The 136698-nt window shown below is 46.4% G+C and overlaps 2 protein-coding genes across 4 annotated transcripts; both read left to right on the plus strand.

Moving 5' to 3' along the window:
- Positions 1 to 3756: 3756 nt before the first annotated feature.
- On the plus strand, positions 3757 to 39601 carry AMACR (alpha-methylacyl-CoA racemase). Of its 2 annotated transcripts, none has more exons than XM_083154998.1 (6): positions 3757 to 3912; positions 14501 to 14749; positions 21085 to 21228; positions 21470 to 21630; positions 33354 to 33540; positions 39023 to 39601. In XM_083154998.1, exons 2-6 carry the CDS (start codon positions 14503 to 14505, stop codon positions 39430 to 39432), a joined length of 1149 nt encoding a protein of 382 aa, XP_083011124.1. In that variant the 5' UTR covers positions 3757 to 3912; positions 14501 to 14502; the 3' UTR covers positions 39433 to 39601. The 2 variants fall into 2 exon arrangements, with proteins under 2 accessions (XP_083011124.1, XP_083011128.1); XM_083155002.1 differs by lacking the exon at positions 3757 to 3912 and adding an exon at positions 3973 to 3995.
- Positions 39602 to 48587: 8986 nt separating this feature from the next.
- On the plus strand, positions 48588 to 119944 carry SLC45A2 (solute carrier family 45 member 2). 2 transcript variants are annotated; one of them, XM_083155008.1, is made up of 8 exons: positions 48588 to 48936; positions 50556 to 51131; positions 55282 to 55464; positions 68855 to 69171; positions 94890 to 95033; positions 96875 to 96998; positions 109400 to 109605; positions 119720 to 119944. In XM_083155008.1, the coding sequence occupies exons 2-8, from the start codon at positions 50684 to 50686 to the stop codon at positions 119942 to 119944; spliced, it is 1647 nt and encodes a 548-aa protein (XP_083011134.1). In that variant the 5' UTR covers positions 48588 to 48936; positions 50556 to 50683. The 2 variants fall into 2 exon arrangements, with proteins under 2 accessions (XP_083011134.1, XP_083011131.1); XM_083155005.1 differs by lacking the exon at positions 48588 to 48936 and having other exon boundaries at positions 50164 to 51131.
- The last annotated feature ends 16754 nt before the right edge of the window (positions 119945 to 136698 follow it).

A 136698-nucleotide genomic window follows, 5' to 3' on the forward strand; every position in this document is an offset into this window, starting at 1 on the left:
TACTGTATATCTGTTTAGTGTTTTAACTCTTCGTGTTACTTTGACCATTTTTGAACGAGTTCATTCTACAGGAAGCAATGGATAGCTTCCTATGGGGATATTGTTATCACTAGAGACAGGATTATATGCATTTGCATATTTTGCCCATTCTCACTGGTTATTGCATATTTTACCTAAAACCTAGTGATGGTGCATATTTTAGGCCCTGCCCTCTTCCCACCCGCGAGTCACAGCACTGCTTTGCCCTGCTGCTGCTGGCCAGGTAGTGGTAGAGTGTGCAGGCTGGGGCAATATGTGTGCAGTGTGGGGAACCTTGGATGTACGCTATGTCTGACACTGCTCTAGGCTGCCAATCCATGTTGATAAAAGTCAGTCGGGCGGATGCCATTACGAAGCTCCTGAACATTTGACTGCCCCTGGCCTGGGACTTTACACCAAGAGACAGACTTCTGCAGCAGATGAGGCGGGCAGAAAAGTTGTAACATCACGCGGCAGGGAGGAAATGCCGTGTCACAGTGAGTATGCGGCGCAGGGAGGAAGCCTTCCACAGCGCCGCCCTCACACGCTATGCTGACATTTGATCCATCGGCGCTGGAGATGAGGGTCCGTGTAGTTGATGCAAGTAGAGCTTTGGAGGCTGCAGTCTGCTGTAGCGGCCAGGAAGAAAAAAAATCCTGTGTACAGCGCTAGACATCTGCAGATGCTGTGGGCCTATTTTTTAAGGTGTATTTGCAACTAATTTTATGCTGATTTTTAAATAAATAAGTTAAAAATTACTATTTTTATTATTTAATTTAGCATATTTTAACACTTTTCATGCATATTTTAAGTCTTTTTCATGCATATTTGCATAATCCTGTCTCTAGTTATCACCGACTAATTGAGGGAAAAAAGAGGGGTAATGCTAAGTACACACTGGGCAATATTTCATTAACGATACGGAAGATTTTGATAACAATATCGCGCGGATATCACCCAGTGTGTACAGACAATATTTTGAATGATGCGCATTGCCGTGGGTTAATAACAACCTCTCCTGTCGTCTGTACATGCAGCTCAATTTGAAAATATCGTCAGTGACTGCATGTACAGAGTGGGGGGCGGGTGATTTCGCTGACCGATATTGTGAACGATATCGGTCAGTGTGTATGTGCAATATCATTCTCCCACAGCTCTGCTGCCTGCGGGAATTGCTGGGTATACGATTTTCACGAACATCCTGTTCTGACGCAGAGTTGTGGAAGGGTCACAGTTATGCACACTTGCATCGGACTGGAAAAAAATCATTTGATGGTAAGCATGTTTTGTATGGATTTGCAGCTGGCCATCGATCGGCGATATTCTTTCGCAAGCCATTCTCAGACTCGCACAGCGCGGCCACTTCTATTATCACCCGTCCCTGAACCAGTCACCGCCAGTCCTATTTTTACTTTGCCATTGTGGAACTATTCTGGGAAAACCATTCTCCAGGAGCTACTTCTATGGAAAATTGGCATCACGGGAGACAGGTTTATTCAGCCTGCTGACATCATACAGCCTACTGCCGTCTCACCAAAGGAAAGCCACCTTACTAACAGCTCACATACAGGATACCTGGAGGCTCCCAACCACAGAGACAGCCCACTATTCCCTAAATACCATCTTGGACAGACTGGTTTTATAAAAACAGGACTTTACCCAAACACTAGCGGCGGGTGACTATACCGCACATCTCAATGTACCTTTTTATTATGTTATTGTTTGTGAAATGCATTCTTTGTAACTCATGTAATTTATGTTATTATTCTTTTTTGCAAATTAAATTATTTATATTTACAAAAAAAAAAAAAAAGCTGAATATCCCCTTATTTTCTTTCTGTGCACAGACAGACAGACAGACAGACAGACAGAAACCCTGTTCCCCTCCAAAAATGGCCACTGCAGTAGAGGAGAAAGATGCTGTCAGGGTGCCCATGGCTCCCAAAAAGTGCAAAATAGCATGTAACTCCCCCTGGGCAACGAGCATATAATACCCCCTGGGCAACGAGCATGTACCCCCCCGGACAACAAGCATATAATCCCCCTGGGCAAAGAGCATGTAACTCCCTTTGGGCAAAGAGCATGCAACTCCTCCTGAGCAAAGAGCATGTAACTCCCCCTGGGCAATGAGCATGTAACTCCCCCTGGGCAATGAGCATGTAACTCACCTTGGGCAATGAGCATGTAACTCCCATGTCAATGAACATGTAATCCTTTATGGCAAGGAGCATGTAACTCCCCCTGAGCATGTAACTCCCCCCTGGGCAATGAGCATGTAACTTCCCTTGGGCAATGAGCATGTAACTCACCCCCCGGGCAATAAGCATGTAACTCACCCCCTGGGCAATAAGCATGTAACTCCCCCTGAGCAACAAGCATGTAACTCCCATGGCAACAAACATGTAATCCCTTATTACAAGGAGCATGTAAACCCCTGGTGCAGTGTGTCTAAGGGGCTCTACCTGGACACAGGATACAGGACAGTGACATACAGCAGGGAGGGGTGAGGAGGGCAGCGGGTACAGGGCAGGGACATACAGTGGGGTGAGGAGAGGATGGTAGTGGGTACAGGACAGTGACATACAGCGGGGAGGGGTGAGGGGGCAGTGGGTACAGGACAGTGACATACAGCGGGGAGGGGTGAGGAGGGCAGCGGGTGAAGTGCGGTGACATACAGCGGGGAGGGGTGAGGAGGGCAGTGGGTACAGGGGGGTGACATACAGAGGTGAAGGGGTGAGGAGGGCAGCGGGTACAGGGCGGTGACATACAACGGGGAGGGGTGAGGAGGCCAGCGGGTATAGGGCGGTGACATACAGCGATGTGGGGGTGAGGAGGGCAGCGGGTACAGGGCAGTGACATACAGCGGGGTGGGGTGAGGACGGCAGCGGGTAGAGGGAGGTGACATACCGCGGGGAGGGGTGAGGAGGGCAGCGGTTACAGGACAGTGACAAACAGCGGGGAGGGGTGAGGGGGCAGCGGGTACAGGGGGGTGACATACAGCGGGGAGGGGTGAGGGGGCAGCGGGTATAGGGCAGTGACATACAGAGGGGGAGGGGTGAGGAGGGCAGCGGGTACAGGGCGGTTACATACAGCGGGGTGGGGTGAGGAGGGCAGCGGGTACAGGGCGGTGACATACAGCGGGGTGGGGTGAGGACGGCAGCGGGTAGAGGGCGGTGACATACCGCGGGGAGGGGTGAGGAGGGCATCGGTTACAGGACGGTGACATACAGCGGGGAGGGGGCAGTGGGTACAGGTTGGTGACATACAGCAGGGAGGGGTGAGGGGGCAGCGGGTACAGGACGGTGACATACAGCGGGGAGGGGTGAGGAGGGCAGCGGGTACAGGGCGGTGACATACAGCAGGGTGGGGTGAGGACGGCAGCGGGAACAGGGCGGTGACATACAGCGGGGAGGGGTGAGGAGGGCAGCGGGTACAGGGCGGGGACATGATTAAGCGGGGAGGCGTGAGGAGGGCAGCGGGTACAGAGCAGTCACGGGGAGGGCAGCGGGTACAGAGCAGTTACGGGGAGGGGTGAGGAGGGCAACGGGTACAGGGCAGTCACGGGGAGGGCAGCGGGTACAGAGCAGTCACGGGGAGGGGTGAGGAGGGCAACGGGTACAGGGCAGTGACACAGCGGGGCGGGGTGAGGAGGGCAACGGGTACAGGGCAGTGACACAGCGGGGAGGGGTGAGGAGGACAGCGGGTACAGAGCAGTCACACAGCGGGGAGGGGTGAGGAGGACAGCGAGAGCTCCGGTGCAAGGTCCGGGCTGTGTGTGCGGGAAGCTGCGCCGGGTGCTGGGCGGGGAGGGGCGGCGGCAGCAGCAGCAGCAGCAGGACGTGTTTCCGGCACGGAGAGGAGGTGACATCCCCGGGCCCGGACTGATCAGAGCAGGTACCTGATTCTGTGCTGCCGGCTGTTCTGCTCCTGGTGGGGAGTGCATACATATAGCAGTGGTCTGTAAAAGGGGGATAGCTGTGAGTAAGCACATGTATATAGGGATCAGAGTCCTATAGAGGGGGATAGCTGTCAGAAAGCACATTTATATAGGGGCCAGTATCCTATAGAGGGGGATAGCTGTCAGAAAGCACATGTATATAGGGGGCAGTGTTCTATAGAGGGGGATAGCTGTCAGTAAGCACATGTATATAGGGATCAGAGTCCTATAGAGGGGGATAGCTGTCAGAAAGCACATGTATATAGGGATCAGAGTCCTATAGAGGGGGATAGCTGTCAGAAAGCACATTTATATAGGGGCCAGTATCCTATAGAGGGGGATAGCTGTCAGAAAGCACATGTATATAGGGGTCAGTGTCCTATAGAGGGAGATAGCTGTCAGTAAGAACATGTATATAGGGGCCAGTATCCTATAGAGGGGGATAGCTGTCAGTAAGAACATGTGTATAGGGGCCAGTATCCTATAGAGGGGGATAGCTGTCAGTAAGCACATGTATATAGGGGCCAGTGTCCTATAGAGGGGGATAGCTGTCAGTAAGCACATGTATATAGAGGCCAGTGTCCTATAGAGGGGGATAGCTGTCAGTAAGAACATGTATATAGGGGTCAGTGTCCTATAGAGGGGGATAGCTGTCAGTAAGAACATGTATATAGGGGTCAGTGTCCTATAGAGGGGGATAGCTGTCAGTAAGCACATGTATATAGGGGTCAGAGTCCTATAGAGGGGGATAGCTGTCAGTAAGCACATGTATATAGGGGTCAGAGTCCTATAGAGGGGGATAGCTGTCAGTAAGCACATGTATATAGGGGTCAGTGTCCTATAGAGGGGGATAGCTGTCAGTAAGAACATGTATATAGGGGTCAGTGTCCTATAGAGGGGGATAGCTGTCAGTAAGAACATGTATATAGGGGGCAGTGTCCTATAGAGGGGGATAGCTGTCAGTAAGAACATGTATATAGGGGGCAGTGTCCTATACAGGAGGATAGCTGTCAGTAAGCACATGTATATAGGGGGCAGTTTTCTATAGAGGGGGATAGCTGTCAGTAAGCACATGTATATAGGGGTCAGTGTCCTATAGAGGGAGATAGCTGTCAGTAAGAACATGTATATAGGGGTCAGTGTCCTATAGAGGGGGATAGCTGTGAGTAAGCACATGTATATAGGGGGCAGTGTTCTATAGAGGGGGATAGCTGTCAGTAAGCACATGTATATAGGGATCAGAGTCCTATAGAGGGGGATAGCTGTCAGAAAGCACATTTATATAGGGGCCAGTATCCTATAGAGGGGGATAGCTGTCAGAAAGCACATGTATATAGGGGTCAGTGTCCTATAGAGGGAGATAGCTGTCAGTAAGCACATGTATATAGGGGCCAGTATCCTATAGAGGGGGATAGCTGTCAGTAAGAACATGTGTATAGGGGCCAGTGTCCTATAGAGGGGGATAGCTGTCAGTAAGCACATGTATATAGGGGCCAGTGTCCTATAGAGGGGGATAGCTGTCAGTAAGAACATGTATATATGGGCCAGTGTCCTATAGAGGGGGATAGCTGTCAGTAAGCACATGTATATAGGGATCAGAGTCCTATAGAGGGGGATAGCTGCCAGAAAGCACATGTGTATAGGGGCCAGTATCCTATAGAGGGGGATAGCTGTCAGAAAGCACATGTATATAGGGGTCAGTGTCCTATAGAGGGAGATAGCTGTCAGTAAGAACATGTATATAGGGGCCAGTATCCTATAGAGGGGGATAGCTGTCAGTAAGAACATGTGTATAGGGGCCAGTATCCTATAGAGGGGGATAGCTGTCAGTAAGCACATGTATATAGGGGCCAGTGTCCTATAGAGGGGGATAGCTGTCAGTAAGAACATGTATATAGGGGCCAGTGTCCTATAGAGGGGGATAGCTGTCAGTAAGCACATGTATATAGGGGTCAGTGTCCTATAGAGGGGGATAGCTGTCAGTAAGCACATGTATATAGGGGTCAGTGTCCTATAGAGGGGGATAGCTGTCAGTAAGCACATGTATATAGGGGTCAGTGTCCTATAGATGGGGATAGCTGTCAGTAAGCACATGTATATAGGGGTCAGAGTCCTATAGAGGGGGATAGCTGTCAGAAAGCACATGTATATAGGGGTCAGTGTCCTATAGAGGGGGATAGCTGTCAGTAAGAACATGTATATATGGGCCAGTATCCTATAGAGGGGGATAGCTGTCAGTAAGAACATGTATATATGGGCCAGTATCCTATAGAGGGGGGGTAGCTATCAGTAAGCACATGTATATAGGGGCCAGTATCCTATAGAGGGGGATAGCTGTCAGTAAGCACATGTATATAGAGGCCAGTGTCCTATAGAGGGGGATAGCTGTCAGTAAGAACATGTATATAGGGGTCAGTGTCCTATAGAGGGGGATAGCTGTCAGTAAGAACATGTATATAGGGGTCAGTGTCCTATAGAGGGGGATAGCTGTCAGTAAGCACATGTATATAGGGGTCAGAGTCCTATAGAGGGGGATAGCTGTCAGTAAGCACATGTATATAGGGGTCAGAGTCCTATAGAGGGGGATAGCTGTCAGTAAGCACATGTATATAGGGGTCAGTGTCCTATAGAGGGGGATAGCTGTCAGTAAGAACATGTATATAGGGGTCAGTGTCCTATAGAGGGGGGTAGCTGTCAGTAAGCACATGTATATAGGGGTCAGTGTCCTATAGAGGGAGATAGCTGTCAGTAAGAACATGTATATAGGGGTCAGTGTCCTATAGAGGGGGATAGCTGTCAGTAAGCACATGTATATAGGGGTCAGTGTCCTATAGAGGGGGATAGCTGTCAGTAAGCACATGTATATAGGGGTCAATGTCCTATAGAGGGGGATAGCTGTCAGTAAGCACATGTATATAGGGGCAGTGTCCTATAGAGGGGGATAGCTGTCAGTAAGCACATGTATATAGGGGTCAGTGTCCTATAGAGGGGGATAGCTGTCAGTAAGCACATGTATATAGCGGTCAGTGTCCTATAGAGGGGGATAGCTGTCAGTAAGCACATGTATATAGCGGTCAGTGTCCTATAGATTGGGATAGCTGTCAGTAAGCACATGTATATAGGGGTCAGTGTCCTATAGAGGGGGATAGCTGTCAGTAAGCACATGTATATAGGGGTCAGTGTCCTATAGAGGGGGATAGCTGTCAGTAAGCACATGTATATAGGGGTCAGAGTCCTATAGAGGGGGATAGCTGTCAGTAAGCACATGTATATAGGGGTCAGTGTCCTAAAGAGGGGGATAGCTGTCAGTAAGCACATGTATATAGGGGTCAGTGTCCTATAGAGGGGGATAGCTGTCAGTAAGCACATGTATATAGCGGTCAGTGTCCTATAGAGGGGGATAGCTGTCAGTAAGAACATGTATATAGGGGTCAGTGTCCTATACAGGGGCATAGCTGTCAGTAAGCACATGTTTATAGGGGGCAGTTTTCTATAGAGGGGGATAGCTGTTAGTAAGCACATGTATATAGGGGGCAGTGTCCTATAGAGGGGGATAGCTGTCAGTAAGCACATGTATATAGGGGTCAATGTCCTATAGAGAGGGATAGCTGTCAGTAAGCACATGCATATAGGGGCAGTGTCCTATAGAGGGGGATAGCTTTCAGTAAGCACATGTATATAGGGGTCAGTGTCCTATAGAGGGGGATAGCTGTCAGTAAGCACATGTATATAGGGGGCAGTGTCCTATAGAGGGGGATAGCTGTCAGTAAGCACATGTATATAGGGGTCAATGTCCTATAGAGAGGGATAGCTGTCAGTAAGCACATGCATATAGGGGCAGTGTCCTATAGAGGGGGATAGCTTTCAGTAAGCACATGTATATAGGGGTCAGTGTCCTATAGAGGGGGATAGCTGTCAGTAAGCACATGTATATAGGGGGCAGTGTCCTATAGAGGGGGATAGCTGTCAGTAAGCACATGTATATAGCGGTCAGTGTCCTATAGATTGGGATAGCTGTCAGTAAGCACATGTATATAGGGGTCAGTGTCCTATAGAGGGGGATAGCTGTCAGTAAACACATGTATATAGGGGTCAGTGTCCTATAGAGGGGGATAGCTGTCCGTAAGCACATGTATATAGGGGTCAGTGTCCTATAGAGGGGGATAGCTGTCAGTAAGTACATGTATATAGGGGTCAGTTTCCTATAGAGGGGGATAGCTGTTGGTAAGCACATGTATATAGGGGTCAGTGCCCTATAGAGGGGGATAGCTGTCAGTAAGCACATGTATATAGCGGTCAGTGTCCTATAGAGGGGGATAGCTGTCAGTAAGCACATGTATATAGGGGTCAGTGTCCTATAGAGGGGGATAGCTGTTGGTAAGCACATGTATATAGGGGTCAGTGCCCTATAGAGGGGGATAGCTGTCAGTAAGCAGTGCATGTATATATGGGTTAGTGTCCTATAGAGGGGGATAGCTGTCAGTAAACACATGTTTATAGGGGCCAGTATCCTATAGAGGGGGCTGCTGTCATTAAACACTTGTATATATGTGTTAGTGTCCCACAGAGTTGCCATTGTGCACGTGTATGTATAGGTCAGTGTCCTATACAGTGGCTCTGCTGTCAGTAAGCTCATGTCCTATAGGGGGGGTGGGCTCCTGTCCGTAAACTCAGGTGTATGGGGCGGAGAGTATTGCTGTATACTGTTGAATTAATTGGCATATATCAACCTCATTTTTTTTTTAAATAATAAAGTTAATAATAAAATAAGAATCATTAAAACTCTGTTAAGTACAAGGCCACAATGAGGAATGGTGAGTTATTAATACTGTCCTGCTTGCTCCTATGATGCTCAGTCCTTTCTTAAAGAAGTAAGTATCAGGGGACCCTCACAAATGATCTACTTTAAATTAGGGGTGGGCACCCGTCACTTTTGTGTTTCATGTTTTGGATTTGGATCTGTTTAAAAACACAACTCTTCCATGTTTTGTGTTTTGGTTCTGGATTTTTCTTGAAAAAAACCCACATAAAACATCTAAAATCAAAGAATTAGTATTTTTATTTTATTTTATTATTTTTGCTCCTACGTTATTATTACCTCAATAACATTAATTTCCACTCTTTTCCAGTCTATCCTGAACATCTCACGATGTTCTTTTTAGGCCATAAGGTTGCACTGAGGTTGCTAGTGACTATGCACAGTGACACAAATGGGCGGCAAAACACTTGACTGATACACTTAGCATCACCCCTGGACTGATATGGCCCAGTTAGCAGCACCCCTGGACTGATATGGCCCACTTAGCAGCACCCCTGGACTGATATGGCCCACTTAGCAGCACCCCTGGACTGATATGGCCCACTTAGCAGCACCCCTGGACTGATATGGCCCACTTAGCAGCACCCCTGGACTGATATGGCCCACTTATCAGCATCCCTGGACTGATATGGCCCACTTAGCAGCACCCCTGGACTGATATGGCCCACTTATCAGCATCCCTGGACTGATATGGCCCACTTAGCAGCACCCCTGGACTGATATGGCCCAGTTAGCAGCACCCCTGGACTGATATGGCCCACTTAGCAGCACCCCTGGACTGATATGGCCCACTTAGCATCACCCCTGCACTGATCCAACACACTTAGCATCACCCCTGGACTGATATGGCCCACTTAGCATCACCCCTGCACTGATCCAACACACTTAGCAGCACCCCTGGACTGATATGGCACACTTAGCAGCACCCCTGGACTGATCAGCTCCCTTGGCAGCACCCCATTAATTATACGGCAGACTTCGCTCACCCCAGAAATTATACAGCAGAATTGGTTCACCCCAGGAATTATTCGGCACAGATGGTGGCACCCCTGACCTGATGCAGAACGAAGCACACATGGCGGCACACATGGAATTATATGGCACAGATGGCGGCACCCCTGGACTGATACGACACACATGGAATTTTACAGCACACATGGCGACACTCCTGCAGTAAAAATAAAAATAACCCTTTTTATTTTTTTCCCCCTCCCTGCTGTTCTGTATGTCACTGTCCTGTACCTGTACCCGCTGTACTGTATGTCACTGTCCTGTACCTGTACCCGCTGTATGTCACTGTCCTGTACCTGTACCCGCTGTACTGTATGTCACTGTCCTGTACCTGTACCCGCTGTATGTCATGTTATGGGGAATATTTAATAGTAAATGGATTCAGACTTGATCGCTGCTATGAATTTTATATTTATTAATGGTAGTCGGAGAATAATAAAACATTTTTGGGGTAAAGATGGGAGTTCTTATTTATTTAGCACCTCCTAGAACAGTGTTTTTCACCCATTGTACCGTGGCACACTAGTGTGCCTTCAGCTGTTCTCAAGTGTGCCACCAGATCTAGAGATGGCAAAAAAACAGTTTACAGCCACCACCAGTTCAACTGTTATTTACTGGTCTCTTCTTTCCATGTAAAGGGCCAATGTACTTTCTTTTTGTTACCTGTAGGGACCAGTGTGATTGTTTTTTATATGGGGGCCAATAGGTTTGTTTTTTTTTCCTGTGGGGTGCAAAGTGTTTTGTCCTGTGGGGATCTCATGGTGTGCCTTGGCAATTTAAAAATCCTATTTAGTGTGCCGCAAGGTAAAAAGGTTGAAAATCACTGTACTGTACTAGAATAGAATAGAAGTAGAATCTTATTGGTTGCTATGGGAAACATCTTCAATAGATCACTGATTTTAGTAAATTTACACCTTTGATTATGAATTTGCACAATTTGAATACATCTGTACTTCTAATCTAGATTATATATTGCTAGGCCTACAGAATGCCAGAGATCTGCAACATAATAATTAATCATTGATAGAACCCCTTAGAAAATCTTATGTTCAAAGTCCTATATTTACTGCTGTAGAATTATGCCCGGTACACACCAGGACGATGGTGCTCGTGACAGGAACGTACAACCCGCTCACGAGCTGACGGCGCTGCCGACCCGCCATGAAAATGCCTCTAATGTGAAAGCGATCCGATCGGGACCCCCACCCACTGCAATGGTTGTTTCTGAGATCCTACCTGCAGCAGGTAGGATCTCAGAAAAGACCGACCGCGGGGCATCGGATCGGGATCACATCAAAAGGGCAGCGAATTGGCCCAAAACACAGCCGATTTACATACAATCGGTTAAGATTGTATCTAAATTGGCTCATTTTGGGCCATATTGTCCTGGTGTTTACTCCACATTAGATCCATCTGGCAACAAGGCTGACCAGGAGGACCTTGTAGGGCAAATCAACTCTGTCATATAAGGACAGGAGGTCCCTTATATAAGGACAGAACAGGAGAACTCTCACGTACCGACAGAAAAACTCTATAATTTAATGACAGGGGGACTCTGGAGCATCAGATTGTTTTTACCAGTTTATTAACATCCTTGGAATAGAATGAAAAGTCTTAACCCTCTGAGGCACTTATGTATTATATAGCTTCCCTTCTGGACTTGTAACTTGGTGGGACTGCTATGCTATTACTGGTGCCTGTCCTTGTGTTTCCCTCCTATGTCCCTATAGATTGTAAGCTTGCAGCAGGGCTCTCCTACCTCCAAGTCTGTCTTTTGTTACCCAGTTTGTTTTATCACTGTCTACTATTGTAAAGCACAACGGAATCTGCTGCGCTATATAAGACGCTGTAACGGAATCTGCTGCGCTATATAAGAAACTGTAACGGAATCTGCTGCGCTATATAAGACACTGTAACGGAATCTGCTGCGCTATATAAGACACTGTAACGGAATCTGCTGCGCTATATAAGACGCTGTAATGGAATCTGCTGCGCTATATAAGACACTGTAACGGAATCTGCTGCGCTATATAAGACACTGTAATGGAATCTGCTGCGCTATATAAGACGCTGTAACGGAATCTGCTGCGCTATGTAAGTAACTGTAACGGAATCTGCTGCGCTATATAAGAAACTGTAACGGAATCTGCTGCGCTATATAAGAAACTGTAACGGAATCTGCTGCCCTATATAAGAAACTGTAACGGAATCTGCTGCGCTATATAAGACACTGTAACGGAATCTGCTGCGCTATATAAGACACTGTAACAGAATCTGCTGCGCTATTAAAGACGCTGTAACGGAATCTGCTGCGCTATATAAGACACTGTAACGGAATCTGCTGCGCTATATAAGACACTGTAACGGAATCTGCTGCGCTATATAAGACACTGTAACGGAATCTGCTGCGCTATATAAGACACTGTAACGGAATCTGCTGCGCTATATAAGACGCTGTAATGGAATCTGCTGCGCTATATAAGACACTGTAACGGAATCTGCTGCGCTATATAAGACGCTGTAATGGAATCTGCTGCGCTGTATAAGACACTGTAACGGAATCTGCTGCGCTATATAAGACACTGTAATGGAATCTGCTGCGCTATATAAGACGCTGTAACGGAATCTGCTGCGCTATGTAAGTAACTAACGGAATCTGCTGCGCTATATAAGACACTGTAACGGAATCTGCTGCGCTATATAAGACACTGTAACGGATTCTGCTGCGCTATATAAGAAACTGTAACGGAATCTGCTGCGCTATATAAGACACTGTAACGGAATCTGCTGCGCTATATAAGAAACTGTAACGGAATCTGCTGCGCTATATAAGAAACTGTAAATAAATAGATAAATAAATAAAACACATCCAGTTCGAAAAGGCGATAAATTATAATACACATCTCTGGTGACTCAGAAACCACTTAAATTGGGTCCCAATTCCTTGAGATACTTTTCTAGAGAATTAAGTGCAACAGTATGGACAACGCTGGGTGCGAGCGGGCACGGTAAACTGTTAAGTTTCCTGTCCTGGTCAGGAAAAATGAATGATTTGGCCCCTGCACCCAAGGCTGCGAATTGATGTTAATGCAGAACATCCGTTCACATTCATGATGGGGGGGGGGGGGGATGTGCAAGCTGCGGGCGACATTTAATCCACACACAACACTGCGAAATTTGCAACGTTGCCTGTGCACCTGAATAATATCCTAGAACCTTATATGGAGCAATCATCATCTATGCGGCCAGTCTAGTCACAGCTGCAGTCTATTGATGATCAGGCTGGAACACTGTCACTGGTGGCCTGTCTTCTGCAGTGACCTAAAGTGTTCTGCACTGATCTCCGTTCTGGTTCCGAACTTGGCCTTCTCTCTTTTCCTCACCATTTGTCCCGTTTCTCGAATGACCTGATTGATACTTCTGCTGCGGTAATCATTTCAGGGTTTGTCTGCGGTTTTATGGCTGACTTGATAAATCTGGGGGTTCTGTTATTTTTATTGTCTATAACATTGAGGCTGCTTTATTATCGTGTTCTATTGTACAATCTGGTTTAATGGCGTAAGTTAATTGATGAATAGCAAAAACTACCACCAAACCCCCGGGGTTTAGAACCCACAACCACCGCTTAGAATATTTAACCCTAGGTTTCATTGTGCCACCAGTGACTTTGGCCCTTATTCAGATCCGATCGCAGTACAAATTTGTTCTCAAAATGGGCAAAGCCATGTGCACTGCAGGTGGGGCAGATGTAACATGTGCAGAGAGAGTTAGATTTGGGTGATTTATTTTGTTTCTGTGCAGGGTAAATACTGGCTGCATTATTTTTACACTGCAATTTAGATTTCAGTTTCAACACACCCCACCCAAATTTAACTCTCTCTGCACATGTTACATCTGCCCCACCTGCAGTGCACATGGTTTTGCCCATTTTGAGAACAAATTTGTACTGCGATCAGATCTGAATAAGGGCCTTAATCCTGGTTGTGTCCAAAGCAAAGGTGACCAGTACAGATGTCGGCTATATTCTCAATAAGAAAGGGCCCAAAGGGAGACATCTACTGTCATGAAAGGGGAAAAAAGAAAAAAGTTAATACAGGTTGAACACCGATTATCTGGCACCTCCTTTAACGGACGCATCAGGTCCTGGGGGAAATTATGATTGATAGGGTGTTCGATTGTAGAAGGGGCTGTGGGAGGGCTTAGAAGTATTTAGGAGGGCAGCGGGAGTGTGTCGGGATGCAGGGGGTCGTGCTGTGGGGACTGAGGCGAATGCCCTCTGAGCTGGAAACAAACTGGGTGGGGGGTTGTGGTGGTGGTGGTATGGGGTCTGGATGAGTGAATCGTGTTGTGGGGGTAACTCTGCTGTAACTGATAATCCGGCAAAATCGGTAATCCGGCTCAGTGCTGGAACCAGCGATGATGGAAAACCAACCAGTGTTCAACCGGCATTAAATTTACTTTTTTAGTCGCCTTAGCATATGATGATTCACCTTGTTATGTAGAACTTTATGAATTCACTAATCTAGAAGATGAGTTTATTTCCTGTCCTGTAATGAAATTGCTGCAACTTTAATTAACACGAAACAGACGTTGTGCATGGTAATCAACCAGTTTTAATTATAACTCACTTCTTGCTGTTCTCTGATTTTGTTTTATATCAGTCTCATAAAAATTTTTTATGTTTGCTAACTGTTTTCGTTCTGTTGATTCTCAAGGGATGGCTCTGGCTGGCGTCCGAGTACTGGAACTGGCGGGGTTGGCCCCCGCTCCCTTCTGCGGTATGCTGCTGGCAGACTTTGGGGCCAAAGTCATCCGCGTGGACAAGGCCAGCAGTTCTCACACAACGGACACCATGGCCCGGGGGAAAAGATCTATAGCGCTAAATCTGAAAAGCCCTGCGGGGGTTGGCGTGCTGAAGAAGTTATGCCAACAGTCGGATGTCCTCATTGAGCCATTTCGTCATGGTAAGTGTCCGGATATGTGTGGCGCATTTTGGGCCAGATGCACTAAGCTTCGAAAGTGATATAAGGGAGAATCATAAACGACCAACCAATCAGCTCTTGTCTGACATGTTTCAAACACAGTCTGTGACATGGCAGGCAGGAGCTGATTGGCTGGCTGTTTATCACTCTCCATTTCTCTGGCCCTATATTTTTTAATTTACATAGGAAGTTAGTATTAGAGACCCGAAAGGTACCCTGATTACAGCATCGGCGTATTTTTGCATCGGTGCTGGGTCCATCTGTGAAGCTCCCCAAAGTGAGCATTGCCGTGACAAAATGGCAAAAATAAGATATATCAACATTAGCTAAACTTTTTATTATTTGTTTTGCCCAATTTTCCATGTTTTGCAGATATTTGTATGTTTTGTAATGCAGTGATGGGGGCCATGTTTGTTTTTAGGATCCTTGTGTGGACTTGGTCCATGCATGGTGGCCACATATTATATGTATCCATAAGCATTAGGGTGTTTAGTTCAGCTTCTGCAGTCTCCTCCCACAGCACCCGCAGGATGATGAATTGGACACATGATGGGAGGAATTTACACTTCTAAAGGCTGCCTGTTGAAATAGCATATTTATGCCCCCCCTCCTCCAGCTCTTCCGTCCTCCATCGTAGCCGCTGATTTTGCTACCTACTTTTCAACCAAAATCTCCTCTCTCAGGACTGCCATCACTGCTGCCATGACCTCACCCTCTCCCTCCTCCCTTCCTACATCTCCACTCCCCTCCTTCCCACCCCTGTCCTCATTTTACCCCACCACTACCGCTGAAGTCCCCTCTATCCTTCAATCCGCTTCTCCCTCCACCTGCCCGCTTGATCCTATCCCCTCCAATATTATCCGTCGTCTCAGTCCGTCAGTCTGCTCTCACCTGGCTCACCTCTTTAATCTTTCCCTATCCTCTGGGATCTTCCCTTCCACGTTCAAACACGTTCTTGTCTCCCCAATCCTCAAAAAACTAATCTGGACCCCAACTCTCCGTCCATCTACAGGCCCATTTCCCTCCTCCCTTTTGCCTCCAAACTCCTAGAACGTCTGACCCATAATCGTCTCCTAAGCCACCTTACTGCTAACTCCATTCTAGACCCCCTCCAATCCGGGTTCCGCCCTTTACATTCCACTGAAACTGCCCTGACCAAAGTCACTAATGATCTACTATCGGCTAAATCCAAAGGCCTCTTCTCTATCCTCATCCAGCTTGATCTGTCAGCTGCCTTTGACACTGTTGACCACCCTTTCCTGCTCAACACCCTCCGCTCCTTTGGCATCACTGGCTCGGTCTTCTCCTGGTTCACCTCATACCTCTCCGATCGCTCCTTCTCCGTCTCCACTCCGAGCTCCTCCTCTCCTACCCCGCAGCCAGTCGGTGTTCCCCAAGGGTCAGTCCTTGGCCCTCTCCTCTTCTCCCTCTACACCACCTCTCTGGGCACCCTCATCAGCTCCTATGGTTTCCATTACCACCTTTATGCTGATGATACCCTAATCTATCTCTCCTCCCCCGACCTATCCCCATCACTCCTGTCCAAGGTCTCCGAATGCCTCACGGCCATCTCAGCCTGGATGACCCAACGCTTCCTGAAACTAAACATCCCCTCTTCTCCCACTATCTCCATCAGCATTGGTGAAACCGAGATCACCTCCACCGACCAAACGCGCTGCCTCGGTGTCATCATTGACTCCTCCCTCTCTTTCACTCCCCACATTCGTGCTCTCTCACAGTCTTGCCGCTTTCACCTACGTAACATCTCACGCATCAGACCATTCCTCTCCACTGACGCGACCAAAATTTTCATTCAATCTCTTGTCATCTACCGCCTTGACTACTGCAACATCCTTCTCTCTGGGCTACCTCTCACCCGCCTCGCACCTCTCCAATCCATTCTTAACGCTGCTGCTAGGCTCATCTTCCTCTCCCGCCGCTCTCCCTTCGCCTCCCCCCTCTGTCTATCTCTTCACTGGCTCCCCATTCCTTTCAGAGTTCTCTTTAAACTCCTCACCACCACCTACAAGTCTCTCCTCTTCCACCGCTCCTTACCTCTCTTCACTGATCTCTATCCACGCTCCCTCCCGTCCTCTTCGCTCCATCGCTGACCGCCGACTGACCTCTCACCTAATCACCTCCTCCCACTCCCGTGTCCAAGACTTCTCTCGCGCTGCCCCCTGCACTAGAACAACCTCCCGCCACCCATCAGGCTTTCTGATTCCCTTACCTCCTTCAAGCGCTCCCTCAAAACCCACTTTTTTCGACTAGCCTATCCCTCCTCCACCTAACCTCTTTTGATCCTCCTATCCTGCCTCCATTCCCATCCGTTCTTACTTATCCTATTGTTTTTCGTTCGTCCACCCACCTATTTTTAGTATGTTAACTCTTATGAGTAGGGTCCTCCTGCCTCACGTACTCACCCTACCTCTTTACCTCACCTGTGCTCCTGTCCTGTTCTTCCCTTCCTCTACTTCATCTTCAGTCTCCTCGACAATTTTGACACCTATTTCTGAACTGATGCTGATTTTAGTTCTACCAGCTATATCCCTATTTATGCTGTATTTTATCAACACACCCTGTACGTTACCTTGTCATTTGTTTTTTTGTTTGCTATGTACGGCGCTGCAGACACTTTGTGGCGCCTTATAAATAAACGTACTACTACACAGCATAGGGAAGAATACATTCATGCCCCTTTTAGACCGCACTAAAAAAAATGGTATTTTGCTAATTTTTAACCATTTTAAAACAGTAATATGTGCGGTCTGAATGGCGCAGAGTGATTTTACCGTTTCCAAAAAAAATGTTTTTTGAAAACGGTAAAAAAGCAGGGTTCTACCCATTTCAGACCCATTTTTTTGGCTGTCTGAAACGGTACCCAGGCAGCAGTGAAGACTACTGGTCCCCAGCGCAGTGCATATTTAATGAGCCGGCCGCTCATTACATATGCACATAAGAAATCAGCCATTCATTACATATGCGCATATGTAATGAGCGTCCGGATCATTAAATATGCACTGCGCTGGCTCATTCAGAGCAGATCAGCTACTGCTCACTGTCAGACCCCCTACCCTTAACCTTCCAGCGTCCTGCAGCTCTCCTCCCTGCCTGCAGTGCGGGAGCTCCTGCTGGCAGTCTAGGTGAGGGCTCTGGTGCCTGATCCCCTCTCTCCCCATCGCTGCTTTCACACCGCAAACCTGCTTTAGACCAGGTATTTACATGCAATGTGAAAGGGGTTAAACTTGCTCGGAGCCGTTTAAAAAAAAAAACAATTTAAATACCTGGTCTAAGCAGTTTTGCGGTTTGAAAGCAGCATCACTAGTCAGTTTGCTTCTATTACATAATCTTCCATAATGCAGCAGATGTCATCTTCTCATTTATGAATGAATGTAGCAGCAAAAATCAGACGATTTTAAAAATAGATCCAAAATCATATAATATACAGATGTGACTATAGATCATCACTGCAGTTGTGTCACACAGCCTCTCTCGGTGCCCGGTGCAGTGAGATTCTGCTAGCGTGTCTTGTTTTAGGACCTTATCCAGGTCCGTTTTCACACGTGGCCGATGTTTGCGCTGTGTATGACTGAGGGCCTGATTGACACCCAATCACTGGGCTGACAGATTTTGAGGTTAAGTGGTTTTTGTTAGTTTATATATATTTTATAATTTTTTAAGTATATTTATATTGCGCCTTGTTTTTCTGTATTTTTATAATGTTAAGTTACGAAAAAATGATGTTATGAATTCTTTGAAATATGTAACTCCCAAATTCTATTTTTATATATCTGTTTATATAATTGTTATTATATTGATTTTTGATGCCAAATGAAACCTGGGATTTCTTTTGCTTTTATGCTTTCCTTTAGTATTACGTTGTGTTTACATCACGCGATTATGACAGCGCTAACGTGACCAGGTCATGTGACCTACATCTCCCTGGTGCACATCCTGTTAGGTCATTTGACCTCTGTTCTTTTTTTATACACACGTCTTTGTTTACATCCGGCCAGAGAAGAAGTTGATCACATGGTCTCCTATGATCACATGGTCTCACGTGACCTCAAAATCCAGTAATTTTAAAATATATCGGTTTCTTGTTGCCATATATTATGAATTTTGTAGGATATATATTAGGGCACATAAGAGTTGTATGCCTTTCCCCATTTGTAACGTATAAAAACGTTTATAAAATAGTTATAAATATTGGCACTTTTGTATTTCCAGTGGATGAGTATTTTTTCCTGCCCGTTTTCACTCTCACCTTGAAAAAGATGCACAGGTAGCGTCAAAACATGTTTGTACGGCATTTGCTTATATAATGCCATGCTGGGACCCTAAAGAAACCTTAATATGATTGAAATCACATTTTACAAGTAAGAAGCCGTGTGAGCATCCATACAATTAAAGATACCTTTATGGGCTTCACGACCATATTGCTTACATAAGCATCCATGTTGTTTATACATTGGTGAATCACGTGTGTGTATTTATTTGGGATATCTTCCGGTGAACGTCATCTCACTTACCACCGCATGTATTTTCGGACTGTTTCTTCAGGCAATCTTTGCTATCCATTTAGATATCCTATTGCAAATTGGCTTATCCAATTCTATGTTATGTTTTCCCCCATGCACCATTTGGTTTTTCCCACATGCACCATATGAACACATCTGAGTACTTCAATACATGGAGATCTGATTAGGCCACACCCCTTGAAAAAGTACCTCGGCCCGGCCAAGCTCTCTACTGCCCTGACTGCTTGACCGACTCAGTTTTCTCTGCATCTTATAGGGTGAGATTTAGCAACCCTTCTAAATAGGACAAGTCTATTCTAAATTGCCCCCAGTATGTAATCTGTCATTTTATGGAATGTACTAGATACCGTAAATTCTCCCTCCCAACTGCCGGGCAACGTCTGCCTTTTCTGGGGCACGCCCTGAAAACGCTGGTGTGCTGCACCCCAAATGCCCGGCGCTTGTCACTCAACATGGGAATGCTGGCCATTGCTGGCTTCGTTCTCACGGATGGCTCGCGCATGTGCACTGCAGACCCTTGCGCCCAGGGGCGTAACTAACTATTTAGCGCCCCCCCGCCGCACGTTTATTCGGCGCCCCCCCCACACACACACACACCTAACCTGCCCCCCCTTCTTACCCGCGGTCTGCGTCTCGCCCGGCTCTCTGTCGGGACCTTACTGACGTCACGGTCCCGGCCGGCTCCTGCTGCTACAATGAAAACGGACTCTTAGAAAATGGCTGCCCCCATACTGCAGACAGAAAACTGTCTGCAGTATGGGGGCAGCCATTTTCTAATTGTCAGTTTTCATTGCAGCAGGAGCCGGCCGGGGCCGTGACGTCAGGAAGGTCCCGACAGAGAGCCGGGGCGAGACACGCAGACCGCGGGTAACTATAGCCCCCCGGCGGCGCCCCCAATTTCTCTGCGCCCCCCCCCCGCCACCGCGGGGGCTGCGGAGCTATAGTTACGCCACTGCTTGCGCCCTGCGATCAGGGCTGAATCCGTCCCATAGTCTCCGAATCTGTACAGGAAGTGATATTAGCAGAGCCCTTCGGGACCCAGTAGCTCACTCACGCCAGGCATCTTGCGCTGCATGGCGTATTGAGGTTAGATGTACAAGGTTGCAACTGTATGCATGATCAAACCAACTACCCACTTCTGCAGTCAGCCAATAGGAAGCAGCCGGCTAGTGCTGGTGACCGGCATCCTCATTATCACACGCATATTTACTTGCACCAGGAAGTCACATGGCTACTGGCAGGCATGTGTTTGTCTAGTGTTATTCCGCCACCTTGCATCTTCCAAAACCCGTGCAGTTCCTATTCATTGCCTGGGGTGTCGCTCCCAGCTGTAGTGCTCCTAGCACCGTGTGGTCTGTATTTTAGCACTCACATTCAGACCAGACTTCTGCACGGGTTTTAAAAGATGCAGTGTGCTAGAATGATCACTATGGTGTAAATTTACTAAAGTGCACGTCCGTGCGGAAGCATCTATGACTGATTTACATTCTTCAGGGCACCACACTCTTATCGTGTAACACAACTATGCACAGTCATTTCTGTTCAGAGTCCTAGTGTGGCATTATTTAAGCATTGTTTTTGCACCATATGAACCGCCTCTGGGAACCTGCGCCATTACTGTGGCCACCTCTGAGCCCACAGCAGAACTGTGCGGCTGCAATTGTCTACTTTGAAAGAGACGTCTATCAATTTTTTGTTGTTTGTATTAAATGAAACGTACAAAAACAGACATCGGATTTACAAACAGACTGAATAGGTGTGTGCTGCGATTCACAGGTGTAATGGAGAATCTGGGGCTCGGTCCTGAGGTCATTCTCAAAGAAAATCCGCAGCTCATTTACGCTCGGCTGACTGGGTTCGGCCAATCGGGAAAATATGCCAAGGCGGCAGGTCACGACCTTAATTATCTCTCTCTCACAGGTACGTGCTAAATCAGCTTACAATTAACCAAGTAACGATGATTTATTAAAATACCTCTTACCGTAATAATATATGCTAAATACCTTTGTGCCTGTGATGATGATGGCCTTTTATTTTATGTATCGTAGGGTTACCATCCAGTCCTTGTGACGTTTCTCTGGTCTAGGATGTAGCTACGTTCCGATACACCTATTTGCCCCAGAAATACCTTATATGAAATGTCCTTTCTTTGTGTTTTCAGGCCTGCTGTCAAAACTTGGAAAGAAACAAGAGAACCCAACGTTCCCCCTGAACCTCCTGGCAGACTTTGCCGGTGGCAGCTACGTGTGTGCTTTGGGCATTGTCATGTCTCTGTTTGAACGCACACGATCAGGCCAAGGACAAGTCATTGACTCAAGCATGGTAAGTGATCCTTCCTTTGGCTCGTCTTGTAATGGGGAAGAGTCCCCCGTCCTGAAGAAGGAGGCTGCAGCCTTATACGTATGGATTCCCTCGCTAGTATGGTACCAGCGGGTCAGGAGTTCTGAGGAGCTCTAAAGTGACCATCTTCTGCTTCTCATGAGTGCAGTAGTCTACTGTCTAATTCTGGTTGACCCGTTCGCAAGTTATGGAATTGTGACCGTAGGGAGAGAACGGGAAGGAACTCTTTCCTCCAATACTCATTCATTGTATGCATATTGTGCCAGGAGACAGCTCACACGTAGCCGCCGCATGGCCAGTGCCTAGCGGTTTGGTGCAAGACACTAGGAATTTTTGCCCAGTGTCACAGCTGATAAGTGTTCTGAAAAACGAAAAAAGATTTTAAAAAATCACCTGCTGACGGTCCGATTTATCCTATATGCTGCAGAGGGGATCTCAGGATCCGAGCCGATGCACGTGGGAACACGCATTGGATCCGATCACGTCATACACCTCCGATTTGGACAGTTTTTATCCTATATATAGGGACGATCCGTCAGAATCGGATGAAAACAGGCCAAATCGGACCGGAGACTATTACCATACTGGTATGCGTTTTAAAGTAAACACATACCAAGCTATGAAGTTTTATGCCAATTGTTTTATTTATGCGAATAAGGGGCAGATGCACAGTATTAAGCCTGGAAGTGATGAAGTGGGAGGTGATAAAGCAGCATCCAATCAGCTACTAACTGCTGTGTTACAGGCTGGGTTTGAAAAAAAACAGGAGCTGGTTGGCTGCTGCGTTATTACTTTCCACTTTATCACTTCTCAAGGCTCAATACATCTGACACTTGGCGCTTCCGGTTTGCTCAGGACCTGGCGTGCCAATGCAGGGGTTATTCACTAGGAGCAACAGTGTATGAGTACACATCTCTATATCCCAATACTTACTTCCTATGATCAGTGATCTTTTCTCTGTCCTTCGGTAAGGAGCTGCCCAGCTCTCGGTTCCCTTTGACCCCGCTATACGACTGCACTGTGCAGCGCTACACTTTATGTCTCATCTGTCTCAGTATTGTTTTTTTTTTAAATTAGTATAGTTTTAAAACAATGTAAAAAAAATATCTTCTAGGTCACATGACATTTTTCAAAAACGTAAAAAAAAAATATTGGTACCTTTAAAAAAAAAAAAAAAAAAGTACTACTTGTTTAATAACGTAGACTACAGTTTGCTCTCTACAATAGCATTTGACTAAGCCACATTCATTTAGGATTTAATTAAATTGCTTTATCTCAAACTGACAGGGTCTGCTTAATGTTCCTATAATTATTAAGGACTGACACATATTCCAATTGCACTTGTGGTGAGGTATCACAGCTGTTTGTAGGTGAGGCGCCCAAGGCCACATTACCTACAGTAACGTGATCCTCTATTCCCCTTGTGTCTGTGACATCAGGTACAACTCTCTGAAGTTGGAATAGGCTCTTTTTTCATATATCAACGCAATAAAAAAAATATCTTTTAGTGTATTGGATCCATCAGTTGCTGATCCTCTGACCTCCTTGAATGCGATACAAAATGTTGACATTGTGTCAACATTAGCTTTTATTTTACTGCTATAGCCGTAACCCAAAATCTATATTGTGGACATTGCGACAGCTGACATGTTCACTGTCAACTGAGTGTCCATGTTGACGTTCTGTGTGTCAACATTAACATCGTGTCAGCACTCGGATGTCGGCATTCTCAATATCGGCATGCCCTCCTTCTCTGTGCGGCACTTAAGGTACAGCGCCATGCCGCAGCATCTCATCCCAGTCTGGAAGCGGACGGGATCTTTTGCCTGTGAGTTTCCATTAGTACCTCGCTGGCACCTACAGGTGCAGACATCAGTGTTTCCTTGTTTGATGTTGTCCATATTCATTCATCTTTTTTTTTTTTTGTAGTGCCATCTGTCCGTCATGCGAGAAAATAAATATCAGAGTCTATCTGATGCAAAATGCCCATCTGGTGGCTGCAATAAACACTGTGATCTCAGACGTACTACGTCATCCAGCTGTATAAGTGCCACTGGTTAATTATACACTTCTCCCCGGCATTGGCAGAGCATAAAGAGCTCTCTGCTTAATGATCCAAATCCACATAGTACATTTCCATAGGCAAATATCCAGAATTAGATGTGTCTGTAATCTGTGTCTTTTAGATCAGTGACTATTTCTTGTTTTTGTTCATCCACATTAGGTCAGTAATTGAAAGCCCCTCCGCTTCGGGAAACCAGAAGGAGTATATTTAGTGTCTAGTACAGTCCTTAAAATGACAGCTTACTGGGGTCAAACCTCCGGTTTTCCTATTTAGAAGGGTTGCTAAATCTTACCCTATAAGATGCAGAGGAAACTGAATCGGTCGGCAGTCAGGGCAGTAGAGAGTTTGGCCAGGCCCAGGTACTTTTCAGGGGGTGTGGCCTAATCACGGGAGGCGTGGTCATACACCCTTATAGGGCCTACACACATGCCGATATTAAGACATTTTCTAAGTGATTTTGCTTAGTTTGGCAAAGCTGCTTCGAAAATGCCCCTACATCGGTGTATGTGTAGAGGCTATAGCGACCGCAATGAACGTCCCTGCACGCCGCTGTCTGAAATTGATGGGCAGTATCCATCAATCTGGCGCTGTCGGCTCACTCAGCACACAGATCTGACAGCTCGCTCTGTGTGTGTGTGTGTTTGGCCCGATTTCACCTGATTCCAACAGATTGAGTAAAATCGTCCCAAATCGCATGTGTATGACATTCGATCAGATGTACGGTCCCCTGCGCATTGGATCGGAGTTCAAACGGGCAGTACATAAGATGAGCTGGAATCGGACTCATCAGCAGTATGTCGCAGGTGCTTTTTAGCACTTGCTTTGTATCACATACAGTACGATTCACCTGACTTCCCCCCGCTAGCTCCCAGGGAGTTATTTTACATATATGATAAATCGTATGGGATTTATCGTATGTAAAAAATGGCACATCAAGTGCCAAATCATACAGTAAGTGAGCCCTCCCAGGGAGCTACCGGGAAGGGAAATCCTGTCTGACTTGTACTTAGGACAAGTGGGACTAGTGTCTCTGGCCACACTGCAGCATGGGTTGAGAAGAGCGGCTGCAGCCAAAGTAACAGGGCCTCCCAGGACCCTTGGATTTAGTACCCCCTCTCTTGGCGGCACTATCAGCAGTGCTGTAGTAACAGCCTTGATAGGTTGACGCTGATTAAATTCTGGGGCTGTCACTCATCCAGCTTATGGGTCTGTATATTTAGGGGCCCATTTATCAAGTAACATTTGCGGCTAAATCCCCGAAAACACCCGTTTTCGGGGGTTAACCGCAAATATTATCTATCCCTGCTGCGATCCCCCCCTGCAGCGCCGCCGGCCGCATCCCCCATAGGTTTCTATGGGGGATGTGAAGCTGCCCGATGTATCAACATCGGGCAGCCCGGCATCGCACCCCTGGGCTATCGCCATTCTGTTATGGCGATAGCCCATTGTAGCCTATGGCTACACATCGCACTGCCGAGCAGGGCAGTGCGGTCAGAGAGGTCGGCGGGGGTCAGCGCAAAACCGCGCATGCGCAGGCCCCCCGGCTTCCGGGTCAGGGCTTCGCAGGGACGGGCTCCTTTCAGGGCCCTGTCCCTGCGTCCCCATAATGATACATCTCGGCGGTATCAGATGATACCGCAATGCGATGCCCGGCGATGTCATCACTCCGGCATCGCAATATAATGATAAATGCGCCCCTAAGTCTTGGAGGAGATAATGTGCCAACCAATCAGCTCCTAACTCATATTACAAGCTATGATCAATGATCTGCCGGATCAGGCGACATATCGTTTAGTGTGTACCCAGCTTTAGTACATAGGTGAATTAGTATAAACTTTAACAACATTCCCCATGTAACTGAGAAGTAAATTGATCACGCGCATGTGTTCACATGAGCCAGTAATACCGCTTTTTACACCAAAATCCCTGATCCGACCCAGAATTTGCAACACCGTTCCAATCCGGGTCATACGCACAAATGTGCGCAGCGTCCCTTCGCCTGGCACCGCTGCTGTCTATGCCCTGTTCCGCAAAACATTCGGGCTGACAGCAGGACACTGCGTTTCGGAGGTATGGGCTCTCCCATTGCTGTAGATGGGTCCCTGAAAATTTCCCTTGCTGTTTCCCAGTCTTTGGACCCAGGGTTTTTTTTTGAGGGGCTTTTTATACTGAAGCCTGACCCAGGTCAACCCAGGAAATGTCTTTGATGTAAAAGGGATATAACGGTCATCCATTACTTCTCCTGAAGACAGGCAATATTGTGTGACACGCTACAGTAAATTTACGAAGATGGGGTTCTATTGAAGATGGAATGCTGCCCGTAGCAACCAATAGGATTCTGTCTATTATCTTCTAGAAGGTGCTAAATAAATGAGACGTAGAATTTGATTGGTTGCTAAGGGCAACATCTCCTCTTCAACAGAACGTTCATCTTCTGTGCGCACACGCCACCAGCTCCCAGAGAGCGTGATGTGGAAATAAAGTCTTCCTGCCTAGACCACAATTGCATTTCACAGAAGACTCTCCCATCCTTAGATTTATATGTCTGACGTTATATACGCCGGCGTGCACCTTTGCCTCAAAGCGCACTATAATTGCAGAATAAGTCTACTCTGCTTCCTGGCTTTCTTGTCCGCTGACTCCTGTCAGCTGGATGAAGGCCACTCTGCAAAGGAGAGTCTGACAGGAAATGGCAGCTTGACACATGCTAGAGACACATCTGAAGGGATATTTTAATGAAGCGTCTGCTGTACGTCTGATAATTCCACAGGGGTGTCTCTGGAGAGATTGTCCATTAGCTATGCAGCTAGGGAGAGAGCACTTTACCTGCCTCACTCTGAACATTGACGGTCTCTTTGAAGTGTGATAGATAAAGTGCTTCTGGGAATAAAGCCGCAACAGAGACTGATCCATAAGCTTGGTTACATGTGACTGTGGTGTGGCAGCCAAAGGGGGTCTGCTAGTGACAGGACAAGGGCGTCAGTCTTAATGATGTAACGTGATCAGATGACCTTATGCTAAGTCAGAGAAGATTCTAGTATGAGGTTGGTATGTGTTTGTGCCGTGCATCCAACTTGGAGGCCATATAGTTTAGTTACTCTGTTCTTACCCACCATTTTTGTTGATTAAAAAGTTTGGAGTGACACACCAGGATGTAGGCCTGACACTGCAGGCAGCAGGTCTCACACTGCACAAGGCATACTGACACTGCAGGCAGCAGGTCTCACACTGCACAAGGCATACTGACACTGCAGGCAGCAGGTCTGACACTGTACGAGGCATACTGACACTGCAGGCAGCAGGTCTCACACTGCACGAGGCATACTGACACTGCAGGCAGCAGGTCTTACACTGCACGAGGCATACTGACACTGCAGGCAGCAGGTCTCACACTGCACAAGGCATACTGACACTGCAGGCAGCAGGTCTCACACTGCACAAGGCATACTGACACTGCAGGCAGCAGGTCTCACACTGCACAAGGCATACTGACACTGCAGGCAGCAGGTCTCACACTGCACAAGGCATACTGACACTGCAGGCAGCAGGTCTGACACTGCACAAGGCATACTGACACTGCAGGCAGCAGGTCTCACTATGCACGAGGCATACTGACACTGCAGGCAGCAGGTCTGACACTGCACAAGGCATACTGACACTGCAGGCAGCAGGTCTGACACTGCACAAGGCATACTGAAACTGCAGGCAGCAGGTCTCACTATGCACGAGGCATACTGACACTGCAGGCAGCCGGTCTGACACTGCACAAGGCATACTGACACTGCAGGCAGCAGGTCTCACAATGCAGGAGGCATACTGACACTGCAGGCAGCAGGTCTCACACTGCACAAGGCATACTGACACTGCAGGCAGAAGGTCTCACACTGCACAAGGCATACTGACACTGCAGGCAGCAGGTCTCACACTGCACAAGGCATACTGACACTGCAGGCAGCAGGTCTCACACTGCACAAGGCATACTGACACTGCAGGCAGCAGGTCTCACACTGCACAAGGCATACTGACACTGCAGGCAGCAGGTCTCACTATGCACGAGGCATACTGACACTGCAGGCAGCAGGTCTGACACTGCACAAGGCATACTGACACTGCAGGCAGCAGGTCTGACACTGCACAAGGCATACTGACACTGCAGGCAGCAGGTCTCACTATGCACAAGGCATACTGACACTGCAGGCAGCAGGTCTGACACTGCACAAGGCATACTGACACTGCAGGCAGCAGGTCTCACAAAACAGAAGGCATACTGACACTGCAGGCAGCAGGTCTCACACTGCACAAGGCATACTGACACTGCAGGCAGCAGGTCTGACACTGCACAAGGCATACTGACACTGCAGGCAGCAGGTCTCACTATGCACGAGGCATACTGACACTGCAGGCAGCAGGTCTCACACTGCACAAGGCATACTGACACTGCAGGCAGCAGGTCTGACACTGCACAAGGCATACTGACACTGCAGGCAGCAGGTCTCACAAAACAGAAGGCATACTGACACTGCAGGCAGCAGGTCTCACACTGCACAAGGCATACTGACACTGCAGGCAGCAGGTCTGACACTGCACAAGGCATACTGACACTGCAGGCAGCAGGTCTCACTATGCACGAGGCATACTGACACTGCAGGCAGCAGGTCTCACACTGCACGAGGCATACTGACACTGCAGGCAGCAGGTCTTACACTGCACGAGGCATACTGACACTGCAGGCAGCAGGTCTCACACTGCACAAGGCATACTGACACTGCAGGCAGCAGGTCTCACACTGCACAAGGCATACTGACACTGCAGGCAGCAGGTCTGACACTGTACGAGGCATACTGACACTGCAGGCAGCAGGTCTCACACTGCACGAGGCATACTGACACTGCAGGCAGCAGGTCTTACACTGCACGAGGCATACTGACACTGCAGGCAGCAGGTCTCACACTGCACAAGGCATACTGACACTGCAGGCAGCAGGTCTCACACTGCACAAGGCATACTGACACTGCAGGCAGCAGGTCTTACACTGCACAAGGCATACTGACACTGCAGGCAGCAGGTCTCACACTGCACAAGGCATACTGACACTGCAGGCAGCAGGTCTGACACTGCACAAGGCATACTGACACTGCAGGCAGCAGGTCTCACTATGCACGAGGCATACTGACACTGCAGGCAGCAGGTCTGACACTGCACAAGGCATACTGACACTGCAGGCAGCAGGTCTGACACTGCACAAGGCATACTGAAACTGCAGGCAGCAGGTCTCACTATGCACGAGGCATACTGACACTGCAGGCAGCCGGTCTGACACTGCACAAGGCATACTGACACTGCAGGCAGCAGGTCTCACAATGCAGGAGGCATACTGACACTGCAGGCAGCAGGTCTCACACTGCACAAGGCATACTGACACTGCAGGCAGAAGGTCTCACACTGCACAAGGCATACTGACACTGCAGGCAGCAGGTCTCACACTGCACAAGGCATACTGACACTGCAGGCAGCAGGTCTCACACTGCACAAGGCATACTGACACTGCAGGCAGCAGGTCTCACACTGCACAAGGCATACTGACACTGCAGGCAGCAGGTCTCACTATGCACGAGGCATACTGACACTGCAGGCAGCAGGTCTGACACTGCACAAGGCATACTGACACTGCAGGCAGCAGGTCTGACACTGCACAAGGCATACTGACACTGCAGGCAGCAGGTCTCACTATGCACAAGGCATACTGACACTGCAGGCAGCAGGTCTGACACTGCACAAGGCATACTGACACTGCAGGCAGCAGGTCTCACAAAACAGAAGGCATACTGACACTGCAGGCAGCAGGTCTCACACTGCACAAGGCATACTGACACTGCAGGCAGCAGGTCTGACACTGCACAAGGCATACTGACACTGCAGGCAGCAGGTCTCACTATGCACGAGGCATACTGACACTGCAGGCAGCAGGTCTGACACTGCACAAGGCATACTGACACTGCAGGCAGCAGGTCTGACACTGCACAAGGCATACTGACACTGCAGGCAGCAGGTCTGACACTGCACAAGGCATACTGACACTGCAGGCAGCAGGTCTCACACTGCACGAGGCATACTGACACTGCAGGCAGCAGGTCTGACACTGCACAAGGCATACTGACACTGCAGGCAGCAGGTCTCACAATGCAGGAGGCATACTGACACTGCAGGCAGCAGGTCTGACACTGTACAAGGCATACTGACACTGCAGGCAGCAGGTCTCACACTGCACGAGGCGTACTGACACTGCAGGCAGCAGGTCTCACACTGCACGAGGCATACTGACACTGCAGGCAGCAGGTCTCACACTGCACAAGGCATGCTGACACTGCACAAGGCATACTGACACTGCAGGTAGCAGGTCTGACACTGCTGGAGGTGGTCTGACGCTGCAAAAGGCATACTGACACTGCAGGCAGCAGGTCTCACACTACACGAGGCATACTGACAATGCAGGCAGCAGGTCTAAAACGGCTAGAGGCTGTCTAACACTGCCAAAGGCATACTGACACTGCTGGAGGTAGTCTGACACTGCACAGGGCATACTGACACTGCAGCAGCAGGTCTCTCACTGCTGGAGGCTGTCTGACACTGCCAAAGGCATACTGACACTTCTGGAGGTGGTCTGACGTTGCACAAGGCGTACTGACACTGCAGGCAGCCGGTCTGACACTGCTGGAGGTTGTCTGACGCTGCACAAGGCATACTGACACTGTAGGCAGCAGGTCTGACACTGCACAAGGCATACTGACACTGCAGGCAGCAGGTCTCACACTGCTGGAGGCTGTCTGACGCTGCACAAGGCATACTGACGCTGCACAAGGCATACTGACACTGCTGGTGGTGGTCTGACACTGCACAAGGCATACTGACACTGCAGCAGCAGGTCTCACACTGCTGGAGGCTGTCTAACACTGCCAAAGGCATACTGACACTGCTGTAGGTTGTCTGACGCTGCACAAGGCATACTGACACTGTAGGCAGCAGGTCTGACACTGCACAAGGCATACTGACACTGCAGGCAGCAGGTCTCACACTGCTGGAGGCTGTCTGACGCTGCACAAGGCATACTGACACTGCTGGTGGTGGTCTGACACTGCACAAGGCATACTGACACTGCAGGCAGCAGGTCTCACACTGCTGGAGGCTGTCTGACGCTGCACAAGGCATACTGACACTGCAGGTGGTGGTCTGACACTGCACAAGGCATACTGACACTGCAGCAGCAGGTCTCACACTGCTGGAGGCTGTCTAACACTGCCAAAGGCATACTGACACTGCTGGAGGTTGTCTGACGCTGCACAAGGCATACTGACACTGTAGGTAGCAGGTCTGACACTGCACAAGGCATACTGACACTGCAGGCAGCAGGTCTCACACTGCTGGAGGCTGTCTGACGCTGCACAAGGCATACTGACGCTGCACAAGGCATACTGACACTGCTGGAGGTGGTCTGACACTGCACAAGGCATACTGACACTGCAGCAGCAGGTCTCACACTGAACAAGGCATACTGACACTGCTGGAGGTGGTCTGAAACTGCAGCAGCTAGTCTGACACTGCACAAGGCATACTTAGAAACATAGAAACTTAAGGTGCATACACACTGTACAATTATTTTGACCAATTTGTTTGAAAGACATTTCCATTGAACCCAGTGTCCTGGACGGAAGATGTTGACAAAAGATATTGTCAACAAACAAACGATGAATGATGATGCGCATACCCGCCAGTTGTTTGTTCCTCAACTGTGCATGCAGCTCAATTTGAATATCTTTCAAAAAGAGCCTATAAACTGTAGCTAGATCTTTCTTCTTTCGTCTGTCATCAATATCTTTCGTCAACATCTTTAGTCCAGGACACTGGGTTCAATGGAAATGTCTTTCAACCAAATTGGTCAAAAAATTTGTACAGTGTGTATGCACCCATAGAATTTGACGGCAGATAAGAACCACTTGGCCCATCTAGTCTGCCCCTTTTTTTAAACATGTTACCTCAAACCATATTTGATCCTTATTTTTTTGTAAGGATATCAATATGCTTATCCCAAGCATGTTTAAATTGTACTACTGTATTTGCGTCTACCACCTCTGTTGGGAGGCTATTCCACTTATCTACTACTCTTTCTGTGAAAAAATTCTTCCTCACATTTCCCCTGAATCTTCCTCCCTCTAGTTTCAGTGCAAAAAAGCAGTTCTCTTTAAACTCCTCACCACCACCTACAAGGCTCTCTCCTCCTCCACCGCTCCTTACCTCTCTTCACTGATCTCTATCCACACTCCCTCCCGTCCTCTTCGCTCCATCGCTGACCGCCGACTGACCTCTCACCTAATCACCTCCTCCCACTCCCGTGTCCAAGACTTCTCTCGCGCTGCCCCACTGCACTGGAACAACCTCCCGCCACCCATCAGGCTTTCTGATTCCCTTACCTCCTTCAAGCGCTCCCTCAAAACCCACTTTTTTCGACTAGCCTATCCCTCCTCCTAACCTCTTTTGATCCTCCTATCCTGCCTCCGTTCCCCTCCGTTCCTACTTATCCTGTTGTTTTTCGTTCGTCCACCCACCTATTTTTAGTATGTTAACTCTTATGAGTAGGGCCCTCCTTCCTCACGTACTCACCCTACCTCTTTACCTCACCTGTCCTCCTTTCCTGTTCTTCTCTTCCTCTGCTTCATCTTCAGTCTCCTCGACAATTTTGACACCTACTTCTGAACTGATGCTGATTTTATTTCTACCAGCTATACCCCTATTTATACTGTATTTTTCAACACACCCTGTACGTTACCTTGTCATTTGTTTTTTATTTGCTATGTACGGCGCTGCAGACACTTTGCGGCGCCTTATAAATAAACGTACTACTACTACATGTCCTCGTGTTCTGTTGCTCCTCTTCCTGTGAAGAATGTCTCCCACCTGTACCTTGTTATAACCCTTGATATATATGAAAGTTTCTATCATGTCCCCCCTTTCCCTTCTCTGCTCTAAAGTATACATATTAAGATCTTTTAGTCCTTCCTGGTACGTTTTGTGATGTAGGCCATGCACCATTTTAGTTGCTCTTCTAAAATACTGACACTGCAGCAGCAGGTCTCACACTGCTGGAGGCTGTCTAACATTGCCAAAGGCATACTGACACTGCTGGAGGCTGTCTAACACTGCACAAGGCATACTGACACTGCTGGAGGTGGTCTGACACTGCACAAGTCAAACTGACACTGCTGGAGGCAACTTGGTAAAGCAGATGGTACTGTATTTATTTACAACAGCGTTTAGGGACATAAGTCCTGTCACGTCGTAGAAAATAAACACCGCCTGTTTTACCAAGTTGGGAGTCCCGGAGTGCTGCCTACTGTCTAGTATCTGCATTTGAGGGGGTACGCTTCATAAGAAGGGCACCCGGGCAACAAGTACCAGATTATTTACATACTACCTATATACTTCTTATATTTCTTGGGAATGTTATTAAGAGCTCTTTCATGTCACACATATTGTTTTCCTGGTCCTTTAACAACACAACCCCTAATTAATAATGAAACGAGGCCACAGCAGATTGAATGGACACCTTTCTTACATCATGTTTACTGCAGTCTCACTTATTCTGAAGGTGGAAGGTGCTTCGTACCTGGGCTCCTTTGTCTGGAAGAGTCAGAATATGGGTCTATGGAGCCAACCCCGAGGCGAGAACCTGCTGGACGGCGGCGCCCCGTTCTACGGCACATACAAGACCGCCGATGGCAAATTCATGGCCGTGGGTGCACTTGAACCCCAGTTCTTTATGGAGCTCTTGCGGGGTAAGTTTACGGCAACGTGTACAAGTGACGTCGACCAGCGACCCCTCGATATTTGTATCGAAGAGATTGCAAAAACCCAGGTCAGACTGCAGAGGCTGCTAGAATGTAAATGATACAAAAGGATTCTCGGCCAAGCGCAGAAGATATAGAATTATCTAGGTTACAGATATTGACATTAGCCGACTCTTCCTGATAATGCTCTGGTTCAATAAGAAGTTCAATCTCTCAGGTTTTCACCCGTTGTGTATTGACTGTTTGAGAGATAAGTCAGTAGCACATTCCAGGTATGTACACTTATATTGCTCACCAAATATTTATATATCCTGATTTAATGTTCAGTAGACCTGTCAGTATTTCCAGTTATCATGCACCGGGCTGACAAGTACAACAGATGCACGTGCACCTCTTCCCTTCTCCTTAATTATTAGCTCCACCGGCTGCACAGGAATCTGGGTGCTGTTCTTTTCCCTCGGTTCCTTGTCATACGGTCTGACAGCTGCGACGATAGAGACCTCTGATCTTGTCTGCATGTGACATGTTCCACCTACCTTCCTGATAACTGCACAGTGCTGGAAATATACATTGCAGGTTGTAGGAGATACATTTGGGGTGGGACATGAGTCGAGATCTGGAATGCATTTGTGCATCACATACAGCTTATACACACAGGGCCATATTCAGTAACGCAAAAAAGCAAGTACAGATGGAGCAGCTCTCAATTGAGCTGCTCCTGGGGTTAGAATCGCCGTTTGCCGACAGAAGGAGGCACGCACGCAGGAGACACGTGCGCACCCGTTCTGTCTGAGCCCTCCGTCTGCTCCCCCATTGCCCACCGCAGCCCCCACTAACCTGCCTGTCTCCCTGAAGCAGAGACGTGCAGGGAATCCGCTCCCCGCCGCATCGCTGATGGGGACGTGCGAGCGTGTGAGACGCTGGCACGCGTCCTCATCAAATGGATTGCCTGACCGCCACCCTGCGCCAGCTCGGGGGATCTGTGGATTCCTCAGGCTGGCTGGGAGGCGCTCCATCTGCAGTGTTGTGTCTGGAACAAACCGTGATATTGCTATGCGAGGGGAACATAAACATTTATATTGTTTCTCTGCAGGGTAAATACTGACTGCTTTTGCATGCAGTCCACAGATGTGAGACAGCTTTATTTTTACACTGCCATTTGGGTTGTAGACACGCCCCACCCAAATCTAACTCTCTCTGCACCTGTTACATCTGCCCCACCTGCAGCGCAGCAGGTTTTTGCCCATTTGTGTGCTTTTTTTTTTTTTTTGGGTTTGCTTACAATGCGGAATCTGGACAATAAGATGAAGATGATTCTATACAATAATTGTAATAGTTTTGTACGTGAAACAAAAGGGGCCGATTCAGACGCGTTCCTTATGGAAAATGGGAGTGTCACACTTGCCGAGCCATTTGCTCCACAATGACAGGGAAGGGGCCGGAGCAGGGGGAACGCCAATGAAACGGCTCCATCCACTGTGTGTGTGTGTGGGCGACAGGTACTTTCTGACAGATATTTCACTTAGGAAGAACAAAGTGCTCCATGTCTCTCGGAATAGCAGCAGTGACACCATATAGCTGTCAGGTAACAGCGATTAGAACATGTGAATGGGTTCAGGTTGCTGGATATGGTCATTTATATGTAATTACTGTGCAATTTACATATAAAGTGTGATAGACAGACGTGCATCTCCAGCAGTAATTAGCTATCCAATGGCTTATTGGGCTGTGCTAAATTCTGCTGTTTAATACAGTAAATGTTTAGTGTAGGAGTGAGCCTGGTAACATATGACCATGCTGAGACTTGTAGCTACCATGCTGAAACTTGTAGTGCCACACAGAAAAAAAAGAGAATGCAGATGCACTCTCTAGTACTAAGCTAAGAACACTGTTAATCAGAACAATTACTACTGCAATCATGTGACCTCAGCAGTCCGGGCCCTTACATTCCTAAGGTTAAATTCCATCCCCCGACAAGCAAAACCCAACCGACCCAAGGAATCATATGTGTGTCAGGGGACCAGATGTATCAAGCTTCAAAAAGTGATAAAGTGGAGAGTGATAAACAAGCAGCCAATCAGCTCCTGCCGGTCATTTTTCAAACCCATTGTGTCACATGGAAGTTAGAAGCTGGTTGGCTGGCTGTTTATCACTCTCCACTTTATCACTTTTCGAAGCTTGATACATCTGGCCCAAGGAGAGAGAGTATTGGATGGGGATGGGCACTTTGCGGCACCCATGCATCACGTCAATATGTCCACAATGGAGTGTGGTTACGAATGTCACGCCCAACCATTTTAAAGAATCAGCTAAAGCTGTGTCTATTGCAGAAAAACAAAACTGTGTTGCGTTTGTCCGGGGAGCCGGAAGTCGGGGTAATGTTAGCCGAATGTCAGGACCCCAGGGTGCTGCCCTGCCCAGCCCACAGAATATGCTGCTGCTGTGAGCCAAGTGCTCTGCCCTTTGTTTGGTCTAGGCCCGGGACTCCAGTCCCTAAATCGTGTCCCTTGATGGCAGCCTTGGTGTTACATAGGTGAGTAGTAGTAAGCAGTAGTTTAAGTGTTCTTAATACAGTACTTAGTTTAGGCATTTTCTCTTTTCCTGTGTGAAATTTTTGAACCAAGCAAAGTAGGACCCATACTGACCATCGGTATTTTGCACTGTGTGACTCAGATCCTTTGGGATTTGGATTAGGCCTAATGTCCAATACACCTTCATAATGACCTTGAGGCTCAACAGGAGAAGAAAAATAAAAACTTTGACCATGCTGTATATGTAGAGCGAGATGCACCAAACCTGGGAGAGTAATGAAGTACAAGCCATCCAGTTCCTATCCGTCATGTTACAGGCGGCGTTTGAAAAATGACAGAAGCTGATTGGTCGGTACTGGATGTCTCTCCAGGTCAATCATCCCCATAGGTCTCCTGCCAGTAAATAAATTCAGGATGCAGAACATGACGTATCCTTGGGGATTACTGACACGACTCGTCTGGTCCAGAATGTCTCAAGGAGTAAGAGTCAATTACACTTCTTGTCCTATTTTTTGGGCTCCTACAGAGCCTTAAATTGGAGAGCCAGTTGCCCCATAAGTCTGATTAGAACGGCCATCCCTGTCTGCAGATTTATACTCGCTTACTAGGAATTTGGATGATTTCTTACCATCTTATTTTAGGATTATACCTCCCTGTCGGCAGTGCCTAGTGTGACTGCTCGCGCTCCTGTGCTCAATAACATAGAGATAATTATATTTATTTCTTAGCAGAAATAAATCCACTTTATGTATCAATAAAATTACTCAGAAGCTTGTAGTTAATTCCGATGAATCATCTTTATCGCTTTGCAACACTTCACATCTTACTCTACTTTTGTAATTGCTTACCCACTGAGAGGGAAAGGCTTACCATCTAGTACTTGTTGTTGTCCTTAATTGGTGCATTAAGCGTGCTTTAAAGTTTTTCCTTGATGGTTCTGAAAGCGGCTTTTTCTCTGAACTCTTAAACTTCTATTTATAATGTTGAGGCCCTAGGAACTGATCCTGTGGAAAAGTTTTATTGTCTCCAAGCAGCCACAAGTATTGCGGTACTTATTACTACTTATCTGTATATGGTGCTTACAGTCTGTTCCATACCCCATGCCAGAAACCAGTTCATCTATTAGTACTGTCCAGTATGTCTCTGGGCTGTGGGAGAGGACCAGAGCACCTAGAGAAACATACACAAATAAGAAGAGAACATACAAACTCTGCACAAATGACAAGTCGGTTGGAATCCTTGACCTCAATGATTTCAGGCAACATTGCTAGCCACTGCGCTAAGCTCATTTGCAACCCGCTCTGCCCCCAACCCCATGCTGTACAGTGGGCCCACCCATAGATCAGTTGCCATTTTCCAATGATGTCTCCGGAAAGATGGTGCATGTGCAGAGGACAGTAAAGTGGGTCATAGCTATTTCCAGTGCCAGCTGCATCTTTCTGAAGACATCACTGGAAAGAGGGTGCTGTTGGCAACAGATGTGGGGGGAGTTCCTGCTCCGCACATTGATGGGTGCATGGTGTGCGGCACAGTGCCCTCCGTGACCAATGGGCTTGTGTGCATGGCATAGTATGCACCAACCTGGCCAACCAACACACATAGCTTTAGATCAAGCCCTTTGCTGTGCAATGCCAGTGTTATAACAGCAGAGTGTTGTACTGAATTTCTGCACAAGAGAGACAGACGGGGCAGAAGGATGTTTAGGATGATGATGGAAGATCACAGTTTACTGGCTCTTTAACCCTTTGCTGTGAGAGGTCATCAAAATATTCACTGAAAATGCCAGCGCCGCTCACAGCGTTTGTTTGGGTGCAATATTAAACTAAACTTCAATGAATTGACTTGGCGGTGTTTGTATTTTTTTATACTAAAAGAACAGTCGCTGTGAGTGATGCTGGCATTTTTAACATATTGAGTATCTCACAGCAACGTTGCCACTCAAAGGGTAAAGACAGTCGGACTGATTTTTGGTTGGGATCAAAGCATTTTGAGTTGAGTAAATCTTTGATAAATGCAGCTGTGTTAACATACAGATGGAACCGCTCTCTGTGCTCGCCCCATAGCTATAGTTGGCGGACAGCGGGACTGGGAAGCCCAAGCCCCATTCTGGCGGACGGCGTAGGACGGCGCAATGGGAGGAGCTCCATCTGTATATAGTACTGTGCAACAGGTTTAAGGGGGTATTCACTCCCAGGTGAATTTCCTGGCCAGGCGAAAAATCATAAATAATCAGTATTCAATCATGGGAGTTTTCACACTTTTAGTCCATTTTCTCATATTCCATTTTTTGTTGGGGGGGGGGTCTGAAAACGGCCGCAAATTCACTAAAACCATGTGGATCTACGCGGTTTTCACCAATGAAAATCGGCATAGGGATTGAATAGAAGTATCCAAATTCGGCCAAATAAACCGGCGGAAATATTGCCTAGGATTGCATACCCCCCCTTAAGCAGGTGTGGAAAAAATGCTGCAAAGTACGAATGCTTTCAAAAATGTTCCTTTCCCCATACTGTGCTTCCGGGAGCATGCACCCCAGAATGCCAGCCGCACAGCATTCTGGGGTGCAATTGCAGAAGTGATGCTGGCGGTCAGAGACTGGCACCTCCCTCTAGGCTAATCTGGGGAGCCAGAGGAGATTTGTGCAGAACGGATCTCCTCTTGCACGTTATGGAAGACACGGCTAGCTCCGCAGTGCCACGCAAGGGATTGTACAGGTGAAAAAGAATAGGAAAGTGAGCACCTTATTTCTATACATTTTATGGTCTTTTACCATCATTTAGTTGACATGTACTAATTATCCATTTTGCTCTTTTGCAACACTTCCCCACCGTACGTTCTGCGCTGCTTAGAATTGTTGGCTGTATTTATTAACACCAGATTTTGTATGCTGCATGTATATGTTTTAATAAGATGGATTTAATGATTTTTGTGATCTACAGGCCTCCAGCTTGATCCCGCCGACCTCCCCAATCAGATGAGTTTTTCCGATTGGCCCGAATTAAAGAGAATATTTACGGAGAAATTCCTGGAGAAAACGCAGGAAGAATGGTGTCAGATCTTTGACGGCAAGGACGCGTGCGTGACTCCCGTCTTATCCTTTGACAGCGCCCCAGCCCATCAGCACAATAAGGAACGAGGATCTTTTATTTCAAACGATGAAGGGGAAGTGAGCCCAAGGCCAGCTCCCCTCCTGTCCAGGACCCCCGCCGCTCCCTCATCCAGCAGGGATCCTTTTATCGGGGAACACACACATGAAGTGCTGTCAGAATACGGCTTCAATGCTGACGAAATTTCTGTCCTTCAATCTTCCGGAGTAATTGCCTGTAATAAGCCGAGAGCACAGTTATAATTCTATGCGGGAAACAGAAAGAGTCCTCCTTTAATTTATATGTAATATAGACTTAAAAATGATAATTATTATTTTTTACAATTATGTACAAATGCATCTAGAAAATATATTTTTGAAAAATGTTTGAGATGAAATAAAAAAAAAAAATTGGATTTTCTTTGATGCTGAATTGTGTATCAATCATAGCACATAGGCCCTTATTTCAGGCCCGTTCACTCCTCCGTGCATTCGCAGACAATGTTTTGTGCATGTAGGGTGCGTGCGGCCACATTGAACAGGGTGTTAGCTGGGCGCACGCACCCAGGTTTGCTGGCACGTGGCGGGGTCCCGTCGGCAGGCCGCTGGATTTCTTCATGGGCAGCACCGGATGTCAGTTGCCCGCCCACTTCCTCCCAAGGGTGTACGCATATCTAAGTGACCTGATAGTCACTTTAGATATGCGTGTTCGCCATCATTCGATGGTTGGTGACCATTGAATGATGTGGGTGTTCCCCTGCAGCCTGCAAATGGATGATTATGTTAAACATCCATCCGCAGCCAGTGCGGGTGAACCCACTCTGCGCGGGGGGATTTGGGTGGGCGGCCTGGCATTAGCTGGGCGGGGTTTAGTGGGACTTGCATGGCTGCGAATTCGCAGCCTTGCGAATTAACCAGAATAACCCCCATAATATTATAGAAAAAATTGGGAGTGTCCCGCATTCAGATTCAGTTTGTATGCAGAAATGTGATCTTACAGTGTTTAATAGGAAAGGGCCTGATTCTGACCCCTTGCATGCGGCTGCACAGGGGAAAAAAATCGCATTCGCAGAGATAAAAGTTAGTCTAGACTGACTTTCCTCTTGGCCGGAGATGGCCGAAATCGGGCTGCGGCAAATCTTTTTGGCAGCCAGAGAGATCTGCGATTGAGATGTGAGGCACACGGGAAAGCGCCTCACATCGCAATCAGACCAAAACCACCTGCAATGTGCCAGTTTTCATGAGATCCTTCGCAGAAATGCGTCGCAATCTCATGCAAAAAGGCCATATGGCACCGGTGTATGGGCACCTAAAGACTAGATGTGTCCACATACATCTAGTCTCCTGACATGTTAAACAGCCCTTCTGATGATGATATATGCCATAAATCGGTAGCTTTTACTGTGATGATTTCCATTAAAATGCACCTTATTCACAAAAAAGGATGCACAAGCAGCTTTTGTTGATTTAAAATAATATGCAGCATGCCTATATTCTATGCGACTGCTTCTGTAGCAGCATACCACAGAGTTTACTGGAAAACCGTGTAGCACAGCATTTGGTATGCAGATACAGCCGCCTGTCACACATAGAACATAGGCATGCTGTATATCACTTTACTCAGCAGAGTCTGCTTGTGTGTATCATCTGCATAGCAATACAAAAGGGGACAGGAGCTAACAGAGTTGCATAGGACCTGTTAGCTCACTCACACCAGGCATCTCACACTGGCGTATTAAGGCAAAGACTCATCTGTACAAGTGAAAAAGATGCCTTAGTGCAATACGAGTCACAAAGGAAATCATGTGCTGAGAACGGACGTTTTGCAAGACTTCTCCCGGAGAGGAGACCATAGAATTAGCCAAGGAAGCATTGAGATCTTACTTACCCATAGCAATTATATTAAATCCCAGAAAATGATAGGGTTGGATTGGTTGCTATGGGCAACATTGCCATGTTTTTAGAAGCTTTAGTAAAACTATTTAAACTCTTGTGTAGGGCATAATGTAGACATATTTTTCCGTGATCTTTGTGGCATGAAAACATCTGGTTCTCTTATTCACCTTAGAGGAGATGTACTAAGCCAGGGGTGGCCAAACCGGTCTTTGAGATCTATAAACAGTCCATGTTTTTCCAGACCACCTGTTATTCTGTAGAATGTGTAGGTTACGAATGAATGCAGCATGTTTGAAAATGTGACAGTTAGTAATGACTACACCTGTGCACCAGCTAGGTGACCTAGGAGATGTGACAGTTAGTAATGACTACACCTGTGCACCAGCTAGGTGACCTGGGAGATGTGACAGTTAGTAATGACTACAGCTGTGTACGAGCTAGGTGACCTGGGAGATGTGACAGTTAGTAATGACTACACCTGTGCACCAGCTAGGTGACCTGGGAAATGTGACAGTTATGGGCCCCATACATCAGCAATCACAATTTATGGATTTCCAGATACAGGGATTTTTTGGCCAGATAAATGGATTTTACAATCTATCTGACTTTGCCCACACATTACAGATTTATTTCAGTGATCGGCAGATTTTTCCATCTAAAGATTGCATCTTCATATCTGGAAATTGCCCAATCGATTGCTGTTCATAATGTAAATAGATGAAGAAGACGAATTGGGAATGCCCACACATATAAAAAAGATCTGCAGATAATACCAGATTATTAAACATGTTTAAAAACCTGATTAAGCAATCGATTGGCGATTTTGATTGGGATTGCCAAAAGGGGGAGCCCACACATCTAAAATTAATTGTGGCAATCATCTCCATATCTGAAAATTGTCACAATTAATTGCTGATGTATGGGGCCCTTAAGTAATGACTACACCTGTGCACCAGCTAGGGGACCTGGGAAATGTGACAGTTAGTAATGACTACACCTGTGCACCAGCTAGGTGGTCTGGGAAATGTGACAGTTAATAATGACTACACCTGTGTACCAGCTAGGTGGTCTGGGAAATGTGACCGTTAGTAATGACTACACCTGTGCACCAGCCAGGTGACATGGGAAATGTGACCGTTAATAATGACTACACCTGTGCACCAGCTAGGTGACCTGGGAAATGTGACAGTTAGTAATGACTACACCTGTGCACCAGCTAGGTGGTCTGGGAAATGTGACAGTTAGTAATGACTACAACTGTGCACCAGCTAGGTGGTCTGGGAAATGTGACAGTTAATAATGACTACACCTGTGTACCAGCTAGGTGGTCTGGGAAATGTGACAGTTAATAATGACTACACCTGTGTACCAGCTAGGTGGTCTGGGAAATGTGACCGTTAGTAATGACTACACCTGTGCACCAGCCAGGTGACATGGGAAATGTGACCGTTAATAATGACTACACCTGTGCACCAGCTAGGTGACCTGGGAAATGTGACCGTTAGTAATGACTACACCTGTGCACCAGCTAGGTGACCTGGGAAATGTGACAGTAATGACTACACCTGTGCACCAGCTAGGTGATTTGGGAAACGTGGAGAGAAAGATAATCTACTAACCAATCAGCTTTTAACTGCCATGTTACAGGCTGTGTTTGAAAAATTTACAGTATCCGATTGGTAGGTAGTTTTTCAGCACGTCACTCTTCAAGGCTCGGCACATCTGTACTTTATTACTCTCCAATACATATTCTATCCTTTGCTCCCATTGTGGCGGTATCATTAACCATTGTGTTGCATAAAAACCTTTCAAGATATATTTTTTTATTATGTAGTCAAAAGCTCCCTCTGCTAAAAATGATCTTATCACCCAGTAATCTCCGCTACCTAGCCGAGCTCAGCTGGGTACTTTCCACCCACACAAACTGTCATACTTTTTTCTTTGTTACAGAATTGTATTAAGGCAAACTCTGTCCTCTCCATTCTGTATCCACCTGTATTGGAAAACTGCGCTCCAATCAGACCCTTTTGATAATAAATTGCTAAGTAAATTACAGCTGAGCATATAAAACACTAATACATGCACTACAGGAGAACTCAGGAACTCTGGATACCTCTGGCTGGAGGATGAAACCAGTAATAAAGGACAGCAAGCAGTGCAAGCACACAGGATACAATGCAGTGCATGTTTTCCAGATACAAGGCAAGGCAGATATTCAGTATACAATGCAGGGCAGATTTTCAGGAAGTTGGGACACCTTCTGATCTTTACCGCTGTCTGCCAGACCGACAGAGAGGTGAGTAGAATGAAGTGGGTGAAGGATGTGCAGTGTGGGCCCCCAGGGGCCCGTGTGCAACGCACACCTTGCACCTATTATAGACACACCAGGGGATAGTGAGGGTTGCTGGCTGCTGCTGGGATATGGGTGCTGTGCTGGGAGATGGGGTACTAGATCAGAGGTGGAACTAGCGGCACTGCTAGGGGGCAATAGCCAAAATTTTGCCCAGGGCATCAAATTGGCTCTGTCCGCTCAAACCCTCCCTCCCCTCTTACCTGTCAGTGCCTTCTACATTGTACTGTACTTGGCCCTGCTGCAGGCTTTTTGAAGCCATAAAAATTGTATTTAATTGGAGTATTTATTAGTAAGGAGTTGTGGTCATGTCCCCTTGCATTAGGTCACGCCCCCTATTACCTGGGCCCAATCACGCTGTCTGAGGCAATGGGTACACACCCGCCAATGGGCTCATGTCATGTGATATCAGTCACTAACCTGAACAGCCGATACATTGGCCAGCGTGTACCCAGATTGACCTAGATGGTAGCTGTCCATCAATGACACATAAGTATACAATAGATTGTGGCTGAGTCACTCTTACTGAGCTATATTTGGAGATGAAAGTATCTGGTGATCTCCATAGAGTTTTAGTAGTAGGAAAAGGTCATGTGACATGACATGTGACATTGGATGACGTGCAGGATATTACCACTGATGAGAGGAAAAAAAAACAGATTTTCCACTTTTTTGCATAAAAAGAATTGAATCGAATCAACTTTATTGGCCATGTATGCTTGCACACACTAGGATTTTTTTGTGGATTACAGTGCAGCATCAAGCAGGGAAGAAACGGTGGGGGGGGGGGGCATTACATATATTACATAAAGACATTACAAGCATTTCATTTCTAGCTACGACTATGGTGGTCAGGTCGCATTGTTTGGCTGTTGATATTCGGATTGCATTCGCTTTGATTGGATTGTTCAGGTGATGGAGGGCTAACGGAAAGAAGCTTCTTGCGGATCTGGATGTTTTGACGGGGATGGTCCTGAACCGTCTTCCGGATGGTAGGATGTCAAACAGGTTGTGACCGGGATGCAGCTTGTCCTTCGCGATCTTCTCAGCACGTTTCCTTACCCTGGAGGAGAACAGATCCCTTATCGGGAGGAGGTCGGTCCCTATGATCCTTTCCGAAGTCTTCACTACGCTCTGCAGTTTTTGTTTGTCTTTCTCGCTTGCGCCGCCATACCAGATTGTGATCGAGGAACGTAAGACAGACTCCACGATGGCGGTGTAGAATACGCACAGCAGCTCCTGTGGGATGTTGAATTTCCTGAGTTGCCTCAGGAAGAACAGGCGCTGTTGGGCCTTTTTGAAGTTTGTGGTTATGTTTAATCCCCATCTTAGGTCGCTGGACATGGTTGTCCCTAGGAATTTGAAGGATTCAACCCGCGACACCATTGCGTTGGCCGGGACTAGTGCATTTGGTTTTTCCTGTAGTCGACCACCATCTCAACTGTTTTGGTGGGGTTTAGATTGAGGTTGTTGCTGCTGCACCACTGTGTCAGCTTCTCCACTGCATGCCTGTATGCGGCCTCGTCACCATCCTTGATTAGGCCGATGATAGTGGTGTCATCTGCGAATTTGATGATTTTCACTGACTGCTCAGCTGAGGTGCAGTCATTCGTGTAGAGAGAGAAGAGCAGAGGACGCATCCTTTGGGGGGCTCCAGTACTGATTGTTCGTGTGCTGGACGAGAAGGCGCCGGCTTTGACCACCTGTTCCCTTGCCAAACATCAACAATAATAATAGTAATAAAAATAAATATTTTTTTTCTCCTCTTTTAGGGCGGGATGTATTAAGAGGAAAATGCGGTAAAACCCCCGTTTTCAGGGATTTTACAGCATTTTCAAATGTACTAATACCTGGTCGCCGCGTCTTCGGAGGGCAGGGTATCGCCATCAAAAGCCTATGGGCTTCTATCGCCGACTGCCGCCCCTCACCGCAGACGCCTACCCCACTCCCCATCAAACTCCTCCTCCCCCTAGCATATTTCACAGCCGGATGCCCTTCCGGTTGCAGGGGGGGAGGAGGAGGCACCGGGCACAGCCGCGCTGAGCCGGGGATGTGACGGAGACCCCCGCACACCACATCACAGGTATCGTGGGGGGGCCTCCATCATCGCATTGCGATGCTAGCCTCATGTTAATACATATGCGCTAGCAACGCTGCGGCAGCGCAGCGAGGGGCGGCGATGTATTTTAATACATCCCGCCCCTTACAGTTATAAAACATTGGCCCTTATTCTGGTTCACTCAAAAAGGCAAATTCCTTCTCAAAGGGACAAAAACCATGTGCAGAGAGAATTAGATTTGGGTGGGGTTTTACTTCAAAGTGAGATCTATATTGCAGTGTAAATATAAAGCAGTCAGTATTTGTCCTGCACAGAAACAAAATAACTCACCCAAATCTAATTATTTCTGCACATTTTACATCTGCCCCCCTGCAGTACAGCAAGGTTTTGTCCATTTGAGAAGGAATTTGCCTTTGCGAGTGAACCAGAAAAAAGGGCCATTATGTACACAGTACTTACCAGCTTTTATTGCTATTTGAATTTAATATCCTATATATATTAAGATTGCAATACATAATATTAATGAACGCATAAAATGTGCATTGTAAAATGCTACCACCGCAGGTCTATATATCACATCCTGGGTAGACACTAGAGCGATGAGTGACATATAACTCCGCCCCTTCATTTACATAGAGCTAGGTCGCTAATGTTATCGCCTGATTGGCTGTGCAGCAGGGCCGACTGGTGATGTCACTAACAACTTTAAACACCCGTATACTGGGCAAAGATACTGAGCGATATTCTCTATATGACCGTTTGAACAGATAAATCTTTGTGCATACCCAGCTTTAAAATGAAAACAGGTGATGTTGCCCATTACAACCAGTCAGCTTCTGTTTTTCATTTTCTAGGCTTCAATAGAGAAATTATAGAGAGAATCTGATTGGTTGTTATGGACAACATCACCTTTAATTTAGAAGCTTTAAGGTGCATACACACTGTACAATTTTTTTTGACCAACTTTTTTGACCAATTTCTTCATCTCTGCCATTGTGAACTAAATTGGTCAAAATATCTGCGCATACCCGCCAGTTGTTCATCAAGGTTGTTCGCCAACTGTGCATGCGGCTCAATTCGGATATATTTCAAAAAGAGCCTATAAACTGTAGCTAGATCTTTCGTCTTTCGTCAATATCTTTCGTCAACATCTTTTGTCCAGGACACTGGGTTCACGGGAAATGTCTTTCAACGAAATTGGTCAACAAAATTGTACAGTGTGTATGCACCTTTAGTATAATTACCCCTTTGTGTGAATAATACTTTAACATAAAAAGCTGTTTACATCAGGTGGGCTCTCTCGCGGGAAGGCAGCCATGTTTAACTAAATGGTTTGTTTAATATTTTTACTATTATAGAAAATAAATGGCAAACAAATTATTTTATTATGAATTTGCATTCATTTTCCTCTATATTTTCGTACTTTTTTGTTGTTGCTTTTTTAAGCAGGATCACTCATTTGACTAAATTGGTTCTAATGCTGATTGATTCATTAGGTCAGTGGTGTCAAAATCATGGCCCTCCAGCTGTTGTGGAACTACACGTACCAGCATGCCCTGCCACAGATTTTATATAATGGATTGCTAAAACTGTGGCAGGGCATGCTGGGATGTGTAGTTCCACTACAGCTGGAGGGCCATGAGTTTGACACCATTGCATTAGGTCATCACCAGTTTCTAATTATCTCTCAAGACCATTGGGCCTATATAGGCCCATACACACTACAAGATTATCTCTCCAATCTGGCTGGTTGGACTAAGCCAATCCCAGGGCATTTTTACAATCCCGGGATTAACGTTTGAAAAATCCTCAATCCCAGGACTCCCAGGATTCTGGGATTAGCTTCCCTAATAATAAAAAAAATAATTACCATATGCCGGTGCTGAAACCAGGCGGTCAGTACAGGACCCAGGCGGGCAGTACAGGCAGTGCAGCAGGGAGCCAAGCAGACTGGAGCCAGGTGGGTGGAGCGGGTGTGTGGCCTGTGCATAGTGACCTCAGACCGCGTCAGACTGCCTAGAGCCGCACAGCTTGGGATGGGAGAAGCCAGACAGCATCAGAGTGGGGGCTCAGATGCTGCCCGGTGTTAGACTGCCCATGCGAATCCCAAAATCCCAGGATTGGAAACTCCAATCCCAGGATTAAAATCCCAGCGTTTTTGTGGCCAAATACCGGAATCCCGCCGATCCCGATACCGGGATTGGCCACCCTAGCACTGCAGGTGGGGCAGAGAGAGTTACATTTAGGGGAGTTATTTTGTTTCTGTCCAGGTTAAATACTGGCTGCTTTATTTTTAAGGTGCGTTCACACTGACCGATACAGCGGACATTCGATTGAATGGCCATTATATCTATGCAGCACCGGCCATTGTGTACAATATATCTGTGAACGGAGTCATTCACAGATATATCACGTTGGCTGTGCAACACAGTCGATGCCCCAATACAAATGGAACCAGCCTTATTATTTCCGTCCCCGGCACGCCAATCTCCGTGGTGCGGCCAAGGCGCTCGCGTGCACTAGATTGGAGCGTCTGGCATGCCAGCTGCGATAACAAGGCTGGCTCCATCTGTATATCGGCACATTATGTGGTGTGTACGGGTGATCCACCGACCGCCCTTAACAGCAGCGTCAGGAGCCACCGGTATTGACAGTTTAGTGGGCGGTATGGAGAATATGCTGCCCGATTTGTCTGCAGCTATATCTGCAGATATATCTACTAGTGCAGGGGTGGCCAACCCGTTCCTCGTGATCTACCAACGGTCCATGTTTTCCAGATCACCTAGCTGGTGCACAGCTATAGTCATTTTGTCACATTTTCAAACCTGCTGCATTCAGTCCTACTATAGACCCACAGGTTGCCTGAGACACATGACCTGTTGGTAGATCTTAAGGACAGGTTTGGCCACCCCTGTCCTAGTGTGTACCCGCACATGTTACATCTGCCCCACCTGAATTGCAACATGATTTTGAGAACAAAGGTGCCCTATGATCAAGTCTGAATAAAGCCTTTTAGCCCAGCCTGCAAACACATCTGCCTCATGTGGGCCTTGCATATGACGTTACCTTCTTCCCCTGATGTGCACAATCTTTTCTGTTATACCAGGATATCCGAGCATCTGCGGAGTGACACGACACTGTCCTGACTGCGTCTATGAATGTTCTATGGGGAAAAGCAACATGGAGGTACAAAATCGAAACATTGGGAAAAAATAAGAACATCTTCTCTCACCTGGTCCAAAATCCAAGCTTTGTTGAGCGAACATGGCCTTGAGCTTACATCAATTGTCACTAAGATTATTGGGAACAGAGCACGTCACCAAATACAAATCAATTGTATACTGCTGCATGCCAGAACTTCCCAAACTCTGCCGTTACCGTCCAGGTTGTAAAGGTGCATAAACACTGACCGATATATCGGATGTTCGATTGAAGGACCGGTATACTGATGGACCTTCAGGCGGTGAGTACCATCAATATATTTGTGCAACACAGCCAATGCCGGATATATCCAGCAGGCATCTCTAAACTATGGCCCGCCAGCTGTTGTGAAACTACAAGTCCCAGCATGCCTTGCCTCAGTTTTGCTATTAGGGAATGCTAAAACAGTGGCAAGGCATGCTGGGGTGTGTAGTTTCACAACAGCAGGAGGGCCATTATTTGGACATGCCTGAATTCTAAAGATATCCTTCTGTGTGTACGGGTGATCCTTCGATAGCTTGTACAGCCGCTGCAGGATAAGTTGTGATGTCAGTGCCGACGGATCGGGCAGCACGTATGGAACACACACTGCCCAATCCGTCTGCAGATGTATCTGCGGGTCAATTGATCTCCAATTATCTACCCACCTTTAGGATATTCACATGTGAGTCCAGATCATACTTGCCTACCTGACCCTCTCCATGAGGGAGAAAATGCTCTGCTCCTGGACGTCCCTCCCTGGTAATGTATGATTGCCATCACCTGTGGTGACACCTTTCTTATCAATTACCTAGCTCCCCACAGGTGATGGCAATCATACATTACCAGGGAAGTCCAGGAACAGAGCATTGTCTCCCTCATAGAGAGGGTCAGGTAGGCAAGTATGGGCCACAGAGTTAAATCAAATTGACTGAGTACTAAATTAGTCACGTGCTCTCAAACATGGATAGCCTTAAAACAAGGACTGTAAGGCTGCACATTGGAAAATTCTAGTAATCAATTCTGAATTTCTATCTATTTGGAAATAGGTTTGACAAATGGGCCCCCATAAAGCAGAGGTTTCTAAACAATGTCCTTAAAGTTCCCCAGCGGTCTAGGTCAGGGAAGGGGAACCTTCGGCTAGGGTTACCACCTAGTCCCTTTAATTCCGGACACATATTAATTACACAGGTTCTGTGGCTGGCTGACTTCAAGACTCCACTTCACCTGATTTTAAACTGCCACAGAACCTGTGTAATTAACATGTGTCCGGAATTAAAGGGACTAGGTGGTAACCCGACCTTCGGCCCTCCAGCTGTTGTGGAACTACACATCCCAGCATGCCCTGCAACAGTTGTAGCATGGCCACCTAGAAAAACTGTAACAAGGCATGCTGGGATGTGTAGTCCCACAACCGCTGGAGGGCCGAAGGTTCTCTATCCCCGGTCTAGGTCAGCTCTGCACAGATGGTTGAATCACATTGACTGATGCACTAATTAAGTCACCTGTGGCCAAGCATGGAGAACCGGTGTGGGATCGTCTGCCATAAAGCATACTGATTGCGGAGCCACATTTAAATAATTGTAAATGCAGAAGTATGAGTTGTATAATTCCTGTAGGGGAATGGCCAAGTCATGACCTTTTTTTTTATCCACGTGCTTCTATTATGAAAATAACCGAATGGATTTTACGTAACGAGGATCACTAACAATGCAAAGTCTACGGACCACGAGCGATTTTACACATTCTGCACAGAACTTGTGATTACTTGGTTTTCTCTTTTTTTATCTGTTTTTTTTTTTTTTTCCAATGAAGCGGACGGACTGTCTAAAAGTTTAAAGCGTCTTAAGTTGACATTCACATGATTTTCCCTCTTCCTCCCTTAAACTTGTGATCTTCCAGCTAAGGAGCAGAGAGGGAGAAAGTCCCACCTCCCCTTTAAAGCTGTGTGTGCAAGGCTGAACCTCCTCCACAGCCAGAGGAACATTGTCCATCCACTGCTGAGAAAATTGCTCCTGGCTGGCTGAGCAATGACTCTCTCCAAGAATGTGGAGTATCAGGAACCCACGAAGCGCATTGCCAGCACCAGTATTCAGCCCCATACTAAGGAGCTGGAGTACAGCAGCAGCAGCCTGGATCAGATGGATGAAGAGATCTTCGATTCTGTGGAGCCACCCAGAAGGTCCACCGGCAAGCTTATCATGCATGGCATGGTCATGTTCGGGAGAGAGGTCTTTTATGCAGTGGAAGCTGCCTTTGTGACTCCTGTCTTGCTCAGTGTGGGACTCCCTAAGAAATTATATAGCCTTGTCTGGCTCATCAGCCCCATCCTGGGTTTCGTTCTCCAGCCAGTGGTTGGTTCTGCCAGTGATTACTGCCGGTCTCGCTGGGGGAGGCGGAGGCCTTACATTTTGACTTTGGGCTTGATGATGGTTCTTGGTATGGCGCTTTTTCTCAACGGCGATGCAGCAGTATCCGGTAAGTGACTAAATGTTGCTTAGGTATGTGTGTGTACTTGAGTGGAGAGTGATAAACGACCAGCCAATCAGCTCCTAACTGCCATGTTACAGGCTAGGTTTGAAAATGGACAGGCTGTTTATCACTTTTTGAAACTTGGTCAATCAGACAGCTGTGGAGCTGTGACTAGTATTGTGTGGGTGTGGCTAGTGCCATGTGGGCATACACACCCCTTACATAAGGCATGTACAAGCTGTGGCCCTCCAGCTGTTGTGAAACTACATATCCCAACATGCCTTGCAATAGTTTTAGCTTCCCTAATAGCAAAACATGCAAATAGAAAGGCATGATGGGACTTGTAGTTTCACAACAGCTAGAGGGCCGTAGTTTGGACATGCCAGCAATACACCAGTGGTTGGACATGTTTTCCAGGTCACCCGGTAGATGCACTGTGTACCACCAACTGTCACTTTTCACAATCTGTCACTCAGGGGTAGATTTATTAAGCTCGGTGAAGTGATAAAGTGTCTGGTTTTTTTTATCGCCAGCCAATCAGCTCCTACCTGTCATTTTTCAAACCAAGCCTGTAACTACACAATTAGGAGCTTATTGGCCGGTGACAAAAACCAGACACTTTATCACCTCACCGAGCTTGATAAATCTGCCCCCGAGTTTGAGGACCTCTGCTGGACAATATCAGCCACAATTTCTCCCTAAATATGTAAAAGTAGAAAAATTGCATAATTTTGTTAGGAATTCACTTTTCATACCTGGTAGTCTTCATGCCTAATTATATGCGTAGGAGTAGTCTCATTTGCCATTGGTAATTTGGCACTGGTTCGTGATCAGTCAAGAACAAGGCTGACTGGCTAGGTACACACCATACAATTATAGGGGCCAATTGGTCAATAATTGAAACTGCAGTCTGATTTATCGGGAAGTGAGCATGAATGATTGTTTCTATAATCTTGCCCATAGTCTTCAAAACTTGTATGTCAATCAACGGGGTTGCTCGTAGCAACCAAGCAGCTTCTGTTAGGATGTGCTTTGTAACTAGACAGAAGCTCTGTGGTCACTTTGGGCAACTTCACTTTATCTCTCTCGGCAGATGCTCTAACTTTGGATTGTGAGGAAGTGGAGAGAGAGAGATAAGGTACCAGCCACTCAACTCCTTACTGCCATGTTTTAAACACAGCCTTTAACATGGCAGTTAGGAGCTGACTGGCCATTCATTTATCACTCTCCATGGATCAGGGCAGTAGAGAGCCTGGTCAGGCCAGGGTATTTCTAGGGGGTGTGCCCTAATCACGGGAGGTGTGGCCACGCACTGTTAAAATAATATACAGAGACAATAGTGCTGTAAGGGCGCCACACTGCTAGTAGTAGTAGTTAATTTATAAGGCGCCACAAAGTGTCCGCAGCACTGTACATAGCAAACAATAACGTTTGATACAATACAGCATAAATAGGGGTATAGCTCCTAGAACTAAAATCAGCATCAGTTCTGAAGTAGGTGGCGAGGAGACTGAAGAGGAAGAACAGGACAGGAGCACAGGTGAGGAAGTAGGGCCCTACTCATAACAGTTAACATACTAAAAGGAGGTGGGTGGTTGAAACAAAAACAATACGATAAGTAGGAATGGAGGCAGGATAGGAGAATCAAAAGAGGTTAGAAGGAGGGATAGGCTAGTCGAAAAAAGTGGGTTTTGACGGAGCGCATAAAGGGGGTAAGGGAATCAGAAAGCCTGAGGAGTGGCGGGAGGTTGTTCCAGTGCAGGGGGGCAGCGTGAGAGAAGTCTTGGACATGGGAGTGGGAGGAGGTGATTAGGTGAGAGGTCAGCGGCGGAGCGAAGAGGACGGGAGTGTGGATAGAGATCAGTGAAGGTAGGTAAGGAGCGGTGGAGGAGGAGAGAGCCTTGTAGGTGGTGGTGTGGAGTTTAAAGAGAACTCGGAAAGGAATGGGGAGCCAGTGAAGAGATAGACAGAGGGGGAGGCGGAGGTAGAGTGGGGGGAGAGGAAGATGAGCCTAGCAGCAGCGTTGAGAATGGATTGGAGAGGTGCGAGGCGGGTGAGAGGTAGCCCAGAGAGAAGGATGTTGCAGTAGTCAAGGCGGGAGATGACAAGAGAGTGAAAGAGAATTTTGGTCGCGTCAGTGGAGAGGAATGGTCTGATGCGTGAGATGTTGCATAGGTGAAAGCGGCAAGACTGTGAGAGGGCACGAATGTGGGGGGGGGTGAAAGAGAGGGAGGAGTCAATGATGACACAGAGGCAGCGCGTTTGGTCGGTGGAGGTGATCTCGGTTTCACCAATGCTGATGGAGATAGTGGGAGAAGAGGGGATGTTCGGGGGATGGAAGATTAGAAGTTCAGTTTTAGCCATGTTTAGTTTCAGGAAGCGTTGGGTCATCCAGGCTGAGATGGCCGTGAGGCATTCGGAGACCTGTGCACGTCTTTGATTATACATACGCAACCGTTACACTGTACAGGACTAGGAGGCATTTTGTACTGTACATTGCTGCTATTCCACTGGTCCATTGTGTATGCACCAGCAGTATTACCTGTATGGGGGCTACAGTTATAACACACACCCCCTGCTGGGCGTCTGGATGGATCTCTGCATCTGGATGCTGGGACCACCAGCATCCTCACAGTCATGTTATCATATGTATCCTGTAACATGGACAGGGCTAGGGCAGAGGTGTCAAGACAACAGGTGGAGCAGATACAGAAGGAAGGAGAAAGAAGTGACAGTACCAGGACAGATGGGATATGAACTGGGCAGAGGGGACAGGATCAGGATAAGGGGATTTGACAGATTAGTGGGGTCAGCAAGGAGGCAGGATTGACAGGTACAGTACAGAGGGGGCAGGAAAAAGACAGTGAGGAGCGTAACTAGAACTTTGTGGGCCCCATAGCAAAGTTTTTAAGGGGCCCCCTTACACTCAATATGAATTGGCACATGCAAACATGGCTCCTGCAACACTCCTAACATTGGGAGGCTTGCGTGACCGAAAAGGGGGCAAGGTCTATGTTCCTGGGTTTCTCTTTTAATGGATGATTGTCATCACCTGTATTGAACAGATTAATTGAAAAGTAAGATGTATAACCACAGGTGACGGCAATCATACATTAAGGGAAGTCCAGGAACAGAGCATTGTGTCTATCCTGGAGAGGTTGGGAGGTATGCAACTGCTCCCCCCCACCCCACCGCAGTACAATGCTGGTCCCGCGAAAAGTGGCACAGCTGGGTGGTATGCATATAGTGTATACGCACCTTAAGACTTTGGGTGGGATGTACCATCACATTGAAAATAATCGCTTATGTATTAAGATGTGTTTAGCGCAGACTAAACACATCTTAATACATAAGCTACCCTTTGCAAAGCAGCTGTCGGTGGGGGTGAGCGGGTCTCCCCCTCCACCTACCCGGCTACTGCTGCAGGGACTGCCGGGCTCCTTCTCCCTGCCCGGACATCAGGTGAGGGGGGCCATGCAGAGTGACGGGGGTTGGTGCAGGGTAGTGGGGGTCATGAAAAGAAGCCCATAGGCTTCTATAGGGTTACGCCAGCTGGAGCTAGCGTAACAACCCCCCCTCCCACAGCATCTGAAAATGCGGTAAAAACTCTGATCACTGGGATTTTACTGCACTTTCAGTTTAGTACATCCCGCCCTTGGAGTGAGTGAAAGTACCAACCATTTGCAGAGGTATGGCTGCAGCATAGTCCAAAATTAAAATAGGGGAACCACACCAACTGCCACCCCAAACACTGCCAAACATCACTGGCAGTTGGTGCAGGTTCTCTATACCTCAGTTCCAGCTGTTAAATATAACCCTGTGTTCATACAATCTGTATCTTCTTACCTCTTTCAGTGCCAAGGGAGTTTGTCAAAATAGGTGTTAAAATTGCAAACATTGTTATTCATCAGGATGACCTGAAAAGTTTACCTTCTTATACAGGAAATATATCATTTTTATTTTATTTTTACACAACGTTTTTAATTTTATATAACAAACGTGAGCGTCTTCTGCAATTTTTGCCGATATTTTGGGTTAATTCCCTCACACTATTAAGAAACTTTTGTATATGTAATCTGCTTTAGTGTATGTGTGTGTGTGTGTGTGTATATGTTTGTGTATTTGATATTATATCCCCACTGTTCTTCAATTCCAGCTGCATTCCTGAATCGGGCCAGTGCCGAGAAGACGACGTGGGCTATAGTAATCACTATGCTGGGAGTGGTCATTTTTGACTTTGCTGCGGACTTCATTGACGGTCCGATAAAGGCCTACCTGTTTGATGTGTGCTCACACCAAGACAAGGAGAGAGGACTTCATTACCACGCACTGCTGACTGGTAAGCACCTTCTCCAGCCCTCTCCCTTCTGCGCTGAATCCCATTTATTGCATCTTGGAAGGAATGAGCAGGTCATGTGCCCAGGTCACAAGAGTTCTCCTGGTATTTAACGCGTGACTGTATCAAGGCTGCAGAGGCTGATGCTGGCCTGTACGTTGTGCCCCGAGCTGTGCATTGTTGTACAATGGTATGTACGTACAGACAGGCCAATGGTATACGGTACAGCACATACTGTACAGTGCAGAGCTATTTATAGCATTGACATCAAGTTTTATAAATAATTCCTCTATCTCTCTCATCAGCTGCTGTGCCTGTGATGCTTCTGTAAGTTACCGTGCATTATAAAGCTCTGGTCATTATTGCATTATATGGTCCCTGAAATTGTACCTCCTTATTGATGTATTACACACACACTGCACTATGTATGGCTTTATTTTTCTGTGATAGAGACTATAGTGTGTGTTGATCTTACCACTTGTGACAGTGAGCCTGCGACACACGGAGCAATTACACAAAGAGGTTAATTAACCCGCTCCTATCTCAACAACTGGCCTAACAGATTATATTTATTTCTGTTTAGACCAGATATACACTGTTCGAACCTGACCTTCTGGTGATTACTGTTACTAAAGTGAAACATCTGCCTGCCACCTTAGTTTTAAATGTGTGAATCCCACCCATGTCTGTCGTTATATATGTGTTTTTATATTTTCGCAGTTCTTAAACTAAACCAATAAAAGTTATATTTTATACTGTGTTTTGGTGCACCGACATAGGACATCTCTTTCTCTTTCCCAAAATCCCTGATGTATTACACACACTACACTATGTATGGCTGGCACTACTGCTGCATATACCGGGTTACTGTGATCACTGTATATGTCTGATGTATTACACACACTGCACTATGTATGGCTGGCACTACTGCTGCATATACCGGGTTACTGTGATCACTGTATATGTCTGATGTATTACACACACTGCACTATGTATGGCTGGCACTACTGCTGCATATACCGGGTTACTGTGATCACTGTATATGTCTGATGTATTACACACACTGCACTATGTATGGCTGGCACTACTGCTGCATATACCGGGTTACTGTGATCTCTGTATATGTCTGATGTATTACACACACTGCACTATGTATGGCTGGCACTACTGCTGCATATACCGGGTTACTGTGATCACTGTATATGTCTGATGTATTACACACACACTGCACTATGTATGGCTGGCACTACTTCCGCATGTACCGGGTTACTGTGATCACTGTATATGTCTGATGTATTACACACACTGCACTATGTATGGCTGGCACTACTGCCACATATAGTGGGTTACTGTGATCACTGTATATGTCTGATATATTACATACACTGCACTATGTATGGCTGGCTCTACTGCCGCATATACCGGGTTACTGTGATCACTGTATATGTCTGATGTATTACACACACTGTACTATGTATGGCTGGCACTACTGCTGCATATACCGGGTTACTGTGATCACTGTATATGTCTGATGTATTACACACACTGCACTATGTATGGCTGGCACTACTGCTGCATATACCGGGTTACTGTGATCACTGTATATGTCTGATGTATTACACACACTGCACTATGTATGGCTGGCACTACTGCTGCATATACCGGGATACTGTGATCACTGTATATGTCTGATGTATTACACACACTGCACTATGTATGGCTGGCACTACTGCAGCATATACCGGGTTACTGTGATCGCTGTATATGTGTGATGTATTACACACACTGCACTATGTATGGCTGGCACTACTGCTGCATATACCGGGTTACTGTGATCGCTGTATATGTGTGATGTATTACACACACTGCACTATGTATGGCTGGCACTACTGCCGCATATACCGGGTTACTGTGATCACTATATATATGTCTGATGTATTACACACACTGCACTATGTATGGCTGGCACTACTGCTGCATATACCGGGTTACTGTGATCACTGTATATGTCTGATGTTTTACACACACTGCACTATGTATGGCTGGCACTACTGCCGCATATACCGGGTTACTGTGATCTCTGTATATGTCTGATGTATTACACACACTGCACTATGTATGGCTGGCACTACTGCTGCATATACCGGGATACTGTGATCACTGTATATGTCTGATGTATTACACACACTGCACTATGTATGGCTGGCACTACTGCTGCATATACCGGGTTACTATGATCACTGTATATGTCTGATGTATTACACACACTGTACTATGTATGGCTGGCACTACTGCTGCATATACCGGGTTACTGTGATCACTGTATATGTCTGATGTATTACACACACTGCACTATGTATGGCTGGCACTACTGCTGCATATACCAGGTTACTGTGATCACTGTATATGTCTGATGTATTACACACACTGCACTATGTATGGCTGGCACTACTGCCAAATATACCGGGTTACAGTGATCACTGTATATGTCTGATGTATTACACACACTGCACTATGTATGGCTGGCACTACTGCTGCATATACCGGGTTACTGTGATCACTGTATATGTCTTATGTATTACACACACTGCACTATGTATGGCTGGCACTACTGCATATACCGGGTTACTGTGATCGCTGTATATGTCTGATGTATTACACACACTGTACTATGTATCGCTGGCACTACTGCCGCATATACCGGGTTACTGTGATTACTGTATATGTCTGATGTATTACACACACTGCACTATGTATGGCTGGCACTACTGCTGCATATACCGGGTTACTGTGATCACTGTATATGTCTTATGTATTACACACACTGCACTATGTATGGCTGGCACTACTGCATATACCGGGTTACTGTGATCGCTGTATATGTCTGATGTATTACACACACTGTACTATGTATGGCTGGCACTACTGCCGCATATACCGGGTTACTGTGATTACTGTATATGTCTGATGTATTACACACACTGCACTATGTATGGCTGGCACTACTGCTGCATTTACCAGGTTACTGTGATCACTGTATATGTCTGATTTATTATACACTGCACTGTGTATGGCTGGCACTACTACTGCGTATACTGGGTTACTGTGATGTCTGTATATGTCTGATTTATTATACACTGCACTGTGTATGACTGGCACTACTACTGCATATACTGGGTTACTGTGATCAGGGCCGTTTCTAGAGGCGGACAAGCCGTGCAGCCGCCCGGGGCGCCGCACGGCTTGTCCGCCTCTGTTTAGCAGCCAGGGCGCCCGCCAGCTTCCCCCACGCCGCTGTCCCCCCCGCACGCCTCGTCCACCGCCCCAAAAAGATGATCTCTCTGGTGGACTTGGAGGGGAGAGGAGCCGCGCATAAGTCTCTCCTTCCACTCGCTGTGTCACTGGGCTGTTAGCCAATCAGCTCGCGGGCCGGCAGCCAATAAGGAGCCAGCCCGCGAGATATGATTGTCTGACAGCCGTCACAGTGAAGGGGAAGGAGAGATGCGCTATGCGCTCCCCTCTCCTCCCCTGGGAAACAGAAGCAGCGGCGGCGGCGGAAACGGGACTCTGAGACCCGGACTCTGCTCTCCCCAGCAGCAGCAACGGTGAGTTGTGCTGCTGCTGGGATATTATCCTCTGGCACTGTGGGGGCATATAGGTCTGGCACTGAGGGGGGAAGATGTGTGGCACTGTGGGGGCATATTTGCCACTGTGGGGGCATATATGTGGCACTGTGGGGGCATATATGTGGCACTGTGGGGGCATATTTGGCATTGTGGGGGCATATGTGTGGCACTGTGGGCGCATATGTGTGGCACTGTGGAGCATATTTGGCACTGTGGGGGCATATGTGTGGCACTATAGGGGAATATATGTGGCACCGTGGGGGCATATTTGGCACTGTAGGGGCATATGTGTGGCACTGTGGGGGCATATCTGGCACTGTGGGGGCATATCCGTGGCACTGTGGGGGCATATATGGGTGGCACTGTGGGGGCATAGCTCTCACTGTGGGGGCATATATGTGTGGCACTGTGGGGGCATAGCTCTCACTGTGGGGGCATATATGTGTGGCACTGTGGGGGCATAGCTGTCACTGTGGGGCATATATGTGTGGCACTGTGGGGACATATGTGTGGCACTGTGGGGGCATATCTGCCACTGTGGGGGCATATATGTATGGCACTGTGGGGGCATATTAGTAAACGGCATCAGTTGTGCGGCAGCGGCGCGTTGGACATAATGTGTAATAGGCATTACGTTGTGGGGAGTATTGTGTACTTGCCATCATGGTGTGCGGCGTAATGTGTAATTGGCATCACGGATAAAAAAGTGTATAATGATTTAAGTAGCCTGTCATTGTTTGGCCTTGATCTGTGAGGCATACTAGGTAACTGTGTGGGGCTTTATATTTTTATGTCACCGTGTGGTCTTCAGCCCGCCAACTTAAGTGCGGGAGGACAATGACAATTCCTGCGGTAACCAATGTCTGGACATGCAGGTTGCAAAAGTGAGATGTAAGGTAATTGTTTTGCTGCTAGACCACGCCCTTATTTTAAGCCACACCCCCTTTAAAATAAACCAACGCCCCCTATTTCTTGTATTTCATGATATGTATTTTGGGGGGGGGGGGGGCGCATTTTTATTTATTTGCCCTGGGAGCTAAATTGTCTAGAAACGGCCCTGACTGTGATGACTGTATACTGTATGTCTGCTTTATTATGCACTGCACTGTGTACGGCTGGCACTACTACTGCATATACTGGGTTACTGTGATCACTGTATATGTCTGATATATTACATACACTGCACTATGTACGGCTGGCACTACTGCCGCATATACCGGGTTACTGTGATCACTGTATATGTCTAATGTATTACGCACACTTCACTATGTATGGCTGGCACTACTGCTGCATTTACCGGGTTACTGTGATCACTGTATATGTCTGATATATTACATACACTTCACTATGTACGGCTGGCACTACTGCCGCATATACCGGGATACTGTGATCACTGTATATGTCTGATGTATTACACACACTGCACTATGTATGGCTGGCACTACTGCTGCATATACCGGGTTACTGTGATCACTGTATATGTCTGATGTATTACACACACTGCACTATGTATGGCTGGCACTACTGCCGAATATACCGGGTTACTGTGATCACTGTATATGTCTGATGTATTACACACACTGCACTATGTATGGCTGGCACTACTGCCCCATATACCAGGATACTGTGATCACTGTATATGTCTGATGTATTACACACACTGCACTATGTATGGCTGGCACTACCGCCGCATATACCGGGTTACTGTGATCACTGTATATGTCTGATGTATTACACACACACTGCACTATGTATGGCTGGCACTACTGCCGCATATACCGGGATACTGTGATCACTGTATATGTCTGATGTATTACACATACTGCACTATGTATGGCTGGCACTACTGCCCCATATACCAGGATACTGTGATCACTGTATATGTCTGATTTATTATACACTGCACTGTGTATGGCTGGCACTACTACTGCATATACTGGGTTACTGTGATCACTGTATATGTCTGATATATTACATACACTGCACTATGTACGGCTGGCACTACTGCCGCATATACCAGGTCACTGTGATCACTGGTCCTGTGTAATGTCTGATATATTAGCAAAACATCTGCTAACATTGATATATTAATATTATAGTTTAAGTGATAATTAGGGTTATAAAACTTACTAGAAATCAAGTGTTTTACCATATGGTATATAGATTGGGTCAGGAATTGTAAGGGGCAATCACAAATGCATACCTCCCAACAGTCATGTTTTTTGCGGGACCATCCTTTTTGTTGGGACAGTCCCGTGTCCTGCCCGGGGCTGGCATATTCCCGCAGTGGGGGTGGCAGCTGGGAGTCTCCCCAGCCTGAAGGTAATAGAAGCTGTGCAGAGGACGGGAACATGGTGGAGTGGCCTGATGGCAGCAGCGTTTGCATAGGCCACACCCCATTTCCAGCTGCGCGCGTGTCCCTCTTTTGCTAATGCAGAAGTTGGGAGCTATGCAAATGCAACAAATGTATAATTCTGGTTCACGGTTCAGACAGTACCTCCCTTTTTTTAAGGAAAATATAATTTTCCTCTTGATGCTTTTTAATTATTCAGCTGCTCATTTTGTTTCATGTAGGATTTGCATAGAGTAGAACAAATGGGAGATGATTAATCCTGGCTCTAAGCACAGCCTTTCTTGTGACAATCTTATGATAATGTTTTACCTAGAATATACACTTGAGGAGGGAGGATTATTATGTTTTTACTGTGGACATAATTGAATACTGTTTAATGATGGCTGGTGATTCTTGGTCTTCTGTAATTAGTGTTGGCTTGTGTTAATTTATAGGCTTTGCAGCAGTTCAGGGCTTCTGGCTGAAGCCTCATTAATACAGTGTTTAGTTAAATAATTTATTTATTTACAGTTTCTTATACAGCACAGCATATTCCGTTACAGTGTCTTATATAGCGCAGCAGATTCCGTTACAGAGTCTTATATAACGCAGCAGATTCCGTTACAGCGTCTTATATAGCGCAGAAGATTCCGTTACAGTGTCTTATATAGTGCAGAAGATTCCGTTACAGTGTCTTATATAGCGCAGCAGATTCCGTTACAGCGTCTTATATAGCGCAGCAGATTCCGTTACAGCGTCTTATATAGCGCAGCAGATTCCGTTACAGCGTCTTATATACCGCAGCAGATTCCGTTACAGCGTCTTATATAGTGCAGCAGATTCCGTTACAGCGTCTTATATAGTGCAGCAGATTCCATTACAGTGTCTTATATAGTGCAGCAGATTCCGTTACTGTGTCTTATATAGCGCAGCAGATTCCGTTACTGTGTCTTATATAGCGCAGCAGATTCCGTTACAGCGTCTTATATAGTGCAGCAGATTCCGTTACAGCGTCTTATATAGTGCAGCAGATTCCATTACAGTGTCTTATATAGTGCAGCAGATTCCATTACAGTGTCTTATATAGTGCAGCAGATTCCGTTACAGTGTCTTATATGTCTTATATAGCACAGCAGATTCCGTTACAGTGTCTTAAATAGTGCAGCAGATTCCGTTACAGTGTCTTATATAGTGCAACAGATTCCGTTACAGTGTCTTATATAGCGCAGCAGATTCCGTTACAGTGTCTTATATAGCGCAGCAGATTCCGTTACAGTGTCTTATATAGTGCAGCAGATTCAGTTACAGCGTGTTATATAGCGCAGCAGATTCCGTTACAGCGTGTTATATAGCGCCGCAGATTCCGTTACAGCGTCTTATATAGCGCAGCAGATTCCGTTACAGCGTCTTATATAGCACAGCAGATTCTGTTACAGTGTCTTATATAGCGCAGCAGATTCCGTTACAGTGTCTTATATAGCGCAGCAGATTCCGTTACAGCGTCTTATATAGCACAGCAGATTCCGTTACAGCGTCTTATATAGTGCAGCAGATTCCATTACAGTGTCTTATATAGTGCAGCAGATTCCATTACAGTGTCTTATATAGTGCAGCAGATTCCGTTACTGTGTCTTATATAGCGCAGCAGATTCCGTTACAGTGTCTTATATGTCTTATATAGCACAGCAGATTCCGTTACAGTGTCTTAAATAGTGCAGCAGATTCCGTTACAGTGTCTTATATAGTGCAACAGATTCCGTTACAGTGTCTTATATAGCGCAGCAGATTCCGTTACAGTGTCTTATATAGCGCAGCAGATTCCGTTACAGCGTCTTATATAGTGCAGCAGATTCAGTTACAGCGTGTTATATAGCGCAGCAGATTCCGTTACAGCGTGTTATATAGCGCAGCAGATTCCGTTACAGCGTCTTATATAGCGCAGCAGATTCCGTTATAGTGTCTTATATAGCACAGCAGATTCTGTTACAGTGTCTTATATAGCGCAGCAGATTCCGTTACAGTGTCTTATATAGCGCAGCAGATTCCGTTACAGCGTCTTATATAGCACAGCAGATTCCGTTACAGCGTCTTATATAGCGCAGCAGATTCCGTTAGTGTCTTATATAGTGCAGCATATTCCGTTACAGTGTGTTTATATAGTGCAGCAGATTCCGTTAGTGTCTTATATAGTGCAGCAGATTCCGTTGTGCTTTACAATAGCATACCTCCCAACTTTGATGGAGGAGTAGGCGGGACAACGCTGATGCGCGCCGAACGCGCGCCGAAATTTTTGGGGCGTGACCAAATTTCGGGGGCGTGGCCTATACTCGCGGCTCCTCTGCGAGGCCACGCCCCCATTTTGCTGCTATGGGAGCATGACCCAGAGGCTCCGTGAGCCTCTAGCCATGCCCCCAGCCCACTGGATGCGCACAGCATTTATTTCCCGCTGCTAAGCAGCCGACGGGGGGGGACTCCCAACATCCCCCCCTCACCGCGGGACACTGCCGGCCGCGGGAGGGACAGCGGGACAAGCCCTGATAATCGGGACTGTCCCGCTGAAATCGGGACTGTCCCGCTGAAATCGGGACTGTTGGGAGGTATGCAATAGTAGACAGTGATAAAACAAACTGGGTAACAACAGACAGACTTGGAGGTAGGAGATCCCTGCTGCAAGCTTACAATCTATAGGGACAAATTAATACAGAGACCCGAACAGTATATCCTCTGTTTTATTAAATCCTTTGGGAAAATTACTCTTTTGGATAGGGCTGATGGAATGTGCGGGTGTGGGCTAATTGGTCGACAGTCATTAGGTTGACCACTATTGCTCAACAGGCAAAAGGTAAACATGGTAAAAGGTCAATGTTCATTTTTTTTTATTTTCTATTAAATAATTCTGTCGACCTGGACGTATAAGTGTTCCGCATCACATCTAATAGCTCAATGCGCTCACCAATATTTGCTTGCTTTGCTCAGCACACTATTAGATTTTCCCGCTATGCCCATTGAGATGGTAAAGTCGTGTGGATTTTTTATTTTATTTTTTGGATCCTATAATGTTGACTTTTTGCTGTCGACCCTTTGCCTGTTGACAGAATGACCGTTGACCTTTTTCACTGCCGACCATTCACTTGCAACACCAGGAGTTTCCCTCCTGTATACAGGGCCTGATTACAGGTTCTAGGTTCCCTAGGCTAATACACATGTAGCTCCCCTTGTATTGCTGTATTGCTCAAGGACTCGCCAGTCATACTGCCCATGTGCCTGTAACCTTATACAATTGGCATGTGGGATCTAATGCTTGTGGCTTGGAAGGAGACTTTGGCGTTAGGCTGCCCGGCAGGCATTGTAGCACAATGTACATAGTCATGGTTCCATCAGTAAGTTCCATAGGCACAGCCATCTGGCAGTCACCTAAAGAACATTACCCCCCCCCACCCCAGCAGTTCATCAAGATAGATGATGGCTAAGAAGCATGGAATAATTTAGGCCTGAATTTTATTCCTCGGTTGTCACCTGCAAGCCCCCCACCCAGCCTGCAGCGTAATCAGCCTATTGCTTAATTAGGCACTGGCTGTGCACTTGCCTATTCTCCCAGGAGTTGTGGTACACAAGATTTTCGGGTGTTACCCGCATCCTCCTATGCAGGTCTCCTCCATTCCACCCACTTCCTAGTGATGTGGGCAGGACGCGGAGATAATCAATGGAAATTACGGTGCTGTGTTGAGGGTATGGGACTAAATTATGCAAATCTCATCATTTTAGCCCTGCCTCCTGCCAGCAGACCCAGAAATTGTGCCATTTTTTTTCTGGGCGGGGTCCAGCAGCGGCAGCTTCTCCCAAAGGTGACAAATATGGCTGCTCCAGTTTTAAGGCTTAGAGACCCTATAGAACTAATACTAGGCAACCCCCATTCCCTCTACTTCCTACCTGTGGGATGTGGCAGACAGATACAGGGTATTCGAGCCCCTTCATGCCCAGCCTATCTCTAATAAAGAGAAGCACCACGGGCATCATTACTGGGGCAGTAAAAAGGGCGTGCTGCATAACTTCCCATGGTACGTCCTCATCTTTGCGGCCACCACTACGCCAGTTACGTTAGCCGCTATGTAAGGATTTTCGGTGAGGAAGTACCCCACCCTCCTGTGTCCACACCACCATCTATCACCCTTAGTAAAGTTGTGGCAAGCGGAGCGAGACACCGAGCCAGAAGTATGGCGAGAAAAGCATGGTGCTAGGTAAGTTCCGTAGCGTAAGCGGTGGCCGCAAAGATGAGGAAGTACCCTTTCCATTATCAGACAAAGATGGTGTCTTACAGTTGATATCAATGTGTTAAAGATTGGAACTCCGGTATTACACACTGAACCAGTGACTTGATGTCAGTATTCTAGTAATTTAATTAATCAAATGGTTGCTCTAGCCCGAATTGTCTCCTGAACAACAAAAGTGGTTGCTTAAGGTGCCCAAACCTAACCCACCCACCACCCCCTTCCCCACCCGCATACTCCCCGATCAGTATTCCGGCGTCAGTCTCCTGATGGTTTGGAGGTTCCGGCACCGGGCTTCTGAAGGCGGTTGAGATGCCAGTGTCAGTCCTTAGAATGCGTCTTGCTACTGACTGCACACCTATAGCAAGCCTGATCATTGTACTGTAATTGGTATCCCTTATTGGTCTTCTCCATCGGTGTTCTCTTATACTACTATGCAAGACAGCCAAACTCTAAAGATTGCGGGCAATGGGGGTTATTCAGATTCATTCGAAAAGGCACAATCACTCTCTATATGGACAAAACCATATGCACTGCAGGTGGGGCTGATGTAACATGCGCAGAGAGAATTAGATTTGGGTGGGGTTTGTACTTCAAACTGATACCTATATTGCAGTGTAAAAATAAAACAGCCAGTATTTACCCCTTACAGAAACAATACAACACCCAAATCTAACTCTCTCTGCACATGTTACATCAGCCCCACCTGCAGTGCATATGGTTTTGTCCATTAGAGAGTGATTGTGCCTTTTCGAGTGAATCAGAATAACCCCCAATATGTTTCAAGCTTTAAAAAGTGATAAACTACCAGACAATCGGCTCCTAACTGTCATGTTACAGACTGGGTTAGAAATAGGACCGGTAGGAGCCAAATGGGTGTTTCTCACTCCCCACTGTATTACTTTTTGAAGCTGGATACATCTGGCACTTTATGTTGTCACAGTATATTCTGGATGGTTACACAATGTTGCACAATACATTTTGTTTTAGTTGGGTTTAGTTTAATGATGACATCACTAGTTGTTGTTAACCAATCACCTGGTGTTTCCATGTTAGGGTATTCCTCCTCATCCACCGGCCTGGAGTCTTTCCCAGATATGATAATAGGTGTTACTGCCTGCTCATCTGATGATGGTTCCATCGGTGGGATCGCAGGATCTTGTATCCAGTTGATGAATTGCAGAGTGCAGGCCTCTTCCACAAGTATCACCTGGCCAGGACTTGTCTCTGCGTCTGGTGTTTCCTCTGATGTCATCACGGTTATGATTGCTGATGTGAGGCTTAGCTGGGATGCATACCGCAACTTACACAGCAAGTGATGAATTACACATATACCGTTTTTTCTGGGGGATGTGTACCCCATACTGACGATCATGCGAGAGGGATGAAAGCATGTAAAAGAAAACACTATCGGTATAACCCATCACTTGTTGTGTAAGTTGGGGTACGCATCCCAGCGAACCCTCACATCTGCAATCGACAACAATCCAGTACTACACATTGTCTGCTTACCTCTTGTTCTCACCTATCCCACTGGAATCCATGAACAGAGAGGAAAGTAACACCACCCCCCCCCCCCACCTTTTCTTCCCCTCCCAGTTCGACCCAGTGGTGCCCACCGACACATACCCTTACACTACCCACTTGTTCCTATTGTTAATGTGTCCCTGCTTGTAAGTGTCAGCAGGAGAGAGACCGCGACATGATCATGTGGAGAGTCCCTGTGATCATGTGGAGAGTCCCTGTGATCATGTGGAGAGTCCCTGTGATCATGTGGAGAGTCCCTGTGATCATGTGGAGAGAAGTTGTAGCCCAGTATGGGAGCAGTAGTTGCCAAATCGCACCTCAGTTCTGCAGCGAATGTTATAAAACCATTGCTGCTTGCTACAGTCTGCCATTTTGCTCAATGTATTTATTGATCAGGATTGCCCCCTGGGTATGCCAAGATCCAAGCCCCCTGGGTATGCCAACATCCAAGCCCAGTGGTGTGGCAACATCCAAGCCGCCTGGTGAGACCTATCTTGATAATGTGCTGGACAGTGTGTAGGTGGTTAGATAGCAAATAACAATTGTAGTTATCTGATATTTGTATGTGTGCATATTGATTACAATGCAATTTAAATTAGGGGTGGGCAGCGGGCCATTTTCCAGGCTTTGTGTTTTGGATCTGGATTGGTTTTGCCAAAACCACCCTTGTGAGTTTTAGATCTTTATAGTATTTATTTATTTTTTTAAATCATAAAAAAACCATTAATATCACTACATTTTGGGGTGTTTTTCCTAAAGTATTAACCTCAATAACCTTAATTTCCAGTCTATTGTGAATGTCTCACAATATGGTTTTTAGGCCAAAAGGTCAAACTGAGGTCGCTGGATGACTAAGCTAAGCAACTGAAGTGGGCGCCACAAACTAGGAGTGAAACTGCATTGGCAGCCATTTTATATAGACTTAGCTGCACCCCTGGACTGATATGGCAAACATGGCCGCACCGCTGGAATTCTCACTCTCCCACATTCTCCTATGCTGGAGTGAAGATGGCGTTGAGTAGCTGGGACTTATATGGAATCCAAGACCCATCTGAATCCAATAGCAGTATGATGACATTTTGCCTTGATGTGGGATCAGAGTCTAAATCGGAGCCAGACTCAGATCCCTTCTCGGATCGTGATGTTCGTGGGGGGGGTTCCAGTTTGCAAAGAACCGGTCCCGACCACTCCTAGTCTAGTTCACTCCAAGGTGATACCTACTGTATATGTTCCCCCCCCCCCCCTTCTCACATCAAATTCTGGAAAGCTTCATAGTCTGAAAACCAATTCTTTTGTATCAAAAGAATTCTGTAAATGCTCAGGAATGTATCATGTACTTGGTAGGGGTGACCAGAAATACTGTAAGTGCAGCAATATGATTGTCTATCATGCAATGTGAGGCTCTGGTACTAACTGGTTTTCATCAATTCCACTTTTGGTTGCTCTTCTGACGATACCAACACCAATTTGTTATAGGGCTGAGAGTGGTGGTAAATAAGATGTCTCACATTGGGCAATGTGAGACTTGACTGCCCTTTCAGTAAAGTTCTTTTATACTTATCATAGACTACATTTGAGATAATACTGTGTGATATAAGTGACTACAGCTTCTAGAACATATATTTGTTTTTGTGTTGCAGGACTTGGAGGCGCTCTAGGCTATGTGACTGGTGCAATAGACTGGGAGACTACCTTCCTTGGAAGTCTTTTCGGCTCGGAGTTCCAGGTCATCTTTTTCTTGTCTGGTTCCGTCTTCCTCCTGGTCCTTGTTCTCCATTTGTGTAGTATTCCTGAGACTCCTCTGGATGATCTTTCAGAAACCAAGTTTCTTCTGCAGGATGACATTTTATCTGCATATGGTTCTATTGACAAAACACCGAATGGCGACGTTAAGCAGGATCAACCGAGAAAAAAATCCTACCATCACGTGGAGAATGAACTTGAAGATGTCTCAAAGGTATGAATATTGGATTGCGGTACTTTGACCCATATTTATTGTACAGATAAAAACTATTCATATAATATGAAGTTCCACTGGCAAGTTTTAAAATTCGAGATGTGCACCGGCCACTTTTCGGGTTTTGGGTTCTGATTACCTTGAGGTTTTGGGTTCTAATGGGTTTTGCCAAAACACCTCCTAAGTGTTTTGTGTTTGGATTTCTTGGGTTTTGGGTTCTGATTTTTTGGTTAAAAAAGCATAAAAACTGCTAAAATCGCATATTTTTTTTTTTTTTGCTCCTACGCTATATTAACCTCAATAACATTCATTTCCACTCATTTACAGTCTATTCTGAACAACTCACACCTTACAATATTGTTTTTAGGGCAAAAGGTTGCACCGAGGTAGCTGGATAACTATGATAAGCCACACAAGTGTGCGGCACAAACACTAGACTGATATGGCACATTTAGCATCCCCTCTAGGCTGATACTGCACACCTAGAATTACCCCAGGACTGATATGGCACAGGTAGCATCACCCCTGGACTGATACGGCACATTTAGCATCACCCCTGGACTGATATGGCACACCTAGCATCACCCCTAGTCTGATATGGCACACCTAGCATCACCCCTGGACTGATATGGCACACTTAGCATCCCCTCTAGGCTGATACTGCACACCTAGAATTACCCCTGGACTGATATGGCACAGGTAGCGTCACCCCTGGACTGATACGGCACATTTAGCATCACCCCTGGACTGATATGGCACACTTAGCATCCCCCCTAGTCTGATACGGCACACCTAGCATCACCCCTGGACTGATATGGCATGCTTAGCATCACCCCTGGACTAATACAGCACACTTGGCAGCACCCCATGAGTTATACGGCAGACTTGGCTTACCCCAGGAATTATACGGCACAGATGGTGGCACACCTGACCTGATGCAGCACACATGGAATTATACGGCACAGATGGCGGCACCCCTGGACTGTTACGGCACACATGGCGGCAGGCATGGAATTATACGGCAGACAAATTCCTGCAGTAAAAATGTGTATTCTTTTAATTATAAAAAAGAGCAGCACACCTTACTTAGCAACACTCCATGAATTATACAGCACTCTTGGCTCACCCCTGGACTACAGCGCATTTAACAGCCCTTGCAGTAAAAAAAAAAAACACCTTAATTTTATTTTCATTAAAAAAAAAGGGCAGCTCCCCAGGTCTGATATGGGACACATGGGGCACCCCTGGAATTATACGGCACACATGCGGGCACCCCAGGACTGATACAGGACACATAGGGGCACCCCTGGACAAATACAGCACACATGTGGGCACCCCTGGATGGATACAGCACACATGTGGGCACCCCTGGACTGAAAGTACTGGTAGCCAGTGGAAACAGCAGATTGGAATTATATACTGCAATAAATACTGGTAGCCGGTGGCAACAGACTGGAATTATATACTGCGATAAATACTGGTAGCCAGTGGAAACAGCAGACTGGATTTTTATATACTGTGATAAATAATACTGGTAGCCAGCGGCAAAGCAGACTGGAATTACGGTATATACTGCAATAAATACTGGTAGCCGGTGGCAACAGACTGGAATTATATACTGCGATAAATACTGGTAGCCAGTGGAAACAGCAGACTGGATTTATATACTGTGATAAATAATACTGGTAGCCAGAGGCAACAGCAGACTGGAATTATATACTGTGATAAATACTGGTAGCCAGTGGCAACAGCAGACTAGAATTATATACTGCAATAAATAAAATACTGGTTGCCAGTTGCAACAGCAAACTGGAATTATATACTGTGATAGGTACTGGTAGCCAGGGGCAACAGCACACTGGAATTATATACTACAATAGGTACTGGTAGGCACTAGCCAGTGGCAACAGCAGAGAGCAGACTGCAGCAGACACTAGGCAGTGCAGGGCAGGCAGTGGCACTAGCAGCACCAGTGGACTATCACACTGTGACTGACTATACAGGAGCAGACTCAGCAGAGGCAGGCCCCAGCACAAAGGAGAGACAGAACACAGCACCAGTCATCCTTGCAATGGTGATGTCTTGATCACTGAGCAGTACACAGCAGCACGGGCCCCAGCAGAGACCACACTCAGCAGCAGCACACCCTTCCCTACCCTTCTCTGAGATTGGACTGAAGATGGCGGCGCGAGGTTGCGGAATTTAAGGGTTCCGTGATCTCGCGAGAATCCGATGCTGGGCGATGACGTTTTGCACGTGCGCCCGGATTCGAGTCAGGCGGGAAGCGCCGAGCGCTGCTCGTATCCGGGCCCGGATTGATGACGTCCGTGCTGGCTCGGATCTGAGGAATCCGAGCCCGCACATCTCTATTTAAAATGGATTTAGGAGGAGGGGGCCTGGACTACACACCCTAGCTACTAATAATGGGATGTGCTATCTAACTGAGACTTTATTAATACCTCGCCACTATTTTCAAAGGGGGAAATAGCGGTGGGCGCCTATTTAATGCTGTCTTTTCTGTCAGCATTGAAGAGGCATCTTGACAAAACAAGCCAGACTTTAAAAGCAGTCGGGCTCGTTTTACCAAAACCGGCCATGGATTGTCAAGCTCACGATTAGATCTCATCGATCCAAGGCCGTTTCTCACAGCCACGCCCCTTTTTGGCACTCGGCATGCCGAGAGAGTTGAGTGGGCCGAGAACAGGAACGGGTCACGACTCTCGGGCTGGCCCGAGAGTCGTGACCCGGGATTGTCTACCGCCCTAAGTATTACAACATAGGAACAGAATAGCAGTTGCACCATACACAGTTTAAATTCGGGGTGGCCAAACCAGTCCTCAAGAGCTGCCAACAGTTCATGTTTGTCAGGCCACCTGTGGATCTATAGTAGGAATGAATGTAGCAGGTTTGACAATGTGACAGTTAGTAATGACTACAGCTGTCCACCAGCTAGGTGATTTGGAAAACGTGGACCGTTGGTAGATCTCGGACCGGTTTGGCCACCCCTGATTTAAATGTTAATATATAATATATGAGGTTCTTGGCATAGTATTGGCCAATAGTATGAGCCTGCCAACCACTCGTCAAGGTGATGAGTGAACCCCTATAATGCTAGGGACCTGTCTGACGAGTGGTGGGCAGGCTGATACTATTGGCCAATACTATGCCAAGAAATATATATATATATATATATATATATATATATATATATATATATATATATATATATATATATATATATATATATATATATATATATATATATATATATATATATATATATATATATATATATATATAGTGTATGGTGAACCTGCTATTCTGACCGTACCTTTTAAAATGGGGCAGATGCACTAAGCCTTGGTGAGTGCTAAAATGGCAGGAGATAAAGTACCAGCCCATCAGATCTTAACGGCCATTTTACAGGCTTTGTCCGAACAGTGACATGAACTGATTGTTGGGCAGTTTATCTCTACTTTATCACTCTCTAATTGGGTATATTTACCAAGATGAAAGTTCTATTGAAGAAGGTGATAATTAAATAAGAAGCCGAATCTAGAGTGACTCTGGTTGGGAGAGAGGAGGGGCACTGACCGGTGGAGGTTGCACACGCGCCTCCTCCTCTCTTAAAGTGCCTCTGATTATCACCACCTTGTACTGCAATTCCAGGTGTTTTGAAATGGTGCAATTTATTGGTATATTTGGTAAAATCTCTTGATGTTTTATAAGTTTTGCAAGCCTGTATCTCTGCTCTAACGAAGGATGATCCATCCAGCTAATGGGCCAGGTGTATTAAACTTCACAAAGTGATACAATGGAGAGTGATTACCCAGAAGCACATATTCAGGACGGCATCTTTCACCACCATAGTACGATTTACATGCCCACATTCTGCACCGATGATGATCAGTGCCATGCTTCCTTAGCAAGGCTTCAACTCTTTTATGCTCCAGCAGAAAGAAGGGTACTTATGTAATATCTGGGCTCCCGTTTTTTTTATGAGACCGCGTCCCCTTGCCGGGCTCGCTGCGCTCGCCACGCTTCGGGCACGGTGGCTCGCTGCGCTCACCACACTATATACAATCAACTCCATGCGTAGTTCGATAGTAGGGGTATGAAAAAATGGGGTGCATTTAACATGGGAGCCCAGATAATACATAAGTACCGAAAGAAGTCTTGTAGCCACACCAGCCGGATAGACTTTACAGCATCGATGAGTGAGTGTGGCTATCTCTGTATTTGGTCATTTCAACCACCATCGATGATCATGGGGGGGGGGGGGGGGGAGTGTTGCCGACCTTTTTTGAGCCAACTTGTGCCAACGGTCGGCATTCCATACCCTACCATCCTCTGCGAGAATATAAGTGTGCCGAGCACAGAGCGGCACCGTGCCCAGAGCGGGGATGAGGTACGCTTAGGCGGTGACCATGTCAACTATGTCTACATTTGGGACAAAAATTGGAATCACTTGTGTCGACCTTTTGATTGTGGACCTAATGCTTGAGTCGACCTTCTGGCTTTGTCAACCTTAGCCTCGTTGATTTTTTCAGGTGTGTATTTAAGCCCTGTGGACCTTCGGTGGACATTTAATTATGGCCTGGTTGCTAATGAGGGGTATAAATCCAATTGCGCGGAAAGGGGCTGTTTGGGCGCATAGCTGTGTAAAACTCTACATTTGCACGTGTATCCGTTAGTGCGATGTCATTAGCCCATAGGCCGTTAGAATTGTATGTGTTACACTATCAGTGTACTGACTATTGTACCAGGGTTGGTGCTGTCATGACCATAGCTGGCTGACTGCGGTATGTATCCAAGAATTGCATTGGATGACACCAGAGGTACCTGTAAGAATGCCCGGACTTTGGTGAAGGATGTGCACAGGTCATACTTGCCTACTTTTGGAAACTAGTTTCAGGGAGATTATTGTTGGCAGTAGAAATTTGCACAGCGCCCCATTATGGGTGTGCCTCATGCTCCACCAAAGGGGCGTGGTTAGTTCCATATATTGGTGTATATGTGCTTAAATGCTTGCTGCAAGATATTTCTAGATAACATTAGTAACTATATAGTTTGGGAAATGTAACAAGTATTGATAATATCATTGCTGCAATATTGGATTATTTGTTTGTAATTATTTGCTGTGAAATTTAGTTTCTTCTCTCTCAGCACAACATACGTGATACGACAGGTGGATTTTCTTTTTCCATAGAAAGGGAACCGCTGCATAAGGTGGGTTAGGAGAAATGAGGGAGATTTGTAGACTCTTTAGGGAGAGCGGGAGATCGCTTCTATGTCAGGGAGTCTCCTGCTGAATGCAGAAGGGTAGGCAGCTATGGCACAGGTTGCATCCTCCTGCGTTACAGCCACTGAGGCACAAAACTAATCCAGGGTATAGAGCACAAGCATCATGCAGCTGATGACCTTCAAAATAATCCAGTAATCTTCAGGAGAGCATCAAACGGCTTAAAAAGGAACCTCATTTAAAGAAATCAGATGTGCTGAAATCAAAATCTACAACATTTCCTGTTATGACAAACTAAACCTGAAGACTTGAGGAATTACATGTAAATGTCGGGCCTGGCGAGGGCACAAAATGCACTTGTATATAAAAAGAACAGTGTTATTACATCTCCCACACACCTCTTCATACCATTTATGTTAGAAGGACAGTTGTGATGAAAGATGTGCGTTACGGACAGCACAGAACAAAACCTTTCTGTATTCACTCAAATGCTTTTTTTTAGTTCAGATTGTTACAATTTAACTTTTATTTCAATGTTTCGTTTCAAACTGATTTTCTTACTTAAATACAATCCAGATGGAGGTACTTGTGTATTTTGGCGGCGCCCATCGCATCGCATACCATAACGCATACGATGGTATGCGATGCAACGCGATATCGTACGATACTGCACGCAGATACCTGTGAAGCCCGCAAGGGGACGCGTTTACCTGCGCTCGCCACGCTTCGGGCTCGCTGCGCTCGCCACACTATTCTATTCTCAACTCCACGCCGTCGTGGATAGTGGGGATATGAAAAGGTTGTAGGACGCGTACCGCCACCCCTCGCGGGCTCGCTGCGCTCGCCACGCTTCGGGTTCACGTTTATAGTGGGGGGGTGGCGTGGGGGTGCATTTAACATTGTAAGCACCCATTAGGGTGCTCAAAAGCACCCTTTAGGGTGCGTATACGATTTTTAATCGTATAGGGGGTCAAAATCGCATCGCATGCCATCGGGTACATGGCATGCGATGCGATACGTTCATCGTACGACGGACATCGGGGGCGCCGCCAAAATACACAAGTACCCAGATGGATATAAAGTATTATATTTATAACCAGAGTTAACATTTGACATATTTTAAAAGTATTCGCCAGAGGAGTCTGTGCAAAGTTGCCTGCACTTAAGCTACTTGCTGGAGCCTGCACTTAAGCCTTGTGTTGGAGCAAATGGACCAGTCCAATGCAGGCATGTCTTCTACATGCAGCATTAAGGCCTCCAAAGTCACTAGGTGACAAGCTTTAGGTCGACATGCCTGAAGACTGACATGAGTCGATAGGCGGTATTTAATGCCCTACTACCCACTAGGGAGTGTTTGGAGAATAAAATAGTGTGCCGACCATAGCGAGGCACCGTAACCGAAGCATGGCGAGCGCAGCAGTACACTTTTTTAGTGTCCATGTTGACTTTGTCGACATTCGGGACAAAAAAAGTGAAAAACCCCACGTCGACCTTTACCCATGTCGACCTAATGCTTGTAGACCTAAAGTCTGTCTATCCAATGATCCATACCCCTTAAAAAAAACGCATAAACTTGCACTTGATTTGTCGATGCATCATGGGGTTGGGATCATTTGGTCTACAGCATTATGGTCGACAGTCATTAGGTTGAAACCATTAGGTTGACGTGGGTCTAGGTGGACATGAGAAAAGGATGACATGGTTCTAGGTTGAAAGGTCGTGAGTTCGACACGTCATTAGTTCGACAATGTCTAGGTCGACAGTCAAAAGGTCGACATGGGGTTTTTCAGTTTTTTTTTTTACCTGAATGTCAACACAGTCAACATGGACACAGTTTAAAGTGTACCGCATCGCTCGCTGCGCTCTCGTGGATGGTAGGGCATGAACTACCGCCTGTCGGCACACGTCGGCTCAAAGAACAGTGAAAAACCCCATGTCGACCTTTTGACTGTCGACCTAGACACGGTCGAACTAATGACCTGTCAAACTAACGACCTAGAACCATGTTGTCCTTTCCCCATGCCGACCTAGAGCCATGTCGACATTTTCCGATGTCGACCTAATGACTGTCGACCATCATGCTGTAGACCAAATGACCGCATCCCGCATTAAGCTGCGCCTGCCCCAGGTTCTGGACTGTAAGGTGGAAGACCAAGCTTCTGGATAGGTTCCTGGGCCCAGAAAATTCACCATTTCACCCTGGCGTTGTAGGCATTCGCTTTGTCGTGATGGAGAAGGACGCCACATGCGCGAGTTCATGGACTGTGCCAAACATTGGTTGGGTTACCAGTCTTCCATGAAGGTGCGGAGGTACGACAGGTATTGACTTAAAAATCTGCTTGGCCGTGCTGCACTCGTGTCGTAACTTGTGTGATGGCGGCCCCTTCTACTGAGAGCATGTTGCACAGTCACACGGGTGATAGACCAGAGACAGACCACCTGGATGGATCCCTCAGATATTGGTAAACTGCACCCGCACTGCAGACTACGCCTGCGCCACTCAATGCAAAGCACATGAACAGGGATTGGCAGGTCACTCCTTCTGTGTGTCTACCACATGATCTCACAGAACCGAGCGGTCTCATGGGAGGGCCAAGGTGGCGATGGGATGTCTTTTGCAACAGATATTTCGCATTCACCATGGTCGTCACTAATGTTGACAGGAGACAGAATATCAGTGGAACCAATTGGCATGAAGATGGGCATATGCGGGCAGATGCTCCCATTAGCACAAAGCCATAGGCAGGTATACGGAGAAGCGGGCGCAGATGCGTCAGCCCCTAAATCCCGATTCCATCTGTACTAGCGTGAAGCCAGGTGGCATCTGATTCTGCCAATTATGCTGCAGTGTGGCGATAGGGAAATCCTTCTGGTTGGAATTTATTATTCACCCTGCACAGAAACAATATAACCCACCCAATTATAACTTAATCTGCACGTTTTACATCTGCCCCCCACCCCCTCAGTGCAGTATGGTTTTGCCCATTTTGAGAACAATTTTGTCCTGAAATGAGGTCTGAATTAGTCCCATTGACCCCACTATTATTCTGTTTTAATAAATGCAATGTTCTTGTCTACACAACGTACTCCTCTACAGTCGGCTCTAGGCAGCTGCATATTTTGCGGTCGCAGGACCAGTGCATGCGCAGCAGCTTCCTTGGTACTGCACTGGCGCCCAGCTTCTATGGGCTGATTCAGATCATTTTCCGTCAATAACTAAAGTGATTCATATTCCCCGACTACGACCCTGGCATTTTTAGAGGATATTTTGTACATCTCTCAAAGCAACATTGACATTCAAAGGGTTAAGAAGAAGTAACATTTTTGGGGAGATTAAAGTTTGAAAAGCGAGAAAGTGGAGGAAGATAAAAGGGCCTGATTCAAATTTGCAGATATAATGTGCAGCCGGTGGAATAGAAATGTACTGAAGCTACTGCTATCATGATCTCAATGCTCATTGGTTACCTTCCTCCCAGCATCTACCGTGCTGCCAATCACTGATGATTAACCAGCCCGGTAGCACACCCTCACCTTCCCTGTGGACACCCAACTACTGTAGAGCATAGCAGCCACCAAGTCAAGGTTGCCTGGTCACACTGATGATTAATATATATAAATGTCTATTAACCGTTTGAATGCCGAAATCTCTGTGAGAGATAGTCAAAAAATCCACTAAAAATGCCAGCATCCTTCACCTTTTTTATAATCTTTTTTATTTGAATTAACATATTTCCTATAAAAAGGTCATTGTGGGCGGTATTCAATGTGAATACCGGCGACGTGCAGCGAATCCTGTTTAGAATTCGCTGCACATTCGCCACTGCTCGCTGCGTTCCGGAGCCTCGCCGGCTCCGGTATTCAACGAGTCAGGGGCTCGCTGCCCCTGACTGGCGAATTTGAGCTCCTGCGGCGGACGGTGGCAGGCAGGGAGATGGAAGTCTCCCTGCCTGCCCCAGAACGTTTGTGAGCGGGAGGTGGGCTCCCCGGGTGCCAGGCAGCACAGGCTGCCCCCTGGGGGTGCCAGCAGGGGACCGGGTATATTCACTACACCCGATCATGAATATGTAATGATCGGGTGAAGTGAATATATGAATATATAATGAGCGGCTCGGCTCCGGCCCCCTGCTGGCTGGTCTGTGTAATTTTTTAAATTAAATATATATCCATGTGCTTACAGCAAAATAGCATGCCCCTCCTCAGAATAAAATTCCAGATTTTTTTACACCAATTGTAAAAAACAAAACACTTTATTTTAAAAGTTCACCTTCCAATTCACCATAAAAAGATAGCGATTGCTACTCGGTGAATCATGGCGAAAAAAACCTTGAAATGTATTCGCCATCTGGTCATTGAATAGGGTGATTCACCGTTTTAGTCAGAAATTCGCCGTACAGCACAAAATCGCCATAAAAACCTGGCGAATCAGCCTCATTTAATACCGCCCTGTGATGAAAAAAAATGTTTTCTTGACAATTTTCAGACCTATTTTGTCAAATTCACTTGGCGCTCAAAAGTTGTTGTTTTTTTTAAATTGTATTAGCATGGAATTAGGTGGGTGCTTTTTCCCTTTTGGGTTGTAAATTTAAGTCTTGTCAATTGTTTTTTGTGCTCTAAATTCAGTTGATTTGATGAATTGGAAACTGTCGGGATAACCGTTAAATGAAGACATTCTAGAACACGCAATTATTTTTATATAATATAATCTGCTTAAAGTGAGCATACTGTAGTTTAAGCAGATAAAATATATCTAAAAAAACAGTTACTGTAGAAGTTTGAGCCATGTGGTGTACTGATGGTTCACGAGATGTGAAAATGTACTGATCCTCTGTTACCATGGATTATGCCTTGGGCACACTTTGTGCCTTATCACATGTTGTGGGCTACTGTACGGCAGGAAATATGATGTACCATTATCAGTGGGCGTGTGACCACGTGTTTTTTTATTTTTATAGTAACTTCATGTGACTTTAAATATCTTTATATTAAGAGGGCATATTATTCCTATATTGTATTTTAGAATAAACTATTTTATTATAATTAACATATTAATTTCAAGGAATTTTCATATAGTAGGTAACATTTTCTGTTCCAGATGTAGAGCCACTTGTGCATACCTCCCAACATTGAGGAGGTATGAGGGGGGACACTGTCACCCGTGGAAGGGTTGTCCAAAATTTTGGGGGCGTGGCCTGTACCATGCCCCCTTTTTCGCTGCTGTGGGGGCATGAATACTGGCTGTGCGCTTGCACACAGTCTATTCACGGGTGACTGAGGGGCTCCCAACTGCCCCCCCCCCCGAAGCAGGACAGTGTCGGCCCCGGGCAGGATGCGGGAACGTCCCCCAAAAACGGGACGTTCCCGCGGAAAGCGGGACAGTTGGGAGGTATGACTTGTGTAATTCAGTTGTGTGGTACTAGATAATGGGGGTAATTCTGGTTGGTTCAGTAAGCTGAGAGGATCGCAACATACCGAGCACCAGAGACGCCGGCCGTCCAAGCCGACCAGCAAATGATTGCTCCTGCCTTCGCAAATAAGTCATTAAGTGGAACCTGACTTTTATTTGCGGCCACAATTACAAAGACGGGGCGGGCAGCTGATGTCCTGTTAGGTCAGCCGCCTGCCCATGACTGGCATTTCACCAATGCCCCGATCCTTGCAAACGTCTTGGCGACTATGCAAGTCATCGAAGCTGTTCACAAAGGGTACCTGCACATGTGCATAATATACCATGCGCCCCGTCTGATCAGAATGAGGGCCAATGTCCCAAAGCATGCCAGGCTGACCATCATCTCTTATTCCCCAAACACCCTCAAAATATTGAAGCTGAAAAGCACCACGGTGCATACTCCCATATTGGTTCCTTTAGGGAGGTTTGAAGTCTCTAACCAATATGGCCACTGACCTTTCTTCTGCGGATGCGTAACGCCATCTTTTCTTGTTCCACTGTGGTAGGTGGACGTCTTCCAGTAGACCCTATTGGCCAGATGCACTAAGCTTCAAACGTGATAAAATGGAGAGTGATAAACAGCCAGCCAATCAGCTCCTACCTGACATGAGAGAGAAAGTTTTCTAGACTGTTCCTGATAAATTACAGTTTTAAACTAATTGGTTGCTATGGGCAACGTCTCCACTTTATCTCTCTCAAATAAATAACACTAGAGCCCCACTAAAGGCCTCCATACATTTTTGCAAGGAATTGCATGCAATACCCTGGGGAGCAGCTAGGTGGCAGATTGCATACAAGATATTGCATGCTCTCCTTTTGCATATGATGTATCACATGCGCTACCATTGACTGCCGCAGGACCCAAAACATTGTAGTGGCAGCCATGGTGATCTCGGGAACCGATCCAATCCAATTTCTCAGCCTGATGCATTGGAACCGGGTGAATGCCCTTCCACGCACAATAAGACTCACCACTAGCCTCCAAACCTTCAAGCGTTCCCTGAAATCTCACCTCTTCAGGCAAGCCTATCATATTTAAGTACCACACGCATAACTCTCTGAGGCACTTATGTACAGTATTCTATAGCTTCCCTTCTGGACTTGTAACTTGGTGGGACTGCTATGCTATTACTGGTGCCTGTCCTTGTGTTTCCCTCCTTTGTCCCTATAGATTGTAAGCTTGCAGCAGGGCCCTCCTACCTCCAAGTCTGTTGGAATCTGCTGCGCCATATAAGAAATTGTAAATATAAAAGGCCCACATCGTGCCAATATATGTATGGGCACCTTAACATTTATACAGACTGAGATAGCCGCTGCAATGTTGTGTAGACGGGGAAACGCGCATTACCACTTTTCTGACTTATGAGTTACAAGCTGAATGCTATCCAGACTGGGGAGCCTTTGCAGGACAAATAGATGATATAAAAATCGCCGGATGTGGATGATTAACCGCTTCGGTGATTGTTTTCCCTGGGGCAGGACAAGCCTACCTGGGCAGGTTTGTTTGCCCCAGAAATATTCATCAGTGAAGGGGATGCCCCTGCAATTCTACAGATGCCTCTGGTTTCTGGCGTCGGACGTCCGTGGTGATTGTCAATGGGAGCAATTGGTGGTGGGGGCCCCCAGCGTACGACCACAAAAACGGGTCGTGGCCTCATGGGAGTGCCGCGACAATAGGCCATGCCCCAAAAATCACGGCACAGGAGCAGAAGTCCAGAATTCCTGTTTAATAAAGTTTGGAGGTATGAAAGTGTATATACTGTAGAAGTTGCTTATAAATGTTTTATTTGTACTTGTAAACATCAGGGTAATTAGGGTGGAATGCATTAACATCCACTGCCCCTCTATGCCGCACATTGCCGGGTACCGCCTTAATAATAATCGCATATACATGAACATATGCAATTATTATAGCAAAGGACCGCTCTTACGTTAACAGCTGGCCTTTGCAATGCAGCTAGCAATGTGGCAGCGGCTCCCCTGTGCCCTGCTGCTGCTGCCAGGGACTCTGCTGACTCCTCCTCCCTGTACCCGGAAGTGGAAGTACAGGGCTAGGGAGGAGGGGGTCACTGGTCCGGGCAGCACAGCAGGAGGCTGCCCCAAACACAGGTGAGTGAGGGCAGCTTTCATCGGTGCGGGGTGGTGATAATAAACCCATAGGCCATCCCCAGCTTTTGCCCCCTGTTGCAGTAACCCGACATGATGGGTTTAGTTAATACCAAAATGCGGTAAAAACCTCAATAATGGGATTTTCACTGCATTTTTTGCTTTAGTACATCCTGCCCAAAGAGCCTTGAAACAAAGGTTACAGCTTAATTGGAAACATTGTGTGTATTTGATTAAGGTGAGTGGACATCAAGCCTGCTAATAGAGATACGTTATAAAGTATTGTAGTATTTTGTCAGCTGATATCTTAAAGGGTAAAATAAAGTGAATTTCATGGTTTGTCAGCTCTTCTTTTTCTTTTCGTGTATACACCAGGTGTTCCCAAACTTTTTTGAATCACGGCACCCTAGAGCAGGGGTGGCCAACCCGCGGCTCTCAAGCCGCATGTGGCTCTCCCCCTTGCTAAGTGCGGCTCCTGCTGCCCTCCGTCCCCATCCCCCCCGCTGCCGGTTCCCCGGCCTGAATCCATCTCCTTGAGGGGAGGAGAGCACGCATTGCGCATCTCTCCTACCCCTTAGTGTGCATCATTGTGACTGGGCCGTCCACCAATCAGAGCTCGTGGGCCGGCAGCCAATCAGGAGCCTGCCCGCGAGCTTTGATTCGTGGATGGACCAGTCACAGGGAAGTGAGGGGGGAAAGGAGACGTGCGCTGTGCTGTGCTCTCCTCCCCTCCGTGACATGCAGGAGTCAGACTGCAGGGGGACGCCAGACTGTCCTCTCCCCGCCCGTGGGAAATTATCATGGGGGGCATAACTAGCACTGTGGGGGGGCATATGTGGCATTGTGGTAACATACCTGGCACTGGGCACATAACTAGCACTGTGGGGGCATGTGTGGCATTGTGGGGGTATATATGGCACTGGGCACATAACTATCACTGTGGGGGCATATGTATGGCACCGTGGGGCATATATGTGTGGCACTGGGGGCGTATCTGGCACCGTGGGGCATATATTTGTGGCACTGGGGGCATATCTGGCACCGTGGGGCATATATGTGTAGCACTGGGGGCATACCTAGCACTGTGGGGGGCATATCTGGCACTGGGGGCATAAAGTTTTGTCATGTAGCCACTCCCCCTTGTGTCATATGACTACGCCCCTGACCACACCCCTTTTTGCCGCGCGCATGATGTCGGCTCTTTGGCTTAATTGCCGATATTGGTACTTGTGTAGTATCACGGCTCCCACGATGGGCATCGTAGAGGAAAAAATCGCATCGCATGCGTTCCGATGCGATGCCATTTTTCACAGAAATCATTGACGTGTTAAAATGATGTTAAATGCACCCCAAAGGGCATTTGTTACTGTACCACCCCCACTATGAACGCCAACCCGAAGCATGGCGAGTGCAGCGGTACGCGTCCTACGACCTTTTCATACCCCCACTATCCACGTCGGCGCGGAGTTGAGAATAGAAAGTGTGGCGAGCGCAGCGAGCCACCGAGCCCGAAGCGTGGCGAGTGCAGCGGATACCTGTAAAGCCCGCGGGGGGGGGGGGGGGGGGAACAGTGTGAAAAAAGACATTTGGGGTGCATTTAACATGTTTGCTAATATTTTAAATGCATTTGGATGCATTTGTGATCAAAATCGATGCGATGGCATGCGATTTTTACAACAAATGCGTAAAAAACCCGGAAAAATCGCATCGCATGCCACTACATATGGCATGCGATGGGAGCCGTGATAGTATATAAGTACCCCGATATTTTTCAGCTCTTTACCTCGGACTGGTTGGCCACCCCTGCCCTAGAGCATCAAAATGTTTTCAAGGCACCGCTAGGTCAAATGCTTCTTATTGAGAAATTCAGGAAAAAATATAAAATTAAGTACATTGTGTTTTTATGTCAGTTATGTGGTGAGGGACAGGATTTTCTCCTGTTTGTCCACATATATTATGATTGGCAGCCACCAGCACTGCTTATGCCTGTTACATTGCACATAACTAATATGAATTGATCCTGGTCCACCAACCCAAGGTACCCCTGCAAGTGTCCTGAGGCACCCCATGGTACCTAGGCACACAGTTTGGGAACCACTGGTATACACTATTTTATGTAGGGGTACGGTACCGCCACACACCTCCCAACTTTGAGTTCCCCTGGATCTGGACCTGTGCGTGGCTAAGCCCCGTGCACGCACGAAAAGGGGCCATGGCCTTGCGGGATGTCTCGCCCTAAGGCCGCGCCCCCAGTTTTCGCCACTCCACGTCGCTGAATAGACGCTATGCGCACAGCAATTATTCTCTTCATGCTGGGGGGGCACACCCAACTGCTCCCCCACCACCGGACAATGGCGGCCCCGGTCGGGATGCGGGAACGTTCCCAAATATCGGGACATTCCCATGGTAAGCGGGACAGTTGGGAGGTATGACGCCATGTTTTTGGAAGCAGCGGGTAAACCGCAGGATGGTTGGTGAAAGCTACTCACAGGGTCCCAGGGGTAGATGGGAAGTGTGCATGGACCGGGTTCCCATCACACGGCAGGTAGTGTCCAGGTGATAGGACAGCTAGGGACAGTGGGATACGGAGGACAGGGGCACTAGTGTCAGGATGCCAGGACCTGAGGGGTTCCTTATTTAGTGTAAGACAGGGCATAACCTCCCTGGTTGTTTATACGAAAGACGTCAATCTTTGTTTATGTGTATTTGTTTATGTACCTGTTTATGTGTATCCTTGTTTTTGAGCAACCTGAATAAAATTGGCCGAAGAGAGATTCCTATTGATAATTGGTTACTCCCTATATCCAGTGTCGGACTGTTGCATGAAGGGCTCACCAGGGAAATGTACTCACAGGGGCCTAGACATTTTGAAGGGGTGTGGCCACCTGACCAGAGAGGAGTGGCTATACACCATTATCAGGACAGTAGACTGGTATGTGGTCATCAAGGAGAAACTGTTCCCAAGGTGTGCCCATTACGATGAATGTGTCTTTCTGTTTTTGGTCTCATGTTTCAGAAACAATTTGAAGGAGATTTGACCTTTTTAATCACATTTATGCATTTTTGCAAATCTGTTTCTTAAAACACAATTTTGTCTAATATGGGAAATGGCAGCAATGAAAAAGCCTATAATGACTTGCATATTACTAATGTGTAACTTGGTCAGTAAGGTGTGTCGTTCTTTTTTAGGTATGGGGAGCATGATACCAAAACAAGGATGAATGTTTTTGAGCAACTACCTTTAATGGTATTTACTATTGCTCTTGGGTGAGCATCAGCCATTCCCAAGTGCGAGCGTCCTAATTACAAAAACATTTAACCACTTGTCTGGCGTGGTCTCATCCAATACAACTACACCAGGCTGGTCTTCCCCTGACATGGCCGCTTCTGGTATGACTCTATGACTAGTCAGAAAGGCCACTGTGCGGCCGCTGGAAGACCATCTTAATACCGCTTCAGCTATCAGAGGGACTTCGGATCAGTCGGCCTGGCAGTACCCTCCCCACCCGCAGCTTTGGATATTAGCAGCCACTTAGGAAATGTCATACAAGGCCCTCTTACCTTTCTTGCGTACATATATATTTTCTATTAAAATTTTTATTTTATTTTATGTTAGATGTATTTTTAAATGTAGGTTTTTATCCTAATTCGATCATAAATAAAACCTGAAATTTTCTCAGCGGTTTTTGGAAAAAATATTAGGCGGTTACGATAAAACATTTCTTCATTTCAATAAAATACTCTTGATAACCTGTACAAAACGGGTCACGGGGTTGTTATGTTGTACGTCTTGTCTTCTCAGGGTCTCCATATTAGATGCCAGACCGGGAGACGGGAACCCTCCATTTATGACGTAAATCATGACATTGGGTCAAGAGAACTGTTTTTGTAGAAACATTTATTGCTTTTTACTTTGTTGATAATATCGACTCTTAATTGAGGACTTGGCAAAGCTGAATTACCTGGAATTTCAAGAAACTTTGCAGGAACGGTTTGTTACTTTTTAGTCACAGTAATTTCATAAAGTGAATGAATATTATTGAAACTGCGACCTTGGCAGGGCCATGTGGTAACCGTAAGTTAAATTGCTGAGGAGGAACTGGCTGGTATCAGAGCCAGATTTATGTACATGGGGCCTGATTCAGAACATTGCTCATCTGAAAAGTTGCAGATGATTGTGAGTAGATAGCCGCCACCCACCCTGTGCAAATCCTGTGAGTGAATAGTGAACATTTTACAATCCACCATCCTGTCGTAATTAATTCACCATCAAAAGATATGGTACTTGTTTCCTAGCACGGTGCCTGACGGGTCCCATCGCATACCATAACTTAAGGTATGCGATGGGACCCGATCAGACCCGACCGACCCAATTTTCGGGTTTTAAAGACCTTCCTATATAATTTTTAAATCTGTCGCATTGCATGCCATTACAATGGCATGCGATGCGATGCGACGCGACGCGACTGAACCTATTTTACATTGGACCCAATGTTAAATGGCCCCCCAGATTTTTAATTGTATACCCACCCTGATGGTTAATTATTATGTCAAATGCCCCCCCATTGTTAACACAAGGCGACGATCAACGTAAACCCGAAGCGTGGCGAGCGCAGCGGTACGTGTCCTCCGACCTTTGCATACCCCCACTATCCACGTCGGCGTGGAGTTGATTTTATATAGTGTGGCGAGCGGACGTGAAATACATGTGAAGTAATGCGCGTCCGCTTGCCATGCTTCGGGCTCGGTGGCTCGCTGTGCTCGCCACACTATATAAAATCATCTCCACGCCGACGTGGATAGTGGGGGTATGAAAAGGTCGGAGGACGCGTACTGCCGCCCGTGGCGTACTGTCGCCACGCTTCGGGTTGGCGCGTGGCGTTAACAACGGGGGGGGGGGGGGGATTTGACATAGTAATTACCCATCATGCGATGTGACCGATTTTTCCGACTTAATGTCATACAATATGAATCGTGGCGCCGTGCTAGGAAACAAGTACCAAAGATATTACCGGTCTGCGCAAATGTATGTACAGTAAGTCCGACCCTTCCACAACTCTGCGACAGAAACCGGCTGATCGAGGCTGGAGCTGACGTCACACACACTCTCTTCAAACGCATGGGCACGTCTGCATTTTTTCTGACACTCCCAGAAAACAGCCAGGGTCCACCCCTTCTTGTCTGTCAAATTACGAGGGAATTGCAATTTTAGATATTTTTTACATTTCTGATGCTATTTTGGCCTGAACGCGAAAATGCACGATAGCGATCAACCCTGAATTGGGCCCCATATACCGTAGTGTATGAGCCCAAGGGTGTATGTGGGCATTATCCAAAGGTGCAGCGGTATATACTGCTGGGCATTTAGTGGGTTGTGATCAGTGATGTGCGCGCAGGTGGGGCAGAGTGTCTTCTGTCATACTTCAGTATACTCCAAAGTTTTGACTATAAAAATAGTTACAAGAATGCAAAAATAGTTTTGGTACTTGTTTAGTTTCACGACAGCAGTGCACGCCGCTCTAGCTATGAATCTTGGCAGCTTGCCAGACTGCCTTAAGCTACCTTATCAGCGTAGCGCCTATTTGAATCCTGGCAGCTTGCCAGCTGCCTTATTTCTGACATCTACGTTATAAGCTCCGCGGCAGCCCAGCGCTGACAGGTCATTGTGGCACTTGTAGTTCTACAGAGAAATAGACACCCCGGCAAACCGCTATAAAAGGTTGCCTCTGAATTTTGCGTCTGCTACTTAGACGCTATAGCGTCTAAGTACAGCTCATTTAGACGTTTTAGCTTAAAGCGTCTAAATTTAGATGCTGCGCAAACCGCTAACAAGGGCGCATCTAAATTTAGCCCTTTACATTGTCTAAATTTTAGTCGGGTATAGGGGTGCAGCATTATCCAAAAAAATACACAGACCAAAAATATTTAAAAAGCACTAGTAAACCTGTCTACAATGACACTTGTCGACGTAACAGCTGTCAACCTTGTTTATTCCACTGTCCACGCCAGCCCGAAGCGTGGCGAGCGCAGCGGTATGCATCCTCCCGACCTTTTCATACCCCCACCATCCACGTCGGCGTGGAGTTGATTTTATATAGTGTGGCGAGCGGTCGCGGAATATACATGTGAAGTTATCCGCGTCCCTTCGCGGGGCTCGCTTCGCTCTCCACGCTTCGGGCTCGGTGGTTCGCTGCGTTTGCCACACTACATAAAATCTACTCCACACCGACGTGGATGGTGGGGGTATAAAAAAGGTCGGGACAACGTGTACCTCGTCCCCTCCCAGGGTTTGCTGCGCTCGCCACACTTCAGGATGGCGTGGATGGTGGGGTTGTTTCAGGAACACATTCACACCTGCCATATCATACACCTGAGACCGTAATGACGACATTGGGGCAGGTCTGTGTCTCAGGTAGGAACTGTTGCCCCTGAAGAAATGACACTGCCTCCTCCTCAATCTGAGACAACGTAAAGATAGTCAGCCTCTCTGCAGCCATGTCTCCGATACGTCTGCCTCTCAGAGAATACAACAGCTGACTGACTACGCTAACTGTGTACCGCTCAATCTAAAAGCTGACTGACTTAGTCGCGAGAACTAGACGCGGTTTCTGACCGGGACGCTAATTCTGAATATCGCTAGACGCTTTTCAGTAAATACGATGATCGTACTGCCTACACTGACTACACTACGCTACTTCTGAATGACTACGCGCGATGCTGATAACGTAGATTACAGATGTAAAGCAGTTGGTGAGCTGCCAGGATTCAAACAAGCGCTATGCTGATAAACGTAGCTTAGAGCAGTAAGGAAGTTTGGCAAGCTGCCAAGATTCATAGCTAGAGCGGCACGTGCTGCCGCCGTGAAACTAAACAGGCACCATAGTTTTTATATCTTCTTTGTATTTTTCTTATTTTAATAGTCAGAACTCTGGCGTGTACTGAAGTATGACGGGAGACGCTCTGTCTCACCTGCCTGTACATAACTGAACCTTGGGAAACCTAACTGAATGGACAGACTATTGGAGTTTTACTTTTTTTTTTTTCATTCTGTTATTTAGAAAAATCTGATAATGATATTTAACAGTTTAGTATAATAACTTAAAGACAGATTTTTCACAATCTGCATTTCAGATTGGTATGTGTTGAAACACGACATAGTTGTTGACCGCAGTTCCCACCTATAAACTCCCCACCCCTACCCCAGTCTCCTCCACTTGTGTCACCCTCCCACCCCTCTGCTTGCCTGCCCAACCTCACCTGTTTCTGACTTCTCTCCCATCATGTTCCTAGTACCCCACTACAAATTCCTACTGCCTCCTTTTTCTCCAAGTCAACTCTTTACTCCATTCGCAATAAACAACCTTATTGCCCACCACAGGCAGTTTCTCTTCCTCCATGAGGAGCCTGCACCATCAATATACTTTGGGCCTAATTCAGACCTGATCCCAAGGCAAATTTGTTCTCAAAATGGTAAAAACCATGCTGCACTGCAGGTGGGGCAGATGTAACTTGTGTAGAGAGAGTTAGATTTGGGTGGGGTGTGTTCAAACTGCTTTCAAACAAATCTAAATTGCAATGTCAGAATAAAGCAGCCAGTATTTACCCTGCACAGAAATAAAATAACAATATAAGCAGTGGTGGCTCCAGAGGACGGGCTGCAGCACAGTCTAAAATTCAAATAGGGAAGCAACACCAACTGCCCTTGAGTCAGTTTGGAGTGGCAGTTGCTGGGCCTCCCCTATTTGAATTTTGAACTCCACTGCAGCCCCCCTGCTTGCTACAGTGTGGGGGACGTGTTGAGGGCAATCTTGCTCTTTGTATTCTGCCACTGGAAGGACCCAACAGCTCAGGGAGCTCTAGAAACGTCCCCAGGGTGATGGAGCATTGTTTGCCCCTAACATGACACTCCTCTGACCAAGCAGGAAGTCCCAATCCCTACCTCCAAAATTTTGAGAGTTCTGTTGTTCTGCAACAGGGTGTCTCTTAAGGTAGGCCACAAGATGGAAATGTAGCTTTTATGCAGCAACCATGTCACCCCAAAACTGCTTTGAACCGCCGTAACCTTCCTGCTCAGAACTGCACGCGTTTTGGGATTACAACTGCACATTTTTCAGTTTGTGTAGATATACAGTACACATTGGCTGATGGCCATTGAGGATAAAAGACACATTAACAAATTTTTGCTTTGGTGCCAAAAATTCTTGTAATGTAACTGGTGACACTGGTCACATGCTGCCGTACAGTGGTCTGCTCCCTGATATTGGGTTATTCATTTTACTATAACAATGTTTTCTCTTGTAGCAGAACAAAACTAATCTGTCAGCATGGTGCTCAGGGGCAGATTTATTAAGCTTGGTGAAGTGATAAAGTGTCTGGTTTTTATCAATGGCCAATCAGCTTCTACCTGTCATTTTTCAAACCAAGTCTGTAACTTCACAATTAGGAGCTGATTGGCCGGTGATAAAAACCAGACACTTTATCACTTCACCGAGCTTAGGAGACTGAGGGGTAGATTTATTTAACTCGGTGAAGTGATAAAGTGTCTGTTTTTTATCACTGGCCATTCAGCTCCTACCTGTGAAGTTACAGGCTTGGTTTGAAACATGAAAGGTGGGAGCTGATTGGCCGGTGATAAAAAAACAGACACTTTATCACTTCACCGAGCTTAATAAATCTGCCCGTCAGTCTCCGATCAGCCGCTTGGTGGGTAGTGTGACTCTCCTGTGAAAATGCAAACCATTTCCTTAAGTAGCTATTTCTTTTTTTTTTGTTATGTAAACTGTGATAGAATTGTATCCAGCCAACTGCAGTAATAAAGGTAACACTGTGGAGAACGATGGCCGCAGTCTGTGGGTACAATTGGTACTGGTGCAAGGGGTAATATTCGGCAAAAGCTGAAACTGTAACCACAGGCCCGGTACAACTTACCGGTGTAGATCCACTGAAAGACATAGAAGTGGTGAAGCCCTGGGGCAGGTAGAGCCTAGAGAGAAGGCGGAAGATGTAGCCAGCGAGCAAGAGTAGTTTTAGATGAGGGAGGAGGGACCTGCTTGTAGGAGATTACATGCAGGGCCAGGTACAGGCGCCGCTTGCCAGGCTGGGAATTGGCAGCACAAGCGATTTATGGAATTACTGAACACGGTACGAAGTGCGTATGCGCCAGCCGTTAGACTGAGGGCAGTAAGCATTGGCAGCCGTGTACCGGGGCAGGGAAGTGCGGGGGTGGGTGTACATTAAACGGTGCAGCCTTTAAATGTTCGCTGGGCTCTGAACACTTGCAAACCAGAGAGCAAGTCTGAATACGGCCCACAGATGTGTCCACATACATATAATTTCCTGTCACCTTAAACAGCGACTCTGTAGCACCGGGCAACTCTTTTTTCCAGTTAAATGTGACTTATTCAAATGGAGGCACAAGCAGTTTCTGATGATTAAAATGATATGCAGCATGCCTACGTTCATTGTACAATTATACGATGTCCATGTCGACATAGACACTAAACCAATGAAAAAGTGGCGTTGGCCTTTTCTTGTGCTGAACATGTTTATGCGACCGTCTGTCAATGTCGAGCTAGTGTTTACAGTATGTTGACCATTCTTAGGTGTCCACCTTGAAACTCTCGTCCATCTATACCATAACCAGACTCTCTCCTAGCCTGCTGAATATGAAGTTTGGCTGTGCGTTTCTCAGAGGTCTGTCCACGGATACGTCTTACATTTATCACAAGATAAGGCTCTCCTTAACCCCCGCTTGCCCTAAGTGTAGCCAACCAAACACATACATCTTTCACAGTATCCAGGATTGTCTATTTTTGACATTTAATTAGTCAATATGTTGAACAGCACTTCATTAATTATGTTCCTTCTAGCCCTGAGTGGGCTGTCTTGGAAGCGTGTTGATGCTGATCATCGTATCCCCAGAGAGGGTAAGATCTGATTGCTGAGTACCATTGGAAAGAAAACCATTATACAGGACCGGGTAATGAGTACATCTGTAAGTGCCCCTTATGGGTTTTTTTTTATCTATTTTTCTTTTCCATATGGTTTGCGGAGGCGGTGTGAAACGAAGAAACATATGCGGAACATTTCTTTATGGTTTGGGAATTTTATATAGATAATTTACCATTAGTTACTGGCGGTGGTGGCTGTGTCCAGACAGGCACTGCCACTCACCATGGCCGCCACCTGCTGCCCTCCACCTCTGGCTGCAGCCGATGCCACCCCAGGGGAGAGCTGGATTAAAACGGAACCTCTTAGAAGCTTAATTGACAGGGGTTGCTGTGATTGGACAGCAGCTGGTTCTGCTGTCCAATCACAGCAGCCCCTGTCAATGAATCACTAGAAGTGCCGCTTTTACCATTATTTTTAATCAGCTTTTTTTAACTCACGGCTTAGCCCTGCCCCTTCGCTTCATCCTGCTTACACTTGTTAGCGTGAGGCACACTTATCGGTGCCTCACAAACTATTTCACTTGTTCAAATTGCTAAAATAATAGAAAGAGAACACTTCTGAAACAGAATACGAATTTTAGGTATATTCTTGTATTATTTTAAACAAATTTACAAGGGAAGCACTGCCTCCCCTGACTGCATGTCCCTGGTACTGGGAAGATGTATCCAAACCCCGGTAGGGACAAAGTGGAGAATTTGCCCAAAGTAAATATTCAACTTCTGTTTATAAATGACAGAAGCTGATTCGTTGGACTGATTTGGGCAGCTTCTCCACGAATTGATACTTCCCCCCCCACCAAGACGCAAATTCATCAGTTACAACATATTCAATCATACGGTATCAATTAGGAACTGTAGCAGGGGAGCCCCCTGTTTATTTCTATATGGGAAGGTTCATTTGCCTAGTCTCCCCTTTTGCTAACATTTTTTAATTTTTAGATTTTCATGGCATGTAAATCCCTCACTCACTCATGATATATTTCACTTTTCCTTGAGCAACTTTCTGGACACCTTTTTTCTACCTTTTTTATATTGTATTTTACTATGCTCTTATATGGGGGGGGGGGTGTAACGTGACTGGGTGGGAATTGTGGCAAAAGAGTTTTTTGGTGGCCAAGACCCTTTATCGAGGTCATGGCCCCCACTATATAGTGCTGAGGTTACCGGCAGTATACAGGAAGAGTCACGTAATTTGTCGCCCCCTACAGCCCACTTTCCTCACAATGGGCCTTATTTTGGTTCATTCTTTCTGACAAAATCCTTCTTAGATGGACAAAACCATGTGCACTGCAGGGGGGGCAGATGTAACATGTGCAGAGAGAATTAGATTTGGGTGAGTAATTTTGTTTCTGTGCAGGGAAAATACTGACTGCTTTATTTTTACACTGCAATATAGATCTCACTTTGAAGTAAAACCCCACCCAAATCTAATTCTCTCTGCACAAGTAACATCTGCCCCACCTGCAGTGCACATGGTTTTGCCCATCTAAGAAGGATTTTGACAGAATGAACCAAAATAAGGCCCAATGTCTCAAAAAAAGGCTTGTCTACCCTTACAGGTGTCCAGGATGGTCACTATATTTTAGGTATCCTCCCGGCCGATACGGGAGTGTAGGCAATATGGTGCAAAGTCTTGTAGGTTTCTACTGTATCTTGTTTCTGCCTGGTGATACCTCCAAAAGAAACCTTATTTGAAAGAAAAAGACACACAATCAGAAGAGTCAGGCAGCATTCCTACCTCCCAGGCTGAAGCCAGACAGTCAATGGCCGTGCGCATGCAGATTGTTGGATATTTGGAGTTATCCGCCACTCAGAAAGCGAACAGCCATTCACTGTATGGAAACATGTGGTGCGACAGTGCAGGTCCGCAAAAGAGTAAGTTTTGATTTTTCCTGTGTGGGTACAGGCCCCAGAAAATTGCTGTGCCCAGGGCTTTTTAAATAGCTCTCGACAGCATACCCAACTGTACAGCTGTGGTTGTGAGACAAAGGGCATGCTATTAATCAGTAGCGCCACAAGCCAGGTGCAGGGCGCCGGGATCTGGGGGGGGGGGGGGGCGCCGGCGCCACCACCGCCACCAAGTCTGCCTATCAAAAAATTAAGAATGTCTATGAGGATTCTTGATGTACTTAATGCAGGTGGCGGCTGTGGAACTTCTAAGTCCTCACCTCCATACCTTCCTTTGAAGCATACTTTCCTACTTTGCTGCCTTGTACTCTGTTGTAGGTGGCAAAGGGGTGGGTGCTGGGGGCCTCCAGGGAAAGCAGGGGACTAGCCCACCTCCCCGGGAGGCTGAGAGGACCTCACAATTTTTTAGCCTCCCTGCCATTCCAGAATGTTAGGCAGGTATGCCTAAAGGGTTTGGAAAGTGGGTATTGGTGGCAGTATGGGGGGGGGGGGGGCAGTTGGTTGAATAGAAGTCTTACACCGGCCCTGACTACACACAGACTCGTCCCCAGGGGCAGCCAGCTCTACATCTCTGGGGATGCTGGACATGCCCCCTTAAGTGAAGAAACAGAAATGGCACAAGGCCACTCCCCATTAAATTAGGCCACGCCTTCTTTTATGTTGGCTGCGGCAGGGGGTGTGTGTGTGTGTTAATGCAGAGTACGCTTTTGGCCTATAAATACGATTTCATTAAAAACTAGAGGTGAGCGGTCACTCTGGGGTCAATCTCTGATCTCCAAACTGAATATTGTATAATTTTTGATGGCATCGAAGTTCCTCACTCATGATCGATAGTACCGGAAGTACCGCTAGGCAACATTGTGGGCTGGATTACGTCAAATTGCCACAAAAACATTTACTGTACTATAGGGTTACAAATAATTCCTTTGGGGGCTTGATGGAAACATCAAGCCCCCAAAGCCATTCTTTGTAACCCTATAGTACAGTAAATGTTTTTGTTTGCAGGTCTAATCAGTCCATAATAATTTATTTTTCAGCTGAATTTTTGTTCTGTTTTTTTTTTCAGGTACAGAAACGAATGACCCTTAAGTCCCTGATGTTGGCTCTTGTAACGATGCCGTCACATTACCGCTACCTGTGTGTGAGTCACCTCATTGGATGGACGGCTTTCCTTGCCAATATGCTGTTCTTCACGGACTTCATGGGGCAGGTGGGCGACACAAAGCTGCAATCTGCATGGTTACCAAATACACGTTTGAATTTCCTGGTATATAACCTCATAAGGTTGAGGGAACCCTCCCAGATTCAGGGATGATGTATGGGGTGGGCAGCGTTTCAATCAGAACTAAACAAGTTTGGTAATTGTGATGCAACATACTGTAATGTTCTCATGTTGGGAAAGCTCAGTGGAGGTGTGCGGGTGGATCAGTGGAGGTGTGGAGGTGGATCAGTGGAGGTGTGTAGGTGGATCAGTGGAGGTGTGTAGGTGGATCAGTGGAGGTGTGTGGGTGGATCAGTGGAGGTGTGTGGGTGGATCAGTGGAGGTGTGTGGGTGGATCAGTGGAGGTGTGTGGGTGGATCAGTGGAGGTGTGTATGTGGATCAGTGGAGGTGTGTAGGTGGATCAGTGGAGGTGTGTAGGTGGATCAGTGGAGGTGTGGAGGTGGATCAGTGGAGGTGTGGAGGTGGATCAGTGGAGGTGTGTAGGTGGATCAGTGGAGGGGTGTGGGTGGATCAGTGGAGGGGTGTGGGTGGATCAGTGGAGGGGTGTGGGTGGATAAGTGGAGGTGTGGATCAGTGGAGGTGTGGATGTATGTAGGTGGATCAGTGGGGGTGTGTAGGTGGATCAGGGGGGTGTGTAGGTGGATCAGTGGGGGTGTGTAGGTGGATCAGTGGAGGTGTGTAGGTGGATCAGTGGGGGGGTGTAGGTGGATCAGTGGGGGTGTGTAGGTGGATCAGTGGAGGTGAATGCCAAAATACAGACCGGACAAGGTGCGAGCTGATGAAGATGCAAGTAGCAAATAAAATGTACAGCTAGGAAGAGGGACGTCCGCCAAGAACCGCAATCCCAGTACAGCTGCAATTGGAAGTTTTTGTGGGCTGCATGCAAAAGCAGTCGGTATTTACCCAGAAATATAAATGTACTTGCATTTCCACATGGTTTGGTCCAGGTGCATTTACGTTTTTTGTTACTACCACTGACCTAATATTCAGGGCCTGATTCAGGAATGGACACAAAGATGATGGTCCATGCCAGTGAGTGATATTTGACAGGCTGTGCGTGCTGTGAGCATATTGGGCCTGCATGAAGGAGCCGCTGCGATTCTGCTCGCAATGATGAAGGGACCATTTGGGAGGGTAACGGGGAGTAGTTTAAAAGCACTGGCATGGCTGTTTTCAGGGGTTACAGTATAAATGATTGACAAAGTCTTGGTCGACCACTAATGGTCGACAGTTGACACAAGTTTATGGTCGACATAGGCAAGGTCAACAGTCAAAAAGTTGACTGATTTTTTTGGGTGTCTGTGTAAGCATATGTCAACATGGTGTGAAGTTTTCTTCACCTTTATTTTGTGCCGACAGGGCATGGAGGGAGAGTAGAACAGTGTGCCCGAGGCTTGGTAAGCGCAGAGAGCCATGCAAGGGGACACGGTATACTTCAACGGTGCCCATGTCGAATATGTCGATATTAGGGAGAAAACAATGTGAAACTCGTGTTGACCTAATGCTTGTGCCCGCCTTCCAATGATGTCGACCCAACCCATGTCAACTTTCTGTGGTCCAACCAATGTATATTGACCCAATGACCCATACCCGGCCAGGCTCCTGCACCGGACACGGGAAGGCTGTTATCTGCACAGACAGTTCCTGGTACAGACATTGTGCCCTTTAATAGCTCTCAGAAACAATACCAGGCAATGTATGTACAGTATATAATGTATGTATGTATGTATGTATGTATAAGCCACCAGAGGAGAATACTCAGGACATTGTTTTATTATCTTCTGAATGAAACGTGCCTGTAACTGACAGATTTGTGATCATTCTGTAGATTGTTTACCATGGAAATCCATACGCACCGCATAACTCCACGGCATACCTAATCTACGAGCGCGGTGTGGAGGTTGGCTGCTGGGGCATGTGCATCAATGCCATCTCGTCATCTGCGTACTCCTGTAAGTAACTGAGCCAGCATGCTGTGCATCATATCCGCAGCTTTATATACACGAGTCGCTTCTCCCTGCTTTGCTTTGATTACTTTTCTTTTTGAGGATTTCTGAATCGCTTTACTTACCCAGCATGAATACTGTACATGAGTGATGGACTCTGACAGCACTGCACAGTAGCCGAACGTAGGCGTATTAGGGATGGCCATCGTTGCCTTGATCATCAATGGGAAAAAGTGCAACTGACCATCGATGGTCTATAACTATGCAATGGATGACCATCGATGTTTTTACATGTCGATGGTCATCCATTTTCTCTTACTGATTGGCCTGTGGGCCAATCAGAATATGGGGGCGGGGCTTCAGTTAAATTAAACTATTCGTTTAACCTTGACATCGATGGTGGGAAACCATCTGGTTCTCCCCCATCGATGGCAAAACTATTCGACATCGGCCATCAACCATCGATGTTTTCTAATCATCGTTGGTCGATTGCGTATTTATATCAGGTACAGTGACCTTAGGACCAGGGGCGCACCCTGCTCCTATAGTATTCTTGCCTTGTGCCATCACGTGCGTCAATCCTCTGCCAGCAAAGAATTCCCAGATTCCTTTTCTGGAAGATGGCACAACGCAGTGAAAGTGAAGTCTTTTGAGCATGCACCATATTTCTGGACCAAGGAGGAAGGAAGCTATAAGTGAAAGCCCTTTATACACTTTGCACCACCCTTATTGCGTTAGTGTAAAGGGCTGTGGGGGAGATTCTTTAAACTAAAAATGCGGTAAAAACCCCTTTATCGGGTTTTTACCGCATTTTGGGATGCTCTAAGTATCCCCCGCCGGGTTATCACGACGGGTGGCATCGCCAGAAAAATCTGGCGATGACCCATAGAAGCCTATGGGCTTCTACCGCGACCCACCGCCTCCCCGCATCGACCACCCCTCACCTGTGTCCGGGCAACACAGTGCTGTGCTGCCCGGACCTGTGACCTCCTCCTCCCTGCACTATGATCCTCTTCCGGGTGCAGGGAGGAGGAGAGCCCGGCGCAGCAGCAGCAGCAGCGCCGGGTAAGGGAGGGAGGGGAGATTCTACGGGTCCTGATGGGACCCGCTGTCTCTCGCCGCAAAGGGCAGCTCTAAACGCAAGAGCTGTCCTTTGCCATAATTATCACATATGTTAGAGCATATGCGATAATTATGTAGGCGATTGGGGGGGCGATATGCGGCGGTAAGGGGGGGGTGGGGGCGATATGCGGCGGTAAGGGGGCGCGGATGTTAGAGCATCCCCTCTGGGTCCCCTATTGGATCATAAGCAGCTTCAAAAATTCCAAGAGCTTATTATGGCTTCAGAACAAATTGGTTGGACCCAGGTGGTGAGAGAGGTTTCTCCTAACTAGAAGTGTATCTCCGGATGTGCAAAAGGGCATTTCTGTCTTAAAGCGGAAATGAATGGTTTCTATTCATTCATTAGAGATCTTTTTGTTAAACAAAAAAGTTTACTAGAACAATCCAATCGGCGAAACGTACGCCTGTTTCATGTTCTAGACAGCAGATCAGGATGCCCTGTGAATTATTTATTCCTGTGAATGGCTGGGTAGGGGTCCAAGTGCTTTGCTTTTTCCAGGGCCTACAATGCTAAGATGACCCTGCACATAGTGCCACATTCTAAAGGCCCGTACACACTGGGCAATTTTGAGCTGAAAGCAGCTCAGTTTTGTGTTTGAGCTGCTTTCGGCTTAAAAGCCAACCAATGTGTACCGTCCACCCCTGGGAAAATCAATTGGACGGGCGAAAATCGCTCAGTGTGTAATCTATGCACTGAGCAATTTTCAGCCAAGCGATTTTCCCCATCATCGCTCTGCATACATGGTGGGCAAATATGGCTAGTGATTTTGCACCTTTACCCTGTCAGTTCCAAAAGTACCTAACCATAAATCAAAAACAAATGAAAAACCAACCTTTTGACAGTCGACCTTTTGACCCTGTTGACCTATCAACTGGCGTTTCTGATGTTGACCTATTGACCGTTTAATCGACTGTCGATCATCCATCCAGATATCAAGAAACTTGGGATTCTATCTTGAGAAACTCTTCTTACTATACAGTAAGATACACCAGATTTTTTTTTCCAAAGGGAATTCTAGTCCTAACACCCCCCCCCCCAGACACTTCAAGCCATATATATCAATGCGGAGAACATCAATTGCAGTGAATCTCATTCAATAACTTCCCCCATAAGAAGCACAATGGCCCTTACTCTGGTTGGTGCGGTTCTGTCCGTGTGCGGTTGGACGGCTGATGTTTGGTGTTTGCGCATGTGCAGAGGCGTATCTGCGCATGTGCGAACGCCGCGCACGTCCGAATACGGCGTGAATTTTGTACAGAAAACGATCGGTTGAAACACTCCGAACAGGGGGTGGAGAGGGGCGTGAAGGACTGTTTGGGCTCATTACCATATGCGTACGCCCCGCGTTTCATGGGCGTTCCCATGAAAAAGCTGGGCGTACGTATGGTAATGCGGCCGTGACGCATGTGTGGGGGGCGGACATATGATATAGCCGGATGCCAGCTGCCCGTCCATATCCCTGCTTTTGCACAGAGAAATGCCTGAGTGGTCTGGAGCACTCGGTGCTGCCTGACCACTCAGTCCTGCATTCGACGGTCGGCGACCATCGAATGATGGGGGAGGTTCCCAGAGATGGAGGAGGTGTTCACATGAAAAATCCACTCGCGGTCCGTTCGGTCGGCGTCGGTCGGACGGTTTCAGCAATCCGTACGGAAGGCGGGGCTAAGAACGCTCGGTTCCTGTCCGAAAATACGCATCCGACTGCACCAACCAGAATAAGGCCCAATGTTCCTGGTTATTGAATAAATACCAAGGACAGAGTCTCCCTATGGCATCTCCATCTCCGGTTCGAGATAGCAGATGTAATAAATAAGAACATGTTGTTAAATAAAGCTTTTTTTTTCTTATTTTAAGAATATTAATTAAAAAAATGATCTATTTTATGCAGTCTGCAATGGAAAGCCCCATACATGAAAATGCCAGTTCACACATAACCAGTAGGGACCCTGACTGGGTGCCAATGCAGAAAGATAATGCTTCCAAAGTCCGTTGTCACTACAGAATGGAGTATTGCCCAGCTATCAATTCAAATATGTCCAAAAGGCTCTGATCAATGCAGGTGATTAAAGCCATACTAATAGTTTAGTTGAAATAGATAATAAGTCAATAAAAAACTTCTCCAACCAGCAAATCACAGGCCCAAGGCCAGTACTGGTAATTGAAGGTGGAGTGTTTAAAGTAAAGCATTGATTACCCTTGAAAAGTTAATCTAATGCATGGAACAATCTATTAAAAAACAAGCTTCCAAATGCAAAGTGTGCAATAGGCGCAAGAAGCTATATAAGCATTATATGCTATATTATATAGGGTTGTTGTATCAGAGCTCAGGCTGTAATCATTGTTACTTTTACTCAAACACACACACACACAATCTTGGCAAAGACCGTAATGAAAATTGGTGTATGATGGAATTGTCCATGGATCCACACTTGCGTTGAATATTAAAAAGGACATTCACAGTTTTATAAACCAAGCACTTCATTGACAAGGACTGCAACTTTTGTGGCTGAAGTGCTTTGTTTGTTTGAGTCCCAGAAAAGAAAACCATTTTTAGTGTCTTGTTTAAACCAAGCTACCACTGGGCTTAAGACTAAAGGGGTTGATCTACTAAGATGGGAGTTATATTGCAGATGAGATGTTGCCTTAGGCAACCAACCATATTATGATTATCTTCTAGATGGTGCTAAAAAAAGAAGTGGATTCTAATTTTGTTATGGGCAACCTCCCATCTTCAATAGAACCCCTTATTAGAAGAAGGAAAAACCACAGTTTTAAACATCATCACAGCTGAAGATTGTTATGATTCTCATCATCACCCTCATCAAAGATGTTAAAATTATCATCTTACAATCTTTGCTTATACCCACTGGAATCCAATCTTACAGTCTCTGTAATTTGGAGAAAATGTCTTCTTTATTTTGACGAGCATCTGTATTCCTACATTATTTGGCAGTAGCATCCTGTTCCAATAGATCACAAGGTTCCCTGCTGTAGGAAACTCTTTACACAAGTACATAGTAGGTAGTTAGTACAAGGGGCTCTGGTGGCAAACGCAGGGGGGTTTTCAAATGTAATGCAAAATCTCCCACTGTACAGGGCATTGGAGTAAGTACTGGAGTCCGGGGGAGCAGTGACAGCCCTGTTTTTGATGGCTTTTACAGCCAGATTGGCGGTAAGTTGCTACCAGCCAGCGGTCAAAGAATGGCATAAGCGGTCATTGTGGGGCACCCGCTTCTGGTAGGATGGCGGTTGTGTCCTGCCCATGCGGATGGACAAGGGGCGTTCCTGTGCAGGAGCGCCAATTGCTCTGCTAGGTTAAAGGGTGGGGAGTCCTGCACAATACAGGTTATGCAGAAAGGAGGCGGTGGTGAGCCCCTCCTGGAGTTTTTGGAGTTAAGATAAAGTTGACTGGGCTGGCGTTTGGTAGCGACTTGTTTTTTTTGCCAAGTTCCACATTTAGATTAATTTAGTTTAAATCTAGTCCAAATGGCAGCTACAAAATTTAGTTAAACATGGTCACCTAACAATAAATGCTTGTTGACATTTTAATCTTAGCACTTGGTTTTCCATGTCATTATTTATTGTCTGTGTGAGTTATTTGGTGTTGGTATGAGTTATTGTAAGTTAAATTAGCTTAAGTTAAGGATAAAAAATATGGCACAATAAGTTATGGGCGCCTTTATAAATTAAGATAAGTGGTCAGTAATAGGTTAAACATAATAAATAAATAAATACACAAACATAATATATCCAGTAATGCACTTTCTAAGCTCACAATCTCCCACTTTACTTTAAGGCTCCTGTCTCTTCCTACTGCCAGCTACTCTCTGATCCATTGCGCTGTTTGAGGGCTCAGATCCACACATACAGTAAATGTGGTAGTATAAGCTGGTACACTGGGCATGTGCAGCAGCTCTGCTCTGTCCCTTACACTGCATGATGTGGTGGCAGCTCTACTGATCATATTATATACCAGTGCTATTACTGTCATAATTTAAGGCACTTGCCAAGATGAGGGGGTTTCCAGGCAACCAGAAACCATCCTGCGTTTGCCTATGGGCTCCAAATTGACTCATTTCTTCTTCCAGTATTCAAAGGGCCTGTGTAGGATGATAATCTGTACATTATCATTAGAGTAATCCTCCAGCTCTCTATTGATGCTTACTTATGAGATTGAGTCACTGCATGTCAATAAATGAGGGACATTATTTGAGCCCTGACCAGATTTAAAAATGTTTCACTCTGGTGCATTGAGGCGACTTATTATTATTTTTTTTGTTAAATCTTTTTATTAAAGAGTTTTCAAAATACATAATCAAATGTATAGAATGTGTGTGACAATAGAAGCGACATAATAAGAGGTGTCATTAAGTTCAACAAGAATAGACACCAACACTAGTCCATAGAAATATCAAAACATGGACTGTAGATTACAGTAGATCAAAGCAAATATATGGTAGAACAATCCAAGATACTGTTTGAGATGTTATAAAGAGAGTCAATACTAAACAACATCTATTAGAGGGGTAGAACATAAGGGGAGGGGGGGATAAGGTTGTAGCCGGACCAAGATCAATAACCAGATAAAGTCAAGAGGAACATTAGGTGTTAAGGCCCCCATACTTCGAGGCAATTTGGTCCAATTTGACCAATCGGCCCGTTAAATCGGACTAAATCGCCTCTCCCTGACATGCCGTCAGGTCCGATGCGCGGTCCCGTGCGTAACGGACCCGACCAGGTGGTCGGACTGGCAGGCTGTCCGACCACCCGTTCCTCCAGGTGGCGAGGTGGGTGGGAAGCAGGGACGCATGCGATCCATCACAACGGCTCGCAAGGTATCGGGTGTCCGTACACTGCTGCGAGACATCGCAGGCAGTATACGGGCACCTTTAATTAGAGGACGTGAGTAGGCTTCTATTGGGAGCCCACTCAGTGTTGTCGAATATCCAGAAAATATGACGTTGGGTAGTTTTTAATCGAGCATATCAACCCCAGGTATTGTAGAATTTAGGTACAGTATGCCTTTTTTCAGTGTGGTAGTAGCAGATTTTCGGTCAAAATATAATAGTTGGATCATTTTCCTATGAACCTCAGCTAAAGAGGGGTGATGGGTGAGATATCCGGTATTATCTTTTTGGCTACAGTGAATAATATTGTCAGACGAGGTGTTTAAGCGACGTTTCTGGGTACCCAGATTCCAATTACAGAAATTATCACATAAGCAGGCTAGAGGGTCAGGATGCACAAGTCATTTGAACATACAATAGAAAAAGAACAATTGGGCTCAATAAGTGTGTGCCAAATTAAATATCAGTCCTATGATCACCAAAATTGGAAATGCAGCACCCAATAGTCATTTGGAGTTAATTACTTAATGAAACAGATTTTCTCGGGAAGAGCGCGCTAGACCAATTTTTATTCAAAGTATAAATTTATTATACACCAATATTAATAAAAAATGAACAATGAATAATTATCACATAAAACAATAAATAATTTCATTGGAAAAAATCAGCACAACCATAGTCCTATATATATAGCCTTATTTAGGCAATTATTGTTCTCTTTGTTAAAGCACTTAAAAAAAAAAAAGATTATTTGCATAGTTACCGTCCGTATCTTTGTTTAGGGGGGAGCAGTCCTGATCTTACTTAGATCTGCGGTGCAGCAAATAGTAGGAATGTGTCCCAAATAATTTCAATGTCCCCCTGCACCTCTTTGCTCTTGGAGTAGATGGGCTCTATCACAGATGAGGGCAATTAAGGACAGTGCAGCTGGACTGACAGCAGAGTTTGTTTGCTGGCTTGGATTGATGCTAACATCAGTCTACTTAGCTGCTTGCTCCTGGCGTCCAAGCTGGCCGGTGGTGTAGGAACAAGCTGGGCTGCTGTCACTTGAGGATGTGCAAAGTTAACCGGATCCAGGATCGTCGGCACAAAGGGGTTCACCCAAAATGAAAATAGGCTTACTTGAAGCGTTTCTCCGCTAAATAGAGTTCTGCGGTTTCCTCCTGATATTTTCAGGGGATACTTAATATTTGCGGCTAACCAGATTTAGGTGCAAATCTAGCATGATAAATGGGCCCCTTTGTGTGTTTCCTGTAAGCCCGCTAAGTGGATACCTTGTATTATCAGACACAGGAGAATTTTCTTTCTTTTTCATAGGGGAGTTGAAACCACCTATGTTCCAGGAACCTATTTTCAATTCAGCCATAGTGGTCTATGAAAGTAGTGCATCGAGAGACAACCTAGGGAAGGGGGAAAGGGAAGAGATGGGGGAGGAATGGCAAGTGGGGGAGAGAAACATACAGGGGAAAAACAAATAAAAAAATCAACTGAAATACCATGTAAAACAGTATTATATTTCATAGTTGGTCTTGGCGCTCACACTCATAAGTAAAATTGCAAGTCTAATAGACCAGGGCAACTCCCTTCCGGCCAAAGCAAAGATCCAGTAGAAAAAAAAAACCTAAGTTTTGGTATCAAGTCTCTCCTGCAAAACACATTGACAGTGGTGGCAGGGCCAGTGCTAGGGTGTCCGAAGCCCTCCTGCAAACCATAAATTTTGCGCCCTTTCACATTGCCATTGCAACAAGCTGCAGACCAATTGTGGGAGCGTATGCAACACGCGATCCTATGGAGGATCTCGGGTGCATGTACATGTATGCATACACCATCTCAGTGCTGTGTCCGCAAAATGTTGCAGGCGCTAAAGGTGCCCATACACACTGCGAGAATCGCATACGTTATGGGCTAGATCGCATCGCACGGCATGCACGCAATGTGTGTGTGCGATGTGATCCAAAAGCAGTACAAAAAGTGTGTGCAGCACATACTTTTTGTACTGTGCGATGCAATGCCCGCTGGAGCGCACATCGCATCGCACGCTGCTGTTGCAGCGTGTATGTCCACCTTTAGGCACATAACCCAGCCCATTATTTAAAAAGTGTCTAAATTAATATTAAATCTACAATAATTAAAAAATTTGTTAGAAACATGTATAATAAAAGTCTCACTGTTCTAACTCTTGTGCAGTCCCTACTCTTCTATCTGCATAGGCAGGACGCTATTACACCCCTCTAGTGACTGAGGGGGAAAGGAGGGGAGAGAAGGAGGAGATGGAAGAAGAGGGGGCGGAGTGTTGAGGACTGGCAGTGGCACTGGCACAGCACACTGAGAAGAGGGAAGGAAGGGGAGGCGGCGCTGCTGGCTGTTCGTCATTTGATTGACAGCTGACGCAGGGAGCAATGGGTAGGGGGCGGATCCGGACATGACATGTCATCCAGGCATTCACAGATAGCGCTACATGCCTCAGCCCAAGTGTCTGTGAGGAAGAGGGGGAAGGAGGAGGACAGTGTGTGCACGGTGCAGGGAGCTGCTCAGCCTCTCCATACTGCCGCTATTGTCAGACAGGCGCTGTGGGCAGCTTGCAGGAGGCAGTGTCAATGAGGGCTGAGGCAGCTTTAGCAGAGCAGGGAGGGAGACAGCGCCTTTTCAGCATGGCGCCCCCCTGCTTTGCAGGAGCTGCTGAGTGGGTAGCGCCAACCCTGAGTGGTGGTACAATGGGGGGCGATTCAGACTGGATTGTTCATCTATGAATTCGCTCTGCTGGCCAATGGTGTGGGAGGGAACGCCTTTGACGAGAATAATAATTTCCGGCGAAAAGATGTAAAACTCATGTCGACCTTTTGACTGTCGATTTTCGTCATCCCAATGCTTATGTTGACCTTTCAACCCTGTCAACCTTCAGCGGTCACCCTAATGTATGTTGACTTTCATAGGGTTGGTCTAGTGACCGTATCCCTCTTCTATCTATTTATTTTTACAATAATATAAAGAATCGGTACTTATGTAGTAACTGGGCTGCCGATTTTTTGATTGTATGCCTTAAGTTAAGGCATACAATCAGATGCGATGCGATGCGATATCGCATCGCATCGCATCGCATCGCATCCGATATCGGATGCGATGACCCGATTTTTCCATAGGAATCAATGTTAAAATGATTCCTATGGAAAAATGGGTCCTTTTCATACCCCTACTATCCAAGTGGGCATGGAGTTGGATATAAACCTGTGGCGAGCGTAGCGAGCCACCGAGCCCGAAGCGTGGCGAGCGAAGCGAGCCCCGCGAGGGGACGGTATTCGTCCCCTCGCGGGGCTCGCTTCGCTCGCCACGCTTCGGGCTCGGTGGCTCGCTACGCTCGCCACAGGTTTATATCCAACTCCATGCCCACTTGGATAGTAGGGGTATGAAAAGGACCCATTTTTCCCATTGAATTCCATGTTAAAATGGACTCAGTCCATTTTAACATTGATTCCTATGGAAAAATCGGGTCATCGCATCGCATCGCATCGAATCGAATCGCATGGTCGCATGCGATGCGATGCGATCTCCCGATCCGAGCCGATTTAGAAATCGGCAGCCCAGTTACTACATAAGTACCAAAGAATCAAAAATGTCACTAAATGATGTACTAAAGGTATTCCAAGGCGTGATCCTAGCAGTTCTACAAATCCGTAATTTATTTCCACAAAACCTGGAACACAGTGACACTACCAATAATAACTTTGGTACCAATAGAAGTTCTCCATTTCCGGCTTGGCGTGCTGAATATTGCAACTTCAGTCTATTATTTACAAGATGTGCCACAAAGAATATGTGGAAGAACAGAACATGTGTGAAATGTCCTTCTGTTGTTCGTAGTGTGCCCTTGGATCTAATGTTTTTGCATCCCGACTCAAGCCTACTGACTGTCGATACCCTGAAGACCACACAGTTCAGATGTTTGATCCTGATTAAGGCTGAACACTGGCTTTTAATCTCCACCTGAGCAGTAATCTGAATTGACTGGACTTGGGAGGTTGATGAACTCAATATAATGTTTTCTTAAGCCTTGTCCTTCAATATGATCTATTCAAATCTTATTGAGTGTAGACATCATATCAGGTTTTTATGTTTAACTACAAACTCTTTAGACCCATTAAATCTTACTGAGCTGTTATTCACAGTTGAACTTTTTTCTTTAGGGAAGATGATTAGGTGCCAGGGCTCGTGTTGCAGAGGCTATCATAGGCTAGAGACTTGGGCTTATATGACCAGGGCCGTCTTTCCCATTGGGCTTAATGGGCAGTTGCCCAGGGGCCCAAGGATAGTAGGGGCCCACCACAATGGAGAAGATGGCACTGTCCTAGGGAAAGGCGGCAGGCGGTGTGTAGCGGGAATCCTGGCAGCGGTGGGTGCAGGGGACCCAGGCAGCGGGCGAAGTGTGCAGGGGACCCGGGCAGCGGGCGGCGTGTGCAGGGGACCCAGGTAGCAGGAGGCGTGTGCAGGGGACCCAGGCAGCGGGCGAAGTGTGCAGGGAACCCGGGCAGCGGGCGGCGTGTGCAGGGGACCCGGGCAGCAGGAGGCGTGTGCAGGGGACCTGGGCAGCGGGCAGCGTGTGCAGGGGACCCGGGCAGCAGCGTGTGGCAGGGTCCGTCCAGGAAACGGAGACCTTTATGTAGTCAGTGCTGTCTGCCGCCGGGCAGGAAGCGCTGCTGTGCTGATTTTGAAAAGACTGGCCATATGCTGATTGGCCGGACGCTCAGCCAATCAGCGCCCAGCCATTCTTTCCAAAATCTGCAGCACTTCCCGCACGGCGGCAAAAAGCACTACATCAAGGTCTGAGTTGCCGCTTCCTGGACGGACCTTTCCACCCACCGCTGCCCGGATCCCCGCCACCCGCTGCTGCTGCACATAGGTGAGGGGAGGGGGGTTGTGAAAGAAGGGGGGTTGTGAGGGGAGGGTGGCCCTCAAATAATTTTGCCCAGGGGCCCATTATATTCTTAAAACGGCCCTGTATATGACTGGGTCTTTGAGAGAGGTCATGATTGGCTTTTGGCCTGGGCAAACATGACTGGGCACTGCTGCAATAGAGACATATGGGGCATATGTAAAAGGGCAAGAGTTGGCCGATCTTGGATGTTTTTTTAAAAAAGCAATCCTTTTCAAGGCGTGATTTTGCCATGTAAATGATTGCCACTTTAAAAAAAACCCATCTGAGATCGGATGGCATCCCGCACCTCTGGACAAAGGATGGGCGTTCTTGGCTGGTGATTGGAAGGTGGCTGGAGAATGCACACAAAAAGGGGTCCATGTAATAGGTGAGTTATGGTAGTGTTACAGCTGTACACATAGGAGGCCATCATCCAATAAACTGCACCTGCCGCAGCATATTTGAGGTGTTGGTGGTCTAAAGGCCCCCATAGCTTGTCCGACTTGTCTAGAGGGTAATCCGGACACAATTTCCCTTGAACTTCCCCTGCAGATGCCCTGGAGTGCTGAAGATTGGCACTTTGCATGGGATTTATTGCATGTACAAGGACTCCTGCTGAAAGCTGCACATACGATTTATCCTCTGTGCAGAACGTCTGACCTCCGACACTGACCCCATGCGCATGGGATGGCGCATTATGTCAATTTGGATTTCAAGCACATGCGATTTGGCCCGATCCATTGGAATCAGATGAAGTCGGTCCAAATTCCATAAGTGTAGGGGGCCTTAAGGATGCAACAATCTGTAGTATTGCTTGTGTGGACACTGACATCTAACATAGATGGCTGTACACATGGAAAAAAAGTTGTAGATGGGCTGCTACTGATGCTACTCATCTAACTCTGAGTCCAGCCTAATGTGTTTTAAGGAACTGCCCAAGGAAGAGCAGTTTAAATCATCACCCCTTTTGATGTAGTATGTACTGAAATAATCTGTCACATAAGTGTTCTGCCGTTGGTATAAAGTGGTTACTTTGTATTCTCCTCTGTAGGCCATGGAATTCTTAGTACATATACTCATTATACCCCTTTTACACCGCAACTTGGACCCAGGTCATTGCCAAGCTAAAGCTATCTCAACCCGTGTCGAGGCACTGTGTGAACACACCAAAGCTTATAACTCAGGTGGACCAACCCGGCAATTATAAGAAGAGTTAAACCCGGCTCGCCCTCTATATAATGGCCAACCCAGGTTTTATGTGAAAGCACTTAAGCCGGGTCTGACTCGGCATGGAGATTCCGTCCCGGCATGGGGATTCCAGCCCCGGCATGGAGATCCAGGGTCCGACCTGGCATTGAGCGATGTGAAAGGGGTATTTAGTCTGGCATTAAGAGGTCTTTGTAGCCTTATATTTTTCACCCAAAATTCAACAGACTCTTTCTTTTCAAGTATCATGTATGAATGCTGTGGTCTAGGACACTTTCTGCCACGTAATATTGCTTATTGTCTTCTTGAATCTTTGTTTCAGATCTCCAGAAGTCACTGCTGCCATATATCGGATTGAAGGGTCTTTATTTTATTGGCTACCTTCTTTTCGGATTGGGAACAGGATTCATCGCACTGTTCCCCAATTTATATTCTACGCTGGCTCTGTGTTCACTCTTTGGGGTTATGTCAAGCACTTTGTATACCGTGCCTTTCAATCTGATCGCGGAATACCATAGGGAAGAAGAGGTGAGTTCTCATGATATACTTTATATAGCCCTTATAGCTAATGTGGCCTCTGCTTCCATGGCTGGACCAAGTTATACCAGGGGTGTGGCCATGCCATGTTGAAGGCGTGGTCATGCCACATTGTGCCCTTTTTAGCCACATTGCGGCAGTGTACAATTGAAGATAGCTTGGTTGCACTATATTGTGTGCATGGCTTTGGTTCTTTAGTCCCTGGTATTTTGTACCCACCCTCAGTGCCCCTCTAGTTTGCTATAGATGGTGGCAGTGTTTTAGGATTAATTTTTAACTTGTAGTTCCCGTGAGTCAACCACGTTGCTGTAGAAGTCTTTCCTACCTCCAGCATCAAAAATATAGGTTCTATGTGATGGAAAACACACAATGCAACTGATCAACTGATCAAAGTACCATACATGGTACAATTGTTGGGTGTGATGAGATGCGCAATCCCATCACACATCTCATCGCACAGCTCAAAAAGTATGTACTGCACATACTTTTTGTACTAGATCTCATCGCATTGCATGGCATTGCAAAACCTATGCAATCCGATGCGATCTAGTCCAAATTGTATGTAATAATTGTACCGCGTATGAGCACATAAAGGCTAGTACATGAAGGTCCAGCGTTGAATACAATAGTAGGAATCCATGTTTAGAGGTGTGGTTAGCTACCGCCAATGATTGGCTACCCGTTTGAGGGAGCACGGTCTGGGCCCCATGATATATATGTACAGTAAATACTGCTTGTGCGTGCATGATAATTTACCAGATGAATAAAAGCAATGTTACACCATAGTCTGGAATCTGATCCTTAGAGGAAGAGGTTGGCCCTCAGGCTTTGAGGCCCACTGGGGCTTTCCCTGCACCCCCATGGGCCAGTCCAACCCTAGATGAAGCATCAGGCTCCTTGATTGATTTAAAATAAAGGAGGAATGTTTGTATTTATTTGCTGTTAAATTCATTGTACAGCGCCATTCATGTTGCCTCATCGCAATACAGTTCTCACTTAGGGCCTTATTCTAATTCACTCTTTCTGACAAAATCCTTCATAGATGGACAAAACCATGTACACTGCAGGGGGGCAGATGTAACATGTGCAGAGAGAATTAGATTTGGGTGAGTTATTTTGTTTCTGTGCAGGGTAAATACTGACTGCTTTATTTTTACACTGCAATATAGATATCACTTTGAAGTAATACCCCACCCAAATCTAATTCTCTCTGCACAAGTAACATCTGCCCCACCTGCAGTGCACATGGTTTTGTCCATCTAAGAAGGAATTTGTCAGAAAGAGTGAACCAAAATAACCCCCTTAATCCTGAACCCTTTGGAGGCCAACATCTCTGAGAGATGTTCAAAATATCTGCTAGACCAGGTGTGCCTATATATGCGCCTCAGCCACATGATTAATCCTTAGACGAGGATTTTGGCACCGTTGTAGAGCATATGTCTCTCTCTGCACATGTTACATCTGCCCCACCTGCAGTGCAGCATAGTTTTGTCCATTAGAGATAGAATTTGCTTTTGCAAGTGAACCAGAATCAGCACTACATTTGCAAAGCCACGTGATTTCCTCACTGAGCACGGTACAGTACAGTATGTCCATTTACATGTACAGATGTGTAATTTGTATGTATCTGTATATGTGTACCCCCTCCCCCACAGACGATACTGTTTTCTTTATTTTTTTCTTCCTTTACATTTATGCAAAACAATATCCTCTCCTAATGTAGTAGTTTTTGTTATTTGAGCGCTTCTGTTCTCTTGTTGGTATGGCAATCCCCGAGGGAAGAGGATAATGGAAATTCTTCAAACTAAAATCCTTTTTCAGAGGCTCTCGCTAGTATCTGTGGGAGGCTTTCCGCTAATATGGCCGAGTTTTTCAAAGTTCTCTGATTTTACCGTCTATCACCCAACTGGTATTTATTGTAAAATTATGTTTTACAGAAACCAAGAACCGTATTACAATAGTTTGGAAGCAAAATATCACAGAGCCAGTATGGAGAAATTTGTTCTGTACCGCCCACTGTTGGTGTGACCATACAGATTTCCAGGGCCTTTCCTCCTATCGAACCCTAAATTTATATAGGGGTCTTTATAACTAGACGGACCCCTAAGTCAAGTGGCTGATAGTAGAGATATCCGGTGGGTCATACTTGCCCACCCTCCTGTACTGGCCAGGAGGCTACCAAAAACCGGATGGCCCTCCAACCCCCCCATAAATGGTGGGAAAGTCTTCAGCATCCCCCTCGGCCGCCCTTTTACTGACTGGCCCACATTCCCATTGATCACGCCCCCTATATGCGATCAGGCTTCCTCGTCCCCCAGGATAGGGTGGGTAAGTAAGGGTGGGCGGGTGTGGATCACTACTGTAAAAAACTAAAATCAATAAAATATATAAAAATATGTTGATTATGCTCAATAATTATGCTGCTCCCAACAAGAAATTTGTGTTAATTGTATTTGCTAATAAACATTTTTTTGATTTTTTTTAGATTTCCACATAACTTAAAATACAATAATAGTAAAACATGTATATTCAAAAATTATCCACAATAATCCCACTGACCAATAGTGATCAATTACAAAGCTTCGGTATTCCTGTGCAGACCCAGGGCCAGATTCTCTACGCTTCAAAAGTAATAAAATGGAGAGCGATAAACAGCCAGCCAATCAGCTCCTGTCTGACATTTTTCAAACACAGTCTGTGAGATAGCAGGTAGGAGCTGATTGGCTGGCTGTTTATCACTCTCCATTTTATCACTTTTGAAGTTTAGAGAAGCTAGCCCCCAATGTGCAAGTGCGAGATCTTATATCCCCCACCGTGTGTCTTTCCCCTGGATCCATCTACTGTACCTTGCTCCGTGGCGACTTGCGCCGTCCGGCGCACCCAATGACATCACGCTGATGCAACGTGCGCTTCCCAAGGGGAGGTCAGTTACCTAGAAACCCATGAACAAAGACAACATCAAGATCAAAGACAGTCTATCAGGATTACCAGTACCACAGAAACCAAAACAGGCACATACATGAAAGCAGGCCATACGAGAAAAGGAAAGTAAAAAATTGTACAATAGACCAGTCAAGAACAATGTGGTCCGAAAAGACTATAAAACAAATGAGTGAAAGATTCTCATTAAGCCCCCAGGGTGAAAATATACGAAAGAAAAAAGTTTAGTAACTGCGCTATTTGAGGAAGGAATTTAAAAACCTAAAATTTTAACAATTTATTTATTAATAAACAAAAATAAAATTCTCATAAACATACATAGCACTAAAATACCACTGAATGGCAAGCAATTGGTGCAAATAGCAGGTGAATAGAATCTCCACTTTGATTGTGGGCAAATTTTTAGATATTGCAAACCACTGATCCTGTTTCGCTGGGGGCCTCCCGGCCTTTGAAAAAGCTGGGAGTCCCCCAGCGAAACGCGTTGGTCTTCAGCACCCCCTCTTCCTTTCTCCGTTGTGGACTGTGGATTACAAAAATTGGGTAACAAAACCCTAAACCTGGGACTCAAAAATGGACAGTACCACCAACTGGGGATATCCAAAGGAGAACAGAGGACAGCACAGCCACTTCACGGGGACCACCTCAAATGTAGCTTGGAGTAGTGGGAGCCATCCCAGATATGTGAGTGACACTGACTGTTTCTCTCCCCTTCATATTATTATTATTATCATCCGTGGAGTCCTATAAGGACAGGATCCACATACAAAAAGGATCAGTGGGGTGCAATATCTAAAAATTTGCCCACAATCAAAGTGGAGATTCTATTCACCTGCAATTTGCACCAATTGCTTGCCATTCAGTGGTATTTTAGTGCTATTTTATGAATTTATGTATACATGAAGTATGTTTATGATCATTTTATTTTTGTTTATTAATCAATAAATTGTTAAAAATTAGATGTGCTTAAATTCCTTCCTTAAATCGCGCAGTTACTAAACTTTTTTTTCTTTTATATGTATCGGGGACTGACTATCCCTATTTTTTAACTGCTGCTTGATTTGAAAAAAGGGCCCTGTGCAGCGCCTGGTAATTACCCTAGTGGTAATACACAACTGTATTCTTGAAACTATATGAAGTCTGTGAATTCATCTGGCTTCTCTACAGCTTTGCCCCAATTGCCACCCCTCAGTCTTTTAGGTACATGGACTGTTATTTTATACCTGAGGGTTGCCAGCCATGTTTAAAATCTTCAAAATGCCGGGCCACCGGCTGTTCAGAGTCTAACTCATTGTTCTCCACTGCCTAGCCCTGTGGAGCGCCATTCTTTCTCTGGATTGTCTTGTGGTCTTCCCCCACATAGAGGAGACCACAAGAACAACAGATAATATAGACCAGCAGTGGGAAACCTCCGGCCCGCGGGCCATATACGGCCCCCAGAGCTTTTTTTTGTGGCCCGCCTGACTGCTGTACAGCGAGTCAAGTACAGGGGAAATCTCGCGAGAGCTACCGACCTCCCGCGAGATTTCCCCTGTATGAGACTCCCTGCACAGCCGCTGGACCACACAAACCGGCGACTTGTAACCTGCGGCAGCCGCCGGAGCGTGGGACAGCTGCCGTAAGTTGTAAGTTGTTTTTTTTTTTAAATGGCCCCCGAGGCATTATGCCTCAATGCAAATGGCCCTTGGACCCCAAAAGGTTCCCCACCCCTGATATAGATGATAAAAGTATTGGTACAGGTGAGTACATGACGGATTTGGGATTTGTTTCCCAGTATGAGGGTGGCAGAAGTAATCTCCACTCTCCGGGTAGCCACAGGTAGTTCACCCGGTGCTCCTATGGTTTCCTAGTAAAGAAATTAGAAGGTGCCGGGTCTAACAAGTCCCTCATGTTTCAGTTCCTAGCAAAAAGAAACTTAGGGGGTTATTCTAAATCAATCGGTCCCCTGCGCATTTGCACGGGGGACCGATTGTTTGCAACTGCGCATGTGCATAGGATTTTACATGGGCAGTCACTGTGGCGAGCGCCCACAGCGCTCGCACACAGAATTCTGGGTCAGACGCGTGGAGGGGCATGAATTTGCCTATGGGCAATGAATGACTTCACCCCGGTGGCATCTGGGGAATTTGCAGTCTTGCGAGTCAACCAGAATAAGGACCTTTAATGTCTACACCAGAAGATACCATCTGCCAGAGGGCTTTAGCTTTATGTACAAGGGGGACTAGAGGAATGTACACATTGTACAAAAGGAATCTTTTTAGGCTTTTGCCCATCCTGCCTGGATTTGTGGGCCACAAGTCAAGTACAGTGGCAACTATCTCACTGACATTATTGTCCTGCAGCTACAGATAGATTAAACATTGAAGCGGTCACCTGATAATCGGGACAGCTCAGAGCTTACTGTATGCACAAGTGCTGGAGGTTGTGCTTCCAGCAGTCTGAGGGTCCTAGTGCCCGGTGCAAAAACAATGCAAGACGCCCTCTCCATACAAAGTGTCCTTCTTTATACACCGTACATTATTGCAAACAGAATTCTAAATTCCTATAGTATATAAAACTATTTATTTTGAGATCTCAGACCCAGTTTAATTTACATATTGACTTTGGAATTTACCGGCCAACAATAACTGAAAAATCTTTTTAATGATTTACTGATAAGATCTTTTTTTACTTTGCTGAGATGAATGATAAGATCTTTTTTTACTTTGCTGAGATGAAGAGGCTCGCGGTGTGTGACAAGGGATTAGTATTCACTATCCCAGTTCTTGCGAATTGAGTTGTAATTTAAATGCTGAGATTTCCATCTACAGCTCAGAACGTATCATAAATGTTACAGCTTTTTATATTGATCTAAGAATATTTGTGGTAGACCGTGAAATAAATAGAATTATTGTATTCACTGAGCCGGCAAATTTGTATGTTTATTATTTTTCATTGCATTTTGTAGTTGGTGAACTGGCGGGTATTATAGAGTGTAGAACACTACCCCAGCTGCCTAATTTTTATTTGTGTGGTGTCCCCCCCCCCCCCCCACGCACCAGCAGCCTAGTGCCGACCCGGCAGTTGCCCTGACTGCCTACGTGAGAAGCCCTGTTACAGCGCCTGGAAATGCAAGCGTTAGAGATAGTAGAGTTGATAATGACAGGGGTGCATAGAGCCCCTGTCGTGCAGCACAAGACCATACATGGGAGAGCAGGACAGTAGCGAGCCTGGTTGGGCCAGGTACTTTTCATGAGGCGTGGCCTTATCATGGGAGGCGTGTCCAGGCAACCTTAGAAAAATATAGAACGTTAAGTACTTCCCTGGCCACACTGCAGCCCAGCACACAGCACCATGTGCTGGATAGAAAATAGCTGCTGCCAGGTAACATGGGGCCCCACTGGGCACTTTATTCAGACCTGGGCACAGGTAGTTAGTTAACCCCCCTTGCTCTCTGCACCATTGTGGGGGAGAAGCGGTATCAGTGTACTCCACGATACTCTGCACCGCCGATATCATTAACAAAATCGCTGGAGCTCCTGGACGAATGATATAAGGTGTACACATTGAATGATATTGTTCAGTGATGTCACCGGGCCCCCGCTAAACATGCAGTCATTGACGATATAAACAAAATATTACTGCACGTTTAGACCTCAGGGAGCGCATATTGGTAACGATATAGCAGGGTTGCCTACCCTTCCGGATTGGCCGGGAGGAACCCAAAAATCAGGTCCCCCTCCCAGCCCCCTGGAAAGGTGGGCAATCATCCCGCATTTTGCCCCCTCAGCCGTCTAGTTAAATGACCGCGATTCGCTGCTTTTCAGAGGAGGGGCTAAGTATGCAAATAGCACCATTTTAGTCCCTCCCCCTCCTCGAGGACCCAAATATTGTGGATTTGATGCACTGGGGGAGGGGCTTAATGATGTCTACATAAGGCCCCGCCCCTGGAGTGGTGCTGACAGCCTCCTCTCTGGGCTGAAAGTTTCCTATTTACTTCACCTTTCACGCACCAGAAGTATGCTAAGCACTGCACACACACTCTTATATACTGTAAGTATAGTATATGTACAGACTCAGGGAAATCTATGATGCATGGCGATAATGCTCATATTTACATTTGCAGTTAATAAAAAAGGAATTCTAAGTGTACAGCAAGTGGTAAGAATAGTCAGCGGTGTCTAATTATATAGCAGGAACAATGGGTGACTATTGGTCAGTACTGGAAAGGTATATTTTAACCCTTTGAGTGCCTAGTGAAAAAAAAAAAGGTGTGACATTTGCCAAGCAAACATCGAAATGACCTGTAATGTGTGCTTTTTATATAGGAAATATAATAATTTTTTGAAACATTTTTTTTTTAATTTGAAATGATATAACAAATGTGAGGGACGCTGGCATTTTTAGCTGATATTTTGAACATTCCTAACAGAGATGTTGGCATTCAAAGGGTTAAAAGGATCATGCTGGCAGTACAGTCGTTTTCTGATCGATTTCTGGAGCAAGTTATTATATTTTGAGTTGACAGAAATTCGCCATGATACAGTATTTTGTGAATATATTTTTCCTCTGGGCCAGTTTCCCAGATCCATGGATCAGAGGATGTATGAACGTACTCTTAGTAATCTCTGTTGCAAGAAGTGATTTCTGCTCCAGTAACACAATTTTGCTCGAGCTCATAGATAACGGTGTTCTGTAGCTGTGTGATTTATAGGCCATAACATGCCCTGCTAAAGCTGTTTTATTGTGCGGTTAAAATTCTGAAAGGTGTTTATAAAGCTTGAAAAATTGTGATATGGCTTACTTAAAATTGACAGAGGGGGTGGGGCGAACCAAAGATGGGGCGGGGCAGACCTGCAACAGAGGAGGTGGGCAGAAAGGATGCAGAGACTGAGATGCTAAGATCAAGTGCATCAGGCATTCCCAACCACGGTCCTCAAGGCCAGGGCCGGCGCCACCACTAGGCAGCTCTAGGCATTTGCCTAGGGCGCCGGCACCTGGAGGGCGGCAGTTCGCCCCTCACCCACAGCACTGTGGTACCTGTGTAAAAAAACTTCCGTCCCCGGCGTCCCTGCTGAGTGTTGGTGCGTGCAGGGGTGTCCGTGCCGCCGGGGGAGCCTGCGGCGCTGTTATTGTGTATAAGCTTGTCGCGCCCGGCGGGGTCCCTACAGTGAATAGAAAATAACTAGCGCTATGCGCGCGGCGGCGCGGGAAGCGCTAGTTATTTTCTATTCACTGTAGGGACCCCGCCGGGCGCGACAAGCTTACACACAATAACAGCGCCGCAGGCTCCCCCGGTGGCACGAACACCCCTGCACGCACCAGCACTCAGCAGGGACGCCGGGGACGGAAGTTTTTTTACACAGGTACCAACCTTCTTCTCCCTCCCCCCCCCCCCCCCCGGCACCGGGGAGCCCCCACCCCGACTCGCCTGGGGCGCTCCGATGCCTTGCACCGGCCCTGCTCAAGGCACACCAACAGTGCAGGTTTTGTAGATATCCAGGCTTGAGCACAGGTGACTTAATTAGTATCTGAGGGATTCTGATTAAACCATCTGTGCTGAAGCCTGGATATCACTAAAACCTGCACTGTTGGTGTGCCTTAAGGACCGTGGTTGGGAATGCCTGAAGTACATTATACTAGCCTTATAAGAGGTTAACTTTGCCCCAATAATCTGTATATAAATCTGCTGTGCTGCCTTTTACTTTATGTTCTGAATGGGCAGCTCAGACTGAATAGCTCTCCACTCACGACACCGCTTTTTCTCTCTTACCAATTGATTAGGCTTTTCATTTATTAGCACCCCCTCCTCTCAATTTGAAATATCTGCAGTACTTACAAGTGGAGTGGAAGTGAGTATCCCTATGCGTGTCCTTATAGCAAGGAGGAGAGTGCGGTCAGGAATCTGGTCCCTCTGTGTCTGGCCGTTGGCTGTGTACTGTCCTCTGGGTTCCCATTAATGGCTGTTAATGCCGCTGCTTCCTCCCCCCGTGTCAGTTCGTGGCAGATGATCGCTGATGTCTGAGAGCAGCGCAGGTACAGATGGAGCGCCTCTAATTCAGCGCTGGGAATCGCCAGAATTCCCTGCTGTCGATCGCTGGCGGAGAGGCGCTCCATCTGACTGGGATGCGCGAGCGTCGCACACGCGGCCCAGTTGTCCATCGATGGGGGATGGAATCCCTGCCCGTCTCCGCTTCAGGGAGACGGCAGGGTTAGGGGGGGGTGTGGGGAGCGACTTGTAGCTCCGTTGGAAGGTGACGCGTGAGGGACTCCTGCACACGCGCGTCCCCTTCCGGCAGCTGGAGTTTGTCAATCCGACCACCAGCCCCCGGCTGAATGAGGGGCGCTACATCTGTAGCTCCCAGTGGATTGCTGGTAGGGCATAAGCACGATGAGACGCTTATGATGCTGCAGACTTAACCGGAAGTGATGACAAGTGGTTCGTCTCCGTGGCAATGGGAGACTTCTTCTGTCATCGGGAGACTACGTCTTCTACTTCAGCCATTACCACTATTATTTTGATTACCCTCAACTGGTCTGCAGAGTAACCCCAGGGGGAGGGTAGTAGTACCCCAGGTTGGGAACCACTGACATAGTATATAATGCACTTTGGAGGTTATATCTTCTGATGATAAGTGGAGATCTGGAAACCACCAATAATAGCTAGCCATTAAATGTCTTCCTTATGGAGAACTTCAGAGAGTTGTAAGAATTTTCATACGCAAGTAATCAGCACTTTCCCCTTCATTCAGTGTTGTCTACAGTGCAAGCCTTAGGTGCCTAATAGGGTTGTGGATCGATAACGTTGATGCTCAAAAAGTTGACATGAGCTTTTCCCATTTTTTGCATGTCAACATGGGCCCTCAATTAGTTTAATGCATGCATTGTTATGCGTGAAACACTATTATATTCTCCCTGTATGCTGACATGGATGGTGAAGTTTTTTTTTTTTTTTTAAATTGTGAAAAAATGTAGACATTTTGAATGTTGACCTTTTTGAACATGTTAACCTTTTGACCCTGTGGACCTATTGCATGTTGACCTTTTGTTGTCGACCTATTGACGGTCTATCAGCCGGATAACGCCTAATAGAAAATGCAGCCGTGGATTTCAAACTTTTGAAAAATCGTGATCATTTTTGAAATGAGATACATTTTATCCTGATTTCTTGCTGTTTGATTTTCAGAATGAAACCACTTTAAACCCGAAAACAACCAATGATCACAGAGGAAAGGGAATCGATTGTGCCGCTCTTACTTCCATGGTTCAGCTGGCCCAAATTATCGTTGGAGGAGGTCTCGGATTCTTGATCAGCATGGCTGGGAGTGTAGTGGTCGTCGTCCTCTTTTCCTCTACGGTTTCGTTGATAGGTTGCTGTTTTGTTGCAATATTTGTCAGATATGTTGAATAAAAAAAAAAAAATCCTTTCTAATTTGAGTTTATGGTTTTATTACATCGCTAGATCACATTGCTCTTTAAGAAGCTATTTGGATGTTTGACTTTTTGTATCCGTACATTTCACTTCACTTTACAAGAAAGTTTTGCATTTTGGGTGACTTTTTTTCTCAGAACAAATATTTATTTATTTTCAGTTTCTTATATAGCGCAGCAGATTCCGTTACAGCGTCTTATATAGCGCAGCAGATTCCGCTACAGCGTCATATAGCGCAGCAGATTCCGTTACAGTGTCTTATATAGCGCAGCCGATTCCGTTACAGTGTCTTATATAGCGCAGCAGATTCCGTCGCGCTTTACAATAGTAGACAGTGATAAAACAAACTGGGTAACAACAGACAGACTTGGAGGTAGGAGGGCCCTGCTGCAAGCTTACAATCTCTCATCCGAACCTTCTGTTTATACTCACTTCTACCCCTTCTGTGTCACCCCTGTCTGTCTAACCCTCCCCTTTAGAATGTAAGCTCTCACGAGCAGGGCCTCTCTCTCCTCATGTGCCTGTCTTAGAATATATAAACCTGTGCCACCTTGATAAATGCTTGTGTCCTGTCCCCTGATGCAACTATCCGTATTAACCATGTACTTGTCCTAAACTGTCTTGTGATGTAATTCGTTATGTGTTTTTGCTCATAACTATTCTGTAGTAAAGCGCTGCGTAATTTGTGTGCACTATATTAGAACCTGTTAATAAATAATAAATAAATAAATAAATATAGGGATATAGGAGGGAAACACAAGGCCAGGCACCAGTAATAGCATAGCAGTCCCACCAAGTTACAGAAGGGAAGCTATATAATACATAAGTGCATCAAAGGGTTATGCGTGTAGAACTTAAATATGATAGGCTTGCCTGAAGAGGTGAGTTTTCAGTGAACACTTGAAAGTTTGGAGACTGGTGGAGAGTCTTAATGCCCCCATACATCGAGGCGATTTGGACCGATTTCGGCCTGATTGCGACCAATCGGCCCGTTAAATCAGACCAAATCGCCTCTCCCTGACATGCGGTCCCATGCGCATCGAACCCGACCAGGTGGTCGGACCGGCAGGGCGGGCGGCGAGGCGGGCGGGAAGCAGGGACACATGCGATCCATCACAACGGATCGCATGCTCGCAGAGTATCGGGTGTATCGGGTGTCCGTACACTGCTGCAAGGCATCGCAGGCAGTGTATGGGCACCTTTATTTTGCGTGGAAGGGCATTCCATAGGATGGGAGCAGCCCGATGAAAGTCCTGTAATAGTGAATGCGAGCTGGTGATCCGTGCAGAAGAGAGACGCAGATCTTGTGCAGAGCAAAGTGGTCAATATGGGAGATATTTTGTGATAAGTAAAGAGATATATGCTGGTGCAGTATGATTAATAGCTTTATATGCTAGTAGTAGTGTTTTATATATACAGGTAACCAATGGAGGGACTGGCAGAGCGGATCAGCAGACGATGAGCATCTTGCAAGGTAGATCAGCCTCGCAGCAGCATTTAAAATGGATTGCAGTGGCGAGAGTCTGTTTTTGGGGAGACCAGTTAGGAGTCTGAGAATTGCAATAATTAATGCGGGATATAATGAGTGCATGGATAAGATATGCACACATACAATGGCGGCCCTACCTCTGGTGACACCTGGTGCAGGCGGACCTGTTCTTTAGGCCAGCATTTTCCTATGCTGGACATATACATTTAGGCTAATTGACCCCCACAGGGCTATTCAATTTTGTCTGAACTAACCCAAAGAGAAATCCCTATTAGCAGCTCCTGACATTTATCTATAGATGAGAACAACAGATCTCTCGGGCTCAGTAGATCCATGGGAGGTTTTCAAGTCGGGAGGTCTGTGATGTCAGCTGGGATCTCCACTCTCATCTCACGCAGAAATTCTTCAGCATCTTTAGGTGTAGAAAAGTCGTGGTGGAAATCTTCTGTAAAGATGCGCAGGTGTGCGGGTAGAGAAGGGCGAATTTGTGCTTCTCTGCGACCAGTTTAGTACAGATCGGGGAGAAGGCTCTTCTCATACGTCATAGTTTAACAGAAAAGTCTTGAAACAATCAGAGGGTTTTTCCTTCACAGATGAGGGTAGGGACCTTGCGGGAAGCCTTCCAGATGGCCATTTTATGCAGATAATTCATGCAACGGAAGAGAACCACCCTAGGTCGAGAGTCGGTAGATCTGGGAGTGGGCCCACACGATGAACTCTTTCTATCACAATATCTCTACATTCAGATTGGATATTAAGCAGTTGGGGCAAGGTTATAGAAACAAAGGTAGTGAGAGCAGGGCCTTTAATAGATTCCGGGAGACCCACTATTCTGATATTATGTCTCCTTGATCTATTTTCAATGTCATCTAACAATTAACAGTTCCACAATTGATGATTTTCCTTCTGTAGTTTGATAATGTCTCTTTGCACTATGTGCATATCATGGTGTAGTGCTCCCAGGCTTTTTTCATTATCTGTCACTCCCAGCCCCCCGGAAAGGGGGGCAACCCTCCCGCATAATACCCCATCTCCCGTAAACCGCCCCTCGGAGGGGGCTCCACGGGTAAAATGACGCGATCGCTGCATTTTAGCCCTGCCCCCCACAGTGCAATGCCTGAAATACCGACATTGCACGATGGGGGGCGTGGCTAAAAGTCATGGTCGATCTAGCCACGCCCATAAACAGATCTTCACTGCCGTGGCTCCACCCCCGCACGGCCCCTTTTTACTCCCAGATTTGGCACGGCTCCCCTGCCATACTGAGCTGGCTGCCCTCTCCACCAGGTACCTAAAATTAATAAGACAGTAGATAAATCCCTCTGAGTTGCAATTATCTTGGAGATAAACTATAGTTCCATCTAGTATTGCAAAATACGGTGCATTATTCAGATTTTTCTTAATCCTTTAGACTACAATCTTATGGTAAGGACTCATCTGATGTGATCAGAATATGATAAACTTTAGAAAGAGAAATGTATGATAATTATCTGTAATATTAAATCACTGTATAGGGTCATGTGGTATGAGCAATTAAAACTAGTTTTTCATTAATGCACCTCATCTTTGAAAAGGGCAAATATATTTGCTTATGGATCTCATTCAGTTTATATTATAAACAGTGGCGGTTTTTACCTACGGGCTGCAGGGCTGCAGCCCCCCATGTATAATCCGATACTGTCGTGAAGCTAGATGCAGTCTGTGAGACTGCACCGGCTTCACTGTGACTGTCAGTGACTTCCTATTGGAAGTCCGACCTGCCTGTCACCAAGGCAGTCCTCCAGTGGGAGGTGTTCCCTCCCTCCGGGATGCCTTTTGTGCGGGCTGCCGGGCAAAATGGACAATTGCGCATGCGCAGTACCTATATTGGTAGTGTGCACGTGCTGGTCACGGTGCCTGTAATTTATATTGTACAGGTGCCAGGACCAAGATTCCTTCTATGGGCTGTTGCCGAAGCAGCCCATAGAGGCTGGCCGCATGTGCAGTATTTAGAATGGGAGGGGATGTATTAGTGTAAACATCCACTCGCGCGCTAATGAGGGGGTTCGCGCGGCGTGCGGGGGGGAACCTAGCCAGCAGCTCTGAATCAGCCCCAATATCCGCTCTTCTTTCGTGTGTTATAGTTAGGTATAGGGCTTTTCTTGCAAAGTCTTCTATTTATTTTCTGCCTATTTAATAAGTTTATCCAACATTTTTATTGCATTTGATAAATTCCTGACCTTTCAGTTATATCCTCAGGAGAAAACGGTATTTTAAAATATATCTAATTCAAATAATACCCATAAATGCTTTATATTCCTGCTTGGGTAGCTAAGCATTCTGGGTAACAGGATTAAAAAAGTTCACATAACATTTATAATAAAAGGAAAAGACAGATAGTGTATTTGTGTCGTATATCCAGGCTCAATAGTCAATACCAAAATCTGATAACACCTTTCCTTCCGTAAATAAATGACCTGGAATCAGGAACAGCAGTCGGTAATTTCATAATTCCGGTGGAAAGAGGCTAAAAATTCCCTTCTGGCTGGTGTATAACACGTTCAGGGGTGCCGACAGCTTTGCCAGGCCTAGTTAAAATGAGGGGCCCATCAAATCTGCCATTTACTAAAGCTACCAGCAGCCCCCTATTGGCCGCATGTTGATAATTGTGGTTCTCCAAGTACCAGCGTGCACGGAAGGCTTGTTGGGATCTGTAGTCCTGTAAAAAAAAAAAAAACAGCATTACTTCTAACTTTCACTTGAATTGCTATCAACTCTGCACCCACCACCTAGAGGTGCTGGAGACAGCTCTAGGCCCTGGGTGCCCTGGAGAGGGAGGCCCTACATCAGGCATGTCCAACCTGTGACCCTCCAGCTGTTGTGAAACTAGTTACCCAGTATGCCTTGCCATAGTTTTAGCATTCCCTAATATCAAAACTGTGGCAAGGCCTTCTGGGATGTGTAGTTTCATAACATCTGGAGGGCCACAGGTTGGACATGCCTGCCCTACATGGATGTCGCTCATATGTGCATGCTTCAATCAAAGTCACCTATCACCTATATACAGTATATTTTTTTGCAAGTTATTTTTAAAGTAATTCTGTGCGAATTACATTGAGCATGTTGGCCTCTTTAAAAGGACATGGCCTCATCATGGGAGGCGTGGCTTCGCTGCTTAAATCCTGTTTCTTGTCACTCTTGGGGTCTGGAAGATGTGGGCGGTCCCTGGAAGCTGCTGTGGCTGCAGTGCTGGCTCCTACAGTGTGACAGAAGCCAAGTGCTGCATGTAGTGTCACAGTGCAGCACTTAGCTCCTATCACTCAGGAGGAGTCGGCACTGTGGTGTCCTCGGTGGGCGACACCTGAATGTGTACCCATGCCTCTTCACCCCCCATAGTGATGCCACTGGTTGTTGCAGTCACTTTCGACATCCCTTATAGATGCACCTAGTCATGAGGGACTTTACTAGCAATGGACCTATTTTTGTGCATTTTACCCTGATAATACATCTCATCTGCATCGCTATTTATTATTTTTTTTATTACCAGTTATGTATATAGCGCACACATATTCCGAAACGCTGTACAGAGAATATTTCAACACTCACATCAGTCCCTGCCTCAGTGGAGCTTACAATCTATATTCCCTACCACATGTACACACACACACACACACACTGACATTCTAGGGTTAATTTTTTGGGACTGAATAAAGAGGACCACCTGCAAGCATATCGTATAATATTGATATGGGTGCGGAGGGCGGAGTGCAGGTCCCCTTGTCTGAGAGGCCTGTGAATACTGCACATCCATCACAGACCAAGAACAAAAAAATTGTTTAGGCGCAACAATATTTGGTACTTGTTTCCTAGCATGGCCACAACGATCTTGATCTGGGGCATCGCAGGTAAAAAAATCGCGTCGGTCGCATCGCATGCGGGCTAAAAAATCGCATGCGATGCGACCGACGCGATGCCCGCGATTTCCCATAGGGAACAATGTAAAATGCCTAAATTTACCCAAATCAACATAGGGAACAATGTTAAATGGGCCAGAGCCCCCAAAAAACCCCCCTGACCAGTGAAATGGCCCCCCAAAAATAGTTAACGCCACCCCACGATCAACGTGAACCCGAAGCGTGGCGAGCGCAGCGCACGCGTCCTCCGACCTTTTCATACCGAGCGCAGCGAGCCACCGAGCTCGAAGCGTGCCGCCGCCCCTCGTGGGCTCGCTGCGCTCGCCACGCTTCGGGTTCACGTTGATCGTGGGGTGGCGTTAACTATTTTTGGGGGGCCATTTCACTGGTCAGGGGGATTTTTGGGAGTCTCTGGCCCATTTAACATTGTTCCCTATGTTGATTTGGGTAAATTGAGGCATTTTACATTGTTTCCTATGGGAAATCGCGGGCATCGCGTCGGTACCATCTTATGCTTATTTTGGCCGCATACGATGTGACCGACGCGATTTTGACTTTTTCAATGGGAAATCGCGGGCATCGCGTCGGTTGCATCGTATACCATTAAAAATTACCCGCGATGTCCGCGATTGTGGCCGTGCTAGGAAACAAGTACCCGATATTTGAATGGATTTAAGGTATCTTGGGGATGCTGATTTGAAAAATAAAAGTAGATATTTCAAATTGGCTCTAGTTCTTCAGCTAATAAATGCACTTTATTAATATGGGACTTAGGGGGTTATTCAGACCTGATCACTTGGCTGCTAATTTGCAGAGCCCTGCCATCAGATAGCTGCCGCCCCACCAGAGTGAAATGCTGCAAAAGGTCTGCGAAAATATTGCAGGTCTGCAAATAGCTACGTTGGTCATTTCATGCCAAATCATCACAAAAAACAAAAAAAATAATTTCAACCCACCATCTCAGATTTTCATAAAATTTGGTGGAATGATAGACACAAAGTTACTTTCGTAAAATTTTAGCCCTCATGGATACACAATGCTCATGCAACAGAGTTGCAAACATGACAATCATTTCAAATGTATGCTTGCAATCATAACTTTGCTTCTGATTGTGGTAGACCAGTCATGTTTGTCTTGTTTTGAAGATAAGAGGTCATGGTTTTCATAAAAACAAATATTTTAGGGTTAAATATTGACTTCTACATTTCAAGGTCACTTGATGTGACCTTTGACCTTGAATGTACTTTTACATTTTTTGTACATAAGGTATGTTCTACCGTTACACAATCTCTCTTTGGTATAAGCCTCATTTTAGGGTGCCTTTGGGAACAGGAGTCAAAAGTCTTAAGGTGCCCACACACTAGAAAGATGTGTAGAAGGTAATATTTTTCTTAAAGTTTCCCTTGAACTCCCAGAGAGCCCTGGACAAAAGATTTCATGCAAAGAATACATTTTGACAAAGATCCGTTTTAAGACTTATCTTAAGATTTCAGAGTGTCTGCAGTCTGTGCGTAACCTTTAAGTTTAAGTAGATTAAGACCTACTCAGTCTTTTCAATAGAAACAGGTTGATTGAGGCTGGAGCTGATGTCACGCGCCCTCCCTTAAAACACCTGGGCATGCCTTCGTTTTCCGCGACACTCCCAGAAAACAGCATTACCAACCCAAATGTCAGCTTCCTGTCAATGAACTTGTGAAGTCCAGCGATCAAAAGAGACACAGGATTTTATCGCAGGATGGCCAATCCGTATATACATGCCCAGTCGATCGATAATCAGCCGGGCTATAAATTCACAGCCCTGCAATCAGGTCTGATAACTCTTAACCATAATGCATTCAGATATACCAGAACATTCTAGAAGGTGAGTGAGACTCATGAATATTCTAGGTGTTCAAGTCTCAATCGTTCTAGAATATTCCCCGTCTGTATATAAGCGATTGACCACAGATAGTTGGCAGTTGAGCAGTTCATATTGTCCTTTATGTTTTTCTTGTTTCTCATCTGTATACCTTAAACAGACTCTGGCAAAACCGATGCCATATTTGGAATCCGCACCACAAAGTGACCCCAAAATCACTCTCGTGCCAATAAAATGAGTGTTGACCAGTGCCATACATACTCTGTCGGTCACAGACTTGTTCCTGGGCTTTAACACCTGAAATAAATGCTGGCGTTACAGGTCCGGCTGACTTTCCAGCACGCCCTTTGGACTCCCTTTGGGGATTTATATACTTTTACATTGATTGTACGTTTGTACAAGAAGCCTTTGAAGTTTTCATTTGGCTAAAAAAAAAAAAGGTAACGCTCTAGATTTCTGTCCTGGTTTTCCCTTTATATTTCTGAGTAACTCATGCTGGGAACAGGACAAAGAGGAGAGAAGTTCCATAGCCCAGACAATGCAGAGCCACAGGGACTATGGGTCTCATGAAATAATCTTAAGGCTTCCTTTCATTCAAACCGATGTGATTGGAATAATACCCCAAATACATATCTTGGAAACCACAGCACTTCACAATTGTTACCGTAGTTTCTTTCGATTTCAGATAATAAAAGCAGCAAAGAGCTAAGGAATAATTACTGTAAGTGCTTTTAATATTTCTAGATGTTTTTCTTGATTTAAAGTACAGATACTTGCTGGTGCATTGGACTAACATTGCGTCGTGTGACCCCACTGTTCTGATTTATCATCATTTATGCAATGCAGACTGAAATACAAGCTCTTGCATGGAAATATTCAGCTTTTTACTAATGGTACCATTAATCATAGAGTTACCCATTGAAAAAATGTCAACATGATAAAAATGTTGACATGTTCGAAATGTTGCAGTGATTGTCTTAACATTCATCATATTGGCAGGGATTAGACATCTTGAAGATATTATGTTCCTCTTGACTTACCTAGTCCGGGCTGCAGTATCATATCCATGTTACAAGTGCCAGTATTCACGTGAGGATCAGTGTTGGTGGAGGCCTCCCAGCATTGCTTAAAGAGGTGGTATTCTGAGTCTGTGAGACTGCACTGGCTTCACTGTGACTGGCAGTGACTTCCTATTGGGAGTCCGACCTACCAATCAACCAAGGCAGTCCCATTGGGAGGTACTTCCTCCCTCCAGTGCTGCCTCTTTGGCTTCTATAGGCTACAGCCGAAGCAGCCCATAGAACGGGGGCATGTGCAGTACCTACAGTAGGACAGTACTACGCATGACCCAGTCCCTGTCATTTGTATTGTGCAGGTGCCGCGACCTTGATTTAACTTCTACGGCTGCTGCCGAAGCAGCCCATAGACGCTGGGGACCTAAGTCAGTACTGCACATGCGCCGGTCCCTGTCATCACTGTACAGACACTGGGACTGCAGCGGCGAGGCAGACTGGCCAGGAGCAGTAGCGGCAGCGGGGATGCCAACATCACGACCAGCAGCAGCCCCCCCTCTTATTATATGGTAGTAGCCGTCCCTACCTATATCATAATGTTTTGTTAAAAACCTCTGTCACAAATTAATTTATTATTTTGTTTTTCTCAACAAAGGCACCTTATGTTTTCATGCTCTGTATAGGACTGCAGCCGTAACTTATTCTCCATTCCAGGGGCTTATCGCGTCTGCATGGTGATCAATTCACGGCCCATGCAATACTTGATAACATTGACTGTGTCCATTTCCTGACGGAAACTCGATCTCCCCTACTTACTTCTCTCTAGCTCTGTGCCTACTTTACCTTTCTCTCATCCTCCGTCCTACACCAATGGGTAAGACGGAAAGCAGCAGAAGAGGTATTTGAAACAAAACATACGGAGCTAACTGTTGCATTGCTTTATGTGGAGAGGGTTTTTTATTATTGGGTATCTACCATATGCCCTTTGCATTATAGAGATACGGTAAACTGTGTTTAATCTTTTTCTTAATAATTTCATCCTCGTCAAAGATCGATGCCTTTTTTATAGACTATTATCATTCACGTCATTCATATACCATTAATGAATGTGTTCATTTTACACTCTCTTGTATCTATGCTTATAAATTAATCTAAGTACAGATGACAGATGCAATGTCCTTACAGATGTCTTCTGGGAGTGATAGAGAATTTTATTCACCACCATACCACACTGGATATACCCAATCTCTTCTAATCTTGGAAGCTAAGCAGTGTGGTGCTGGGTCAGCGCTTGGATGGGAGACCACCAGGGAAAACCCAGGAGTCATAATAGACATTTTTCAGCAATATATATCTTGATACACAAACTGAGTAAGGACTAAACTCATGGGCGGATGATAAATGATTTCAGTTCAATATTATACTCTCCTACATGGAATGTATATTGGATGAATTATGGTCCCAATTTTTTTATACACAACAAGAATTGCACATTTACCATAGGCTCTTGTGTGACTTGTCTACCTGCAATTGCGTTGTGAACATTGGACCTATTCTGGTTCGTTCGCAAGCAGCGTTCTCTGGACCGGTGTTTGGCATATGCGCATGTGCAGCCGCATTTCTGAGCATGTGCCTACGCCGGGTGCGTGCGGCCTCGGTGAACAGTCTGTTCGCAGGGTGCATGCACCCAAGACTGCGGCTGGGGGTGTGGGCCGGCAGCGGATAGTTGCGCCCACCGGTTGCCCGCCCAGTTCCTACCGAATGTCCGCACAGATCTACGGTTACCTCAGAGTAACCTTAGATGTGCGTGGGCCTTCGACATCATTCGTAGCCCCTGCAAACGAACGCGGCGTGCGAGGGGGGGGGGAGGGCATACATAGCATTCGCACGGCAGCGTCTGGTGGACTTGCAAGGCTGCCTATTCGCAACCAGAATAACCCCCATTATATCTTGGTATTTACCAAAAAAATTAGTTTGATACACCCCTATATTTTTGCTATATGAAATACACAATCTGCACATCATATACAAATCATTTAAAAGGATACTAATAAATGTATCGCATCTGTACCATAAATTCGCATCCGATTCCATTTGGGTTGCCCAGGAAGGATCACATGCCACCCTTCTGCATGTGGTGTATCGTATGGGATCCCATTCCCCGCCGCCGGGCGGGGGTCCGTCTTGGAGATCAGACGTGCAGCATGTCCGACCTCCGACTCCGACCAGATGCATTGGATTGGATGTCATACACATGTTATTTGGGCCAATTTCACCCGATTCTCAGCCTAGTGTATGGGAGACTTAACCCTCTGAGAGCCAACACTGCTGTGAGCGATCCTCAAAATATCTGCAAAAAATGCGACTGTTCTTTTAGTACAAATATACACAAATACGGCCAAGTCAATGAATTGAAGTTTAGTTAAATATTGCACCCAAAAAGAGAACAGTCGCTGTGAGCGACGCTGGCATTTTTAATGGATATTGCCACTCAAAGGGTTAAGAGTGCTATCTCCAAGGGTCTTCTTTCCTCTCTCTCCTTGTCTCACAGTGCTTGGATGCTGCCAGGACTTCTGCATTTATAGTCAGTGGCGTAACAATAGCACCGCAGCCCCCACGGTCACGGGAGGCGCTGTGTAAGTGCGGGCGCCGGGGCTTTACCTGTATTCGCTACGGTGCCGGTCCCGGCTCCCCTCCTGGCTTCATTCTGATGTTATGGAGATGGGCTATCATAAAATGTCCGCCCCATATAGCAGAGTGTTCTCTGAAACTGTCTGCTGTCTGGGGGTGGACATTTTGTGATGGTCTGTTTTTCATGGCATCAGAATGAAGCCAGGAGGGGAGCCGGGACCACCGCAGCGAATACAGCTAAATCTGTGGGGGATGGGGGGGGGGGGGCATGGGCGACCAGGGTGGTGGTGGTGGTGGTGGGGGCGGTGCTTTATTATACTTATGCCGCTGTTTATAGTAATGGCTTATCAAGGGTTAATACAGTTCACACAAACTAGATCTACTGTATTACTGACATGGAATACATTTGCTAGATCTACAGTAAAAAGGATAGACAGTTCAGAGGTCAACCCCGAATGATCAACAGTCAAACTGTCAAAGGGATCAAAAGGGGTCAGGCCAGGCAGCGAGGGGACAGAGTCCAAACCCCGGGAAACTACAAAGAAATGACCAGAATACAGGTAAAGCCTACTGAGCAGGCCGCTATAGCTGGCACAGATGGAATGGCAATGCAGATATTACAAGGCTTCAGCCTAGAGATATTAATGCATAACCAGCAGCACCTGATCCCAATTTCTTGGTCACTGTGTTCTTTCTTCAGATCTATTCAATGGGTTAAGGGGGTTGGTAATAACATTCCATGTGCAGAACATCAGATGCTGAACTGCTGATCTGACTTGCCGGAGAGATCTTACTTTGTGGAGGGCAGTAGAGAGCCTGGTTGGGCCCAGGTACTGTCCAGGGGCGTGGCCTAATTGTGGGAGGTGTGGCCATGCACCCTTAGAATAAAATACAGAAAAGTGCACTTTAAGCCTCTCCCTGGCCACAGTGCAGCCAATCAGACAGCAGCATGTGCTGGGATGAGAAGAGCTGCTGCTGTTAGGATGTGGGGGGCCCCACCATCAGACCTAAGCCCAAGTAATTAGTACTCTCCCCCCCCCCCCCCCATTGACTCTGTATCAGAAGGGGAGAATGGCAGGTAAATGTTATGGGACTAGTTAAAAGCCTGTCAAAATTACGGCATCTGCGCTGTACTTTAATTTTGGGCTGTGACAGTTTTTAGCCCACAATTCACCAACCCAACCCCCAGTCCATGGCCCTTATTCTGATTCGTGCGGTACGGCCCGCGTGCGGCCGTACCGCCGATGTTTTCCGTCTGCACATGCGCAGAGGTCAATCTGCGCATGTGCAGGCGAATTCGCCGCACATAACGTTACTACGCCGCAAAGGGGGCGTATAGGGGAGTGAGGGGCTTCATGCCCTCATTTCCCTATGTATACGCCCCGCGTTTCATGGGCGTTCCCATGCAAACGCGGGGCGTACGCATGCTAATGAGGGCATGACGCAACTCATGGGGGCGGAAAGCTGACGTCGCCGGATGTCAGCTTTCAGCCCCCATACAAGCTACCACACGGACTATTGTCCGTGTGGTCTCAGCTTGCGGGAGCTGCCGGGGCGTGCGGACCTGCCTTCGATGGTCGACGACCATCGAATGCAGGGGGCAGCTCCCAACATGGTGGAGGCGTACGCCCCGCCATTTTCATGCGGATCGGCAGCCGTCCGTGTACGGACGGCCGTGCCGATCCGTCTTGTAGGCGGGGATTCGTCTGGTGCGGTCGGAGCCGCATATGCGGCTCGACCGCACCAACCAGAATAAGGGCCCATATCTGCTCCTACCTCCAGTTTCTATCTTAACAGCTCTCCATATCCAGCAATTTTGAAACAGACCAGTGTTCCTGCAAAAAGGGCTTTCATTTTCTGTTATGACATCTTTTGGCACACAAAGGAGTCATTTGGACTTTCAAGTGGCCTCTAGTGGTCAGTGGTGGTACTTCACCACGCCTTGACTAGTAAATCATAACGTTTGTCCAAGGAACACAAGTCTGTGCATTTGCAGTCTGCTTTACAGCAAAGCCCCTGTTGCTAGGGTTCTGGTAGAATTAAGCTTTTTTAGAGAATGCTCTAAACAAAGCTGATAGATTGGGAACAACACATCAAAACCATTTCCATTGCTTACATTAGTAATATCACATGAAGCAGGAAGATTCTCTCTGTTCTTCTGCTGTTTTTTGGTACATTTTCCAATGACACTGCTCACACAATATAGAGGGATTGCTTTCCTGATCTGTCATTCACCCATCCTGTGGGTAGATCATTGGGTATTTATAATGGGTGCAGGGTCCCTTGAGACACTAGGGCCCATACCGCACACACTATACCAATGTTTGACCACTTACCTCTCCATAGTCCCATGCAGGACTGCCAGAATAGGCAGGGCCCCCTTTCCCCTTCTTGAACCCCTGGCTTGCCTGGCAAGACCTCCGATGTCCGCAGCAATTGGCCGCACTGCTCAACCTCTACATTGCTTCCAGGGAAATGAGAACTTCAGTGGCAAATTATGCTTAATAGACTCCAGTCCTGGGCACCCTGCCTACTGGGCCGGGGACTAGAGTCCCAGCACACCCCCCCCCCGATGGCTGTCCTGATCCCATGTCTGCGCTAGGGATGCAGTTATTAGGACAACATGCATTAGGTCAACATGGTCAAAAGTTCGAAAAAGGTACAAGGTCGACATGGAAAAAAATTGTCCTGAAAAAAATCGAGTCTCAGTGTGGCACCGTGCCCAAAACATGGCGAGCCATGCGAGGGGATGTGGTACGTCCACCTATGTCGACATAGACAAATAATTTTAAAAACTCATGTCCACTTTTTCATTTTGACCTCCTTCGTGTCGACCTTTTGCTTGTTTCAACCATGCTGACCTAATGCATGTCAAAATTTTTGATAAGTCGACCTTTTCACTGTCCTCCAATAATGGTCAACCTGTCCTCCAATAATGGTCAACCAATCATGACCCATTCCATTAGGTACAAAATGCTCTATTCCTGGACTTCCCTGCCAGTGGCAGTTACAGAGGTTGGACTCCAGCACAGTCCAATATTCATAGAGGGGGGTCACATCAACTGCCAGTGAGTCCAAGACAGCGATGTTTGGGATGGCAGTAGGTTTAGATTCTCAGGATGACAGTAGGCATAGATTCCCAGAAATATGGCCGATCACGGAAATGACCTCAGACTAGAAAGTGTCATGTCTCATTCATATAAATACCCTCCCCTAAAATAATGTGTACATTTCATAACCTTTGTCATATATTAGTATTATGTGAATGTCATGTTACGTTAGTGATGTTTACTTATACATCCTCTTTTTGAGGCCATGTTTATGTGCCCAGAATGTTTTACAATTTTTGGTCCTTTCTCTAAAGCTTATGTGATTTGTACATTCCACATTTTTTTTATAGTTTTTTTTTTCCTCCAAGAAAAAATCATTGTTCGAAATAATCTGTTTTAACATTTGTGCTCATGTCAATATCATTGTGCATTGTTGTTTTCCTTTGTGTAGTTTATGTTGCAGCGGGATTGTAGAATACCTCACAATATTTGGCCCGCTGAAATCGGGACCACAATGCCAAAAGGGGACGTGGACCTAACAAAGGGGATGTGGTTTTGCCATGCCTTCCACTGATAGTGTTAATGCCCCCTGTCCCTCAGTCCAGGGCCAGCAACAAAAATCTTGGGGCTCCATACACTGATATTTCTGGGGCCCCCACCCCCTTAAGTACTATTAGTTGTGTGGAGCAGGGAGGGATGGTGGGCATATTGGTGGCAAAAAATCCCATATAATGGCTGCCCCCAGAGCATACAATCTCACTTCTGAACTGACAGCTACTACACATTATGCCACATACTATAATGCTACATATTATGCCACACACTGTAATGCCCATTACGTATTATACCACACACCATGATGCCCATTACATATTATGCCACACACCATAATGCCCATTACACATTTGGCCACAAACCATAATGCCCACTACATATTATAACACACATCGTAGTGCCCATTACTTATTATGTCACACACCATAATGCCCATTACACATTAGGCCACATGCCATAATGCCCTTTACATATTATGCCACACGCTGTAATGCCCAGTACCCATTACGCCACACACCATAATGCCCATTACACATTAGGCCACACACCATAATGCCCGTTACATATTATAGCACATACCATAATGTCCCTTACATATTATGCCATATAAGTGCCACTTAACTACATGATCTTTGCCAGGGGTTGCATGCTCATTGCCAGAAGTGCCAGGGGGGGTTACATGCTCCTTGCCTTGGTTTTATGTGCCGTGCAATGGCTGAGTACATACTTGTTGCCATAAGGGGAGTACATGTTCGTTGCCCAGTGGAATTACCCACTCAATGCCCAGGGAGGATTACATGCTCGTTGCCAGAGGAGTTAAATGCTTGTTGCCCAAGGGGATAACATGCTTGTTGCCAGGGGGTTAAATGTTTGCTCCCAGGGGAATTTACATGCTTGTTGCCCAGGGTTAGCCTGTGCATCTGCACGACAGTGGCAGAACAATCAGAGTGGCCCCAAAATCAGCCTCTTGTCCCATCATTCAGCCGCCCGACACTTGATTGCTGTGGGCAGCTGGCACTTAATCCCCCTAACAAGAATTTTTGCGGCCGCAGCACCGCCAGGGTAGAAGAGAGTAGGCCTCCAACTGCAATGGTGGAAACTGCCTGGGGACAACCTGATAAATAACCATAGGCCTAGCGTTTGTATTAGGTCGACCTTTAGACTGAAGGACGACAGAGCATAGTTCAACACATGAACACATGAAATAGGTTGACATGGCTAAGGTCACAAGTTTGACACAAGCATTGGGTCGACAATGAGAAGGTCGAGAGTAAAAAGGTTGACATGAGTTTTTCATGTTTTTGTCCCAAAATTCGACATGGACACCATATCAGTGTACCGCGGTGTAGGGTTGGCTTACATTCTCCCTCCACGCCATAGTGGATGGTAGGGTATGAAATACCGCCATGTCGGCACAAGTCAGCTAAAAAAAAAAATACAAAAAACTTATGTTGACCTATTGACTGTCACCTGTACCATTGTCAACATATTTCTTGTGTCGACTTTCCGACCCTGTCAATCTTAGCCAAGTCAACCTACAGTATTTCATGCTTTGAGATAAGCCCTGTCGACCTTTAGTCATATTCCTAATGCATGTCGACTTTCATAGTGTCGACCTAGCGACTGTATCCCTCCGAGCCACCGAGCCTGAAGCGTGGTGACAGCAGCGAGCCCCGCAAGGGGACGCGTAATACTTCTGAAGTAATGTGCGTCCCCTCGTGGGGCTCGGTGCGTTTGCCATGCTTCGGACTATATAAAATCAACTCCACGCCGACGTGGATAGTGGGGGTATGAAAAGGTCGGAGGACGCGTACTGCCGCCCCTCGCGGGCTCGCTGCACTCGCTACGCTTCGGGTTGACGTTGATCATGGCGTTAACAATGGGGGGCCATTTCACATAGTAATTACCCATCAGGGTGGGTATACAATGAAAAATGGGGTCTGGGGAGCATTTAACATTGGTTCCAAAGTAAAAATCGGGTCGGTCGCATCGCGTGCGATTTGGTCGCATTTGCGATGCGATCGACCCGATTTTTGCGACCCAATTTCATACAATTAAAATCAGTGGCGCCCTGCTAGGAAACAAGTACCTTATTTTTCAATCAAAAAAGGTATTAATGGTTGAAAGATACTTACCGCTGAAGTGTTCAACAATAACCTGCTGCCTTACCTGCCTCCCTAATTCTGCCTTACCTGCCTCCCTAATTCTGCCTTACCTGCCTCCCTAATTCTGAACTCAAAGTGT

This window comes from Crinia signifera, chromosome 1 (genome assembly GCF_055691185.1).
Source record: "Crinia signifera chromosome 1, ASM5569118v1, whole genome shotgun sequence".
NCBI classification, from domain to species: domain Eukaryota; kingdom Metazoa; phylum Chordata; class Amphibia; order Anura; family Myobatrachidae; genus Crinia; species Crinia signifera.

Bases quoted from the DNA above. Each gene is read 5' to 3' on its own strand.
- AMACR (XM_083154998.1), top strand. From the start codon at position 14,503: ATGGCTCTGGCTGGCGTCCGAGTACTGGAACTGGCGGGGTTGGCCCCC. The intron at 14,750-21,084 runs GTAAGTGTCCGG...TGCGATTCACAG, and splicing joins CATTGAGCCATTTCGTCATG to GTGTAATGGAGAATCTGGGG. The intron at 33,541-39,022 runs GTAAGTTTACGG...TGTGATCTACAG, and splicing joins CTTTATGGAGCTCTTGCGGG to GCCTCCAGCTTGATCCCGCC.
- SLC45A2 (XM_083155008.1), top strand. From the start codon at position 50,684: ATGACTCTCTCCAAGAATGTGGAGTATCAGGAACCCACGAAGCGCATT. The intron at 51,132-55,281 runs GTAAGTGACTAA...CTTCAATTCCAG, and splicing joins CGGCGATGCAGCAGTATCCG to CTGCATTCCTGAATCGGGCC. The intron at 95,034-96,874 runs GTGGGCGACACA...ATCATTCTGTAG, and splicing joins TCACGGACTTCATGGGGCAG to ATTGTTTACCATGGAAATCC.